Raw genomic sequence first — 110,848 nt, 5'->3', positions numbered from 1 at the left:
CCCCTCCCCTGCTGCCACTCCTAACCCTCTCCCCTGCTGCCACTCCTAACCCTCTCCCCTGCTGCCACTCCTAACCCTCTCCCCTGCTGCCACTCCTAACCCTCTCCCCTGCTGCCACTCCTAACCCTCTCCCCTGCTGCCACTCCTAACCCTCTCCCCTGCTGCCACTCCTAACCCTCTCCCCTGCTGCCAACTCCTAACCCCCTCCCCTGCTGCCAACTCCTAACCCTCTCCCCTGCTGCCACTCCTAACCCTCTCCCCTGCTGCCACTCCTAACCCTCTCCCCTGCTGCCACTCCTAACCCTCTCCCCTGCTGCCACTCCTAACCCTCTCCCCTGCTGCCACTCCTAACCCTCTCCCCTGCTGCCACTCCTAACCCTCTCCCCTGCTGCCAACTCCTAACCCTCTCCCCTGCTGCCACTCCTAACCCCCTCCCCTGCTGCCACTCCTAACCCTCTCCCCTGCTGCCAACTCCTAATCCCCTCCCCTGCTGCCACTCCTAACCCTCTCCCCTGCTACCACTCCTAACCCTCTCCCCTGCTGCCACTCCTAACCCTCTCCCCTGCTGCCACTCCTAACCCTCTCCCCTGCTGCCACTCCTAACCCCTCCCCTGCTGCCACTCCTAACCCTCTCCCCTGCTGCCACTCCTAACCCCTCCCCTGCTGCCACTCCTAACCCTCTCCCCTGCTGCCACTCCTAACCCTCTCCCCTGCTGCCACTCCTAACCCTCTCCCCTGCTGCCAACTCCTAACCCTCTCCCCTGCTGCCACTCCTAACCCCCTCCCCTGCTGCCACTCCTAACCCTCTCCCCTGCTGCCACTCCTAACCCTCTCCCCTGCTGCCACTCCTAACCCTCTCCCCTGCTGCCACTCCTAACCCTCTCCCCTGCTGCCACTCCTAACCCTCTCCCCTGCTGCCACTCCTAACCCTCTCCCCTGCTGCCACTCCTAACCCTCTCCCCTGCTGCCAACTCCTAACCCTCTCCCCTGCTGCCACTCCTAACCCTCTCCCCTGCTGCCACTCCTAACCCCCTCCCCTGCTGCCACTCCTAACCCTCTCCCCTGCTGCCAACTCCTAACCCCCTCCCCTGCTGCCACTCCTAACCCCCTCCCCTGCTGCCACTCCTAACCCTCGCCCCTGCTGCCACTCCTAACCCTCTCCCCTGCTGCCACTCCTAACCCTCTCCCCTGCTGCCACTCCTAACCCTCTCCCCTGCTGCCACTCCTAATCCCCTCCCCTGCTGCCACTCCTAACCCTCTCCCCTGCTGCCAACTCCTAACCCTCTCCCCTGATGCCAACTCCTAACCTGGAGAACCTGGAGCCTGCCTGCTGGCTCTGAGCACCACCCAGGTCCAATCCTGCACTGAGATGGAGAGGGGAAGGACCTGGAGCCTGCCTGGAGGCTCTGAGCACCACCCAGGTCCAATCCTGCACCCAGCTGGAGAGGGGAAGGGCCTGGAGCCTGCCTGCTGGCTCTCAGCAGCACCCAGGTCCAATCCTGCACCCAGCTGGAGAGGGGAAGGGCCTGGAGCCTGCCTGCTGGCTCTCAGCAGCACTCAGGTCAAATCCTGCACTCAGAAGGAGGGATGGAGGGCCTGGAGCCTGGCTGGTGGCTCTGAGCAGCACCCAAGCCCAAACCCCAAGCATCCCCAGGACTCACCTGGAACCCTGGACCTGAGGAAGTAGAGGAACTTCCCATTTTTGGAGTGCATGATGGCCCTCTTGATGAACTCCACCACAGACTGGCAGCGGTCCTCAAACTTGGGGTGGCACCAGAGGCTGAAGGTCCCTTCCAAGAGAACAGAAAGTGTCACCTGCTGGGAGCAGTGGTGGCAGGAGGGGAGGCTCAGTCCCAGGCCTGATGTCACCTGCTGGGAGCAGTGGTGGCAGGAGGGGAGGCTCAGTCCCAGGCCTGATGTCCTCCAAGCCCAAGTGCCTGCTCCCAGAGCTGAGGCAGGGCACGAAGAGGGAACAGCAGTGAGCAAGTCCCACTGCAGCTGGTGCCCCTCAAGAGCTGAGGATAGGCAGGATGTGGCCCCAGTGTGGCCACAAGCAGCCTGCAGTGAATGGTGGGCCCTCAGCTGTCAGCTCAGCATCCCAGCAGCTGCCACAGAAACACATCCAGGCAGCAAAGTCCACACCCAGATGTCTGAAGCAGGGCCCAGGAGCTCCTCAGTGAGGCTGGAAAAGGCCTCCAAGATCTTCAAGTCCAACCCTCAACCCAGCACCACCAACAGGCTGTGGCTGCCCCCTCCCTGGAGGTGCTCAGGGCCAGGCTGGATGAGGCCTTGAGCACCTTGGGCTGGTGGGAGGTGTCCCTGCCCACGGCAGGGGGTTGGGACTGGAGGATCTTGAAGCTCCCTTCCAACCCACTCCATGACTCCCTGAAGCCAGCACCACCATGGCCACTAACCCACGTGCCAAGGTGCCCTTTCTGGGCACCTTCTGCCAGCCCTGCAAGCTCCCTGGGATGACTTCTTCTCAAAGCAGGCATGGGAGCAGCTTCACCACCTTGCAGCCTGCTCCAAACAGCCTCCTTGAGAGCAGTGCCAGGCTAGAAGCAGGGCAGAGGGGCACAGCTGCCACCTGACACCACAGCACACCAGTGGCCAGCCCTGAAACTGGAGCTGGGCAGCACATGGCACATGGCTCTCCCCCAGACCTCTGAACAGGAGGAGGTTGAGCCTCAGGTCACTCCTCTCCACCTCCTGCCACCACACCTCTGCAGGGTGGCATCCCCAGGGCCTTGGCATCACCATTTTCAAGCCCCCTTTGCCAGAGCAAGGCCTGAGGGCAGGCACAGGGAATTCTGGGGTGTCCCCCACCCCCCCAGTTCCCCACAGTTCTCAGGAGAGCCTCTGCCCCAGAACCCAGGTGGAGCAAAACTAGAAATGGGGAGATTCAGATTGGATGTCAGGAAGAAATTCTTCCCCAGGAGGGTGGTGAGAGCCTGGCACAGGTTGCCCAGGGAGGTGGTGGAAGCCTCATCCCTGGAGGTTTTTGCAGCCAGGCTGGATGTGGCTGTGAGCAACCTGCTGTGGTGTGAGGTGTGCCTGCCCATGGCAGGGGGGTTGGAACTGGCTGAGCCTTGAGCTCCCTTCCAACCCTGACAGTTCTGTGATTCCAAGCCCTGCCCTGCTGGTGCTGTGCAGCTGAGCACCCTGCAGAGCTGCTGCTTGACCCCCCCCAAGGTCAAGGATCTGGCCCAGCCTGCAAGGGAAGTGTTTAAAACAAGACTGGATGAGGAACTCAGTGCCATGGCTTAGCTGATTGGATGGTGCTGGGTGACAGGTTGGACTTGATGACCTTGAAGGTCTTTTTCCAACCTGGGATCCCAATTCTCTGGCCCAGCTGCAAACCCAGGGGTCACCAGCCTGGCAGGTGCCCATGCAGCAGCAGAGCAGACAAGAGGGCTGGAGCCCCTCCTGTGCTGGGCATGCAGTCAAGGATGGACTCAATGAGCTCCAGAGGTCCATCCCAACCCCTACCACCCTGATTCTGTGTGGCTGAGCACCCTGCAGAGCTGCTGCATGACCCCCAAGGAGGATCTGGCCCAGCCTGCAGGACACCCAGCTGCACCCCCAGGGGTGAGCAGCCTGGCAGGTGCCCATGCAGCAGCAGAGCTGACAAGAGGGCTGGAGCCCCTCCTGTGCTGGGCATGCAGTCAAGGATGGACTCAATGATCTCCAGAGGTCCATCCCAAGCAGGGAGGTTGGAACTGACCCTTGAGCTCCCTCCCAACCCTGACAGCTGTAAGTCAGAGGCAGCTCCTCAGGCTCCTTGCCAGAGCTGCTGCATCGCTGCTGCTGCTTCTTCCCTTTCTTCTGAGCCCACAGCAAGGGTTTGGGGACCTGGAGAGGAAGCCTCCAGCAGCAGCAGCAGCACCCCCAGGGCTCTTACCTCTGTAGTGCTCCATCCTGGTGTGGTGAGTGATGCCCTGAGAGCGGAAGCTGAGGCTCAGGATGTACCTGGGGTCAGAACTGTCTCGGACCAGGAAGGATCCATCTGGCTTCCCCTTCAGCTTCATCTCTGCATCCTCCCAGTTCATTGGTCCCCAGTACCACCCACACTGGGAGAGACAGACAGACAGAAGCTCAGCAGGGGGCAGCAAGGAGGATTTTCTCGGCAAGAATCACAGAATGGAGCCCAGCATGGGGAGGGCTGGAAGGGAACCTCTGGAGCTCAGCCAGTCCAACCCCCCCTGCTCCAGCAGGGCACCCACAGCAGCACAGTGCCCAGGGGGGGTTGGAAGCTCTCCACAACCTCTCTGGGCAGCCTGCTGCAGGCCTCCAGCACCCTCACACCAAACAACTTTCTCCTCCTGCTCAGATGGAACCTCCTGGGCTCCACTTTGTGCCTCTTGCCCTGTCCCTGGGCACCACTGAGCAGAGTCTGGCCCCAGCCTCTTGCCCCCCAGCCTTTAGCTCTTGCTGAGCATTGCTCAGATCCCCTCTGGGGCTGCTCCTCTCCAGGCTCTCAGCCTTTGCTCCTCACAGAGCTGCTCCAGGCCCCTCAGCATCTCTGTAGCCTCCCCTGGACTCTCTCCAGCAGTTCCCTGTCCCTCTTGAACTGGGGGAGCCCAGAACTGGCCCCAGCCCTCCAGCTGTGACCTCAGTAGGGCTGGGCAGTGCTGCCTGCAAACCATCTGCAGTTGCTGAGCATGCAGAAGATTCCCTCTCAGGCTGCTCTTCTCCAGGCACCCCACAACACCTCCCCCTGCTCCATGCCTGTCTCTGGGTGCCCTGCTGAAGAAAACTTCCTTTGCTTTCGGGGTTAAATCCCTTGAAATGCCACAGTGGGAGGGCCTGGCTGCACCCACCCAGGAGGATGATGCTCCTGGCTGAGAGCTCACCACCCATCCAACCTCTTCCCCCTTCCATGCACAACCAAAAGCTCTCCCAGACCCCCAACAGCTCAGCAGGAGGCCTTCTCCCAAGCCCCACCTTCATCATCTTCTCCCAGCTCTACAAAGGGACAACTCAAACCCCCTCCCCCCTCCAAAAAAAACAACCCCAGACCCACAGTTTTGCCCCCTTCTAGGTGCCACCCCCCCCCCCCCATCCCTGTTACCTTCTCCAGCTCTCTCAGGCTGGCTGCAAAGCTGCTGGAGTCAGGGCGGTAGAGAGGACACTGCAGGGCTGGGGGGGGCTGGCCTGGCATCACCTCTGGCATCCTCAGGGGCACAGCCCTTGGGAAGGCATCTGCAGGGGGACAGAGAACCCAGCCCATGGGCACCCCTGTGGGCAGCTCACCCCTCCCCCCCCCCCTCCCCAAAAGGAGCAGCTCCAGAGGTTCAGGGCAGAGCTGCAGAGCAGAGGAGCTGCAGAGGGTGGAGGAGGAAGCTGAGCTGAGCCTCACAAGGAGAAGGTCCTTGAGAAGGACACAGGAGGGTCCTGGCTCCTGCATGGTGACCAACCTGCTGCCCTCACCTGCTCCTGCAGCTAGCTGGGAGGGGAGGGAGAAGAGTGCCAGGAGCCAGGGGCTGGAAGGAAGGAGCAGGGCAAGGCCTCTGGGTCCCCCCCACAACGGATGGGGGAAGCCTCCTGGAGTGCTGCTGACCCCAACCCAGCTCCTCTCCAGTCACTAAAGAGCTCTCTCAGCCTGGGGCTGAACTTCTGCTGAACCCGCAGCAAAGAGCAGCAAGATGCTGCAAGGGAGGGAGAAAAGCTCCAGCAAAGGCACCTTGGACAACTGGAACCACACCATGGGGACAGCAAAGCTCCTGCTGGCATCACCCTGAGGGTGAATCACAGAATCCTAGAATCCCAGAATCAGTCAGGGTTGGAAGGGACCACAAGGCTCAGCCAGTTCCAACCCCCCTGCCATGGGCAGGGACACCTCACACTACAGCAGGCTGGCCAGAGCCTCATCCAGCCTGGCTGCAAACACCTCCAGGGATGGAGCCTCAACCACCTCCCTGCACAACCCATTCCAGGCTCTCACCACTCTCATGGGGAAGAACTTCTTCCTCACCTCCAGTCTGAATCTCCCCACTTCCAGCTTTATTCCATTCCTCCCCAGTCCTGTCACTACCTGACAGCCTAAAAAGTCCCTCCCCAGCTTTCTTGGAGCCCCCTTCAGATCCTGCAAGGCCACAAGAAGGTCTCCTCGGAGCCTTCTCCTCTCCAGACTGAACAACCCCAACTCTCTCAGTCTGTCCTCATAGCAGAGCAGCTCCAGCCCTCTGCTCATCCTCAGGGCCCTTCTCTGGACACCTTCCAGCACCTCCAGATCCCTCTTGTAACAGAGGCTCCAGAACTGGACACAGTGCTCCAGGTGGGGTCTCACCAGAGTGGAGCAGAGGGGCAGAATCCCCTCCCTGGCCCTGCTGGCCACACTTCTCCTGCTGCAGCCCAGGCTCTGCTTGGCTCTCTGGGCTGCAAGTGCTCACTGCCGGCTCCTGCTGAGCTTCTCCTCCCCCAGCATCCCCAAGTCCCTCTCCTCAGGGCTGCTCTCCAGCCAGTCCCTGCCCAGCCTGGATTTGTGCTTGGGATTGCCTTGACCCAGCTGCAGGACCTTGCACTTGGTCTTGTTGAACCTCATGAGGTTGGCTTGGGGCCAGCTCTGCAGCCTGTCCAGGTGCCTCTGGAAAAGTCCCTCTCTGAAGAAAAGTCCCTCCCCAAAACTGCAGGATCCCTGAGGGGGCTGCTGAAGCTAAGCTGACCTGGGGCATGGGGTGGAGGAGGTGGAGGCAGAGGGAAAGACTGCAGGGAGGAGCCCATTGGACCCACTAGGACAGATGGAGGCAGCGTCCCACTGATATCATCTAGGAGAGAAGAGAGGCAAGAGAGGGTCAGCAAACAGGGAAGCAAGAGAGCAAGCAGCACCCCAGCATGGTGGGAAGGGCTGGGATGGACCCCTGGAGATCACCCAGTCCAAGCCTCCCCCTTCCTAAAAGAGCTCTGCCTGCAGCAGGTTGCAGAGGAAGATACCCAGGAGGGGTTTGAAAGCCTCCAGAGAAGGCTTCCTGGCACCAGCTCTGCACCTTGGAGCTGCCTGGAGGAGAGGAGATGGAGCTGAGCTTCCCCCACCAGCAGCTCCTGCAGGTTCTGAGCGTGGCTGGTGGCTCTGCAGCAGCTCAGGAGGCCTCCCACAGCCTCCCTTGCAGCTCCTGGGGGGGGTGGGGAGGAGGCCATGTGGCAGCTCCCTCACATGCAGCCCACACCAGCAGGCAGGCACTGGGAGGACCTTCCTGGATGTGCAGCTCCAGGTGCTGCTCACCCTCTGCTTGGCCTGCCCCATCCTGAGCTGCTCCTGCTCAGAGGAACATCCTCCAGAGGAGGACATGGAGCAGCTCAGGGAGGTTCCTGGAGCAGCAGCCTGGCTGAGAGGCACAGACAGGACCTGGGGGGATGGGTGGGGAGCACGACTTCTGTGGAACCAGCAGCTGACCTCCCACCTCCACCTGGCTCCATCACCACCCTGCCCTCCTGGCTGCTCCAGGAGAAGCAGCAGAGATCCCTGGAATGGGTTGGGTGGGAAGGGAGCTTCAAAATCCTCCAGTCCCAACCTCCTGCCACGGGCAGGGACACCTCCCACCAAGGCCTCCTCCAGCCTGGCCTTGAACACCCTCCAGGGACAGCCACAACCTCCCTGTGCCACCTGTGCCAGTGTCTGAGCACCCAAAACTCCTCTGCCAAGGGAAGGGTGAAGCAGGCAGCAAGATGCTCCTGCAAGGGCAGCTCCTACAGCCCCCCCAGGGACACCCCAAGCAAAGGCTGCTCCAGGACAGTACCTAGCAGGCTGAGGCTCCTTCGTGGTGGAGGAGGTGGAGTTGGAGGGTGAGGGGAGGCAAGTCCTCTCTGGGAGATGTCCACATCCACCAGGGACACTGTCTCACCTGCAGGGAGGGGGGGGAGCAAGGCTGTCAGCAGGGCAGCTCCTGCAGAGCCTCAGTGTGGGCAGCTGGGGGGCAGGGGAAGGGGCAGCAACCTCTGCAGGATGGAAACAACCCCAGCAGGGTGGGGAGGTGGGGGACAGGGCACAGGGGAAGGGGCAGCAACCTCTGCAGGCTCTGGAGGATGAACTCAGTGCCCAGAATCAGCCCCAGCAGGGTGGGGAGCTGGGGGACAGACAGGAGAAGGGGCAGCAACCTCTGCAGGATGGACTCAAGGCCCAGAATCAACCCCAGCAGGGTGAGGAGCTGGGGACAGGGCACAGGGGAAGGAGTTGCAACTTCTGCAGGTTCTGGAGGATAAACTCAGTGCCCAGAGTCAGTCCCAGCAGGGTGGAGAGTTGGGGACAGGGCACAGGGGAAGGAGCTGCAGCCTCTGGAGGATGGACTCATGGCCCAGAGTCAGCCCCAGCAGGGTGAGGAGCTGGGGACAGGGCACAGGGGAAGGAGTTGCAACTTCTGCAGGCTCTGGAGGATGAAGTCAGTGCCCAGAATCAGCCCCAGCAGGGTGGGGAGCTGGGGGGCAGACAAGGGAAGGAGCTGCAGCCTCTGGAGGATAAACTCCTAGCCCAGAATGAAGCCCAGCAGGGTGGGACCTGTGGGGATCAGCCAGTCCAACCTCCCCTTGCCTGGCTAAAGCATGTGGAGCTCTCCTCAGGTGAGGCTGGAGACCTCCCAGAGCCTTACCTGTGAAGAGAGGGCTGAACACAACTGGGGAAAAGGCACTTTGGGTTCTGGTCAGTTTGTGTTTCCTGTGGGAGAGGAGAAAGCTGCAGTGAGAGAGGACATCCCACCAGAGGAATCCCCACACAGCTGGCCTCCTCCACAGCAGGAGAACCTTCACCCTGCTTCAGAGCTGCTCCAGACAGCTGAGTGCTGTTCATTCAGCTCCTCCAGCAGCACTTGGGCTGGAGCAGGGCAGCCAGCCAGGGAAGCTGGGGCTGGGGGCTGGCTCTGTGTCCTGCTAGGAAGCAAGTACCTCACTAGGTTTAGAAGAAACCCCCAAGCAGAGGAGACTCCACAACCTCTCTGGGCAGCCTGCTCCAGGCCTCCAGCACCCTCACAACAAAGAAGTTTCTCCTCCTGCTCAGCTGGAAGCTCCTGGGGTGCAGTTTGGGCCCCTTCCAGGAGGGGGTTACTCCAAGTGAATGCAAAGGGTCCCCTTGCAGCCAGGAGGCTGCACCACTGAGACCTGCAGCAGCTCCACAGAGCACCCAGAAGGACTTTCCAGGCTGGCACTGCTCCTCTTGGAGGTCCTCCCTACCCTTCCAACCTCCTTCCCCAGCAAGCACTTGACCCTGGAGCTGCAGGTTCTTTGTGCTTCAGGCTCCATCTCTGCTCACAGCCTCCTGAAACCCTCCCTGGAGGTGCTCAAGGGCAGGCTGGGCGAGGAGCAACCTGGTCTGGTGGGAGATGTCCCTTGCCCATGGTAGGGAGGGTGGAAATAGATGACCTTGAAGGTCCCTTGCAAGCCAAACCATTCCACAAATCTATGCAACCAGGACAAAAACCTCCTCTAGAGCCAACTCCAAGGAGACTTTTCCATCCTTTGGGAAGGATCACAGCGAGCAGATGCAAGGAGACTGCTCCAGAGGGAGAAGGAAGCCAAGCTCTGAGCTCAGAGAGAGTGCCCTGGGAGCATGGAGCAGATGGAGGAGGCTTCACCTCCTCACAGGGCAGAGCCACACAGCTGTGAGCAAACCTTTAATGCCATAAGCTCAGGCATCAAACCACTGAGAACTCAGCAGCCTGATGGCTCAAACCCCAGGGCCAGGGCTGGGGAAGGGTTTTCAAGCCTCTCACACCTGCTTGAGGGTTGGATTCTTCCCTATCCACCCCCTTTTGAAGGAGGACAATTCACCAACCATCAGCCAAGCACCCTCCAAAATCTCTCTCCCTCCCTCCCTCCCCTCAGAGAGGAGCAGCTCTGCTCCCAGCCAGCCAGCCAGGTGGGAAGGAGCAGGGCTGGCACCTGGCTGGCACCAAAGCAGTGACATTTCACAGCCACCTCATGCCCAGCAAGCTCCCAGCAGCAGGAGGAGAGCAAGAAATGATTCAGAGGATCCCAGCATGGGGAGGGCTGGAAGGGAACCTCTGGAGCTCAGCCAGTCCAACCCCCCCTGCTCCAGCAGGGCACCCACAGCTGTGCCCAGCAGCACAGTGCCCAGGGGGGGTTGGAAGCTCTCCACAACCTCTCTGGGCAGCCTGCTGCAGGCCTCCAGCACCCTCACACCAAACAACTTTCTCCTCCTGCTCAGATGGAACCTCCTGGGCTCCACTTTGTGCCTCTTGCCCTGTCCCTGGGCACCACTGAGCAGAGTCTGGCCCCAGCCTCTTGCCCCCCCCAGCCTTTAGCTCTTGCTGAGCATTGCTCAGATCCTCTCTGGTGCTGCTCTGCTCCAGGCTCTCAGCCTTTGCTCCAGGCCCCTCAGCACCTTCAGCAGCCTCCCCTGGACTCTCTCCAGCAGTTCTTTGTCTCTTTTGAACCAAGGAGCCCAGAACTGGAGCCAGGACTCCAACCCTAAAGCTGGTTTGAGCAGCTCCTGCTGAGGTCCAGATCCATCCTGTACTCATGAGGGACACAAGTGGGGAGGCCACAACCTCCAAGGAAAGCTCTTGGGTGCCCCCTCAAGAAGTCAACCAACACAGAGGGGTCCCAAGCAGCAGAGCATTCACTGCTCTGGAATTCAGCCCAGCAAAGACCACAGCAGATAAATTGAGTCCCTGCTCTCCAGAGTGAGGCACAGGACAGCTGAAGGGGACCAGGACAACCTGCTGAGGCCAAACCCAGCTCAGCTCAGCTCTGTCTGACCTCCTCCTCAGAGTGTGGACTCCTCAGCACCCCCTCAACCACTCATCCTTGCTGATGGGAGCAGGGCCAGACCTCTGGAAGCAACCAAGGACCAACAGCAGCACGAAGAGAGCAGCTGGCACCAAGCACTCCCAGCCCACACCTTGCATCCCACCAGCACAGGAGCTCTAAAAGCATCACTCCTACCACCCAAGCCCTCAGCAGCAGGGCTCCTGCAGCTGGAAGCAGCTCCTGAAGCAGAGCAGCTGCTGCATCAGGCACCTTGGATTAACCTTCCTTCAAATGCCACCTCATCAGCTGCATGACCCAGTGTGACCTTCAACCTCCCTGACCCACAGGGAAGGCCCAAGAGCAGAGACACTGCTGCTCCTCCACTCCCAACCTGCTGAGGCAACCACTGCCAACCCTCCTCAGGAGGGTCCCGAGGGCTCCTTTGGTCTCCTCTCCTCCAGCACAAGGAGCAAACAAAGCCCCAAGCCCCATGAGCAAAGCCTCCTGGCCCCAGAGGCAGCCTGCTGCTGCTTGAGGCTCCTTGAGTCATCTGTGAGGCAACGAAGCTCTGGTAGGAAAGAGCTTCCCCACTCCCCCCCCCCATGCAAAACTGAGGTTGCTCCTGGGCACAAGAGCTCTAGGGAGGACCCAACACCAGCAGCAGGGCTGGCAGCTGACCCAGAGCACGAAGCTGTCTCACCCTCTGCTTCCAGGGGAGGCAATTTTGGGTTCCTGGCTGCCTTTCGGGCTGCAGGTCAACACCTGACCCAAAGGTCAGCATCCTCAGGAGGAAGCCTGAGGAAAGTTTCTTGTGAGCCCATCAACAGGTCTCCAGCTGGCCTCAGGAGGCAACAAGCCCCCCACCCCAAAAAAAAAAAAAAAAAAAAAAAAAAAAAAAAAAAGCTCTACAGGAGGTTAAGCAACCCTGTGGGGATAGGACTGGGCTGGAAAATTCCACCCCAGGAGCTCCTGCTGCTCCTGGGCTGGCAGCACAGACCTTGGGCACGTTTCTCCCTGCCTGCTCCATGAGGAATTCCATTTCTGCTGCTGGAAACACTCCAGAAAGTGGTTTCTGGAGCACAAGAGGCCCACCCTCAATCAGAGCTTGAGCAGAGGGTACAGAGCAGCCCTTTACCCTCCCAAGCTGGCACCAAGCAGCTCCTGGCTTCTGCCAAAACATGAGGCTGGAACAGGGCAAGGAGCTGAGGGGTGCTGGAGCCCAGGGAGCAGTGCTGAGGAACAGGAGGATGCAGAATCCCACACCAGGATTTGTCCCTCCAGCCATGTCCTGCCCATGGAGCACTGGGAGGGCACCAGGAGAGCCAAGCCCCCTCCCCACCCCCCAGCCAGGGAGGCCTGAACCCAACTGGGAGCCTCAGGAAATCATTCTGCAAGACACAGGAGGGTGAGAGGAAGCAGCAGCCCTTGGGGGGGGATCACCAGAGGCCACTCTGGGGCTCCAGCAGCTCCTCCACCTGCCCCACTCCTGGAGGGTTTTCCACCACCCCCTCTGCAGATGCTGGTCCCTGCCTCTCCTGACCCCCTGGGAAAGAGGAAGCCTCAGAAGAGACCCAAGCTCAGAGCTGATGGACATCCACGGGGTCCAGAGGATCAGGGAATGGTTTGGGTTGGAGAAGACCTGGAAGGTCATCCAGACCAAGCATGAACCCAAGCACTGCCAGGTCCCTCAGCACCACACCTCCCCAGCTCTGAAACCTCTCCAGGGATGGGGATTCCACCACTGCCCTGGGCAGCCTGGGCCAGACCTTGACAACCCTTTTGGGGAAGAAATTGTCCCCCCACATCCAACGCCCACCAGCAGGACAGCACCACCCCCCAGCCCCCCCCCATCCTCCCAGTCACCCCCCAGGAAGGCATCACCACACCGGCACCTCCTCAGCCTGCACCATGGGGGGTACAAAGTCACACCCCCAGCTTCCAGCCAGCTCTCCCAGCCGCCACCGCCGCCGGTGGCTGCTCCCAGTGACCCCCAACCCACGCCCCGACGCCCCTTCACCTACCCCGGGTCACCCCCAAACCGACGGGGAAGCGCCTGCCCAGCTACGCCCCCCCAAATACCCGGGGACCCCACCGTACCTGCCCGCCTCCTGCTCTCGGCCGCGGGCCCCGCAGACGTCGGTCAGGCTGCCGGTCGAAGCCGGCAGCTCCCCGGTGCGCCGGCCCTCGGTGCCGGTGATGGCGGCGTCCCCGGTGGCCGAGCCCCCGCTGCAGCTCTTGGTGCGGAAGAGGCGGCTGAGACGGATCCTCAACGAGCCCTTCCTGGCGCCGGGGCCGGCTCCCCCGGGGGCGACGGGAGGTGACGGCACAGGGCCGGTACCGGTGGCTCCTCTCCCGGTGGTAGCGGCGGCGGCTGCGCGGGCGGCTCCGCGGCCGGGGGACCCGGGCTCCTCGTCGGAGCAGCTCCCGGCCTCGTCGGGCTCCAGCGCTTCCAGCACCAATAACGCGTCGCTGGTCTCCTCGGCGGCGGGCCCGCTCGGGGGCGGCTGACCGAGGCACGGGCAGGGGCATCCTGCCGGTCCCTTCGTGCCCAGCCCGGGCGGTCGTAGTCCCAGAGCCGCCAGCTGCAGCTCCAGCCCGCCCGCCGGTGCCGCTCCCCACCTCGCCGCCGCTTTGGGCTCCAGAGCACAGCGGTGCCGCGGGCACAGCAGCTCTCCGCCGTCTCCCACCGGGTCCCCCCCACCGATGCCGCCACCATCGCCGCCGCCTCCCACCACCGGGCCGCCCTCCTCACCGGGCCGCCCCTCCGCCGCGTTGCGGAACACCATCAGCTGCGGCGGAGGCCGCGGGCTCCGCAGAACCCCGCCACCCGCTAACGCGGCCATAGGCAGCCGTCCTCCACCGGGGCCCAACGGCCCCGAACCCATCGCACCGGTAGCGGCACCACCCGCCGCTCCCGCCTCCGGCCCGGCCCCATAGCCCAGCAGGCGGCTGAGCACCCGGTAAGAGGCCGCGGCGGCCGCCGCCGCCTCCCCGTCCCGCAGCTCGGTTCGCTGCATGGCTACGGCCGCCGCATGGCTCCCGGGACCGGACCGGGCCGGGCCGCCGCTGCCGCCGCCCTCACTCGGCCTCGGCCGCCGCCGCCACTGCTCCTCCTCCCCCCCGGCTCCGCGGCGACGGCCGCGCGGGGCCCCGCCCCTCAACTTCCGCCTCAAACCCCTCCCCTTACCCTAACAGCGAGTTCTCATTGGCTGGGGCTGCGCCCCCGCGCCGAGACCACGCCCACATGTGCACGCCCCCCGCTCCCCTCCACGCGCGGCCCCGCTCCGGGGTCCGGTACCCACCGGAGGGAGAGGCGGAGGACGTCGCGGGAGGACACACATGGCTTAGGGGGGGTCGGGAGCCGGCGGGACCCGTCCAGGAGCCTGGAGCAGCCCTGGCAGCGTCCTGGGGGAGGATGCGCCAGGCAGAGATGGCGGAATGAGGAGGGAAACTGAGGCACGGTCGGCTGGCAGCTCGGATCGCCAGTCCTGCACGGCGCTGCACGGCTCCGTTCGGCTCTGCACGGCCTTTGACTCTCGCACGGCCTTTGCACGGCTCTTGCACAGCTCGTGCACGGCATTTGGTTCTTTCAGGGCCTCTGCACAGCTCTTTCACAGCCCTCGGCTCTTGCGGCGACCTTGGCGCGGTTCTTGCATAGATCTTGCGTGGCTCTGCAGGGCCCTTGGCTCTCGCACGGCTCTTGCACAGCTTTTGCACGGCTCTTACAGCTAGCACATCCCGCTGCAGGAGCGGGGATGGGACCAGCTCTCCCCGCGCCTGCCTAAAGGCTGGTCAAGGAAAGAGGTCACCATTGCTCAGGTGGGGACTAGCCCATTCCATCCCCACTGTTCTGGGCACAGAGCCTTAGGCGTGCCTCAGTTTCCCCTCTGCAACCAGGGCAGTGCTGCGTGGGACCCAGGATGTCAACTCCCCAGCTTTGGTGGGGGTGGCTGTCAAGCCCTGCAGTGGGGACTGTGCCCACCCCCTCAGCCCCACAGGGACGTCTCCTGTGGGTGCCATCACCTCCATTTCCATCCCATGGCTGGTGAGGGGAGGGGGTCGGGCACTGCAGGATTGAAGCCCAGGACCATATGGGCAACCAGCGGGCGACCTTCTCCCCCCACCCCAGCTGCCAAGGGGGCCACCGGGAGGGGGACAGCGGGAGGAAAATTCCCAGCCCCGTTGCCATGGCTTCCCATCAGGATGTGCTTACATCAATGCCAGTCTGAAGGGGGTCAGGACGCGGGGATCCCCCACGGGGCTCAGTGTGGGGGGCAGCCTGGCCCGCCCGAGCGACAGCGTGGAGGCTGGCGGGGGGGCTCCGTGCGGGCAGCGCCGGCAGATGAACGTTTTGGAGCTGGTGACGTCTGCTCTGGCATCGCTGAGGGAGGAAAACAGGCAGCAGAGCCAGAGGCCAGCCCTGCAGAGCTGAGCAGGCTCCCGGCCGGCTCGGGCACCGTGCCCACCATGCCCCCCCCGGGCCGGCCGGTGGGGCCGCAAGGGGCCGGGGGGCTCCGTTGAGCCCCCAGCCATGGGGCCGTGGCGGTGGCCGTTGCTCTGGTGCTTGCAGACGGTACTCATCCTTGTGGGGGGCCAGCGCCCACAGGAGAGACCCCCCCGGCTGGCAGGATGGTCCTCAGCATCCTCCTCCTCCTCCTGGATGCCCACGGCAGAGCCAGGAGCATCGAGGGACCCCGAGGGCTCGGCGGCAGCGATGCTTTTCCTGCAGACGGGCGATACGCAGCGGCTGGCCCGGGCCAACTGCAGCCGGGGGGTCGTGGCGGGGGCAGCCGGTGCCAGTCCCCCCGCAACGCTGCGTGCCACCCTCCGTGCCGCCCCCGAGGCGCTGGCACACGCTGCCAACTTCCTCAACATGCTCTTCCAGACCAACGACATCCGAGAAGCCAGCGTGGCCGAGGACGTGGAGTGGTACCAGGCGCTGGTCCGCAGCCTGGCAGAGGGGCACCCGTGGGTGTACCGGGCGGTGCTCGCCCTCGATGCCCACCCGCTGGCTGCCAAGCCTCGCTTGATGCTGCAAGCCACCAAAGGGGACGAGGAGATCCTGCTGCAGGACGTCTCGGCTGCCGCCCCCGGCTTGGGCAACCTCAGCTGGGACAACGAATGGTTCAACTCCTTCAAGTCCCAGCGGACCCCCCAGCTCCGCAAGCGCCTGCTCAGCAACGACCTGAGCAGCATGGACACCCCGAAGTGGCAGCGGGGGGACAGCTACGTGGGGGAGCCGGGCCACGTGCGGTGGTCCCCACCCTTCCTCCAGTGCCAGGACGGCAAGTTCCTGCCCGCCTGGATGGTCACCCTCTCCTCTGCCTTCTATGGGCTCAAGCCAGACCTCAGCCCTGAGTTCAAGTAAGTGGCACCCGGAGGGGGGTGGGGGTGTAAGAGAGGGCTAGGGGGTGCCCCGTGTGGATACTGGGGAAGGTGGGGGGTGAAGGTGCAGGCAGCGTGGGGCAGGGTGTGTGCCAGCCCTCCTGGTACCCTCCTGGCACTCTGCCTGCATCCCCGTGCTCGTGGGTGTTTGCACGTCCACAGGCACCCAGCTGACCCCTGGCCCCCCTCACGGTTGTCGCTGTGCTGCCCACCTTGGGCTGCCACCCCCTCCCCAGAGCCCCCCACCGCAGCTGGGCTGGGGTCTCTTCTGGGAGCTGGGGGCTTGTCACTGGGCTGGTGGGTTCCTGCTGCACCCCAGCACCCCCTGTGTTTGGAGCCGTGATGGGAGCCGCTGGGTTTGGGACTGGAGAGGGGACGTGGTCCCGATTCCAAGGGGGAAGCCCTGCCCCCCTCGGAGCACCCAGGGAGGAGGGTCGGTGCCAGGGGGTGAAGGGCAGCACTCAGGAGCCACCCCAGCAGCTCCCAGTTCCCAGCTGCTTGCATGAAAGCAAAATTCACACCCAGCAGCTGCTGCCCCTGCCCTTGGCCACCCCCCGCTCACCCTCCAGCCTGCCCCCGACACGGTTTCAAGGCGGGCACGTCCCTGACTGGAGGGGTCTGGGGGACGTTGCTGACCCCTCACATCACCCCACTAGCACCAGCAGTGCCCTAATGGCAGTGCCCCTGTCCCAGTGGGGCACTGCCACGCCGGGGAATGGGGGGAGGAGGGACACAGGGTAGGCACAGAGAAGCCCCCCGGGGGCTGTCCCTCTGCGCAGGGGCGTCGTGAGGGTGGACATCGAGCTGCGGGATGTGGCCATCGACCAGTGCAGCACTGGGCCAGGCTGGTTTGCAGACACTCATCGCTGTGACCTCAACAGCACCCAGGTATCAGCGCCCGCCACCCCCAGTTTGGGGTAACCCCGCTCCAAAGTGTCCCTTCTCGTCGTGTGTCTGTGTGTCCCCCCCGCTCCCGCCCCCTTCCCAGCCAGCCTGTCCCTGGCTGTGTGTCCGTCCCTGCAGGCTGAGCTTTATCCCCTCCCGCTCGATCCATCTGCTGGCTTCAGCTGCTTTGGGCGCTGCAGCCCAGGGCTTTATTGTGCAAATCTTCCTTTGCCCACGGCGAGCGACCCAGTGGCTCCCTGCCCGGGCACCCCAGGGACAAGCAGGGCTTGGGGGGAGCTGCCAACCTATGGCTGAAACTGCCCTGACCAGCAGCCCCCCAAATCCCTTCAGTGGTGCCCAAGTGGGTAGTGCCTGTGTGTGTTTCAGTGCTTGGCACCCCCAACCCCCTCTGTGCCCATCTGGGTGATACCAGCAGCACCCCCAACCCCCTCTGGTTGTGCCCATCTGGGTGATACCAGCAGCACCCCCAACCCTCTCTGTGCCCAGCTGGGTGCTACCAGCAGCACCCCCAACCCCCTCTGGTTGTGCCCATCTGGGTGATACCAGCAGCACCCCCAACCCCCTCTGGTTGTGCCTAGTTAGGTGATACCAGCAGCACCCCCAACCCTCTCTGTGCCCAGCTGGGTGATGCCAGCAGCACCCCCAACCCCCTCTGTGCCCATCTGGGTGATACCAGCAGCACCCCCAACCCTCTCTGTGCCCAGCTGGGTGATGCCAGCAGCACCCCCAACCCCCTCTGGTTGTGCCCATCTGGGTGATACCAGCAGCACCCCCAACCCCCTCTGGTTGTGCCTAGTTAGGTGATACCAGCAGCACCCCAACCCTCTCTGTGCCCAGCTGGGTGATGCCAGCAGCACCCCCAACCCCCTCTGTGCCCATCTGGGTGATACCAGCAGCACCCCCAACCCTCTCTGTGCCCAGCTGGGTGATGCCAGCAGCACCCCCAACCCCCTCTGGTTGTGCCCATCTGGGTGCTACCAGCATCATCCCCAGCCCCCTCTGGTTGTGCCCAACTGGGCGATGCCCGTCTGTGTTTCACTTGGCACAACCCTGGCACCCCTCCTCCATCCCTCTGTGAACTGGGCTGCCACCCCAAAAGCTATGCCAGAGAGGGAAAGGCATCACCAGCTTCTCTTTCCTCCCTGCTGGGCGATGCCCTCTGGAGGGCTGGGCTCTGCCCCTGGGCACCTCTCCAGCAAACAACAATAGGCAGAAAAGCTGCCAGTCCCCAGCAGGATGCAGCCAGGGGGGGATTAGGGCAGGATTAGTGCCCTGGGCTGCATTAGGTCTCCATTTAGGCTTTAGGGAGGGATTTGGGGGGGTGGGCAAGCTTTGGCTTTTAGCTCTTAAATATTTAACCACTGCTGGCTGCTGGGGGCGGGGGGAGAGGATGGAGAGGGGTCAGGTAGCCACAAACTGGGGGATGCTGGAGCCTCCCAGGTGCAAAGGAGAAGGGTTGTGGGGCTTGGGGGGGAGGATGTGGGGTGCAGGATGAGTTCCCTTCCATGGGTCTCAGCTTGTCCCCTTCAGTGTGTCCCCCAGGAGAGTCGTGGATTTGTCCTTGGGAGGTACCTGTGCCGCTGCAAGCCAGGATTCTACAGGGCTGGTGGAGTGCCCAGCGGTGCCCGGGCAGGTGGGTGCTGTGCCCACCCCTTGGAGGTCCCCATTTCACCCAGTGGCACGGACTGGAGGGGGTTTGGGGAAGCTCCAGCAGTGCCCAGGCAGGTGGGTGCTGTGCCCACCCCTTGGGGGTCCCCATTTCACCCAGTGGCACGGACTGGAGGGGGTTTGGGGAAGCTCCAGCAGTGCCCAGGCAGGTGGGTGCTGTGCCCACCCCTTGGGGGTCCCCATTTCACCCAGTGGCACGGACTGGAGGGGGTTTGGGGCATCTCCCGCAGGTGCCCTGGGCGAGGAAGGTGCCACCAAGCCCGGGCTGTCATTTCACTTGGCCACCTCTCTGTCCCCAGGCGCAGCAGGGACGGATGGGGGGGCCCGGCTGGCATGCCAGCCCTGTCGCCAGGGATGTGCCACCTGTGAGGATGATGCCCCCTGCCTGATCCAGGAGGACCGGGCACTGCGGGCAGCCGTGCTGTCGTGCCAGGCGTGCTGCATGCTGGCCGTGTTCCTCAGCATGCTCATCTCCTACCACTACCGGCGCAGCAAGGCAAGGCACCCGCCCTGTCCCCTCCCCCCGTGTCCCCTCCCCTCTGTGTCCCCTCCCCTAAACCCCACGGTCCTTGGGGGGCTCTCGGGAGGATGCCACAGCTTGGCACGCTCAGGGGCATCTCCCTGCCCTGGCTCCATCCCCTCCGGGCACCAACCAAGCCTCCTGGCTGCACCCTGACACCTCTGTCCCTGCAGAGGATCCGGACGTCGGGAGTTGTCCTCCTGGAGACCATCCTCTTTGGCTCCCTCCTCCTCTACTTCCCGGTGAGTATCCCACCTGGAAAACTTTGGGATGGGGTTTAGGAACGTTGGCAGCCTGACATCGAGCTGGCCCCAAGCAGGGCACGGGCACAGCTCTGCCTAATTGTTAATTTTGCTGGCGCTGCCCCTGGCATCTGCAGCATGAAACTTTCTGGGGAAACCAAATCCCTTTTCTCCTGCTGGCCACGGGAATTAATCCCCTCCCAAATCCCTGCTCCCTCCTGCTGGAGCTGCAGCAACTCTGCAGCCAAGGGGGAAGGGCAGCAAGGGGGCTGGCCCAAACCTTGGAGGGAGGCTGCCTCTGTACTGCTAAGGCCACACCTGGAGTGTGCTGGGCTCAGATCTGGGACCCTCACTCCAAGAAGAAGTGCCCAGGGAGGTGGTGGAGTCCCCAGCCCTGGAGGTGTTCAAGCAACCTGTGGCCGTGGCACCTGGGGACGTGGCTTGGTGGCCATGGTGGTGTTGGGTTGATGGTTGGACTCTATCTTGCAAGGCTTTTCCAACCAGACCAGCCCTGAGATCCCACTGAGGGGCTGGAGTGGGTCCAGGGAAGGGCAACGAAGCTGGGGAAGGGGCTGGAGAAGAGGAGCTCTAAGGTGCTCGAGTCCAACCAATGCTCCTGTGCTTCATAAATTCATAGAATGGGTTGGGTTGGAAGGGAGCTTCAAGATCAGCCAGCTCCAACCCCCTGCCATGAGCAGGGACACCTCCCACCAGCACAGGTTGCTCAAGGCCTCATCCAGCCTGGCCCTGAACACCTCCAGGGAGGAGGCAGCCACAGCCTCCCTGGGCAACCTGTGCCAGGCTCTCCCCACCCTCACTGCCAAGAATTTCTTCCCCATCTCCAGTCTCAGTCTCCCCTTTTCCAGCTCCAAGCCATTCTCCCTCATCCTCTCACTCCCAGCCCTTGTCACAAGTCCCTCCCCAGCTCTCCTGGAGCCCCTTCAGGTCCTGGGAAGCTGCTCTAAGATCTCCCTGGAGCCTTCTCCTCTCCAGCCTGAACATCCCCAACTCTCAGCCTGTCCCCACAGGGGAGATTCTCCAGCTGGAAAGCCTCTGGGGTGGGAGGGGTCGGTTTCTGAGCTTCCAGCCTTTCCCAACCCCTTTGGAAAAGCAGGATCCAGCCCCATGCCACCTCTGGTTTCTCTGTTCCCCTCACCCCCCCCAGGTCTTCATCCTCTACTTCAAGCCCAGCACCTTCCGCTGCATCCTGCTGCGCTGGGTGCGGATGTTGGGCTTCGCCATCGTCTATGGCACCATCACCCTCAAGCTCTACAGGTAGCCAGGATGAGGGCTGGGCTGGGCTGGGGGAGGTGCTGGGTGCTTGGCAACCCCCTCCTCCCCCAAACACCCAGGAGGAGCTGGGGGCTCACCCCTCCACCCCCTGGCAGGGTGCTGAAGGTGTTCCTGTCCCGCACGGCCCAGCGGGTGCCCTACGTGTCGAGCGAGAGGGTGCTGAAGATGCTGGGCCTGATCCTGCTCCTGGTGCTGTGGTTCCTGGCGGCCTGGACCATTGGGATGCTGGAGAACCTCGACAAGAACCTCCCCCTGGTGGTCCGTAGCCAGACCAGCAGGGGGCTTCACTTCTACATCTGCAGCCATGACCACTGGGACTACATGATGGTGATCGGTGAGACCACCACCTGGGCTGGCCTCGGACCACTGCCCCACGACCCCAGCCCATAAATGCAGCCTCTGGGATCTCATTTCCTTGCCCATTGAATCTGCCCAGAGCCTGCCAGCAGGGCTGGGGTTGCCCAAGCTGCCTCCCACCCTCTCCTCAGAGCATCTCCAGGGCTCATCCCAGGCAATCCCAAGCACACATCCAGGCTGGGGGATGGGGAGCAGCCCTGCAGAGAAGGACTTGGGGGTGCTGGTGGATGGGGAGGTTGGCATGAGCCAGCCACATGGCCTGGCAGCCCAAAAAGCCACCTGTGCCCTGGGCTGCATCCAAGGCAGTGTAGTCAAGGGAGGAGATTCTGCCCCTCTGCCCTGCTGAGACCCCTCCTGCAGCACTGCAGCCAGCTCTGGAGCCCCCACAAGGACATGGAACTGTTGGAGAGGGTCCAGAGGAGGGCCATGAAGACGACCAGAGGGCTGGAGAGCCTTGGGTCTGTTCAGCCTGGAGAAGAGAAGGCTCCAGGCAGACCTCAGAGCAGCCTTGCAGTACCTGAAGGGGCTCCAGGAGAGCTGGGGAGGGACTTTGGGCAAGGGCTGGGAGCGAAGGGATTGAAACTGGAGCAGGGGAGATTGAGATTGCACATCAGGAGGAAATTCTTGGCTCTGAGGGTGGTGAGACACTGGCACAGGTTGCCCAGAGAAGTGGTGGTGTTTCAGAGCAGGCTGGATGAGGCCTTGAGCACCCTGGGCTGGTGGGAGGGGTCCCTGCCCATGGCTGACTTTTAAGGTCCCTTCCAACCCAACCCATTCTGGGCTTCTGTGGCTCCCCCTGGCACAGTCACCCAGCCCTTGGGGTGGATCCTGGTGGCCTTTGTGCAGGTTGTGCTGGGGGCTACTTTGCCCCAGCCCCAGCTCCCCCCACACCCCCTGCTGCTGGCAGCAAGGCTGAAGCTGCTGAGCTGGCTGCAGGCTGCGAGGCAAGCAGGTGCCAGCGGGCAGCAGCACCCAGCCCCCAGAGCTCAGCACCCCTCAGTGCCACCCAGGAGAAGACCCTGAGGGCAGCAGGGTGGTGGGGCTGGGTGCTCAGCAAGTGCTCCCCTGCTCTCTCCTGCAGCTGAGATGCTGTTCCTGCTGTGGGGCAGCTTCCTCTGCTATGCCACCCGGGCCGTGCCCTCTGCCTTCCACGAGCCTCGCTACCTGGGCATCGCCTTGCACAACGAGCTCATGGTCTCTGCCACCTTCCACGTGGTCAGGTAGGGTGGTGCTGCCCTGCCCTGCCCTGCCCTGCTCAGACCTCACCTGCACTGCTGTGCCCAGCCCCCAGCACAAGGACATGGACCTGATGGGAGTGGCCATGAAGATGACCATGGAGCAGCTCTGCTCTGGGGACAGGCAGAGGGAGCTGGGGTTGCTCAGCCTGCAGAGGAGAAGGCTCCAGGGAGACCTTAGAGCAGCCTGCCAGGACCTGAAGGGGGCTACAAGAAGGCTCCAGAGGGAGCTGTTCCCAAAGGCCTGCAGGGGCAGGGGCAGGACCAGGGGCAATGGTTTGAAATGAGAGCAGAGCAGATGGAGATTGGATGTGAGGAACAAGTTCTGCACCAGGAGGGTGCTTGGAACACTCCTCAGGTTGCCCAGGGAAGGGGTTGGGGTCCCATCCTTGGAGGTATTCAAAGTCAGGCTGGACAAGGCTCTGAGCAACCTGATCTAGTGGAGGACGTCCCTGCAGGGGGGTTGGACAGGATGAGCTTTGGAAGTCCCTTCCCACCCAAACCGTTCTAGGATTCTAAGGTCTGGGAACTGAGATGCCCATCCCTGGCAAATCCCTGAAGCCAGCAGGCTCCAGGAGTGGGTCTCCCTGGGCAAGGTGGAGGCTGTGGGGTCTGGAGGTGGGGATGGGGCTGTAGGTGTCTCAGCAGGACCTGGTGCTGCCCTTGTCACCTCTTCCAGGTTCATCATGGTCCCCTCCCTGCACCCTGACTGGACTCTGCTGCTCTTCTTTGCTCACACCCATGGCACCATCACCATGACCCTGGCACTGCTCTTCATCCCCAAGGTAATGCTGGGCCCAGGGATCCTCGGGGAGGGGGGGCTGGGGCTCAGTGGAGCTTCTGGGGTCCCTCAGGGAGGTGAAGATGAGGATCCCTGGAACTTCTGGGACCCCTTGGAGAGATGGGGCTGGGGCTCCCTGGCATTTCAGGGACTCCTTAGGCAAAGAAGGCTGGGGGTCCCTGGTGTTCCTGGGACCTCAGGAAGATGGGACTGGGATTCCCTGGGGGCTGGGTTTCCCTCGTGTTCCTGGAAGCCCTCAGGAAGATGGGACTGGGATTCCATGGGGGCTGGGGGTCCCTTGTGTTTCTGGACCTCAGGAAGATGGGACTGGGGTTCCCTGGAGACTGGGGTTCCCTGGTGTTCCTGGGACCTCTCTGGGAGATGGGGCTGGGATTCCCTGGGGGCTGGGGCCCCGCGGTGCTCCTGGAAGCCCTCCGGAAGATGGGACTGGGATTCCCTGGGGGCTGGGATCCCTGGTGCTCCTGGAAGCCCTCCGGAAGATGGGACTGGGATTCCCTGGGGGCTGGGATCCCTGGTGCTCCTGGAAGCCCTCCGGAAGATGGGACTGGGATTCCCTGGGGGCTGGGGCCCCCTGGTGCTCCTGGAAGCCCTCCGGAAGATGGGACTGGGATTCCATGGGGGCTGGGGCCCCCTGGTGCTCCTGGAAGCCCTCCGGAAGATGGGACTGGGATTCCCTGGGGGCTGGCTTTCGCTGGGGGCTGGGTTTCGCTGGCGCCCCTGAGTGCTCCCCCCTCTGCCCACCCCAGCTGCTGCACGCCGGCTCGCCGCTGCGGGAGGAGATCGCGGCCGAGGTGTACGAGGACGAGCTGGACGTGGGGCGCTCGGGCTCCTGCCTGACCAGCAGCATGGCCTCTGCCTGGAGCGAGCACAGCCTCGACCCCGATGACATCCGGGTGGGTGGCACACTCAGGACCTTCTTTTGACGCTAGCTGTGCAGAGTAAGAAGTGCCTTCTGCCATCCTTCTCCTGCTGCAAAGCTAAGAGGGGGGCTGTGGGGTGGAAGGAAAAAAGGAAAGGGGGGGTGCAGGGTGAAGCATCACCAGCTCGGGGGGGAGGGAAGCTTGCCCTGGGTGGGAGGGGTGGGCAGTGAGTGTGGGCACCTGGGGACACACCTGGATGTGAAGAAGCAGAGAATTGGGTTGGAAAAACTCTTCCAAGGTCACCAAATCCAGCCAGCAACCCAGCACCACCCTGGCCACCAAACCATGGTCCCAGGAGCCATGGCCACAGGTTTCTTGGACACCTCCAGGGATGGAGACTCCACTACCTACCTCCCTGGGCAGCCTGTTCCAATCCCTGACCACTCTTGCAGCAAAGAAATTGTTCCTCATGTCCACCCTAAGCTTCCCCTGGCACAATTTCAGGCCATTTCCTCTCATCCTATCACTTGTTCCCCAGGAGCAGAGCCCAACCCTCACTCACCCTAATCTCCTCTCAGGGAGCTGTAGAGGGCAATGAGGTCTCCCTCAGCCTCCTCTTCTCCAGGCTGAACACCCCCAGCTCCTCAGCTGCTCCTCCCCAGCCCTGTTCTCCAGACCCTTCCCCACCTTTGTTGCCCCTTCCTAGCTCCACTCCAGCCCCTCGATGTCCTTCTCCCAGCGAGGGCCCCAAAACTGACCCCAGCACTCAAGGTGCATCCTCCCCCAGTGCCCAATCCCTGCCCTGCTCCTGCTGCCCACACCAATGGCCACAGAATGGATCGGGTTGGAAAGGACCATCCAGCTCCAACCCACCTGCCACAGCCAGGGACCCTTTGCTCTGAGGATCCTGCAGGGGCGTCGTGGGCTGGCGCCGGCCGCAGCCCCTCCATGACTTGCTCTCCTCTCTCCCCTCTCTCCGCCGTGTCCCCTGGCACGCAGGAGGAGCTGAAGAAGCTTTACCTGCAGCTGGAGGTGCACAAGGCCAGGAGGATGGCAACCAACAACCCTCACCTGGCCAAGAGGCGCAGCTCCCGGCGCAGCCTCCTCCGCTCCCTCTCCCGCCGCGGGGCTGAGCCGCCGGAGGTCCTCCCTCGTCGGAGCAGCGGCGGCGGCGGTGGTGGTGGTGGTGCTGCTGGGGAGCGGCTGAGCAGCCTGGCACGCCGCAGCTCCTCAGCCAAACGCCTCCCTGATGCCACCGGTGCCACCCTGAGGATGAGGGACGAAGGCTCCCGGCACCGCGCCGCAGCCCTGCGCAAGTCCCCCAGCGCCGAGGGTGCCAGGAGGGAGCCCCGCGCGGGGTCACTCAACAGCCCTGAGCGTCTGGAGAGGAAGACGATGGTGGTGACGCCCTCAGAGCCCTCTGACAGCGAGTCCCTCGATGCTGCCCCGCTCGTCTGCAAGTCAGCCAGTGCCCACAACCTGGCAGGACCCGGGCAGCTCCCCCTGCCCCGCGCTGCCCCCCTGCAGAAGTCACTCAGCGCCGGGGCGCAGGACGAGGCTCGGCTGGCTGCCACCTGGGACCACCGATGGCACCCAGCCCTGGCACATGGACCCCCCAAGGCAGCTGGGGTGCCCCCAGCTGGCTCCAGCCCCACTGAGAGGAGCCCCCAGCAGGACAAGACCCCCCTGGGCGATGCCAAGGCGCAGAAGCGAGTCACCTACGCTCCCATCAAGAGCATCAGCGTCGACAGCTCCCACCCCCCCGGGAGGGTGAGGGTGGCAGTGAAGAGGACCCCACCGCCCCCTCCCGTCCGTTACCAGAGCCTGGGGCAGCGTGCCACGGCAGCCACCCGCAGCCTGGAGACGGCAGAGCCGCCCCCAGCCCCCCTGGCACAGGCAGGAGAGCCCCAGGGAACGGCAGGGGAGGAGGAAGTGGGGGGCACTGCCCCCTCGGCAGGGAAGGGCAGGCTGCTGCCTGCAGCATCCATCCCGGCACAGGTCTGCCCCTGGGAGCTGGTCCAGGAGGAGATCTTGAACCAGAAGCAGAGAGCTGCTGAGGCAGCAGACTTGGGGACCCCTGGGGACAGAGAGCCCACCCCCAAACCGTCCTTCCAGAAGACTTCCCTGAGGAGCCTGGGACTTGCCATCAAAGCCTTCAACCGCTCCAGGGGGAAAAGCATCCTGGGAGGGAAGAGGGGGCAGGAGGGGGGCAGCAGGAGGGAGAGGCTCAGCCTGGCAGAGACATCAGACCCTGAGGGGAGCAGCCGAGACCCCACCCCCAAAAGCCCCGAGTGGAGCAGGCAGAGGCCCAGCAGCGAGCCCACTGCCCCCCCGCGGCAGGGGGACACAGCCCCCTGCCAGCACAACAACAACGCTGCCACCAGCTGGGGAGCTGAGGCCCGGGGGGACAGAGGGGCAGAGGGACAGAGGGACAGCCCAGCCCTGGGCACGGGTGATGAGGAGAAACTGGCAGAGGAGCCCAGCACACCCCAGGGGGCTGCAGATGGTGGTGGGGCCCTGGAGCCACCCTTAGAGGTGCACATTGGCCCACCCAGAGAGGGAGCTGAAGGTCCTCACAAAACCCTGGAGGGGGCCAGCAGGGAGCAGGCACAGACACAGTGCCAGGAAGGTGCTGAGGCTCCCGTGGCAGAGCCAGGGGAGGAAGCTCCTGCAGCCACCCTCGGGCTGGTTGCACCGAAGGAAGTGGTGGCAGGGCCGGAAGAAGGGCTCAGGGTGACCACTGGGTCCATCCATCCCCAGGACCACGCAGAGGTGGAGCAGCCACATGCAAAAGCCACTGCAGGCAGCCTCCACTCATCCTCAGGAGGTGCTGAGGAGCCAGGGGCTGAGGTTTGTCCCCAGGGAGCCCCAAGTGTCCCAGCTGGGAGGGGAGCTCTGCTGCGGCAGCAGGCGATTGCCTCCCGGGAGGATGCTGAGGTCCCACCAGGCAGGGAGAGCCCAGCCAAGGTGCTGGAGAAGGGGGGGAGCCAACCCCAGCTCCTTGGTCCCAGGAGGACCAGCTGGAGCATCAAGAAGGTCCCACCAAGGAGCCAGAGCGTGGATGTGACCCCAGGTCCCATGGGGAAAACCAGCAGGGAGGCAGAGGGAGGTGCTGGGGAAGTCCGGGCAGATGCCAGGATTAGAGTGGAAACCTGCCCCTGGGAGGAGAGCAGGGATGAGAGATGGGGGGCAGGCAGAGCTCCAGGGGACCTTGGCAGTGAGGGTGTCCCCCGTGGCCCTGGGGAAGAGCTGGGGGCAGAGAAACCACCAGCAGAAAGCCCAAAGGTGCTGCAAGCAGCCTCAGAGCAAGCAGAGAGAGTGGAGGACAGGAGGGCTGAGGTTTGTCCATGGGAGGCTGGGGAAGGGGCAAGGAGCAGCAGAGCAGAAATCTGCCCCTGGGACACGGAGGAGGCTCAGGTGGAGCAGGAGAGGCTGGAAGGAGAGAGGAGGCAGCAGGTCAGGAACATCAGAGCAAAATCTGGGGGTGTGCTGAGAGCTCAGGAGAGTGGGAGCAGGGGGAGCACCAGCAGCGCTGAAACACCCCCAAAAGCTGCTCCCAAAAGCTCTGGACCCCCCCTGAAACCTGCTCCCAAAAGCTCTCAGCTGCCAGGAGTGCCCTCAAGGAGCCTGCTGACCACACTGGCTTCTGTTTGCCCCTGGGAGGTGGCAGGAGCTGCTGGTGCTGCACAGGTCTGCCCTGGGGAAGGGAAGTTGGGTGATGGTGACATTTCCCGAGGGAAAAACGGGATTCCCCTGCAGGAAGCATCCCTGGGGGGCACAGGAAAGATGGATCCAGCTGCAGAGATGGGGAGCAGCCAGAGGGGATCCCCTCAGCCCATGGATGGGGGGGAGCAGCCCAGCACAGGGCCTGCAGCAGAGCACTCAGCTCTGCCCAAACCATCCCCTAAGGGAGCAGGAGCTGTGGTCAGCAAGAAGCTCAACATTTGTCCCTGGGAGCTGGAGGATGAGGCACGGTCTGGAGCAGGGATCTGCCCCTGGGAAGAGCCTGCAGCTCCCCTGGGAAAGGAGAGACTGAGTCAGCACACACCTGGCACTGCCAAAGGGGCGAAGAAAGCAGGATCTGGAGAAGCTGAGGATGGCAGAGCCAAGTCCAAGAAATCCCAGAGTGTGGAGAGGAGAAAGGCTGAGGTCTGCCCCTGGGAGAGCTCAGACAGGGAGCAGTCCCCACCACAGCCTCCTGCCAGGAGCCCAACACTGCCCAAAGCACCTTCCAAGAAATCCCAGAGCGGGGACAGTCTGAAGGCTGAGGTCTGTCCTTGGGAAGCTCCAGAGGTAGAACCCACTCAGAGAGCAGAGATCTGCCCCTGGGAGAGTACAGACAGAGAGCAGCCACCAGAAAAACCTCCTGCCAGGAGCCCAGTGCTGCCCAAAGCACCTTCCAAGAAATCCCAGAGTGGAGACAGCCTCAAGGCTGAGGTCTGTCCATGGGAGGCTCCAGAGGTGGAACACACTCAGAAAGCAGAGATCTGCCCCTGGGAGAGCACAGATGTGGAGCAGGCACCAGAGAAACCTCACAGCAGGAGCTCAGTGCTGCCCAAAGCACCTTCCAAGAAATCCCAGAGCAGGGACAGCATGAAGGCTGAGGTCTGTCCTTGGGAGGCTCCAGAGGTGGAACCCACTCAGAAAGCAGAGATCTGCCCCTGGGAAAGCACAGATGTGGAGCAGTCCCCACCACAACCTCCTGCCAGGAACTCAGTGCTGCCCAAAGCACCTTCCAAGAAGTCCCAGAGTGGAGACAGCCTCAAGGCTGAGGTCTGTCCTTGGGAGGCTCCAGAGGTGGAATCCACTCAGAGAGCAGAGATCTGCCCCTGGGAGGTGGCTGCTCCACCACCAGGCAAAGAGAATCCAAGACAGGCCAAGGATGCTGTGTCCATGGTGAGCAGAAGGCCTTCTGCAGGTGAAGGTCTCCAGAGAGGGACTGCAGACAGCACAGCTGGGGGGAAGGAGGCAGCAAGCAGTGGCCCTGAGTCCATCTGCCCTTGGGAGAGCAGAGACATAGAGAGCTCCTCCACAGGGCATGGAGCCAGGAGCACAGAGCTGCTGAGAGCCTCCAGCAGGAAACCAGAGAGCAGTGGGACCATGAAGGCTGAGGTCTGTCCTTGGGAAGCTCCAGAGGTGGAACACACTCAGAAAGCAGAGATCTGCCCCTGGGAGAGCACAGATGTGGAGCAGGCACCAGAGAAACCTCACAGCAGGAGCTCAGTGCTGCCCAAAGCACCTTCCAAGAAATCCCAGAGCAGGGACAGCCTCAAGGCTGAGGTCTGTCCTTGGGAGCCTCCAGAGGTGGAATCCACTCAGAAAGCAGAGATCTGCCCCTGGGAAAGCACAGATGTGGAGCAGTCCCCACCACAACCTCCTGCCAGGAACTCAGTGCTGCCCAAAGCACCTTCCAAGAAATCCCAGAGTGGGGACAGCCTCAAGGCTGAGGTCTGTCCATGGGAGGCTCCAGAGGTGGAATCCACTCAGAAAGCAGAAATTTGCCCCTGGGAGAGCACAGACAGGGAGCAGCCACCAGAAAAACTTCACAGCAGGAGCCCAGTGCTGCCCAAAGCACCTTCCAAGAAGTCCCAGAGTGGAGACAGCCTCAAGGCTGAGGTCTGTCCTTGGGAAGCTCCAGAGGTGGAATCCACTCAGAGAGCAGAGATCTGCCCCTGGGAGAGCTCAGATGTGGAGCAGCCACCAGAAAAACCTCCTGCCAGGAGCTCAGTGCTGCCCAAAGCACCTTCCAAGAAGTCCCAGAGTGGAGACAGCCTCAAGGCTGAGGTCTGTCCATGGGAGGCTCCAGAGGCTGGAGCTGGTGGGAAAGCAGAGATCTGCCCCTGGGAAGCAGCAGAGCTCAGCAGCCTGGAGCAGGAGAGCTCCCACCCAGCTGTGCACACAGCTGGAGCTGGCAGAGCAGCTCCCCTGGGGCTGGCAAAGTCAGAGCTGCTGGCAGGAGCCAGCTCCACCTCTGCACCAATCCTGCTGAAGAAATCCAAGGGCAGGCCCAGCAGTGAGGCTGAGCACAAGCCCCTGTGCCGCATCTCGGGGGGCACCCAGCACCCATGGGGTGCCAGGGCAGCCCCACAGCCTGGCAGAGCCAGCTTGGACCCCACCACAGGCAGCAGCCCCGGGCCAGGCTCCAGCATGGGCAAGGTTTGCCCCTGGGAGGCAGAAGAGGCTCCACCAGCACCTGGTGATGCCAGCACCGATGCCAGCAGAGCCTCTGAGGTGTGCCCATGGGAGCTGGAGAGCCTGGATCCCACCCAAGGATGCCAGCAGGGTACAGCCAGGGTGAGCCCCCAGGATGGAGGCAGGGCTGGGGGTGAACCCAAACCTGAGGTCTGCCCCTGGGACCATGAGTAGCTCCCTCCTGAGCACCAGCTGGGTGCAGACAGGGTGGGCATCAACAGCAAGCCTTGAGCAGCCTGGGGAGGGACACAAGGGTCCACCAAGGGCATGGCCAGGCTGCCAGCAGGCTCCAGTGGTGCCCATCACCCAGCCAGGCCTGGGGACCAACCCAGCAAGGGGACAGTTGGCATCTCCTGCCTTCACTGAAGCACTCAAACCAGGGGACAGATGCCACCTGCCACTTCCCCTGGCCCAGCCCAGTGCCCAGGGGGCACCTGACTGTGTCACAGCCACCCCCCGGGGGGCTTGAGATGTTCACCACCAAGTCCTCTCCTGCCACATGGTGCCTCCAGCACTACCAGGGGCACCTTGCCTGGCACCCCAGGATCCACCACCTCCTCCAGCTGGGTCCTGGAGCAAGGGAAGAGGCAAAGGGATGCAGGCAGGGAGGGAATTGGCTCTCAGAGGTCCTGCAGCCCAGCTGAGGTGGCCTCAGAGCTGCTGTCACCCCCCCTTGGAGGTGGCTTCTGTCACCCCCACTTGGAGGTGGCTTCTGTCACCCCCACTTGGAGGTGGCTTCTGTCACTCCCCCTTGGAGGTGGCTTCTGTCACCCCCCCCTTGGAGGTGGCTCCTGCAAGCAGTGCTGGGACCAGGCAGGTTCTGAAGCCTGAGTTGCTTCCCCCCTCCCCATTTTTGCTTCCTTGGCCCAAGGTCCTTGATGTGTAACTGCCCTCTGAAGTCACCAGGCTGGTGCCAGCTCCTCCCCAGGCAGCAAGCAGCAAACCCTTCTGCTCAGCTCTGCTGCAGTGCCACCCCCAGCCCAGAGCTGCCCTCTGCCCCTGCCCACCACCACCTCTGTTCCACCACTTGACCTCAGCTGGGCTAAAGCAACCTGCAGGCTGCTCCAGAGCTCCTCATCCAGAGAGGCTGAGGTGGGGGAATGCTGCTGCTGCCCTCCTCTGCCCCTCTCCAGCACTGCCACCTTCCACCCCCTGCAGCAGCTCAGCTCTGAAGGTCTTGGTCTCCACCAAATTCTCAGAGCTCTTTGTTCTTAACTCCTCTTCGTTCCCCACGTCCAGACAGGTCCAGGACTCTCCTTTCCCACCCCAGGAGAAGGCTTTTTGGCCATCCCCATCCCTCCCCTGGCACTTGCAAGCCTTCACTTTCACAGCCCACTGGATGCCTTTGCTCACCACACACCTCCTCTGCTCTCTGTCTTCTCCAGACTCCTTCCTTTTGGGGGGCAGAGATGCAAACAGACAGAAGATGCTGAGCTGGTAGAGGCACTGCCACCCCCAGGGCATCAGACAAGGCTTTGCCATGGCTCCAGCCAAGCCACCCCCCCAAAAGGCTCAAGGCCACACTTTGGGGAGGGTCATGGCATGGTTTTGGTTGGAAAAGACCTTCCAGATCAAGTCCAACCAGGGCACCACCAACCCATGGCCCTCAGCACCACATCTCCACAGCTTTGAAACCCCCCTCCAGGGATGGGAGCTCCACCACTGCCCTGGGCAGCCTGGGCCAGGGCTTGGCAACCCTTTTGGGGTAGAAATTGTTCCTCATGATCAACCTAAACCTGTCCTGGGGCAAGCTGGGGCCTCAGGGTCACAAAAGGAAAGAGCAAAGCCTCCAGGACTCCCCAGAGCTGTTCCTCTGCTCCACCCAAACGGGAGCAAAGCAAACCAGAGACAGCAGAGGTGAAGGTTTTGCTTCCCCCTCTGATCCCCACAGGGGGCTGAGGGCTCAGGACCCTTCCTGCCCCTCCCTTTGTCCTTCCCTTCCCCTCTCCTTGGGAAGAGGCTTTGCTGTCCTATGCTGTTGGTGGTCTCCAGTGCTGAGCACCTGAAGAGCATCCAGTGGTGTGAGGCAAGTGTCCAGAGAGGAATAAAAATGTTCTCTACAAAGCACAAAGAGTGGCTTGGTCTGAGGGGAGGGGGAGAGGTGCCCAAGGAAGAGGACAAACAGTGAGTGGTGAGGCTGAGGAGGAAGCTCAGGAGAGGAGGCTGGGGAGGAAGCTCAGGAGAGGAGGCTGGGGAGGAAGCTCAGGAGCTGAAGGGATTCAGCTGCAGAGGTTTGGGAGCTGGGAGCCATCCTCTGCTGGACTGGAAGGAGAGGCCAAGCTCCCAGGAAAGCTTTTCCAGCTCCCCTCACTCAGAGCCAGGGCTGCACAACCTCCTCAGCTGGCCTTGGGTGAGGAGTCCTGGCCCTGCTAGCCTGGCTACAAGGAATTTGTGCCCCTGAGGGTGGGGAGAGCCTGGCCCAGGCTGCCCAGAGAGCTGGGAGCTGCCCCATCCCTGGCACCATCCCAGGGCAGGTTGTTTGGGGCTGTGAGCAGCCTGCTCTGGTTGGGGCTGTCCCTGCTGCCTGCAGGATGGGGGTTGGCCTGGATGAGCTTTTGAGATCTCTTCCAACCCAAACCAGACCTGCTCTGAGCTACCTCAGCCAGCCCAGAGGCAGCTCCCAGGGCTTTGTTCCAGCTCCCAGCCCAGCTCCCATCTGCTGGAGCCCTGAAGCTGTCTGCAGCTCCTGCAGGAAGCGTGGGCAGCAGGGAAGGTTGCTCCAGGGAAGGCAGGCAGCTTGTGACACCCCTCTGGGCTTCCAAGGAGAGATGAAAGGGATTCCAGGGCTGCCTCCTCCCCTGAGGGAGCACCACCAGGAGGTTCTGCCCTCTCAGGAAGAGTTTCATTCACAAGCAGCACTGAATGACTCCAGCAGCAGGAGGAGCTGCAAAGTCTCTTTCAAGGAGGGAAGGGAGGGAGGAAAGGGAGGGAGGAAAGGGAGGGAGGAAAGGGAGGGAGGGAGGAAAGGGAGGGAGGGAGGAAAGGGAGGGAGGGAGGAAAGGGAGGGAGGGAGGAAAGGGAGGGAGGGAGGAAAGGGAGGGAGGGAGGAAAGGGAGGGAGGGAGGAAAGGGAGGGAGGGAGGAAAGGGAGGGAGGGAGGAAAGGGAGGGAGGGGAGGAAAGGGAAGAAAGGGAGGAAAGGGAAGAAAGGGAGGAAAGGGAAGAAAGGGAGGAAAGGGAAGAAAGGGAGGAAAGGGAGGAAAGGGAGGAAAACAAACCTGAAGTCTGAGGAGGTCTGGGAAGTGGCTGAGGTCAAAGCAAGCTGAGGCTGAGCAAGGAAAAGCTTCCCTGGCTGCTGAGCAGGGAGGGATTGGGCCTCAGAGCAGGAGGGAAGGGATCTGAGCAGGAGGAGAGGAGCAGAGAGCATGGAAAAAGCAACCTCTGGGTGTGCTCTCCCCGAGCCCCAGAGCCAAGGCAGCTGCTGCAGAAGTCACTGTGCCCACAGGATGGTGCCAGCCACTCACTGACAGCAGTCACAGAATGGGTTGGGTGGGAAGGGAGCTTCAGGATCAGTCATTCCCAACCCCCTGCCATGGGCAGGGACACCTCCCACCAGCACAGGCTGCTCAGGGCCTCATCCAGCCTGGTCCTGAACACCTCCAGGGAGAGGACAGCCACAGCCTCCCTGGGCAACCTGTGCCAGGCTCTCCCCACCCTCACTGCCAAGAGTTTCTTCCTCCTCTCCAGTCTCCATCTCCCCTCTCCCAGCTCAAAGCCATTGTCCCTCATCCTGTCCCTCCCAGCCCTTGTCCAAAGTCCCTCCCCAGCTCTCCTGGAGCCCCTTCAGGTCCTGGAAGGTTGCTCCAAGTTCCCCCTGGAGCCTTCCCCAGGCTGTACAACCTCAGCTCTCAGCCTGTCCCTACAGGGGAAGTTCCCCAAGCCTCTGCCCATCTCCATGGACCCTCCTCTGGGGTCCACTCCAGCAGCTCCAGGTCCTCCTTGTGCTGGGGGCTCCAGAGCTGGCTGCAGTGCTGCAGGTGGGGTCTCAGCAGAGCAGAGAGGCACAACCACCCCCCTCCCCCTCCCCTTCCCCTGAACTCTTGCAACAAAGGCACCCAAAGCCCTCAGCCAGGGGCAGTGCTGCCCCTCAGGAGGCTCTGGCTTGGCACAGACACTGACTGCAGGAGTCAAAAAACCTTCTCCTATCTCCTCAGTGCTGTGCTGCAGCCCCCTGGGAAGCTTGGCCTCCCCCAAACACCCCTTCAGCAGGAGGCCAAGCACTGGAGCCAGCCAAGGAGGACTTGAGGGAAAGGTTTTGCTGCTCCTCCTTCTTTTTCTGCTAAAGAAAGGAAGCCTGGGAAGCAGGGGGGAGAAGGGGAAGAAAGGAAAAAGAGCCAACAGCCACTGCTCCAAGTTTTAATGAAAGCCCTCCAGGTGGGTGGCACTGCCCAGGGAGGTGCCAAATATCCCTTCTCTGGGCAGACTTCTGCTGCCAAGGCTTCTCCCACTGCCAGCTGAGGCCAGAGGGCAGCCAAGAGAGCAGGGGGAAGAGAACAAACTTCTCCTCCTCACAAAAAAAAAAAAAAAAAAAAAAAAGAGAACTTTAAGCTGCAGAGAGTCAAGATCTCATCTGAATCCCCTCCCAGGCCTCTCTTGCTCAATTTAGAACCAATTTCTCTAGTGACTAAAGTCCATTTCTGAAGCTTCTTGGTTTGTGGGGTCCATTTCTGAGGCCTCTGGGGGCTGGGGAGTCCATTTCTGAGGCCTCTGGGGGCTGGGGAGTCCATTTCTGAGGCCTCTGGGGGCTGGGGAGTCCATTTCTGAGGCCTCTGGGGGCTGGGGAGTCCATTTCTGAGGCCTCTGGGGGCTGGGGAGTCCATTTCTGAGGCCTCTGGGGGCTGGGGAGTCCATTTCTGAGGCCTCTGGGGGCTGGGGAGTCCATTTCTGAGGCCTCTGGGGGCTGGGGAGTCCATTTCTGAGGCCTCCTGGTTTGGTGCCTGCTTCTTGGCAAGGCAGAGCCACATCCAAGCTGCTACCTCCACTGACATCTCCTCCTCTTCCCTCCAGGGTTGTCTGCCCTGCCCTGTGCAGGTTCTGAACTTCCTACTTTGCTTCTTCATACTCTTGAGAGGGATCCAAGGTTGGGCCAGGAATCATCACAGTCTGGAAAAGCAAGGAACAAAATGAAGGAGAGACAGAGCAGCCCTGAGTGGCTGTGACTGGAATTCTCCCTGGAAGAGAGCAGGGAAGTCCAGGCAATGCCAAGGCCTGGTACAAGGAGGTGACCAAGGTGGCAGCAGCAGAGGAGAGGACCCAGAGGGGGACTGGGATGCTTGTGCTGCACTCTGCTTGTCCTCTCCTTCCTCTCTGGGACCTGGGATTAGTACCCCAGGGAGAGAGAGCAGCTGCAGCCAGGATGGGGACAGGGAGCAGTAACTCCTAAACTGTTCCCTCAGGGTCCAAATCCCTCCAAGCCTTCCACTGCAGCTTCCAGGTGCCAGAGGCTGGAATTAAAACCTCAGCTGAATAGGTCTGCATCCCAGAATCCCAGCAGGGTGAGGTTGGAAGGGACCTCTGGAGCTCAGCCAGTCCACCCCTCCCTGCTCCAGCAGGGCACCCACAGCTGTGCCCAGCAGCACAGTGCCCAGGGGGGGTTGGAAGCTCTCCACAACCTCTCTGGGCAGCCTGCTGCAGGCCTCCAGCACCCTCACACCAAACAACTTTCTCCTCATCCTCAGGTGGAACCTCCTGGGCTCCACTTTGTGCCTCTTGCCCTGTCCCTGGGCTCCACTGAGCAGAGTCTGCCCCCAGCCTCTTGCCCCCCCCAGCCTTTAGCTCTTGCTGAGCATTGCTCAGATCCCCTCTGGGGCTGCTCCTCTCCAGGCTCTCAGCCTTTGCTCCTCACAGAGCTGCTCCAGGCCCCTCAGCAGCTTTGGAGCCTTCCCTGGATTCCCTCCAGCAGCTCCCAGGCTCTCTTGAATTGGGAATCCCACACCCAGACCCTCTCCAACCCTCACAGGCAGCTCAGCTCTGCTTCTATCCAACCTTCAGCCTGGCACAGACCACCCTGGTGCCTCCTCCTGGTGGCTTTACCTTAATGATAGGCTCCTTGGGTGGAGCCCAGTCTGGCACAATCTTGCCATGCATCCTCCAGGTGCCATAGGGGTTGACCAAGTACCTCTCAAACACCACATACTCCAAGACATCCTTGGGGGCCTGCTCCCCACCGTACATCAGGCGCCCAAAGCGGTCATAAATTGCCAGAGTCTGTGAAAAGAGCCCCAGAAAAATGACTCCCAGGGGGGTGGCAGCAGAGGAGGGGCAGGTGGGAAGCAGGGAAGGCAAGCAGGGAGGTACCTGTCTGGTGTGGATCCTCACTGTCACCTGGCCATAGAGGTTGCCCTTGTTGACGATGCTGTCGCAGCGCAGGTGAACCACCCTGGGAGGCTCCAGGGACTCCACAAAGCTCCACCTGAGGGTCCTGTACCTGTTGCCACGGACCATCTCCTGCAGGGACCAAGGGAAGGAGGATGTGAGTGGAGGAGGAGGAGGTTTCTCCCTCTCTCCACTCGAAATTCCTGGCAGTGAGGGTCGCGGGTTGCCCAGGGAGGTTGGGGATGGCCTCTCCCTGGAGGTGGAGCAAGGCCTTGAGCAAGCTGGGCTGGTGGGAGGTGTCCCTGCCCATGGCAAGGGGTTGGAACTGGAGGATCCTGAAGGTCCCTTCCAACCCAACCCGTTCTGTCAATGACAAATCAGCTCCTGCCCACACTGAAGGATTTGCCAGCTGGGTCTCTCCTCACATGCAACAAGCGGCAGGACGAGAGGAAATGGCCTCAGGCTGCACCAGGGGAGGCTCAGGTTGGATATTAGGAACAATTTCTTCACTGAAAGGGTTCTCAGGCACTGGCCCCCACCCCTGGAGGTGTTTCAAAGCCTCCTGGATGTGGTGCTGAGGGAGGTGGTTGGGTGGCACTGGTGGGAGCTCCAGGTGAGGGGTTGGACTTGAGGATCTCCAAGGTCTCTTCCAACCCCACCAAGTCCTGTGGCTCTGTTTGTCCCTCAGCTCTGACTTCAACTTCTCCTTTCCCTCCCAGTTGTGTTTTCACTGCCTCCAGAGGCAGTCAGTGAGGTTCAGAGGTGTTTAAAGAGCCCTGGAGGAGGTCAGGCCCCCTCCAGGTGGACACTCACCGGGTAGCAGTGCTCTGTGACCAGGGAGTGAAGTTTCTGCTTGTTAAAGCTGCAAGTGAAAGGCAGCAGAGTGAGAACCCCAAGAGCCTTGCTCCCAAAAAGGACACAGAGCTGCTGAGGTGAGCCCAGAGGAGGCCACAAAGATGAGCCCAGGGCTGGAGGAGCTCTGCCCTGAGCACAGGCTGAGGGAGCTGGGGGGGTGCAGCCTGGAGAAGGAACTTCAGAGCTGCCTGGCAGTGCCTGAAGGGATCCTGCAGGAAGGCTGCAGAGAGGCTTCTCCTGAGGGGGTCTGGAGCCAGGCCCAGGGGGAATGGTTTGGAGCTGAGGCAGAGCAGGGTTAGAGTGGAGCTGAGGAAGCTGAGTGTGAGGGTGGTGAGAGCCTGGCACAGGCTGCCCAGGGAGGCTGTGGATCATGGACTGGATGAGCTCTAGAGGTCCCTTCCAACCCCAACCATTCCCTGCTTTTATGATTGTGCCAAGTGGAAGAGACTCTGGCAGAGGCTGCCCAGGGAGGCTGTGGCTGCCTCCTCCCTGGAGGTGTTCAAGACCAGGCTGGATGAAGCCTTGAGCAGCTGAGTCCAGCTGAGAGAGCAGATGATCTCTGAGGTCTCTTCCAACCTGAGCCATCCTAGGATTCCATGATTCTAGGAAATTCCTCTTCCCCAGAAGACACAAAGCAGACCAAGTTGTGACCTCAGCAGGAAAGCAGGAAGCTGCCTGAGATGCCTTCAAGGAAAGGCACAACCACCTCCTTTTGGAAGCCAGCTCTGACCTAAACGTTTGCTTGCTGCTTGGAACTGTAAGCAGCAAGAAGGATGTGGTTTGGAAATCTGCTCTGTTCCTGGAAAGTGGAGCAAGGCAGTTGTGGAGCTTCAGCTCCCCAGCCAAGCAATTCCCTGCAGCCTGCTGCTGAGCAGCACCAACCACCCACTCACTGCTGAGAGCTGGAACACTGCAACAGCTCCAGCTCCTCTCTGCAGGTCAGGGCAAGGATGGGATTCTCTGCAGCCTGCTTCTCCTTATCACCAGCAAGAAAGTTCGGAGCAAATCTCCTCCCAGGGATGGGGTGAAGTGGAAAGAGAACAGAAAGGGATCAAGAGCTGCCTGCAGAGGTCGTCAGAGAAGGGCTCAGGGTGGAAGGGACCTCAGGGCTCATCTGCTCCAACCTCATAAAATCATCAGGGCTGGAAGGGACCTCAAGGCTCAGCCAGTCCCAACCCCCCTGCCATGGGCAGGGACACCTCACACTACAGCAGGCTGGCCAGAGCCTCATCCAGCCTGGCTGCAAACACCTCCAGGGATGGAGCCTCAACCACCTCCCTGCACAACCCATTCCAGGCTCTCACCACTCTCATGGGGAAGAACTTCTTCCTCACATCCAGTCTGAATCTCCCCACTTCCAGCTTTATTCCATTCCTCCCCAGTCCTATCACTCCCTGAGATCCTAAAAAGTCCCTCCCCAGCTTTCTTGGAGCCCCCTTCAGATCCTGGAAGGCCACAAGAAGGTCACCTCAGAGCCTTCTCTTTTCCAGACTGAACAGCCCCCTCCTGCCATGGGACAGCTCTCAGCTGGACTCAGCTGCTCAGGGCCTCATCCAGCCTGGCCTTGAGCACCTCCAGCCAGGAGGCAGCCTGTGCCAGACTCTCACCACCCTCACACTCAACAACTTCTTCCTCAGCTCCACTCCAACCCTGCTCTGCCTCAGCTCCAAACCATTCCCCCTGGGCCTGGCTCCAGACCCCCTCAGCAAAAGTCTCTCTGCAGCCTTCCTGCAGGATCCCTTCAGGCACTGCCAGGCAGCCCTGAGGTCTTCCTGGAGCCTTCTCCTCTCCAGGCTGCACACCCCCAGCTCCCTCAGCCTGTGCTCACAGCAGAGCTGCTCCAGCCCTTGGACCATCTTCATGGTCCCTGGATTAGAAAGCCAAAGAAGCAAAACAGAACACAGAAGCAAAGCCAGGCAGGCCCAACACACCCACAGCAGCCAGAGAAAGGCTCTTACTTGGTCAGGCAATTGTGAGCTTCAATAAAGATCTCCTGAGCTTGCTCTGGGAAGGTTTTGGTGCTAAAATCTGGATCATGATCTTTGATCTTCCGCAGCCTGCCAAGGGAAGGCAAAGTCCTGGTAAGAAAAGAGCAACTTGGAGCCATCTGACAGGTTTCAGGTGATGACAAAAAGATCTTGTCCAGCTTTTAGCAGGGAGTACCTGAGAAGACAGCACCTCCAGGTGCTCCTAAAACAGACACAGGGCTGCAAACGCAAAGAATCCTCAACAAAAGTTCTGGAGCCCCCAAATCAAGGACATGGAGCTGCTGGAGAGGGGCCAGAGGAAGCCACAAAGATGAGCAGAGGGCTGCAGAACCTCCCCTGTGGGGACAGGCTGGGAGACCTGGGGCTGTTCAGCTTGGAGAAGGCTCCAGGGAGACCTCAGAGCAGCCTTCCAGGACCTGAAGGGGCTCCAGGAGAGCTGGGGAGGGACTTTGGACAAGGGCTGGGAGTGCCAGGATGAGGGACAATGGCTTTGAGCTGGGAAGAGGGGAGAGTGAGACTGGAGATGAAGAAATTCTTGCCAGTGATGGTGGGGAGAGCCTGGCACAGGTTGCTCAGGGAGGCTGTGGCTGCCTCCTCCCTGGAGGTGTTCAAGGCCAGGCTGGATGAGGCCTTGAGCAGCCTGGGCTGGTGGGAGGGGTCCCTGTGGGCAGGGGGGTTGGGACAGCTCCCTTCCAGCCCAAGCCCTGCCCCTGCAGACCCAAGACCAGGCAGGTACTCACGCCAGCTGGGAGGCAGCACTTTGCTTCAGCTTCTCCATCTTCTGCTTCAGCCCATCCTTGGAGAGGGAGGTCAGGCGAGCGTCCCCCTCAGGAGGGACATAAGGGTCAATGATGCCAGCTGCAGGAGACAGCAAGGTCAGGAGGAGGCTCTCATCCCCATACCTCCTGCTGGTCCTGTCCTGACCCCCTCCTCAGGGGCAAATTGTTCCTCGTGTCCAACCTAAACCTCTCCTGGTGCAGCTTCAGGTCATTTCCTCTTGTTCTATCACCTGATACTGGGGAGAAGAGACCAACCCCACCTCACTCCAACCTCCCCTCAGCAATGAGGCCTCCCCCTCAGTCTCCTCTTCTCCACACCAAACACCCCCAGCTCCCTCAGCTGCCCCTCACCAGCCCCTTCCCCACTCAGCAGCAGGGCAGGTGACCTCTCTTGCTCTTCCTTGTCCCTGAGGGCCAGCAGCTTGACACACTCCTGAGACAAAGCAGGGCAGCTGCCACCCCTCCCCAGGAGGCACTGAGCTTATTGTCAGCAGGGCCACACTGTCACCTGGGCTACTTTGCATTCATTCTGCCCCCAAGCAAGAGCCCAAAGGCAGCTTCCCACCACCTGTGCAGGCCAAGTAGAAGGTCCTTTCTACATGTTCCTCAGGAAATATGAGCCCTGAGGACTTGAGTCTCTGCTCCTTCTGCTCAGGGGTCAGTTCCCTGGCCCACTCTGGGACAAAGTAGCGCTTCTTCTTCGTCCTCACTGGGATAACAAGGCAGGCTGGAGCAGCTCGAGCAGGACACAGCACAGACTCTGCAGTCTGAGGAAGAGAAATAAAGCTCTGGAGTCAGCCCAGGGGCTCAGAAAAGCCAGCACCATCTTCATTTGTTTCCCTTCACATCTCCCAAACACAGCTGCTGTCAGTGCTCTGCTTGCAGCCGTCTCTCCCATGGTCCTCTCCATCTTCCCTCAGCCCTGCCTCCCCACATCCCTTATCCCATGGCTCCTCCGTAGCTCTCCACATCCCGCAGGCCCTCGGCCCCACTACAGCGCCTCAGCATTGCCAAAACCCTCCACAGTCCCTCCGCCCCCGAGATCCCCACAGCCTCCCATGGCTCCACACTGCTCCCCAGCCCCCACAAGCTCCTCAGCCTCCCCAGAGTCCCTCATTGCCAGCACATCCCCTCAGCCTTCCCCAGCCCTTCCGCACCCCACGACCCCTCAGCCCCACACAAGGCTCCTCAGTGCCCTACCAGCCCTCAGCCCCACCAAGGCTCCTCAGTGCCCTACCAGCCCTCAGCCCCACCAAGGCTCCTCAGTGCCCTACCAGCCCTCAGCCTTCCCCAGCCCTTCCGCACCCCAGGACCCCTCAGCCCCACCAAGGCTCCTCAGTGCCCTACCAGCCCTCAGTCCTCCCCACGCCCTCTCTGCCTCTCCAAGGTCCCTCATTCTTCCCACGTCCTCCCTGTCTCCGCCATCCCTCCGGCCCCCGCGCCAAACTTAGCCTCCCCACAACCTCCTCCCCCATCATTCCGCTCCCCTCCCCTCCCACCGGCCTGCAGGCCTCACCTTCCAACCCAGCCTCGGGCCCAGCCGCCCCACACCCGCCCCGATGGCCGCCGCCATCTTTGCCTGCCGCGGTGCCTGCTGGGAGACGCGGGCGGCGGGTGGGCGGGGCCTCAGTGGCGGGGCCGCGCGCGCCGGGGAGGAGGAGGAGGAGGGGCGGGGGGGGAGGCGGCGCCGGCGGGAGCTCGCGCCGCGGGCGGCGAGTGGAAAATTCCACGCGCTGCGGAGGGGAGGGGCGGGGCCAGGCGCTAGGCTCCGCCTCCCCACCCCGCGCGCGCGCGCGCGCCGGCGCGCCGCACTCCGCCCCGCTGCGGGCCGGGAGGGGTGAGCTGGTTGCGTGGTGCAGTGCGGGGAGAGGTGGGGATGGAGGCGAGGGACACTGAGAAACGGGGTGCGGGAGGTTCCCCTGAGGCATGGCCGATCAGGGACCCTCATGTAGGGAGTGTTGGGGCCGGCTAAGTCCTTTGGAGCTGCAGGGGCACCCTCTCCCCCCTCCCCCCGCCAGGGAGACGTGCAGCCACCCCCACCCCAGCACCTCAGCGGAGTGCCCCCTGTGACATCTGCGACAAGCGAGGGTATTCTACGGTATCAGGACCCCCATGAAAGGGTGCTGGGGGGGGTGTCAGTCTCAGCCATGTCCCTCGGAGCTGCAGGGGCACCCCCTCCCGAGGAGCTGTCAGCGGGGTCGGCCCTGAGCCATATGCAACAAGCGAGGGACCTCCGTGTAGGGGTACTTGGGGGGGTGTCAGGCCCAGCCAGGTCCCTCGGAGCTGCGGGGACAATCCCCTCCACGGAGCTGTGCAGCTCTCCACCTCAGTTCTGCTCCTGCTGCCTTCGGTGTGGCAGCAGTGTGGGCTAGTGATGAAGGGGGATGAAGGGGGCCTCGGAAGTGAGGATCCCATCCAAATGTTCTCCTCCCACTCAGCCTGGCACGCTGCGATGAAGCGGTCTGGGGGGGCGGGTCTAGGGGTGCAGCACTGATGCTCTAAATCAAACCATTATCATCCTAAAATTCCTTCCCTTGAAATTCCAGCTCTGGTTGCCCCAGACACACCCTAAGGATGCTCAGCTCCCACCCAACAACACCCAAAGGCAAAACACCTTCACGGGGGGGCGACCCCCGGGGGCGGCCCCGTGGGAGCTGGGGTTGAAGGGGGCTTGTTGGGAGGCTCCGGGCTGTGCTTGCTGCTGGGTCTGGCCGTGCTCCCAGTTTGCTCCGGGGACTGTTGATCTTGGCTAGGAGGAAGCGTTGCTCCACCGGACAGCTGGTTAATGTGTAGTGACGGCTCCGCTGTGCCCGAGACCGTTGATCCCGGCCCACGCTGTTATCTGTGCCGGCGGGAGCGGGATGAGCCGGGAGCGGCTCCCCGGGGCATCACCGGGAGGGACTGGGGGGATGGAGTCAGGCACTCATGGGTGGAGGGATTGAATCTGCATCACAGCAGCAGCTCGGAAAGTCTGGCGTGATGCTTGTCGGGGCTCAGAGATAGGAGAGGAGGGATCCCCCTCGCTGCTCTGCTGGCGGGAAAAGTGGAGCCGGTTTCCCCTCTGGAAAACCAGGGATGAAGCCCCAGGGCCGTGGAGCCAGTCCTGGAGCAGCCAAGGCTGAGTCACTGGCCCCAGCATCCCACAGCCCAGCATTTTCCCATGGTTTAGGACTTGTGGGGCTGGATTTTTCCAGCCTGTCTGGCTTTCCCAGCTGCAGAGCTGCCCTGTGATGCCATCTCAGCTGGTTTCACCACCGTGGGCAGCTGTTTCAGGGCTCTGGCAGCCTTTTGGGGCCATGTACTCCCCAGAGTAGGGCTGCTGGAGAAGGTGGTCCTGAAGCATCCCTGCCAGGGCTCATCCCAGCCTCTGGAGATGCTTTTTGACAGTGCCCCTAGCCCACGCATGACCTTCCCCACGCAGGGATTTGCACCTGTGCAGAGCCAGGACCAGGGCTGGGATTTGGAGGAACCTGAGCATCAGCAGTTGTGGGACATGCTCAGCACCTGCCCAAAAGCAGAGCTGTCCCAGCTCCGGGCTGGGGCACAGCCACATTTGGTCCATCCTTGTGCAACTCCCTGCAGGGAATTTGGGCAGGCAGGAGGAGGAGGAAGAGGAGGACGAGCAGACCCACACGCACGCATCGCGGGGAGAAGCAATGCAAAAACCATCACCCAACCCTCCCCCCCCCCCCCCGCCTCCCCTGCCCCGGGAATTGCCCTTGGAGCAAGAGGCCCCAGAAGCCACTTTCCAGCTTGGAGCACTCGGTTGTCCCCATGCTCCCAAATACCAGAGATTCCTGCCCTAAGCCGGACCTGTGAGGCAGGATTAGCCGATGCCCTCCGGCTGCTCTCGGCAGGAAGGGCAAAAACTCTGGCAAAAGAGAGAAGAGAAGAAAAGCCTCTCTTGGCATCTTTCTTTTTTCTTTTCTTCCTCCTCTCTCTCTCTCTCCTCCCCCCCTCTTTTTTTTTTTTTTTTTTTTTTCCCTTTCCTTTCCCCTCCTAATTAAAGTGCTGCACTGACAGTGGTTGGTGGCTGCAGAGTCTCTGGGCTAATTACAGCTCCTGGCTTCCACCCCGTTCCATTTATCCCCGGGGCCCTCCCTCCCCAGTCTGGCACTGCAGGAGGACCCGGTTTGGTGGGGACAGGGCAGAGGAGGAGGCTTTCCTCCACCCCTCCCACTCCCCCCCAAGGCTTTCTCGGTGGAGTTTTGCTCTTTCTTCCTTTCTTTCTTTCTGGGTTCTCGCTGACAGCAGCATTTGTCATCTAACAATATCTCCCGTGGGGGACCAGCAGCCACAGAAACCACCCAGAGACTTTGGCTGAGCAGGAGCCCCGTGGCCAGCATGGCCACCACCGAGCCCCCCCCCCCCCCCCCTTGCCCCCAGTGCCAAGCACATACTGGGAGAGCACCCAGCGCCCCGTGTAACCACTGGGCACAGGAATTAAAGCTCAGAGGAGACAATCCCCTCTGCCTCCCTCCCGCCGTGGCCAGCAGCTCTGCTCCAGGAATAGGTTTATCCTGCCCCTGACCTTGCTGCCTGCCCAGCTGTGGCTCTGCCCATGCCCACGACCCGTGCCAGGGCGGCAGAAGTAGAGGCAAGGCAGGAGAAGGTTTTTTTTCCTCCCAGTGAGGTATGGTTGGGCTTCTCCCCCCCGTCCGGCTGTGGTGGTCTTGCTGTGTCCCCAGCGTGGCACAGCTGGGCTGAGTCCCTCCTCCATCCAAACCATTTACAGCAGGCCCCCCCCCTCAGCCGAGCCACGGGGTCCCCACTCCAGCCCATCCCTTGCTGCAGAAGAGACAAAACTCTCTCCCCCAGCACCCTGCTGGCATCACAGGCGTGGAGTTTACTTCCCCCCAACAGTGAACTTTCCCTGGCACCAACACATGGGAGCCTCTCATCCCACGTTCTGCCCACATCCATGTGGCCACACCCCAGCGAGGCTCTGGTGGCAGGAGCAAGAGGAGGGCAGCAGCTTCCCAAAACCTCCACATGCGTGGTTCCTGCTGTTTTCCTTGTCTCCTTCCCTTCCTCGGGGCTCTGCAGCACAATGTGGCCTCACCAGAGCCCCAGATGAACCCAGACTCCTCCAGCCTTTGGTTTTCATCACGATGTGCTGAGAGCTGTGTCTGTACTTTCTCCAGTGCCCCAGTTCCCTGCCACCACCAAGCTCTTTTCCTTCCACCTCCCTCCCAGCGAATCCCCAGCTGGGTGCCAACTGATATTTTAAAGAGTGAGGTATCACTTTGAACAAAAATAACCTTTTTTTTTTTTTTTTTTTTTTTTTTTTTTTGCAACCAGGGGGGAGGAAAGAAAAAAAAAAAAAGAAAAAGAAAAAAAGGCAGGGATTGCAGTTTGGAGGGGTGGAAAGAGATGAATGATTTCCTGCCTGGGAGCTCTGCTTCCTTCTTCAAACCAGGGGAGGTTGTGGCACCCACAAAGTCACAGCCTGCTTCCCATTTTTTTGAGGGGGTGGAGGGGCAGATGTCACCAGCTCCATGGCTTGGAGCCAGGTGGGATCCCACATTGTCCCAGGGATGAGACTGCAGCTGCTGGTTCCCCTCTTCCACAGGAATTCCAGTTTTCCATAGATATGTATATATTTTTTTTTCCTTTCTTTTGGCCATATAAAGACTTTATTAGGATTTGGGGGAACTTCCTGCTTGGATTTTCTCCCAAAAGAGCCACCCAACATCACCCACTTGGGATGTGTCCTACCCTGGGGCTGTGTTATGTACTCAGCTTCCCAGGCAAGATTCCTTACACAGCATCCTGAGATTCTGGGGGAGCAGGGAAAGCCCCAGAGGCCTGCAGCACCTTTGGGTGGGCAGCAGAAGTCTGGGATGGGCAGAGGAACCCTGGAGTGGGCAAAGGTAGCCCAGAATTGGCTTCAGCACTCTGGGATGGGCAGAGGTACACCAGAGTGGGCAGAGGTAGCCCAGAGTGGGCTGCAGCCCCCTGGGGTTGGCAGTGCAACCTTGGGGTGGGCAAAGGTACCCCAAGGTTGGCAGAGGGAGCCCAGAGTGGGCTGCAGCACCCTGGGATGGGCTGTGGTACCCTAAAGTGGGCAGAGGTAGCCCAGAGTGGGCTGTGGTACCCCAGAGTGGCCAGAGATACATCAAAGTGGGCAGCAGCAGCACCCAGGGGTGGGCAGAGCTACTCCAAGGTGGGCAGTGATACCCCAGAGTGGGCTGCATCACCCTGGGGTGGGAAGTGGTACCCCAAGATGGGCAGAAGTACCCTGGAGTGGGCAGAGGTACCCCAAGGGGGGAACTGTGGTACACTGGGGTGAACTGCAGCACCCTGGGGTGGGTGGAGGCACCCCAAGATGGGCAGAGGTGCCTGCTTAAGCCACGGAAAAGCACAGCGAGAGCTCTTTCCTGCTCCAAAGCTCCCAAGTTGTTTTTAATTAGGAGGACGTGAGCCTGGCCACGAAAGGGCTGGATGCCCGTGGGCTTCCACCAGCAGCTGTGGAATTTTACTGGGAGCTGTGGGGCTCCACTGGGTTTTTACCAGGAGCCCAGCAACACCCAGGCTTGACCTTGATGCTGTGGTTCAAGAATGGGGAGGAGGAGGAGGAGGAGGAAGAAGAGAAGGAGGACAGAGGCTGTTAGCTCAGGGCGGGGAGAAAAGCAACCCCACGGAGCTGTCTGGACAGGTAGAGCCAACCTGGAGGAGATGCTACCTTCTCCCTGCTCCACACCTGCAAGCTGGTGGATTTTTTTGGTTGGTTGGTTGGTTTTGGGTGCACAATTCCCAGTTTTAAGCCAATTTCATGATTTTTAATGCCGGAGGTTGGTGCCAGAGCTACGCCCCAAGCTGTGTGGGCAGCGCTGCCTTATCAGGGTCTGGGGAGCACAGGAGTGACCAAAGCCACGGAGAAAGGGACCTGTGTCCTGCAGATACAAAGGGCACGGTGCTGAGCTGGGGCTCAGAGGGTTGGATAGGGTGAGGAATGAGCCAGGATGGCCTCAGACCACCACGGAGGGCACAGCAGAAAGGACCCTGCCAGCTGCTTGGTGCTGGGGATAAGTCATTGGTAGCAAAATACTGGATGGAGGAGAAGGATCAGGACACAACACGCTGGGAGATCTTCAGTCGTTCCCAGGGGCCAGGACCGGTTTGGATCTGGGATGCTGCGGCTGCTTGGGCACTGCCAGCCTGGAGCTTGGAGATGCCACCAGTGCAAAGACACCAAGCACCCGCAGCAAGGGTCACGGGGAGGTCAGCTCCGTGCTGGGGCAAGATTGGGCAGGATGAGGCCCCGAGCCCTGGTCGCACCCATGGGTGCCACCAGCAGACTGGGCTCAGCTGCCACACCATGCCCTTGGCCCCACAGCCCTGCCAGACCCAAGCTCGGGCGTCTGGGATGGAGCCTCCACACCAAGCACGCCCGGTCCACACGAGGAGCCCCCGGACGTCTTAACCCCTCTGAGGGACTGCACCGTGCCAGCCCACCCCGCCCGGGTGCACTAGAAGTCCCCGTTAATGGCGTAAAACGAGCAAGCCCCTCCAGACTGAGTGCACCGGGAGCTCCCGTTAAATGGGCTGTGCTGTACCAGAACCTCCTGGAACCGGCAGCCCCGTTAACGGAGTAGACCGGCCCCGGTACCGGCACTACCGTTAATGGGGTTCACCGTGATAGATCCTATCGGCAACGGGAGCCCCATTAACGGGATACACTGTCCCAGACCCTCCAGAGACCGGGAGCCCCATTAACGGGATACACCGTGCCAGTTACCTCCAGGACTAGGAGCCCGGTTAAGGGGCTGCAGCGTGCCATATCGTCCCGAGACCGGGAGCTCCGCTAACGGGGTGGACCGTCCCAGACCCTCCTGGGGCCTGGAGTCTCGTTCCCGGGTTGCACCGACCCCTACCCCTCCCCAGGACCAGGATCCCCTTAACGGGCCGCAGGCTTTCCCCGGTGGCCCCGCTGCCGCCGCACATCCCCGCTGCCAGCGCCAGCCCCACCGGCGGCGGCGGCAGCGGCGCCGTGCGGCACGAGGGGCGGAGCGTGACGCACGCGCACTGCCCCGCGCCGCTTACGCAACGCCCTCCCGCTCCGGCTACGGCCGTGCGCGGCCGCGTGGCGCCGCGCGCACGCGCTCTCCCTTCACTCCCCCCTCCCCTCCCCTTCTCTCCCCTCCCGCGTCCACCGGCAGCCTCCTGCCGGGAGCGCGCCCGCGCGCGCCCGCCCGCGCTCCCGCCCCTCCCTCCTCCTCCTCCTCCTCCTCCTCCTCCTCCCTCCTCTCCCTCCTCCGCCACCGCTGCCGCTCTCCCGCCCGCTCCTCTCGGTGTGTCGGTGCGGGGCCGCCACCACCGCTGCCGCCGCGTCGCCGGCAGGAAGCCGCCGCCGCCACCCGCTGCTACTCCTCCACCGTTCCGCTACCGTTCCCTCCGTCCCCCCCCCTCCCCCTGCCCTCCCTCCCTCCCTCCCTCCCGCCTGGTTCCGCCGTTTCCCCCCCCCCCCTTTCCCCTTCCCCTCCCCTTTCCCCCGCCGCGGGGGGGCGCAGCCCCGCACCCCCTGCCCGCCGCCCCCGCCATGCCGGAGAAGCGGCCCTTCGAGCGGCTGCCCGCCGACGTGTCCCCCCTCAACTATGGACTCTGCCTCAAGCCCGACCTCATCGACTTCACCTTCGAGGGCAAGCTGGAGGCCGCCGTGCAGGTAGGGCCCCGGCTCGGCCACTCCTCCCGCCACCGGGCCCCGAGGGGAGCCTTCCTTCAGCCCGTTCCCCTCCGCTACCGAGCCCCGAGGGGACCCTCACCTGCGCCTGTCCCCTCCGCTGCCGCGGCCCGAAGGAACCCTTCCCTGAGCCCCTTCAGCCGCCGCTGCTGGGCGCTGAAGGGACCCTTCCCGGAGCCTATTCCCCCCCGCTACCGGGCCCCGTGGGAGCCCCGTCAGCCCGCCGGGCCCGTCCCCGTCCTTCTCTTCCTTCCCTCAGCTGGGCCGTGCTAGCTCTTTCTCCTCTTCCCCTCTCTTTCCCCTTCCCCTCTTTCACCCCTGGGGGCTTTCCCCCCCCCGGCATCCCCTCCAGCCCTGCGGGGCCCGGCCGTCGGCGCGGTGGAGCCGGCCGGGCAGGTGCAGGGAGGCCGCTCGGAGCTGTCGCCCCCCCGCGCCCGCTCCCCGCCGTGTCCTCCCTTCCCTCCCTTCCCATTCAGCCTATGGATAGCGATGTATGGATACAGCACCGTCGCCGCCACCACACACCGCCCCCGGGGCCGGGCGGCGGGGAAGGGGAGCGGGCAGCCCGCGGGCCCCACCCTGCCCTGCTCCGTAGCCCTTGGGGAAGGGGAGAGCTCACCCTGCAGCACCCCCCAGGCCCTGCTTCCCCCTATGGGGAGGGGGATGTGCTCGGTCCTAGCCTTCTTTCCACCTGCCTGCTGCCAACAAAAGTCTGCGGGTTAGGCGTGGAGCTGGGGGGAAGCTATGGCTGGCTGCTGCGATCCCCCTGTTCCTGTTTCCAGCCTCCCACTTTGCTGCTTTTATCTCTCTCCAGCCATTCAGAGACGGATTTTGCTGGAAAGGCAAACTGCAGTTAAAGGAGAAATTATCCTCTTCTCTTTCCTCCCCCCCACCCCCCTGCTCCCTCTCCCTGGTGTAGCATGGAAAGCTGCTAGGCCTCAGTGTGCTGAAAAGCTGGAAGGCAGTCAAGCGAGAGGCTGGGTGAGGAGTGGGGAAAGGGGGTCTTGCAAGGCTCCCAAGTGCTGGGTTTGTCTGAAAGGCAAAAGGAGAAAAAAAGAAAAAAAAAAAAGGGCAAAAAAATTAAAAAAAAAAAAAGAAAAGAAAAAAGCTTCTCCCCGTGTTCGTGCTTCAAAGGCAGAATGTTTGATGAAAGCCCTGAAGTCTCAGAGTCATTCTCAGGCTGCTGTGCCAAGATTTCCTCAATCTGCTTTCATGTCTTGCCTTGTGTGCAACGATTGGAAGTAGATAGGGAATTGTAGGAGGCTTCCAGGACTTTTTCCTCTTCCCCGGGGGATGACTCTTTAAGGGAGAGCTCAGAACTATCTGGGAGAGAGGTTTGTTGTTGTTGGGTTTTTTTTTGTGTTTTTTTTTTCTTTTTAAATCCTCAAATTGGGTACAGGAGTTCAAGCAAGGTTGGGGAGGGGTTTAAAAGAGGTGATTGAAGCCTTGTTTTTTAAAGGTAGCAACACCAAAGGGGAATAAAACTGCCCTGGGTTCAGAGGAGAGCCAGCACCTCCTTGGGCAAGTGCCTGGTGGCTGTGGAAGTTGGGGAGGGCAGAAAGGCTGTGGATGGATGATGGTGAATCTTGTGACTTTTGGGACCTGGAGGAAGGCCACCAGAGATGAGTAAGTTGGTGTCATGTGGAAGAAACTGAAAAACCTAAACCAAAGGGAAAAAAAAAAAAAAAAGATCACCTCGTGGGGTCGTGTTGTAGCTCAAGTTCTCAGGCTGCTGCTTGGCTTGTGGTGGTGGTGGGAATGTCTCTGATCCTGCATTTTTGGGGGGAAAGGAAGAGATTGGGGAATTTCTCAAGCCAGATTTTTTATTTAAAATTTTTTCCCCTCCCTCCCCTGGGTGAAAGGAAATCAAGATTGGGAATTTTGGGGATGAAAATGCTGGCTTGAGACCTTCCCAACCTCTTCCCAATCTTAATCCAAGCTGCCTATTCCTGTCTTCACACCCAAGTTGCTGCTCCTCAGGCCCTGTTACAGCTGTGGGGCTGTGCTGCAAATGGGATCACTGAAATCACCCAGGTTAAAAATAACCCTCGGGGGGGAGAGGGAGTGAGGAGTGTCTGTGTGTGGGGGGGGGGGAGGGGAGCAGTGGCTTTTTAAGCCATCCTTGCTGCTGAGGAGAGAGTGGTGTTGAACAGCAGCCTGGGAGAAACTTTGTGTAAATCCAGGATTTGGAGGCTTTTTGGTGGTGGGGAGGGGAGGTGGTTTGGTTTTTTTTGTCTTTGCAGGTTTTAGGCCTGTTGAGATGGTTTGAATGTTGTTTGCTGTTCAGAGGGATTGCTCAATGAATTCCTAGAGCAGTGGATAAGCACCTGACAATGCAAAATCCTGGACTTTCCTACCAGCCAGGGGCATGAGTTAAGGAGGAGCAGTGAGCCAGCAGGTTCAGGGCTGTATAAAACCTTTGTTCCCACCCTGCTGAGCTGTTCCCACGGTAGGGAGAGTGGAAAAAAAAAAAAAAACCTATAGGGTGAGGCTTTTAGAACATATCTGAAGGACCTATCTGTACTTTAAATACCTTCTGCCAGCCCTAGGCTGAAGACTCAGGAGGCCACATCCCAGCTGTGTGCCAGGAGGGATGCATGAAGGTGTGTGGGGGGTGAGTGCTCACATGCTGGGCTCCAGTTTGCTGTGGCTACTGGTGGCCCAAGGCTCCTTCCAGTGAAGCAGAGGGTAACTATTCTGCACCTTAACTGGGAAGGAGGACAACCAGCTTGGATTAGGTGGAGAGGATACTTCTTGTACAAGGGAATGGCTTCCTTAAGGCTGTGGTGACATTTGCTGGTGGTTTGTTACTGAGCTGGGGCTGAATCCATTGGTTTGGATCCAGTTGGTTCAGTTAAGGACCTGTTGGCCATTTCTGCCTCCCAGCACACTGGAGTGGAGCTCCTGGTGGAGAGGAGCTCGCCAGGGCTGTTCTGTTTGCAGCCTTGGAGAGCTTTGCCATCTGCTCTGAAGTCCTTGAGGGAAAAGTGATTTTGATGTTAAGACACAAACTGGGAGTTATCCAGCTACACAAGGGATAAATTCTTCACCACAAGGGTGCTGAGGTACTGGAACAGGTTGCTTAGAGAAGCTGTGGAGGCTCCAAGTGTTGAAAGCCAGGTTGGATGGAGTCTTGAGCAACCTGGGCTGGTAGGAGGTGTCCCTGGCCATGGCAGAGGGTTGGAACTAGATGAGCTTTAAAGTCCCTTCCAACCCAAAGCAGTCTGTGGTTCTGTGATAAGCTCTTGAAGATCCAGCTGCCAAGGATTGTTGGTTCCTCTGTTCCACTCCAGCATGATCACAGCTGGACAAAGAGTAACCCACATCAAACCAGTGATGATGGCAGAGGGGTTGGTCTAGATGACCTTTGGAGATCCCTTGCAATCCAAACCATTCTCTGCTTGTCTGCTTTGTGAGCTGAAACTCTGACCCCAGAGTGAATCATGATTCATCACAGAACTGCCCAAACTCATCCCCTACACCCAAAGTGTTACTTTGTACTTTGAAGAGCAAACTGAAATTAAGTGAATCTTGATGAGGCAGTTTCTGTTTCTTGCTCACAGCCATGAGAGGTCTTTCCCAACCTTCATAATTTCTGTGAAAAAAGAATCTGGCAGACCTATTGTGCAGGGTTGAGGTCTTTCAACTTGAGCACCAAGCCCTCTGAAGAAACATTCAACAAGTCTCAAGCTTTGGTGCAGAGCACTGGAGGTGGATTTTGCACATGAAAGTAACTTCACAAAACGTTTTGTCTTTATCATAGAATCCTAGAATGGCTCAGGTTGGAAGGCTCCTCAGAGATCATCTACTCCAAACTCCTTTCCATGGGCAAGGACACCTCTCAGCTGCTCAAGGCTTCATCCAACCTGGCCTTAAACACCTCCAGGGAGGAGGCAGCCACAACCTCCCTGGGCAGCCTGCTCCAGAGTCTCATCACTCTCCTACTGAAGAACTTCTTCCTCAGCTCCACTCCAACCCTGCCCTCCCTCAGCTCCAAACCATTCCCCCTTGGCCTGTCTCTAGACACCCTCAGGAAAAGTCCCTCTGCAGCCTTCCTGCAGGATCCTTTCAGGCACTGGCAGGCAGCTCTAAGGTCCCCCTGGAGTCTTCTCCTCTCCAGGCTGAACACCCCAAGCTCCCCTGGCCTATCCTTATGCCAGAGGTGCACCAGCCCTTGGGTCATCTTTGTGGCCTCCTCTGGACTCTCTCATCACAGCTAAAACCTTTCCCAATCCTAAGAACCATTTCCTAGGGAACCCTTAACACAGCCAGGACACAGTCTGGGTGTGGAGAATCAGATGCTGCTTGTTGATGGCAGATTTGGAGCTGAGTTAGAGCTGCCTGCCTGCAGCCCTGTGGTCACTCTGTCACTTGGGTCACCTCAGCATTTTCAGCTGTTGGGTTGTTTGCTGTTTGGGCTCTGCACCTGCAGCCAACCCTGGACTGGGCTGCATCAAGAGATGAGTGGGCAGCAGCTCAAGGGAGGGAATTCTGTGCCTCTGCTGTGCCCTGCTGGGGCAGCTCTGGAGCCCTCAGCACAGACAAGGACCTGTTGGAGCAGGGCCAGAGGAGGGCACAGCAGTGCTGGCAGGGCTGGAAGCCCTCTGCTGTGAGGCCAGGCTGAGAGAGTTGGGGTTGTTCAGCCTGGAGAGGAGAAGGCTCCAGGGAGACTTTCTGGTGGCCTTGCAGTGCTTCAAGGAGAGGTCAGGAAGCTGGGGACAGAGTTTTGAGCAGGGCCTATTGCAGGGATGGTTTGGAACTCAAAGAGGGAGATTGAGAGTGGAGAGAAGGGAGAAATGTTTGACCCTGAGGGTGGGGAGAGCCTGGGCCTGGTTGTCCAGAGAGGTGAGAGCTGCCCCATCCCTGGCACCACCCCAGGGCAGGTTTGGGACTCTGAGCAACCTGCTCTGGTTGGGGCTGTCCCTGCTGACTGCAGGGGGTTTGGACTTGGATGACCTTTAGAGGTTCCTTCAACCCACCCCAGCCTGTGGTTGTGTCTCTGAGTGAGCCCAACGCAGACATTTCTCTGTGTGTAAATCCTTCATCTCCTTTTGTCATCTCTTAACTGCAGATGTTATCATCCTAACCCTGCCTCTCCAGCTCTGCTTATCAGCTCTCTGCATTTGCATTACTCAGTGTCTGGGTCAACTTTTTTTTTTTTTCTTTTCATTTTTTTTTTCCCTTTTCCATTCTGCTTTCTGACTCTTGGGAGGGCTTAGAGCGAGGGTTGGAACAAAGAGGGGATGTGCAACCCTTCTGGTCCTCAGCATCGTGCTGAAAAGGCAAAGATGACTAAGTAGCAACAGCAACAAACATCTGGCTCCTCTCCTTCAAGCCTTGCTTTAAGCTGCTGAACGTTGCCCTGGCTCCAAACCATCAGCTGGCCTCTGCAGGGTGCTTCAGGAGGGCACGTGGTGACTTCTCTGACTTCCTGGTGTTTGTAGGAACCACCTCCTCTGGGGAGTGGTGGGTGGTGATGCATTGCTTGCCCTGGAAATGGCAAGGAGGTGGTTGATGGCTGCAAAGCACTTGGTCTGGAGGGGATCTTCAGCCCCCACCTGGAGCATTGCAGCCAGTTCTGGTGCCACCCCCAGCAGAAGGACATGGAGCTGCTGGAGCAGGTCCAGAGGAGGTGATGAAGATGATCAGAGGGAAGCAGAACCTCCCCTATGGGGACAGGCTGAGAGAGTTAGTGTTGTTCAGCCTGGAGAAGAGAAGGCTTCTAGGGAGACCTCAGAGCAGCTTTCCAGTACCTGAAGGGGCTCCAGGAGAGCTGGGGAGGGACTTTGGACAAGGGCTGGGAGTGACAGGGTGAGGGACAATGGCTTGGAGCTGGTAGAGGGGAGACTGAGACTGGAGATTAGGAGGAAGTTCTGTACTCTGAGGGTGGGGAGAGCCTGGCACAGGTTGCCCGGGGAGGTTGTGGCTGCCCCCTCCCTGGAGGTGTTCAAGGCCAGGCTGGATGAGGCTCTGAGCAGCCTGGGCTGGTGGGAGGTGTCCCTGCCCATGGCAGGGGGTTGGGACTGGCTGATCCTGAAGCTCCCTTCCAACCCAACCCATTCTCTGATTCTCTGAATTTCCAGCCTCTTTCAAATAGAATCTTAGAATGGGTTGGGTTGGAAGTGACCTTCAAGATCAGCCAGTTCCAAGCCCCCTGCTATGGGCAGGGACACCTCCTGCTACCCCAGGGTTACTCAAGGCCTCATCCAAATACCTTCTGCAGTCTCTTGACTCTCTCTTAAGGATTCTCTGTTCTATTTAGCAATGTTTAACCTGTATCTCTTGCTTTTTATAGGTTAATTATGCAGGATCTTCTAGACAAAAGGCTGTGTAGTCTCAGATCTTGCTGCACACCAGTTAAAAGATTAATTGTGACACTCCTGAGATGTAAACCTTGGGAAAAAAAGAAGCTTAATGGCTGTAGTATTTGTGCTGAGTGTCTTGTTCTGGGTGACAAGTTGTCTGGTATAAACACACAGTGGTGTTACCCAGTGCCACAGAGTCACAGCCTGGTAGGGGTTGGAAAGGACCTCTGGAGATAATCATTGAGTCCAACCCCTCTGCCAAGGCAGCTTTATCTAGAGAAGGTCACTCAGGAACACATCCAGGTGGGGTTGGAAGCTCTCCATGGATGGAGACTCCACCACCACTTCCCAGGGCAGCCTGCTCCAGGGCTCCAGCAGCCTTCAGTTCAAGAAGTTCCTCCTCATGTTCAGGTGGAACTTCTCCTGTGCCACTTTGTGCCCATTGCCTCTTGGCCTGGCACTGGGCACCACTGACAACAGCCTGACCCCATCCTCCTGCCCCCCACCCTTGAGGTATTGATCAGCATTGATCAGATCCCCCTCAGGCTGCTCTTCTCCACACTCAACAGCCCCAACTCTCTCAACCTTTCCTCATCTCAGAGCTGCTGCAGTGCCCTCAGCATCTCTGTAGCCCTTTGCTGTCCCCTCTCCAGCAGTTCCCTGTCCTTCCCAAGTGTTGCCACTTGCATTTCCAGCGTTAGAATTCCTCCTCTGTTCATGGAGTTGGATGTGAGTTTGGGTATTAAAGGTGCTGTGCAGAGCTTTCAAGTCTGGTGCTTCAAAATCAGGACCTCAGGGCTCTGTGCCACCAGCTTCAGCCACAGAAGGTCCTCCCTCAGCTCTCTAATTCATGCAATGGTTGCACTGATCTCAGTTTTGAAGTGATTCACAGGGCTGGAGACAGGCTGGGAGAGTTGGGGCTGTTCAGGCTGGAGAAGAGAAGGCTCCAGGGAGACCTCAGAGCAGCCTTCCAGGACCTGAAGGGGCTCCAGGAGAGCTGGGGAGGGACTTGAACAAGGGCTGGGAGTGCCAGGACAAGGGAGAATGGCTTTGAGCTGGGAGAGGGGAGGCTGAGACTGGAGATGAGGAGGAAACTCTTGGCAGTGAGGGTGGGGAGAGCCTGGCACAGGTTGCCCAGGGAGGCTGTGGCTGCCTCCTCCCTGGAGGTGTTCAAGGCCAGGCTGGATGAAGCCTTGAGCAACCTGTGCTGGTGGGAGGTGTCCCTGCCCATGGCAAGGAGCTTGGAACTGGCTGATCTTGAAGCTCCCTTCTGACCTGAGGCATTCCATGAATCTGTTTGACACTTCTGCAGTGTGTGGCTGCTGCTGGAGTGGATTTCTCCAGGAGTGAGCCAATTAGTGGTGGCAGTGATCATTTTACTACTTGGCTGCCATCACTTGCTCGAGATGCAGATTAATAAATCTCCTTTTTTTTTTTTTAAATTTTTTTTTTTTTTTGGTTTCCTTTTCTCATTGAACTTTTGAATTCTTAAAAAGACCCCTCCTGGAACAGAGCTGAGGTAATTTTGCTTGTCTATTTTTAGAAGGCAAAATGCTAAACCCATCCATTCTTGTTCTGCCACTACCTTTAGAGAAGGGCTCTGAAGCAGAGTGACAAGGATTTAATTATTTACTCCTGTGAATGGCTCCAGAGAATTCCTTCTGACTACAGAAGATGTCTTGGTGCTCCTCATCCTTTATGTCAGGTATAGGCTTGGAGAGTTGAGCACAGGCTGAAGGGGCTGGGAGTGTTCATCCTGGAGAAGAGAAGACTCCAGGGAGACCTTAGACAATATCTGAAGGGATCCTGCAGGAAGGCTGCAGAGAGACTTTTCCCTGAGGGTGCCTGGAGACAGGCCAAGGGGGAATGGTTTGAAGCTGAGGGAGAGCAGGGTTGGACTGGAGCTGAGGAAGAAGCTCTTCAGTGTAAGGATGGTGAGGCTGGCACAGGCTGCCCAGGGAGGCTGTGGAGGTGTTCAGGGCCAGGTGGGATGAGGCCTTGAGCAACTTGGTCTAGCAGGAGGTGTCCCAGCCCATGGCAGTGGGGTTGGAACGGGATGATCTCTGAGGTCCCTTCCAACCCAACCCATTCTGTGGATCTCTGTTTGCTTCAGAAGCAAAGTTGGGGGCTGAGGTTTGAAGGAAACTTCAGAGTCTGGTTTGCCTTTGTGTGAGCTGTCCTCTGGGGGGGGAGGTTTGGCTTTCCTTGGATTATCCTGTCTTAGCCCTTTGGTTGCCAGCTGCTTAGCCTGGCTGGGCTGTTCTGCTGATGTGGCTATGCCTCTGCAGTCACACAGTGAATTTCTTAAGCCTCTCTTATCACTGGCTAGACCTGAACCTGGTTTTTATGTACACAGTGACTAAGGAACCCTTCCTGCAGTCAGCCTGGCTTGAGTGTCTGCTTCTCATGTAGATCCCAGCTCCCTGCTGGCAGGGTGGGAAGAGTCTGCTTTAGCTGTGACACTTCAGCTTTTTACTTCAGCTTTACCTCTAATAAAGGTGTTGGATCTCAGGCTCTTGACTGCTGAGTGTCACAGAATGGGTTGGGTGGGAAGGGACCTTCAAGATGAGTCAGTTCCAACCCCCCTGCCATGGGCAGGGACACCTCCCACCAGCCCAGGCTGCTCAAGGCCTCATCCAGCCTGGTCCTGAACACCTCCAGGGCGAGGGCAGCCACAACCTTCCTGGGCAACCTGTTCCAGGCTCTCCCCACCCTGAGAGTAAAGAACTTCCTCCTAATCTCCAGTCTCAATCTCCCTTCTTCCCAGCTCCAAGCCATTGTCCCTCATCCTGTCCCTCCCAGCCCTTGTCCAAAGTCCCTCCCCAGCTCTCCTGGAGCTCCTTCAGGTACTGGAAGGCTGCTCTGAGGTCTCCCTGGAGCCTTCTCCAGGCTGAACAGCTCCAACTTTCCCAGCCTGTGCCCATAGGGGAGGTTCTCCAGCCCTCTGATCATCTCTGTGGCCTCCTCTGGACCCTCTCCAACAGCTCCATGTCCTCCCAAGTGCTGGGGGCTCTGGAGCTTGGACACAAGACTCTTCAGGTGCTGGCTGTGCAGATGCAGAGAGCTTTGCTGCAGGGCTGAAGGAGCTCTTGGTTCCCAGGACCCAGTTTCCATCCTGCAGAAGTTCAGTTGGGTTTGGCTGTGTTCAGACATGGAGAGCTGGAGGGTTGGGTGCAGCAGGTCCCAGGGCATGGCAGGGAGGTTGGAGTGGATGATCTCTCAGGTCCCTTCCACCCTAAGCCATCTGAGTATGACTTGGAGGTTGAAATGGTGAAAGAGCAAGGAAGGGATTGAAGTCTTTATGCTTGAAGAAGTTTTCCAGGAGCAGGGAGCAGCTCCTCTGTGCTCACTTGAGCCTCTGGTTGCTTGGGAGAGGAATTCTTGCTGCTTTATTTCCTTCCACTGGTGTTGTCTTGCTGCTAGAAAGTGTATCCTGGCCTAGCAGGACAACCACTGCCTCCAGCCAGATGATTTTTTTTTTTTTCTGAGTGGTTTCAACCCTAAGTTTCTAAATAATTCCTAGTTGAATTCCCAAATATTTTAGCCCTTTGGTAATTAATTGATATTTCATTTGAATTCCTCTCTATTCAAGCTCTTGCATCCCCAAACAGAAAGCTGGCACAGGCAAGAGTTTATTGCTAAGGCTGGGAGCTGGCCACTTGTGAAATAAAGCAAAGTGCTGTGGAGCCAAGAACTGGCAGGGGAGGGGGGGGGGGGGGGAGAAAGGCTCTCAGGAAAAAGAAAATGGGAAAGGCAAATCCTTGCAGATGTTTGGAACCTTTTGGAAGGCAGGACTGCAGGTTGTGCAATCCTGATCAAGGCCTCAGAGATGGAAGTTTGGCTTCAAAGGTTTTTTGTTTTTTTTTTTTTTTTTCTTCCCTACAAGCCTCCTGGAGGTCATCTCTAGAAGGGAGCTTCCAGGCTTTATCTGGTTTTATTGGTCTTGGCTTCCCAGGCACGTACAAGGGCCCTATTGTCAGCTTGCAGAGCAATTTTTAACAGGCAGTTCATTGCCTTTAAATAATTTAGGGTGTTAAGTAGGCCTGGCTGGCTTGAACAGGATTCAAATCCTCATGTTCTGGAACAAATGAGAGCAGACAGTGGAGTATCTTTGGCTTTCTTTACCTCTTGAAACACTAAATTGTATTTCAAACGCTTGCTGGTGGAGGGAGAGGGGGGTTGGGGTTAAAGAGAGGTGGGAATGCATCCCCAGGGGAGCTTGGGGGAGTAGGGAACATCATTTTCAGAACCCAGAGGAGGCCACAAAGATGGTCCAAGGGCTGGAGCAGCTCTGCTGTGAGCACAGCCTGAGGGAGCTGGGGGTGTGCAGCCTGGAGAGGAGAAGGCTCCAGGGGGGACCTCAGAGCTGCCTGGAGGGATCCTGCAGGAAGGCTGCAGAGAGACTTTTGCTGAGGGGGTCTGGAGCCAGGCCCAGGGGGAATGGTTTGGAGCTGAGGCAGAGCAGAGTCAGAGTGGAGCTGAGGAAGAAGTTGTTGAGTGTGAGGGTGGTGAGAGCCTGGCACAGGCTGCCCAGGGAGGCTGTGGATGCCTCCTCCCTGGGGGTGTTCCAGGCCAGGCTGGATGAAGCCTTGAGCAGCTGAGCCCAGTTGAGAGCTGTCCCTGCCCATGGTGGGGAGTTGGAGTAGATGATCTCTGAGGTCCCCTCCCACCTGAGCCATTCTAGGATTCTGTGATTCCCTCCTGCTGATGATGGAATTTCTCTTTCAGGTGAAACAGGCAACCAACCAGATTGTGATGAACTGTGCTGACATCGACATCATCACAGCTTCCTACGCCCCGGAAGGAGACGAAGGTAGGAGCTCAGCTCCTCAGTCCTGCTGGAGCTGTGCTGTCTTAGGCCATTGGATCCCTCAGGGGAGCTGCTGCTGCCTACAGATAACCATTTGGACTGCAGAGTTACATCAGGCTGTGATAAGCTAACTTCACAGAATCACAGGAGGGTAGGGTGGGAAGGGACCCTGAAAGGTTGTTGAGTTCAGACCCCCTGCCAGGGCAGGGTCACCCAAGGCAGGTCACACAGGAGCTCATCCAGGTGGTTTCTGAATGTCTCCAGAGAAGGAGGCTCCACGACCTCTCTGGGCAGCTTGTTCCAGGGCTCTGTCACCCTCACAGTGACAAAGTTTTCCCTTCTGTTCCCCTGGAACCTCCTCTGCTCCAGCTTGCTCCCAGTGCCCCTTGTGCTGTCCTTGGCCATCCCTGAGCAGAGCCTGGCTCCAGCCCTGCACATCTTCATCACCATCAGGCTCCTCTGCTCCAAGCCTCAGCTCCCTCAGCCTGGCCTCACAGGGAGATGCTCCACTGCCTGCAGCAGCTTTGTGGCTCTGGGATGGACACTGTCAAGCAGCTCCCTGAGGTCCTTCTTGAGCTGAGGGGCCCAGAACTGGACACAATATTCCAGCTGTGGCCTCAGCAGGGCAGAGCGGAGTCCTCAGAAGCAAAGAATTATCTAACCATTCACAGATTGGGTTGGAAGGGACCCTCAAAGGTCATCTTGTTCAACCCCCTCTGCAGTCAGCAGGGACATCTCCACCTACATCAGGCTGCCCAGGGCCACATCAAGTCAGACCTTGAATGTCTGCAGGGCTGGAGCCTCAACTACATCCCTGGGCACCTGTTCTGGTGTCTCACCACTCTCATTGTGCCAGAACTTCCTCCTAATGTCCAACCTAAACCTCCCCTGCCCCGATTTCAGACCCTTGTCCCTCATCCTCTCTCTACAAGCCCTTCTCAACGCTCCCTCCCCAGCCTTCCTGTGGAGATGCTGTGGAAGAGCAGAATCCTTGCAGGAAGCAGAAGCACAGCAGCAGGAAACAGAACCCCAGCAGGAGAGGGCAGCAGAGAAGAGGATTCCCCAGAGCTTGGAGCCAGGCCGCTGTGATAGTGACAGAACAAAGCCCTGTTCCCTAGGTGCTGTCCCTTGGTGCTCCAGCCCTGGGTGCCTGTTGCTAAGTGCTCCTGGAGCTGTTTCTTGTGTGAGTAATGAGCTGATAAGCAGAGTGGTAGTAACAGCAGAGCATGTTTGGAGTCTGCTCCACCTACCACTGTGCCAAGGGCCCACACCACCCATTAATTCTTCTTTTTGTCATTGAGAAAATGAAAGTGAATGGGAAAAGGGACCGAGGAGGAAAGTCTCTTTCCAGTCAAAGTAGAGGAAAATAGAGAACCTGCACTTCAAACCTCTTCACTTGGAGGCTTTCTGTTTTACTGGGTTAGCTTTGCTGTGTTCAGAGCTGGTTTCCTCTTCTCTTTTTTTCCACTCTCTAGCAGATACACATCTGGAAAAAAGAGAGAGGGAGATTAGGTCTTTGGAACTTTGAGGTATTAATAGTAGAGCTTAATCAGAGAGAGTGGAAAAGACCTTTAAGAGCATCAGGTCCAACCATTAACCCAGCACTACCAAGTCCACCACCAAACCATGGCCCTCAGCACCTCATCTACACAACTTCTAAAGCCCTTCAGGCTTTGGGACTCCACCACTGCCCTGAGCAGCCTCTTCCAGGCCTTGACAACATCTTCAGGGATAAAGTCATTCCTCATGTCCAACCTAAACCTTCCCTGCTGCAACTTGAGGCCATTTCCTCTTCCATCATTGGATGCTAGGGAGCAGAGTCTGACCTCCACCTCACTCCAGCCTCCTCTCAGGGAGCTGTGGAAAGCAATGAGGTCTCCCCTCAGCCTCCTTTTCTCCATGCTGAACACCTCCAGCTCCCTCAGCTGCTCCTTAGAGGACCCTGTGCTTGGTTTTGGTGGATCTAGAGCACACTGGAAATGAGTTTCTGTGGCTTCAGGTGGATTCTGGTTTTTCAGAGAGCCTTGAACCTGGAGCTCTGCACACAGCCCTGAGCTGGGTATGGGCACTCAGCTCTCAACCTGTTGTATCACAAGCAACTTGTTGGATGTTGACACTGATTCTCCTCAGGCTTTGAGGGGTTAAAGGCCTCCCTTTCAGCTTGGTGAGCTGCCAACTAGTGTAATGGCTTTGGAAGGAAAGCTGCATGAAAGTTTGGCAGAGGATTTGCTGGCACCTGTTGATACAGATCAAGTCAGTCTTCCTAATGCTCCTATTGTGCCCAGCTTTGGGCTGGTAATTGTATAACTGCTCTCAAAAAGCAGAGCATGAAACACAGCCCAGCCAACCACCCCAAATTGTCAACCAGAGCAGCTGGATTTAGTTACTCAGGTGAGCTTCAGCCCAGCTCCCTCTGTAGTCTGGTGGAGGATGAGTGGGGCCTTGGTGATCTCCTTTAAAGGCTCCAGTGCTGAGTTGTTACCTCTTTGAGCTCTGCACCTCAGAGGGGAGAAGGATTTAGCTCAGCTTTGTTCTGTGAGTGTGAGACAGGAGGAGAATGGGGTTGGAAGGGACCTCAAAAGATGGGAATCCAACCCCCCTGCCAGAGCAGGGTCACCTAGGGCAGGTCACACAGGAACATGATCCAGGTGAGGAGGACTTGGTTGGGTTGGAGGAGGGTTGGGTTGGAAGGGAGCTGCAAGATCATTCAGCTCCAGTCCCCCCACCATGGGCAGGGACACCTCCCACCAGCACAGGTTGCTCAAGGCCTCATCCAGCCTGGTTTTGAGCACCTCCAGGGAAGGGCCATCCACAACCTCCCTGAGCAACCTGTTCCAGTGTCTCCCCAGCCTCACTGTAAAGAATTTCTTCCTAATCTCCACTCTAAATCTCCCCTTGATCTTTGGAATTTTAATGCAGATTTGCAGGGAAATCAGATTATTGCCTAATGTTTGACAGGAGGCTGAGGGAGGATCTCCTGAAGTTTTAAAGTCAAAGTGAAGAGAGAAAACAAACAAACAAACAAAAAAAACCCAACCCTGTGGAAGCCAGAGTGGAAGGACAGTGAAGAACCAACCAGGAGAGATTGATTCCATGGTGCTGCAGAGCAGCAAACTCCTCTGCTCCATCCCCAAAGCAGTGCAGGGACTGTAAGTGGTGGATTTGCTCTTTGTGCCAGGTATGCTGTAATGGAACAAAGCTGCTCAAAAGCCTCCAGTTTCTGTTGTTGAAGTCCTGGCAGGCTCCTCCTCCTCTTAAGCATGATGAGAAATCACTTTTGGTGTTTCCAGAAGCAGCTTTTTAGCATTTGGAGGCAAAGCTTTGGTCTGCTGCCTGTGTCCTGCTGGGTGGCTTTGCTCAGCTGGATGACAGAATGGGTTGGGTTGGAAGGGACCTTCAAGATCATCCAATTCCAACCCTCTGCCATGGGCAGGGGCACCTCCCACCAGCCCAGGCTGCTCAAGGCCTCATCCAACCTGGCTTTCAACACTTGGAGCCTTCACAACTTCTCTGGTCAGCCTGTTCCAGTGCCTCACCACCCTCATGGGCAGGGATACCTCTCAGCTGCTCAGGGCCTCATCTAGCCTGCCCTTGAACACCCTCAGGGAGGAGGCAGCCACAAACTCCCTGGACAACCTCCTACTGAAGAACTTCTTCCTAAGATCCAGCCTAACCCTGCTCTCCCTCAGCTTCAAACCATTCTCACTTCACACCTTTGCCTCCTCCAAAAGCCAAAGCTGAGCACCTTTGCCTCCTCAACTCCACCTCTTGATTTCTGACTCTCAAAGCTGCCTCTTCCAGATCCATTTCTGCAAGAGAAGAATAAAAAATCAATAGATCCAAAGCTACATTTATTGGGTGGCTTTGGAATGCTCTTCAGTACCAAATAATTTAATCCAGAGCAAAAGAAGCAGGGGAAAGCCATCAACAATACTTTTTGTTTTGGAGTGGCAGAGAACTGCTTCTAACAAAGATCTTCAACTGCAGTTAAAAACAAACAACTGCCTGGAATTCTTGACAGCATGGAACACGACAGAAAAATAGCTCCTGAAGAGAACAAGGCAAATTTTGGCAGCTTGCTAAAGTTTGGAGAGTTTTGGCACTGCAAGGTTGCAAGTTAATCACTTGCACATTAGGGGAAGAGTCTGGAGCAAGTTGCAGGAGGAGAGAAAAAGCTGTGAGTGCTGCATGGCTTGGGAGGGGGAGAAAGGAAATGAAGTGCTGATGGAGCTGCTCTGCAAACTCTGAGCTCCACATGTGGTGTGGCCAAGAAGGTCAATGGGATCTTGGGGTGCATCAAGGAGAGTGTGGCCAACAGGCTGAGGGAGGTTCTCCTGCCCTTCTAACTCAGCCCTGGGGAGGCCACATCTGGAGTACAGGGACCAGTTCTGGGCTCCCCAGTTCAAGGAGGACCTCAGGGACTTGCTGGAGAGGGGACAGCAAAGGGCTGCAGAGATGCTGAGGGCACTGCAACAGCTCTGAGATGAGGAAAGGCTGAGAGAGTTTGGGGCTGGAGTGTGGAGAAGAGCAGCCTGAGGGGGATCTGATCAATACCTCATGGGTGGGTGGCAGATGGGGACAGCCCATGGCTGCCTTCTGAGCTGCAGGAGGTCCCCACCCTTTACCTCTGCCTGTCCCAGGGCAGGTTAAAAAAAGTTTTGTGAAGTAGAGGAGCTCCAAACTGAGACAGACTGAGGAGAGCTTCCCAGTTGGGAGAGGAGAAGGAGGAGGTGGAAACTTGATAGTGATTGTAAAGCCTTGGCAGGAGCTCTGCGTGCCGCCCGTCCCTCTCCCTGTCTCACTTTCAGGAGGTCTGGAACCCTGCTCCTGGAGTCATCCTTTTGTTTGGCTTTGCTCTCGGATTGTTTCCATTAGAAGCTGCAAGAAGATTAAAAAAAAAAATTGGATTGGGTTTGCTGTGGTCATTTTACAACCCCCCCCTGGTTGGTTGGTTGGTTGGTTGGTTGGTTGGTTGGTTGAGGGGGGGGTGGTGGTGGAAGTGTTTCTGCATTCTTCTGCTGATCTTTATCAGCCCTTTCTCAGGTTTTCAGTTCCCCTCTGACCACAGGCTGACAGCTCAGCAGCTGCAGGTTGTCCAGCAGCAGGGGTTCCTCCCAGGCAGGCTGACAGCAGTTTCCACAGCTATTCAGATCCTCCCTCTGACCCAGGCCAGTTCCATCACACCACAACAGCTTCCTTGTCTCTTGGACTCTTTGACTTGGGGTCAAAATTCAGTGGAGCTCTGGGGAAGCAGAGCTGGAGGAGGAGGAGGAGGAGGGGGCTGGAGCCTTTCCTTTCCCTCAGTCTTTAGCTGTAGGAGCAGTTGCTCACTTGGCTACCCAGCCCCCTGAGTTGGAAGCTAAGGATGGGGAGCAGCATGAAGCCCCCCTCATAATCCTACAGGAGGTGGTAGAGAATGGTTGGGCTCAATGTGCTTAAAGGTCTTCTCCAACCAAGATTCTGTGGTCCTCAGCCATGCAGGCAACACTCAGCTCCACTCTGCCTTGCTGGGAAGGCCATGTTCAGACTGGGCTGTGCTACATCAGTGCTGTGCTCCTGAAAATCTTCTCCCCGACTCTTCCAGTGTCTCATTTTCTGCCTCAGAGTCCAGAGGAGGCCACAAAGATGGTCCAAGGGCTGGAGCACCTCTGCTGTGAGGATGGGCTGAGGGAGCTGGGGGTGTGCAGCCTGGAGAGGAGAAGATTCATTGAGTATCAATGAAAGTGGGACAAGGGGCAATGAGTGCAAGCTGGAGCAGAGGAGCTTCTGTGTGAGCATAAGGAAAAACTTCCTCACTGTGAGGGTGGCAGAGCCCTGGAGCAGGCTGCCCAGAGAGGTTGTGGAGTCTTCTTCTCTGGAGAGCTTCCACACCCACCTGGATGAGCTCCTGGGTGACCTGCCCTGGGTGATCTCCAGAGGTCCCTTCCAACCCCTACCATCTTGGGTCATCTCCAGCCAGTCCTTGAACCAGTCCTGGCTGCTTGAAGCCACGAGGGCCAAACTCTGCCACTTGAATGGTGGAACTGGGATGAGCTCAGAGCTCCATTTCATCTCCTTCACTGTCTGCTTGGGGAGGAGAGCAGCATGGACCTCCCCAGGACACTGTTCACCTGCTGGGGTTGTCCCCAGGCTGTCTCCTGGACTGTTCAGAGTCAGAGAATCACAGACTGTTAGGGGCTGGAAGGGACCTCTGGAGGTCATCCAGTCCAACCCCTCTGCTAGAGCAGGATCACCAAGGGAAGGTCACACAGGACCCCATCCAGGTGGATCTTGAAAGCCTCCAGAGAAGGAGACTCCACAACTTCTCTTCACTGATAGGTTCAGCAGCTCCACTTTGGTGGGTTCAGCTGATTCAGATAATTTTCAATGTTCCTGAGTTACAAAATCATCTCTGGGCCTCATTTTAACCAAAATCATCTGGTTTTCTCTTTCCAGAGGTACATGCCACAGGCTTCAACTATCAAAATGAGGATGAAAAGGTCACCCTGTCCTTCCCCAGTACTCTTCAGAAAGGTGAGGAGCTATTTCCCTGCTTCCTCCTTGCTTCAACCCCTGTGTTTAAGACACCTACAGCTGCCAAAGCTGGAGCAGGACACCTCTGTCTCCCTTGAGGTTTTGTGCAGTGCTCCCTGCACTGGGGAGTCACTTTGGGAGCCTCTGGAATTGCAGTTTGGGTTCCTCTGATGATGTTTGCTTGAGCTGGCTCCAGTTGGCAGCCAGGCTCAGAAGCTCTTGGTGTGAACTCAAGAGAAGTGGGTTAGGTGATTGGACCAGGAGGTGGGTTGGAAACTGAGGTCAACAAGAGAGTTCAGAGCTGTGACCAGTGGTGCAGAGTCCACTTGGAGGCCTGTGGCCAGTGGTGTTCACCAGGGGTCAAGACTGGGTCCAGATTTGGTCAATATCTTCATCAATGACCTGGATGAGAGGGGATTGAGGATGATATGAAGCTGGGGAGGTTCTGGGCAACCCCATCAGGCTGTGCTGCCACCCAGTGAGATCTGGACAGGCTGGGAGCTGGGCAGAGGAGAACCTCCTGAACTTCAACCAGGGCAAGAGCAGAGTCCTGCATCTGGGGAGAAACTACACCAGGCACCAGTGCAGCCTTGGGGTCTTCATGGAGAAGGAGTCCTGGGGAACAGCAGGGGACATCCAAGGGACAGCAAAGTGCCCTTGTGGCCAAGAGGGCCAGGGGTGTCCTGGGGTGCACCAAGAAAAGTGTGGCCAGCAGGGCTGGGGAGGTTCTCCTCCCCCTCTGCTCTGCACTGAGGAGACCACACCAGGGATACTGTGTCCAGGTTGGGGCTCCCCAGTTCAGGAGAGACAGAGACCTGCTGGAGAGAGGCCAAGAGAGGCTACAAGGACAATGAGTGAAGGGTTTGAGAGAGGCCAAGAGAGGCTCTGAGGATGAGGAGTGAAGGTTTGAGAGAGGCCAAGAGAGGCTGTGAGGATGAGGAGTGAAGGTTTGAGAGAGGCCAAGAGAAGCTGTGAGGATGAGGAGTGAAGGTTTGAGAGAGGCCATGAGAGGCTCTGAGGATGAGGAGTGAAGGTTTGAGAGAGGCCATGAGAGGCTGTGAGGATGAGGAGTGAAGGTTTGAGAGAGGCCAAGAGAGGCTGTGAGGATGAGGAGTGAAGGTTTGAGAGAGGCCATGAGAGGCTGTGAGGATGAGGAGTGAAGGTTTGAGAGAGGCCAAGAGAAGCTGTGAGGATGAGGAGTGAAGGTTTGAGAGAGGCCATGAGAGGCTGTGAGGATGAGGAGTGAAGGTTTGAGAGAGGCCATGAGAGGCTGTGAGGATGAGGAGTGAAGGTTTGAGAGAGGCCATGAGAGGCTGTGAGGATGAGGAGTGAAGGTTTGAGAGAGGCCAAGAGAAGCTGTGAGGATGAGGAGTGAAGGTTTGAGAGAGGCCAACAGAAGCTGTGAGGATGAGGAGTGAAGGTTTGAGAGAGGCCATGAGAGGCTGTGAGGATGAGGAGTGAAGGTTTGAGAGAGGCCATGAGAGGCTGTGAGGATGAGGAGTGAAGGTTTGAGAGAGGCTATGAGAGGCTGTGAGGATGAGGAGTGAAGGTTTGAGAGAGGCCATGAGAGGCTGTGAGGATGAGGAGTGAAGGTTTGAGAGATGCCAAGAGAAGCTGTGAGGATGAGGAGTGAAGGTTTGAGAGAGGCCAAGAGAAGCTGTGAGGATGAGGAGTGAAGGTTTGAGAGAGGCCATGAGAGGCTGTGAGGATGAGGAGTGAAGGTTTGAGAGAGGCCAAGAGAGGCTCTGAGGATGAGGAGTGAAGGTTTGAGAGAGGCCATGAGAGGCTGTGAGGATGAGGAGTGAAGGTTTGAGAGAGGCCATGAGAGGCTGTGAGGATGAGGAGTGAAGGTTTGAGAGAGGCTATGAGAGGCTGTGAGGATGAGGAGTGAAGGTTTGAGAGAGGCCATGAGAGGCTGTGAGGATGAGGAGTGAAGGTTTGAGAGAGGCCATGAGAGGCTGTGAGGATGAGGAGTGAAGGTTTGAGAGAGGCCATGAGAGGCTGTGAGGACGACAAGCGAAGGGTTTGGAGCGAAGCTGGCCGAAGCCAACCCCTGGGCTGCAGTTGTGAGCTGCAGGCCAGCTTGGACCTCGTGTTTGGGCAGAAGGCAAGGTGCCAGTGAGCCTCCTGTTGGTCTTGCAGGGACAGGGATGCTGAAGATTGACTTTGTGGGGGAGCTGAACGACAAGATGAAAGGCTTCTACCGCAGCAAGTACACCACCCCCAGCGGGGACACGCGCTACGCCGCCGTCACGCAGTTCGAGGTGAGGCACCCAGCTCTGGCACCCAGCTCTGGCACCCAGCTCCAGCTCTGGCACCCACTCAGAGCTTCAGGCCATGCTGGGGCCTCCAGGGAACCTCCTTAACCTGGGATTTGTGCTTACACGAAGCCAACCCTAGCGTTTCCCACCTGGAGCTGCACACCCTGGCTGGTGACTCCTTGCTCGTTGTGTGCGTGAGGAAAAGGAAATTCTCCTACTTTCCTTTCCTCCTTCCCTTTTTCCTCCTCCTCCTTCTTTTTTCCTTTTTCCCCTCCAGCTGCTTCCCTCCAGCTGCTTCCCTCCAGCTGCCTCCCTCCAGCTGCCTCCCTCCAGCTGCCTCCCTCCAGCTGCTTCCCTCCAGCTCTCTCCCTCCAGCTCTCTCCCTCCAGCTGCTTCCCTCCAGCTGCCTCCCTCCAGCTGCCTCCCTCCAGCTCTCTCCCTCCAGCTCTCTCCCTCCAGCTCTCTCCCTCCAGCTGCCTCCCTCCAGCTCTCTCCCTCCAGCTCTCTCCCTCCTGTGTTTTTTTTTTCTCCTTCTTTTCCTTCTCTTTTCTTTTTCTTTCTTTTCCTTTTGTTTTTCTTCTTGTTTTTGTTTTACCCAAGACCAAACGAAGACCAAAAGCTGCAGTGCAGAGCTCAGGAGTGTCAGTGACTCTCCACCACTCAGCAGCCAGCATTTCCCCAACTCTCCAAGCCTGTAAAAGCTGCAGAGAAAACAATTCTTTTCTCTGTGGTCTTTTTTAACCCCAATCTCTTTGAGGTTTCTTTGCCAGCACCCAAGTCACTGATCCTTGATTTGCTTTCTTGCAGGCTACTGATGCCCGCAGAGCCTTCCCCTGCTGGGATGAGCCTGCTATCAAGGCAACATTTGACATTTCCTTGGTGGTCCCTAAGGACAGAGTAGCTTTGTCAAATATGGTAAGTTCTGGAGGTGCAACTTGAGGAGGCTTTGGAATGAAGCTGCAGTAACTCCAGGGGATTGTTTGATAGGAATAAGTGGGCCTGGGGCTGAATTAGCACAAGGGCAGAGTCCATGAAACATCCTCAGCTTGTGCCAGGGGAGGGTCAGGTTGGACATGAGGAAAAATTTCTTCCTAGAAAAGGTTCTCAGGCATGGGCACAGGCTGCCCAGGGAGGTGATGGAGTCCCCATCCCTGGAGGTGTTCTAGAAACTTGTGACCATGGCACATGGGGATGTGGTTTGATGACCATGGTGGTGTTGGGTTGATGGTTGGGTTTGATGATCTTAGAGAGCTTCTCTAAACCAAACAATTCCATGATTGGAACAGGCTACCCAGGGAAGTGGTGGAGTCCCCATCCCTGGAGGTGTTTCAGAGCCTCATGGATGTGGTGCTGAGGGACCTGTGGTTGGGTGGCAGTGGCTTAGGAGCAGTGCTGGGATTGAGGACTCTGGGTGAGTGGTTGGACTTGATGATCTCCAAGGTCTCTTCCAAACTTGAGTTCTGTGGTGCTATGATTCTGTATTGTGCTCAGGGATATGATGCAGTGGTGGCCCTGGTAGAGTTCAATAATGCTTGGACTTGGCTGACCTCAAAGGCCTCTCCCAACCTCAGGAGTTGTCTGGTGCTCAAGGATATGATGCAGTGGTGGCCTTGATAGAGTTCAACAATGGTTGGCCTTGGCTGACTTCCAAGCTCTCTTCCAACCTCAGGAGTTCTCTGGTGCTCAAGGATGTGATGTAGTGGTGGCCTCTGTAGAGTTCAACAATGATTGGACTTGGCTGACCTCAGAGGTCTCTTCCAGCCTCAAGAGTTCTCCGGTGCTCAAGGATATGAGGCAGTGGTGGCCCTGGTAGAGTTCAGTAATGCTTGGACTTGGCTGATCTCAAAGGCCTCTTCCAACCTCAGGAGTTCTCTGGTGCTCAAGGATGTGATGTAGTGGTGGCCTTTGTAGAGTTCAGCAATGCTTGGACTTGGCTGACCTCAAAGGTCTCTTCCAACCTCAGGAGTTCTCTGGTGCTCAAGGATATGAGGCAGTGGTGGCCCTGGCAAAGTTCAACAATGGTTGGCCTTGGCTGACCTCTAAGGCCTCTTCCAGCCTCACCACCTCTCTGGTTTCCCCCTGCACAGAATGTGGTCGACAGGAAGCCCTACCCCGACGACGAGAACCTGGTGGAGGTGAAGTTCGCTCGCACGCCCATCATGTCCACCTACCTCGTGGCCTTCGTGGTGGGGGAGTATGACTTTGTGGAGGCCAGGTCCCTGGATGGAGTCCTCGTGCGTGTTTACACTCCTGTGGGCAAAGCAGAGCAAGGAAAGTTTGCATTAGAGGTAAATGTGCTCAGGGTGACATCGTCCAGGCACAAAAGAGGCGCCCGAAGGAAGGCGACCCCGAGGACAAGGGAGGAGGTTCTGCACCTCTGCTCTGCAGCACTGCCTCCAGTTCTGGTCCCCACAGCACAAGAAGGACATGGAGCTGTTGGAGAGGGGGCAGAGGAGGTCATGAAGATGATCAGAGGGCTGTGGGGACAAGCTGAGAGTTGAGGCTGTTCAGGCTGGAGAAGAGAAGGCTCCAGGGAGACCTTAGAGCAGCCTGCTGAGGGAGCTCCAGGAGAGCTGGGGGAGGGACTTGTGACAAGGGCTGGGAGGGACAGGGTAAGGGACAATGGCTTTGAGCTGGGAGAGGGGAGACTGAGACTGGAGATGAGGAAGGAATTCTTGCCAGTGAGGGTGGGGAGAGCCTGGCACAGGTTGCCCAGGGAGGTTGTGGCTGCCTCCTCCCTGGAGGTGTTCCAGGCCAGGCTGGATGAGGCCCTGAGCACTCTGGGCTGGTGGAAGGTGTCCCTGCCCATGGCAGTGGGATTGCAACTGGCTGATCTTGAAGCTCCCTTCCAACCCAACCCATCCCATGGCTCTCTGCAGGGAGCTGCCAGTCCTGGGGATTATTTTTTGTTAGAATGAGAACCATTCAAAGATGTTGAAGATGACCTGGAGGAGTCCTTGGGTGACCTTGCTCTGGGAGGGCTGGGGGGCAGCTTGAACTGGATGACCTCTGGGAGATCCCTTCCAACCCCTCTCCTTCTGTGCTGTGTTTATATAGATTTGAAGCGGAACTCCCTTAAATCTTTGTCCCAAATTCACTTTTTTTTTTTCCCTCCCTTTCTCCCTTTTATTCCTTTACAGGTTGCTGCTAAAACTTTGCCTTTTTACAAGGATTACTTCAACGTTCCTTACCCCCTTCCTAAAATTGACCTCATAGCTATTGCAGACTTTGCTGCTGGTAAAGTAAACTCTTAATTAATTAATTAATTAACCAGTCATTTAATTGATTTTTTTTTTTTTTGGATAGGAAGAGTTGTTATTTTTTTCCCTTTCTTCTGCATCAATCTCAATTAAACCTTTTGTATTTCTTTTCTAAAGGTGCCATGGAGAACTGGGGCCTTGTTACTTATAGGTATGCTGTTAAAATCTTTTCCCCACCTCCCTCTTCCTTCCTCTCTCTTTGTTTATTAATTCTTGGAATTAATTGGACTACTTTTAGTCAGGTACTCTTAATTAGTGCCTATCAGCTGGAGTTAAACACCCTTCAAGCTCAGAGCTCCAACTACAGCTCAGCAAAGGTCCAAAGGAGCTCTTCCCACCTTAAGACTTTTTAGCCTCTACCAAGGAACTTTCTTAGGCTTCTTTTTTTTTTCCTCCCCTAAAAAATTCCACATTTAGGGACACAGCTGGAAAAATTCTGATTTTGATGGTGTGGGCAGGTTGGGTACATTCAGCACTCACACTAGAAGCAGCTCAACCCAAACTGTTAACTTCTCATCCTTTGCAGTTTGTTTTTTGTTGGTTTTAGTTTGTTTGGGTTTGTTTTGGGTTTGGTTTTTTTTGGCTTTCATCTGATCAAACTTTTGGGCTTTTTTTGCTTGATTTCGTTATTTCTGTTCATTTTAGAGTCATTTCCCTTCATTTTCTACAATATTGCTCTTGGGAGCTTTGGCTGTTTTGGACCTGATGATCCTTAGGGTCAACATTGGTCTTGTAGAACATTTTGTCCAATGTTGGTCTTGGGAGCTTTGGGGTTTTGGGGCCAGATGGGTCCCTTCCAACCTGGCATTTTCTCATTTTGTACATTTTTGTCCATTTTAATTTTTGTAAGCTTTGGGTTTTTGGATCCTTGGGGGTCAACATTGGTCTTGTAGAAATTTTCTCCAACATTGCTCTTGGGAGCTTTGGATTTGTGGATCTGATGATCCTTGGGGGACAACATTGGTCTTGGAGAATATTTTCTCCAACATTAACCTTTTTGATTTTTTTTTCCTAATCCCTTCTGCCCACCCCACCAAGTCCTGCTGCTGACCAAAGAGGTGTTGGGACCACGGGGTGCGGGGAGGGTCACAGAGCTGCCTGTTGACATGGAAGAGCTGAATTTTGGGATTCTGTGAATCCCAAAGGAATTCTTTTGGGATTGAGGGAGGCAGAGGAGATTTGCAGTTAAGGTTCCTCAAGCTGAGCTCTTCTCTAACTTCCTTTCTCCTGCTTTGCTTTTGCTTTGGGGTTTTCCTGCACTTCCCCTTGCATGCTTGAAGGAATCCTTGCTCCCAAGCATTCCACCTGCTGTGGAGCTTCCCCAAAACCTCTTCAGCTGAGCAGCTTTGGGTATAATCTGCAGCTGCACTGCTGACTTTTTTTTTTTAGCTTGTTTAGATGATTGAACCTGCTTTGGGGTTGTTCCTTTGTATTCCACTCTGTTCAGTGTCTCTTTTCTCTCTCAAACACAGGGAGACTGCACTGCTCATTGACCCCAAAAATTCCTGTTCTTCATCTCGCCAGTGGGTTGCCCTGGTGGTAGGACATGAACTTGCTCACCAGTGGTTTGGAAACCTTGTGACCATGGTACCTACCAGCTCCAAGTTCTCTTTCAGTTTGCTTTGAGATGTGCTGTGTGTTGTGTGTGTGTGTTCCAGGTGGCCCCTGCGGAGCAGAGCTCCTTATCTCCCAGATGAAAGCATCTCAGTATTTAAACACTGCTCAGTGCCCCTTGGTTCCTCACCAGTGTGTCCTCCAGAAGGGTTCATAGAATCCTAGAATGGCTCAGGGTGGAAGGGACCTCAGGGATCATCTCCTCCAACCTCCCCACCATGGGCAGGGACAGCTCTCAACTAGACTCAGCTGCTCGGGGCCTCATCCAGCCTGGCCTTGAACACCTCCAGGCAGGAGGCAGCCACAGCCTCCCTGGGCAGCCTGTGCCAGGCTCTCACCACCCTCCTGCTGAAGAACTTTTCCCTCAGCTCCTCTCTAACCCTGCTCTGCCTCAGCTCCAAACCATTCCCCCTGGGCCTGTCTCCAGACACCCTCAGGAAGTCTCTCTGCAGCCTTCCTGCAGGATCCCTTCAGGCACTGCCAGGCAGCTCTGAGGTCCCCCTGGAGCCTTCCCTTCTCCAGGCTGCACACCCCCAGCTCCCTCAGGCTGTGCTCACAGCAGAGCTACTCCAACCCTTGCTCATCTTTGTGGCCTCCTCTGGCCTCACTCTGGCAGCTCTGGGTCCTCATGCTGGGCACAAACTGTTTGTGGTTCACTTTGGACACAAACTGGAACTGAGGAGGTTCCACCTCAACATGAGGGAAAATTTCTTTGCTGTAAGGTTGGTGCAGCCCTGGAGCAGGCTTCCCAGAGAGGTTGTGGAGTCTTCTCTGGAGACTTTCAAGACCCATCAGGATGTGTTCCTGGGTGATTTTGCTCTGGCAGAGAGGTTGGGCTCATGGAATCATGGACTGGGTTGGGCTGGAATGGAGCTTCAAGATCATCCAGTTCCAACCCCCCTGCCATGGGCAGGGACACCTCCCACCAGCCCAGGTTGCTCAAGCTCCCATCCAACCTGGCTTTCAACACTCCCAGGCTTGGATCCTCCACAACCTCCCTGGGCAACCTGTTCCAGTGTGGAGTTTCAGGACTGGTTTTCTTGGATTGAAATTCCCTCCTCCTTCTGGGGGGGGTGTGAATGTTTCATTCCCAGCAGTTCTTTGAGCAACAGCTGACTGGGCTGGTTCCACATCCTGCTCAGTTTCTTCTCCTTAAGGGCTTGGGATGATGAGAGCCAGGGGCTGCTGAGGGTAACCACCACATGGAGATGGAAATAAGGCTGGGTAGGAGCAGTTCTGGAGCAGGGTGGTTCTTCCTCAGCATCTGTAGCTGGTTTCCTCACCTCTCCTGCTTCAGCTGAAATACTCAAAGGAGGAATTTTAATGGCAATGTGACCTCCTAATCTTGAAAAAAACCCAAAGCCCCAAAACCCTTTGGCTGCTGAGAACCAGCTCTTAACTCCTGCCTGGAGTTCAGCTTCTCATAGTCTTAGAAGACTTCTTCAGCCTCTATGTTTTCTGCTTTCTGGAAGCACCTTTTTGAGCTGGAAAAAAAACCCCAAACCCAAACCCCATCAAGTCTTGTGGTCAGCTTGGGGAGGACATTGTCCTGGTGCATGTTCTTGAGCTAAAAAACCAAACCCAAATCCCCTGAAGCAAGGATCTTGAGCTGAAAAACCCAAACCTCATCAGTCTTGTGGTCAGCTTGGGGAGGACATTGTCCTGGTGCATGTTCTTGAGCTGAAAAACCCAAACCTCATCAGTCTTGTGGTCCCTCTGGAAAGGACACTGTCCTGGTGCCCCCAGCCCTCCTGCTTCACTGAACTCCAGCTTTGCATCTCAGGGACCTTTCCCTAATCCAGGTAACATTCCTGGCTCTCCTTTAGCTCTAGCCTAGTCTCCAGGAATTCCACCTGTACCTGATGGGGTTCTCCTTCCATGCAGAGTTTCTAGACCTTAAGGAGCAGACAGTGAGTGCTGGTTGCTCTTCTTGGGCTGAGGGTTTCCTTAGAGTGAGGAATTTCTGCTCACAAGTGTTGCCTCTTTCTCTGAATTGTACTCATGGAGGATGTGGAGCTGATGGAGCAGGTCCAGAGGAGGCCACAAAGATGATCAGAGGGCTGGAGCACCTCTGCTGTGGGGACAGGCTGAGGGAGCTGGGGGTGTTCAGCCTGGAGAAGAGAAGGCTCCAGGGAGACCTTAGAGCAAATCTTCCAGCACCTGAAGGGGCTACAAGAAGGCTGCAGAGGGTTCCCAGAGGCCTGCAGGGACAGGAGCAGAGGCAATGGTTTGAAATGAGAGCAGAGCAGATGGAGATTGGATGTGAGGAACAAGTTCTGCACCAGGAGGCTGCAACAGGTTGCCCAGGGAGAGAGCTGAGCCTCCATCCCTGGAGATATTCAAGGTGAGGCTGGACAGGGCTCTGAGCAACCTGCTCTAGTGGAGGATGTCCCTGCTGAGTGCAGGAGGGTAGGACTTGGATGCCTTTTGGAGGTCCCTTCCAACCCAAACCCTTCTGTGACTCTCATCAGGGCAGCTGATCTGGGCTGCAGAGTTTGAGCTGGTTGAACGAGAGCTGTTGGAATGTTGGTCATTGCTCTGTTGTTTCACCCTGTCAGGAGTGGTGGACACACCTGTGGCTGAATGAAGGATTTGCCTCCTGGATTGAGTACCTGTGTGTGGATCACTGCTTCCCAGAGTATGACATCTGGACTCAGTTTGTGTCTGCTGACTACACAAGAGCTCAGGAGCTTGATGCCTTAGACAACAGCCACCCCATCGAGGTAGGTCCTGGCTTGGCTCTCATTTGCCTCACCCTCTCTTAGGCCTTTTGGTTTAATTTTTTAGCCCTTATCAAGACCAAAGAGAACTTTGCAGTCACTCAGAGATGGAAGGGAAAACCTAAAGCTGGGTTTAGAGGTTGGGAGATTTTTTTTTTTTTTCCCTCTGCTTGAATTAAAGGTTGCCCTCAACTTCCAAATTAGGTTTGGCCTCACTCCAAGAAGGGCATTGAGGAGTTGGAGCAGGTTCAGAGAAGGGCAAGGAAGTTGGGGAAGGGTCTGGAGAGCAGGGCTGGGGAACAGCAGCTGAGGGAGCTGGGGGTGTTCAGCCTGGGGAAGAGGAGGCTGAGGGAGACCTCATTGCCCTCTGCAGCTCCCTGAGAGGAGGCTGGAGCCAGGTGGGGCTTGGGCTCTTCTCCCAAGGAACATGAGACAGGACAAGAGGAAATGGCCTCAGGTTGCCCCAGGGCAGGTTCAGATTGGACATTAGAAGAAACCTCTTCACTGAAAGGGTTCTCAAAGCCTGGAACAGGCTGCCCAGGGAGGTGGTTGGAGGTCCCTGGAGGTGTTTCAGAGGCAGAGATGTGGTTGCTGAGAGCCATGGTTTAGCCCCAGCCTTGGTAGAGTCAGAGAATGGTTGGAGTGGATGATCCTAAAGGTCTTCCCCTGCCCAAATGGTTCTGTGATTCTCTCTCAGAAGTGAGCTTTTGATGAGGGTCTGAGGAAGGCTCCTTCTGGAGCTTTTCTGCTCTGCTCTTTGGAAGGGCAAAGCTGGGACCAAAACTCATTGTGCTTCAGTTTCTGACCCCAGTGGTGGTTTTCTGACCCTTGAGCACAGCTCTGACTTCCAGCAGTGCTCAACAGCAGCAACCAGAGGCACCACGCTTGGCTGGGCTCATCCTGGCTCCTGTCTGAGGCCCCCAGAGGTGTTTCTGTCTTGTGCTCAAACTGGAAGTGTGCTGCAGACACTCTTGAAGTGAGCTCTTGCTGAGCTTCTTTCTGCTTTGGAAGCAGGACGGTAGCTGAGTGACGAAGAGGAGGCAGCAGCAGTGAACTGGAAGCTGTGCTGGGAGGAAAAAAAAAAAAAACAACCTCCCTTGGAATTCCTGGAGCTCACCATGGCCAAGTTTTTTGGTGGCTCAAGGAATGCTTGATGTGATAAAACGTTGGGAAATTGCTTTGTGCAAGGATTCCTTTCCCAGTGATTACTCACTGAGCACATTTCCTGAGTGTGTTTTGGTCACTCTCCCAGAATTCAGCAACTTCCTCCTGGAGTTTTGGCTTTTGGGTGAGTGTTGGGCTTAAAGAGTTTGAAGGAGGAGGTTTGGAACGGGATGGTCTTGACAGGTCCCTTCCAGCCTAAAGCAGTCTGTGGTTCTAAGTTTGATTAAATAGCAGCCCCACAGTTCAAATCTTGAGCCTTCAAAGCAATCCTAACCCAGCCTGAGGTGCAGGAGCTCAGCTCAATGCTTTTCCAGCTGAACAAGAGGCAGAGGGGAACCTTCTGGCTCTCTGCAGCTCCCTGAAAGGAGGTTGGAGTGAGGTGGGGTTGGTCTCTGCTCCCTGGGATCAGGTGATAGAACGAGAGGAAATGGCCTGGAGCTGTGCCAAGGGAGGGTTAGGTTGGACATGAAGAACAATTCCTGTGCTGCAAGAGTGGTCAGGGATTGGAACAGGCTGCCCAGGGAGGTGGTGGAGTCCCCATCCCTGGAGGTGTTCAAGAAACCTGTGGCCATGGTGGTCTTAGGTTGGACTGGATGATCTTAGAGAGCTTTTCCAACCAAAACAAGACTCCAGGGGGACCTCAGAGCTGCCTGCCAGTACCTGAAGGGGTCCTACAGGAGGGCTGCAGAGAGACTTTTGCTGAGGGGGTCTGGAGACAGGGCCAAGGGGGAATGGTTTGGAGCTGAGGCAGAGCAGGAGCTGGGAGAGAAGTTCTTCAGTAGGAGGGTGATGAGACTCTGGCAGAGGCTGCCCAGGGAGGCTGTGGCTGCCTCCTGCCTGGGGGTGCTCAGGGCCAGGCTGGATGAGGCCTTGAGCAGCTGAGTCCAGTTCGGAGGTGTCCCTGCCTGTGACAGGGGAGGTTGGAGCAGATGATCCCTGAGGTCCCTTCCAACCTGAGCCATTCTTGGATTCTGTGGTGGTTTCAGTTCTTCTCTCTCTGCCTTCTGTTGCCCACAGGTCAGTGTTGGGCACCCCTCTGAAGTAGATGAAATCTTTGATGCTATCTCCTACAGCAAGGGAGCTTCTGTCATCCGAATGCTGCACGACTACATCGGGGATGAGGTAAAGCAGGCTGGGCTGAAAGGCAGCCTGAGGGAGCCTTGCCAGCTCCTTGTGCAATGAAAAATTGAATCACCAACCCCCCTCCTTGTTGAGATGTTGAATTTTACCTTGCCAGGACTTCAGGAAAGGAATGAATCTGTACCTGACAAAGTTCCAGCAGAAGAATGCTGCTACAGGTAAGAGCTGCCTCTTCCCTGCTCCTCAGAGTGCTGCCTGGAGGCAAAGCCTTCAGTGCTGAAGTGTTGGGTTCTTAACCAGCTCCTTCTCTGCCTTGAAGAGGGCAGATTGAGACTGGAGATGAGGAAGAAATTCTTGCCAGGGAGGGTGGGCAGACACAGGTTGCCCAGGGAGGGCTGTGGATGTCCCTTGGAGGTGTTCAAGGCCAGGCTGGATGAGGCCCAGAGCAACCTGGGCTGGTGGGAGGTGTCCCTGCCCATGGCAGGGGCTTGGAACTGGCTGATCTTGAAGCTCCCTTCCAACCCAAATCATTCTGTGAATCTCCCAGCACTTTCTTTAACTTTTTTGTGGTGGATTTGGCATAAATTTGGAAGTGACTTCACAGCCTGGAGGCTTTGCTCAGCCCTTTGGGCATCATACATGGAAACCTTAGAGCAAAAATTCTTCTCTTAACCATTTGGGTTATTTCCTGCTCATTTTTATCACAGTGGGGATTGATTTTTGTGGTATTTTAGTAGGAAAAAAAGCCTTTTTTTTTCTTTTTTTTTCCTTCCCCTTTCTCCCCCATGGGTGGCTCGAACTCTTCCTTGCCCATCACCTGCTCCAATTTAATCCAAACTCAACCCAAACCATAAAGGGCAAACTGGAGCAATGCTTCCAGCTTCCCAACCCTCTTCCATGTAGTGTCCTTCCTAGTGTCTTGCCATGCCAAGGCTCCAGGGGAGTCCTTAGCCAGGCTTTGTCTTCTGCAGAGGATCTCTGGGACAGCCTGGAAAAAGCCAGTGGGAAACCTATTGCTGCTGTGATGAACACATGGACCAAACAGATGGGATTTCCACTCATTTATGTGGAAGCTGAACAGGTAAAAACAGCTGGGGTGGGGTTTTTTTTGTTTTGTTTTGTTTTGTTTTTTTTAGCTCATCACATCCAAAATTCTGCCTCTAATTGTGTTTTAGGCTCCAAATCCAATGATTTGAGGAATTCTCTTTTGATAGCTGCCTGCCAGTATCTGAAGGGATCCTGCAGGAAGGCTGCAGAGAGACTTTTGCTGAGGGGGTCTGGAGCCAGGATCAGGGGGAATGGTTTGGAGCTGAGGCAGAGCAGGGTTAGAGTGGAGCTGAGGAAGTTGAGTGTGAGGGAGGTGAGAGCCTGGCACAGGCTGCCCAGGGAGACTGTGGCTGCCTCCTGCCTGGGGGTGGTGAGGGCCAGGCTGGATGAGGCCTTGAGCAACCTGGGCTGGTGGAAGGAGGTTGGAGATGATCTCTGAGGTCCCTTCCACCCTGAGCCATTCTCTGATCAGGAGGCAGTGCAGGAGGTTGTGTTGTGTAGTGCCAAATCTGTGTCTGAAGGTGCAGCTGGCTTGAGGAAGCCAAGATGGGTGATGGGGAGAGGTGGGGAGAGATTCAGAGTGATGTGAAGTTCTTCCCCAAGCTGCTTCCATGCTCTGCCTGCAGTTTGCTGCCAGGGCTCCTTTGCTCTCTCTGTGTTGGGGCAGGGAATATCTGACTTGGCACAAGTGCAGAGTGAGCTCCAGCAGCTGAGATCAGCTCCTCTCATCATCCCTTTCTTTCTCTCTCTCTTTCTCTCTCTCTTTTTCTTTCTCCTCAGCAAGAAGATGACAAAGTGTTGAAGTTAGTCCAGAAGAAGTTCTGTGCCAGTGGACCATATACTGGTGAGTGCTGAGAGCAGGGCTGGGAGTGGTGGTTGCTTTCCATGCCCTCTTGAGAGGTGAAGCAGCTGCTCTGCAGGTGCTCTGCTTGGACTCAGCTGCTCAAGTGTGTGTCAAAGCTCTAGAAAAATCAGGCTGAGCTCTCCCAGCTGAGGTTCCCAGGTCCTTCTGGCACATTCCTCTGCAGTCTTGGGGTCAGCTTGCATTCTCAGAAGCTTCTCTTCTGATGTCTTCTGAGTTTTCCTTCCCAGATGTCTTCTGAGGGGGCTGAGGCACTGGCACAGGTTGCCCAGGGAGGTTGTGGATGCTCCCTCCCTGGAGGTGTTCAGGGCCAGGCTGGATGAGGCCTTGAGCAGCTTGGGCTGGTGGGAGGTGTCCCTGCCCATGGCAGGGGGTTTGGAACTGGCTGATCTCTGAGGTCCCTTGCATCCCAGCCCAGTCTATGACTCTGTGCCCAGTTTAAGGCTGGTGCTGCCCTCTGAGCTGCTCTGCAAGCTGCTGGTAGCACTGAGGTAAAAACACCTCCTGTGGAAGCCAGCTCTGTGCTGAGGGCCAGATGATTCCCTTCCTCCTGGGGCCAGATGATTCCCCTCCTCCGGGGGCCAGGTGATTCCCTTCCTCCTGGGGCCAGATGATTCCCCTCCTCCTGGGGCCAGATGATTCCCTTCCTCCTGGGGCCAGATGATTCCCCTCCTCCTGGGGCCAGATGATTCCCTTCCTCCTGGGGCCAGATGATTCCCCTCCTCCGGGGGCCAGGTGATTCCCCTCCTCCTGGGGCCAGATGATTCCCCTCCTCCTGGGGCCAGATGATTCCCCTCCTCCTGGGGCCAGATGATTCCCTTCCTCCTGGGGCCAGATGATTCCCCTCCTCCTGGGGCCAGATGATTCCCCTCCTCCTGGGGCCAGATGATTCCCTTCCTCCTGGGGCCAGGTGATTCCCCTCCTCCTGGGCCAGATGATTCCCTTCCTCCTGGGGCCAGGTGATTCCCCTCCTCCTGGGGCCAGATGATTCCCTTCCTCCTGGGGCCAGGTGATTCCCCTCCTCCTGGGGCCAGGTGATTCCCTTCCTCCTGGGGCCAGGTGATTCCCTTCCTCCTGGGGCCAGATGATTCCCCTCCTCCTGGGGCCAGATGATTCCCCTCCTCCTGGGCCAGATGATTCCCTTCCTCCTGGGGCCAGGTGATTCCCTTCCTCTTGGGGCCAGATGATTCCCTTCCTCCTGGGGCCAGGTGATTCCCTTCCTCCTGGGGCCAGATGATTCCCCTCCTCCTGGGGCCAGATTCTTCTCCTCCTGGGGCCAGATTCTTCTCCTCCTGGGGCCAGATTCCTCTCCTCCTCCTGGGGCCAGATTCCCCTCCTCTTCCAAGCTGATAAAAATTCAGATGTTTGGCTTCAAAGGTGATGCAGAGATCCTTGGCTTTTAACCCTAAAATGCCATTTTCCCATTAGATTTGGATCTTTTTAGTCTTAAATTTCAGTACCCTTGGCTTGAAACTGCTGCTGCCTCTTCTTTGCCCACCAGGCAGAGTTTCTCAGGGCTCTCTACACTCTGGGGTTTGGGGTTTCTTTTTTTTGTGTTGTTGTTTGTTTCTCGTTTTTAGGGGAGGACTTCCCCATGTGGATGGTGCCCATCAGTATTTGTACAAGTGATGACCCTACCTGTGCCAAAATGCAGATCCTGATGGACAAACCAGAGCTCACCTTGGTCTTGAAAGACATCAAACCAGACCAGTGGGTGAAGGTGAGTTTGTCACCGAGGAGAACTTCCAGCTGGGAATGGCTTTGATTGGCACTGAGATGTTCCTCTGCAGTTCATTTTCCTCTTCTCTTCCACTACTTGAAGAGGGTTACAGGAGAAGGGACAAAGGCATGGAGGGAGAGGATGATGAGGGGTGATGGCTTCCAGCTGGAAGAGGAGATTTAGATTGGATGTGAGGAACAAGTTCTGCACCTTAGAGCAGCCTTCCAGTAGCTGGAGGAGGCTACAAGAAGGCTGCAGAGGGTTCCCAGAGGCCTGCAGGGACAGGACCAGGGGCAATGGTTTGAAATGAGAGCAGAGCAGATGGAGATTGGATGTGAGGAACAAGTTCTGCACCAGGAGGCTGCAACAGGTTCCCCAGGGAGGTGGTTGAGGCTCCATCCCTGAAGCTATTCAAGGTGAGGCTGGACAGGGCTCTGAGCAACCTGCTCCAGTGGAGGATGTCCCTGCTGAGTGCAGGGGGTTGGACAGGATGACCTTTGGAGGTCCCTTCCAACCCAAACCCTTCTGTGACTCTAATTAGGGCCTTCAGGAGCTGATCTGGGCTGCAAACTTTGTGTTGGTTAAACAAAAGCTGTTGGAATTTTGGTCATTCTTCTGCTGACTGGAGGAGGGTTGGCCTGGATGACCTTTGGAGGAGGTCCCTTCCAACCCAGACCATTCTAGGATTCTGAGATGGATTTAGATTAAGACATTAGGAAGAAATTCCTCACAGTGAGGGTGGGGAGACACTGGAACAGGTTGCCCAGGGAGGCTGTGGAGGCTCCAAGTGTTGGATGAGGCCTTGAGCAACCTGGGCTGGCAGGAGATGTCCCTACCCATGGCAGAGGGGTTGGAACTGGATGATCTTTGAGGTCTTTTCCATTCTGAGAGTCTTTTTTTCCCCCCCCTTCCTTGCAAGTATTCCTTCTGGAGAGGGACCCTCTGAGTGCAGCTCCTGAGCTGCAATGCTTTCAAAGGACCTTGGTGGTGCAAAACAAACAAAAAAGACAAAACATTTCCTCCTTGATTGTTGTGTTTGTTTTTTTTTTTGTCCTCTTTTGCTCCTCTTTCAGCTCAACCTTGGAACAGTTGGGTTTTACCGTACCCAGTACAGCCCTGACATGCTGGAGAGCTTAATCCCAGCCATCAAAGACCTCTCCCTACCCCCTGTGGACAGGCTTGGCCTACAGAATGATCTTTTCTCTCTGGTAAGCAACCTTTTGGTTCTAGTAGTTCATCATGAGAAAAGAAATTGGAGGCTTTTGAAGAGCTTCCACCTCAGCTCCTGGAAGCAAAAGTGCCTTTGGGATTTACTGCTTGCAAATCCAGCTGGGAATCATCCTGCCAAGTTCTGGCTTGTGTTTGGAGACTCAAATCCTATGGAAGCTGCTTGTCCATAGCTCCTGGTGCACTGCTCTCTGTTGGGGGCTCTTCTAGAGGGGGTTCTCTATTTGGTACAGAATTGATTTGGAGCTTGCTTTTCCTCCTCCAGATCAGGATAGCTTCACCTTCAGCTCCATGGGCTTGATTCAGTTGGGTTTGGTAGACCTGGAGGAGGTGGCTGATGAGGATTCTTGGTGGTTAAAAGCAAGGAGGTGGTGGAAGCCTCATCCATGGAGGGTTTTAAGGCCAGGCTGGAGGTGGCTCTGAGTGACCTGAGCTGGTGTGAGGTGTCCTTGCCCATGGCAGGGGGGTTGGAACTGGATGATCCTCGAGGTCCCTTCCAACCCTGACAATTCTGTGATTCTGTGGCTTCCCCTCAAAGCAGGGGAAAGATTTTTAAGACCCTCAAATCAATTCCACCTTCTCCTGAAGGGATCCTGCAGGAAGGCTGCAGAGAGACTTTTCCTGAGGGTGTCTGGAGCCAGGACCAGGGGGGATGGTTTGGAGCTGAGGCAGAGCAGGGTTAGAGTGGAGCTGAGGAAGAAGTTCTTCAGTAGGAGGGGGCTGAGACTCTGGCACAGGCTGCCCAGGGAGGTTGTGGATGCTCAAGGCCAGGCTGGATGAGGCCATGAGCAAGCTGGGCTAGCTGAGAGGTGTCCCTGCCCATGGTGGGGAGGTTGAAGGAGAAGAGTTCTGAGGTCCCTTCCACCCTGAGCCATCCATTCACATGGTGGTGTTTAGGTCACAGGCTGGACTTGGTGATCCCAGAGGTCTCTTGCAGCCTCAGGGATTCTGTCTGCTTCTGGGATCCTCTGATTCACTCAGTTTGGAAGCCAAACTCCTCTGTGTCTTCTCCTCTCCCAGGCCCGAGCTGGAATCATCAGCACTGTGGAGGTTCTGAAAGTGATGGAAGCTTTTGTGAATGAACCCAACTACACCGTGTGGAGTGACCTCAGCTGTAACCTGGGCATTCTCTCAACCCTCTTGTCCCACACAGACTTCTATGAGGAGATCCAGGTGTTCGTGAAAGATGTCTTTTCACCAATAGGGGAGAGACTGGGCTGGGACCCCAAACCTGGAGAGGGTAGGAAACTTCAACATGCTGTGGAATCCAGTAGGTGGTGGTGGGGAAAACTCAGGTCTGAAGCCAGCCAGCAGCAGCGTGTGGGGGAAAGGAGAGAGAGAGGTTGTGGAGTCTCCTTCTCTGCAGGCATTCCAACCCCACCTGGATGTGTTCCTGGGGGACCTGCCCTGGGTGATCCTGCTCTGGCAGGAGGGGTTGCACTTGGATGATCTCCAGAGGTCCCTTCCAGCCCCTAACATTCTGTGATGCTGTGAAAGAGGAGCCTGAAGGAGGACATGGAGCTGCTGGAGAGGGTCCAGAGGAGGCCATGAAGATAATTAGATGGCTGGAACCAACTGTTCTCTAGGGACAGGCTGAGAGAGTTGGGGCTGTTCAGCCTGGAGAAGAGAAGGCTCCAGGGAGACCTTAGAGCAGCCTACCAGAACCTGAAGTGGGCTTCAGGAGAGCTGGGGAGGGACTTTGGACAAGGGCTGGGAGGGACAGGATGATGGACAGTGCTTTGAAGCTGAGGCAGAGCAGGGTTACAGTGGAGCTCAGGAAGAAGTTCTTCAGTGTGTGAGGGTGGTGAGACTCTGGGGCAGGTTGCCCAGGGAGGTTGTGGATGCTCAAGGCCAGGCTGGATGAGGCCTTGAGCAACCTGGGCTGGTGGGAGGTGTCCCTGCCCATGGCAGGGGGTTGGAAGTGGCTGACCTTGAAGCTCTCTTCCAACCCAACCCATTCTATGAAACTCCTTGGCCTACAAGGATGGAAAGCCATGAAGCTGGGTGGTTCCTTGTCCTAGTGAGTCCTGCTGTGGATGCAGATGATTCATATTTCTGCCTTGGCTCAGGTTGCCTCTTGTGTTTGGCCTGGAATCAGCTTCTGACCCTCCTGCTTGTGAAAAAATTCAACTTGTGCTCAAGTTGGCACCAAGGAGAGCTGGAGAAGGCCCAGTTCTTCAGATGGAGTGGGGAGGCCACACCTTGAATCCTGGGTTCAGTTTTGGGCCCCTCACTCCAAGAAGGACACTGAGGGGCTGGAGCAGGTCCAGAGAAGGGCAACAAAGCTGTGAAGGGTCTGGAGAGCTTCTGAGGAGCAGCTGAGGGAGCTGGGGGTGTTCAGGCTGGAGAAGAGGAGGCTGAGGGGAGACCTCATTGCTCTCCACAGCTCCCTGAGAGGAGGCTGGAGCCAGGTGGAGGTTGGGCTCTTCTCCAAGTGACAGGATGAGAGGAAATGTCCTCAAGTTGCTCCAGGTTTAGGTTTAAGCTGAGCATGAGGAACAATTTCTACCCCAGAAGGGTTGTCATAGGCCTGGCCCAGGCTGCCCACAGCAGTGGTGGAGTTCCCCATCCCTAGAGAGACTAAACTAAAGCTGTGGAGGTGTGGCACTGAGGGCCATGGCTTAGTGGTGCCCTGGCAGTGCTGGCTTAAGGGTTGCCCTTGATGACCTTCAAGGTCTCTTCCCAACCCATTCCCTGATAACCCTCAAGCAGCACGGAAGGACACAGCTCCTGCCCCGACCCCTCCAGAGGGAAGAACTCTTCCTGTCACTGCTGGGATTGTGTCTCTAATTAATTGTCTTTTCTCTTGATCACTCATTTAGGCCATCTAGATGCCCTCCTGAGAGGTCTGGTCTTGGGCAAGCTAGGCAAGGCTGGGCACAAGGCAACGTTAGAGGAAGCCAGGCGCCGGTTTAAGGACCACGTGGAGGGGAAGCACATCCTGTCAGCAGACCTGAGGAGTCCTGTAGGTTACTGCAGCTTCTGCTCCCCAAAACCTTCTCCCTTTCCCTGTTCCCACCACTGGAAACCAGTCTCAGTGTGTAAAACCCCAACTGGTGTGACAAGAGGCAGTGGGAGCTTGGACAGAGCCCAGTTATGGAGAACGTGACCCTGGGGAGCGTGGTGGAGACGTCTTCAGCCACCTCTTGTGGCCAAGATTTGGTCCTAGCTAAGCTCAGCTGTGCCCACGCTGCCTGCCACAGCCTGCTCTGGGTCTGTTGGGTTTGGGCTTTTGAAGGCTATTCAAGGGCAGTGCTAAACCTGAGCTGACTTCTCCTTGATGTCCATCCACGACCAACCTCTGTCCTCCAGGTTTCGATCTGGCAGGGATCAGAGAAGAGCTCTGCAGGTGTCAGCTTGGCCCTGCAGAGCACAGTCTCAGTGTGGTTGGTCTGGGTGAAGTCTGTAAGGTGGAATCTCCTCCTCTGGAGACTTCCAAGGCCCTCTTGGATGTGTTCCTGGGTGATCTGCTTTTGGTGGTCCTGCTCTGGCAGGGGGGGTGGGTTGGATTAGATGATCTTCAGAGGTTCCCTTCCAACCCCTACCGTTCTGTGTGGTACAAAGGGTTCTTGTTCTGCTCTTCTGCTGTGGTTGGAATGACCAAAATGACCCTGAGGAGGTAAAGGAGTTGAGGCACCTTTAAAACCCAGCCTTAGAAGATGGAAGGGGTCAGGGGTGGTACCTTCTAGATGTGGTCACTCATCTCAAATCCAACCCAAAGAGCTAGAAGCTGATGGTTGCATCTCCAGAAGGGTGGTGTGTTGAAGGCCCTGCTTTGTTTCTGCTCTCTCTTAGGTCTATGTAACTATCTTGAAGCATGGAGATAGCTCTACTCTAGACACTATGCTGAAGGTGAGTCCATCATCTCTTCTCACCACATGCAACAAGAAGATTCCACCCTCAGTCACCTCTGAGAGGGACTTCACCTGCACACGGCCTCCACCCCATCTTCTGCAGATGGTGGGGCTCCATCCTGGTGTTCCTTAGTGGAGAGCAGTCTGAAATTGCCACCTAGTGGAGTGTTGCTATCTCACTGTAGAGGGGGGGAGATTATTTTTCATGGCTTGGAGGCCAAGCTCCTATTTGACCTTCTCTGGAGAGCAGGTGAGGAGCAGACACCTGAGGAGGTCTGGTGGCTGCAGGGCGATTCCTCCTCTCCACGGTCCATTTGTCATGTGTTAGGCTTGGGGACTAAGCCAAGCAGCCCTAGGGAGAGGTTGAGCAGTGCTGGGTGAGGGGGTGGTGGTGGATCCCAGGTGCTAACCTTGCTCCCTTGGCCTTTGAAGCTCCACAAGCAGGCAGACATGCAGGAGGAGAAGAACAGGATCGAGCGAGTCCTCGGCGCCATCTCCCAACCAGAACTGATCCAAAAAGTTCTCACCTTTGCACTTTCAGTAAGTCCTTGCAGCAGCTGCTGCCATCATTCCAGCATTCCTCACCCTGGGAGCTTCACCAGCAGCCAGCAGGCTGCTCCTGGGGCCGGGAAGGTCAATGGGATCCTGGGGGTGCGTCGAGAAGTGTGGTCAGCAGGTTGAGGGAGGGTCTCCTTCCCGTCTGCTCTGACCTACTGAGGTCACAGCTGGAGGGCTGGGGCCACTTCTGGGCTCCCCCAGTTCAAGAGGGACAGGGAACTGCCGGAGAGAGTCCAGGGGAGGCTACAGAGATGCTGAGGGGCCTGGAGCAGCTCTGTGAGGAGCAGAGGCTGAGAGCCTGGAGAGGAGCAGCTCCAGAGGGGATCTGAGCAATGCTCAGCAAGAGCTAAAGGCTGGGGGGGGCAAGAGGCTGGGGCCAGACTCTGCTCAGTGGTGCCCAGGGACAGGCCAAGGGGCACAAAGTGGAGCCCAGGAGGTTCCATCTGAGGATGAGGAGAAAGTTGTTTGGTGTGAGGGTGCTGGAGGCCTGCAGCAGGCTGCCCAGAGAGGTTGTGGAGAGCTTCCAACCCCCCCTGGGCACTGTGCTGCTGGGCAAGCTGCTGTGGGTGCCCTGCTGGAGCAGGGTGGGGTTGGACTGGCTGAGCTCCAGAGGTCCCTTCCAACCTCACCATGCTTGGGATGCTGTGAATGCTATGAAGAGGAGGAACCATCTTAACCATGAAAGATTCTGCCTCCCTGGAGGTGTTCAAGGCCAGGCTGGATGAGGCCTTGAACAACCTGTGCTGGTGGGAGGTGTCCCTGCCCATGGCAGGGGGTTGGAACTGGAGGATCTTGAAGCTCCCTTCCCACCCAACCCATTCTGTGAATCTGTCTGGTGTAGGAATGCATCAAGGCAATGTTGGGGCTTTGAAGGAGTCCTCAGCACTTGTGTCTCTTTTCCCCCTCCCCAGGAAGAGGTACGTCCCCAGGACACTGTCTCTGTCATTGGTGGAGTAGCTGGAGGCAGCAAGCAGGGCAGGAAAGCTGCTTGGAAATTTGTAAGGGACAATTGGGAGGAACTTTATAACCGATACCAAGGTGGATTCTTGATATCCAGACTAATAAAGGTAGGTGGGAAAAGTCCAGCTGCCAACCATCCCCCAAACCAAACCCTTCTGCCTGGAATGCCCAATTCTTACCCTTGCTTCATTTTGGTTTCTTTCTTTTCTTTTTTTCTTTTCAGCTAACAGTGGATGGGTTTGCAAATGATAAAATGGCTGCAGAAGTTAAGGTAAGAACCTGGGATTTAAGGAGCATGGAATGGTGGGGTGGGAAGGGACCTCTGGAGATCATCCCAAGGAAGGGGGCACCCACAGCAGCTTGCCCAGCAGCACCATGCTCAGCAGGGGTTGGAAGCTCTCCACACAAGGAGACTCCACAACCTCTCTGGGCAGCCTGCTCCAGGCCTCCAGCACCCTCACACCAAACAACTTTCTCCTCCTGTCTAGATGGAACCTCCTGGGCTCCACTTTGTGCCCCTTGCCCCTTGTGCTGTCACTGGGCACCACTAAAAAGAGCCTTGGCACCTTCACCTTGGCACCCACCCCTCAGATATTTATAAGATCCCCTCTCAGAAGTGGAGCTTCTTCAGCTCCTGGCCTGGAGATCAATATTGTTGGTTCTGGAGGAAGAAATGTGAGACCTGAGCACAGCTCTGGAGTGCTGCTGGTTGCTCAGAGGTCATTATGCAGCTTGGAGGGAAACCTGATAGCTAGAGAAACGCTTCTGCAAAGTGGCCTTCAGCTCCCCTCAGTGTCTCCTTCCACTCAGCCAGAAATACCCTCCCTGGGCTGCTGCTTTGGTGCTGCCCTGCCAGCAGGAGCAAGGCAGGAGAGGAGGCAGCTTTTGGGTGGGTTTGGATTGATCCTACCTCTGCTTTAGCAGAGAAGTGGAGGAGTTTTTGCTGTTGGGACCCAGACCTCTGGGAGACTCAGCCAGCAGCTCTGTAAGCTTCTCAGAGCTGGTGGGACAAGGAGGTGGCAGCAGGAGCTGTGGTCAGACAAGGAGCAGGAATCACAAAAGCGTTGCTGGAGGACCCTAGGGGATTTGGTGGCTCAAGGAGATGATATTGATGGTTGGGTTGATGGGCATGGAACCATGGAATAGTTTGGGTTGGAAAAGACCTCCAGAATCATTCAGTCCAACCATCAACCCAACACCACCATGGCCCCAAGTGTCATGGCCACGCTTTTCTTGAGAACCTCCAGGGATGGGGGCACCACCACCTCCCTGGGCAGCCTGTGCCAGAGTCCCACCAGCCTCACGTTCCTCAGCTCCTGCTCTCCCTCACCTTCAAACCATTCCCCCTTGGTCCTGTCTCTAGACACCCTCAGGAAAAGTCTCTCTGCAGCTTTCCTGGAGGATCTCTTCAGGTACTGGCAGGCAGCTGTAAGGTCCCTTTGGAGCCTTCTCTTCTGCAGGCTGAACACCTCCATGCAAGTGGGGAGCATGGCCTGGGGGGGTTCACCGAGGTTAGAGAGGAGCTCCCTGGTTCTGCAGAGCCCTTGGCTGGGGCTCCAGCGTGGTGCTGCCCATCCCTTCCTTGCCCCTCTCCTCCTCACAACAAGGAAGGGTCTCAATCTCCTCTCTCCAGCTCAAAGCCATTGTCCCTTGCCCCATCACCACAGACCCTTGTCCCAAGCCCCTCCCCAGCTCTCCTGGAGCTCCTTATCAGGCACTGGGAGGCTGCTCTAAGCTCTCCCTGGCACCTTCTCTTCTCTGGGCTGAACAGCCTCAAGCCTGTCCCTACAGGAGAGCTTCTCCAGCCCTCTGATCATCTTCATGACCTCCTCTGATCATTTTCATGACCTCCTCTGATCATCTTCATGACCTCCTCTGGCTCCTCTCCACACCCTCCTCGTGTCCTCCTCCAGGCCACTTCCCCTTACCCCCTACCGATCTTCGCCGCCTCCTGCTCCCCTCGCTCCCGACCCGTTCTGTGCCCGCCTCGGGCCACGGGCAGCACCGCTGGCTGCAGGTTTTGACGTGGTGCTGCTTTGCTGTCCCCCTGCAGGCCTTCTTTGAGAGCCACCCTGCCCCCTCAGCCGAGCGCACGGTGCAGCAGTGCTGTGAGAACATCCTGCTGAACGCCGCCTGGCTCAAGCGGGACGCAGACAACATCCACCAATACTTCCTGCAGCGCCAGCCCAACCCCTCCCCGGCCCCGGTGTGAAGCCTTCTCTGCATGCCACCAACCAACCAAACCAACCACTGCTGGGGGGCCCGTCAGAGGGGGAGGAGAAAAGAAGGAGTGGATTGCAGAAATGCCAAGAATTTGGGAGTCGTCTTCTTCCTGTCTTCTTCCTTTTTCTTCTTCCTTTTTCTTCTTCTTCTTCTTCCTTTTTCTTCTTCCTTTTTTCTCCTTCCCTTCTCCTTCCCTTCTCCTTCCCTTCTCCTTCCCTTCTCCTTCCCTTCTCCTTCCCTTCTCCTTCCCTTTTTCCTTCTTCCTTTCTCCTCCTTCTTTTTCCTCTTCTTCCTTTCTCCTTCCTTTTTTCCTTATTCCTTTTTCCTTCTTCTTCCTCTCTTCTTCCTTTCTTCCTCTCCCCTCCCCCTCCTCTCCCCTCCCCCTCCTCTCCCCTCCCCCTCCTCTCCCCTCCCTCTCCTCTCCCCTCCCTCTCCCCTCCCCCTCCCCTCCCCTCCCCCTGCTCTCCCCTGCTCTCCCTCTCCTCTCCCCCTCCTCTCCCTCTCCTCTCCCTCTCCTCTCACCCTCCTCTCCCCCTCCTCTCCCCTTCCTCTCCTTGTCTTCTCCCCCTCCTCTCCCTCTCTCTCCCCTCCTCTCCTCTCTTCTCCCTCCTCTCCCTCTCTTCTCCCTCCTCTCCCTCTCTTCTCCCCTCCTCTCCCTCCTCCTCCCTCCCTCTCCCTCTCTTCTCCCTCTCCTCTCCCTCTCTTCTCCCTTCCTCTCCCTCTCTTCTCCCCTCCTCTCCCTCTCCTCTCCCCCTCCTCTCCCTCTCTTCTCCCCTTCCTCTCCCTCTCTTCTCCCCTTCCTCTCCCTCTCTCCTTCCTCCCCTCTCTTCTCCCTTTCCTCTCCCTCTCTTCTCCCCTTCCTCTCCCTCTCTTCTCCCTTTCCTCTCCCTCTCTTCTCCCTTTCCTCTCCCTCTCTTCTCCCTTTCCTCTCCCTCTCTTCTCCCTTTCCTCTCCCGCTCTTCTCCCTTTCCTCTCCCTCTCTTCTCCCTTCTTTTTTGGTTTCATTTTGGTTGTTTTTGTTTTCTTCTTGAGCCAATGTTGGGGGATTTGGTTGTTTTTGTTTTAGTTTTTTTTTTTTGGACAACGAATGTAATTAACTGGGTCCTGCTCACACACTCCAGATTGGGAATTTTAAGTGGATTGTTTAACAATTCAGATGAAAAGCAAAACAAAACAAACATGAGAAAAAAAGACACCAATTATCTCAGAAACACACAAGTGATCTCAAAAACACAAATAAGCCCTCAAAAAAAACCCAAATAAGCCTTCAAGAACCCAAATAAGCCCTCAAAAACTCCAAATAACCCTTCAAAGAACCCAAATAACCCCCCAAAATACAAATAACCCCCCCAAAAAACCCTAATTAACCCCAAAACCCACAAATAACCCCCAAAAAACGAATAGAAACCAGAACTCACCCCCCAAACCCACAAGTAACTTGAAAAAAACATAAATAGCCCCCCAAAATTCCAAAATAACCCCCAAAAACTCCAAAATAACCCCCCAAAACTCCAAAATAACCCCCAAAAAACCCCAAAATTCCAAATAACCCCCCAAAACTTCTAAATAACCCCAAAAAACTTCTAAATAACCCCAAAAAAACTTCCAAATAACCCCCCAAAACTTCCAAATAACCCCCAAAAACCTCCGAATACCCCCAAATAACCCTAAAAAACCTCCAAATACCCCCCAAAATTCCAAATAGCCCCAAACCCACACAATTAACCCCCCCAAAAGCCACAAACAACCCCCAAAAAACTCTGAATAACTCCCCAAAAGCCACAAATAACCGAAAAAAACCTCCAATTAACCTCCCCAAAATCCAAACCACCCCAAAACTCCAAACAACCCCCAATAACCCCCCCCAAAAAAAGGAAGTAACCCCCAGAAGTCCCAAATAACCTCAAAAAAAAACCCCAACCCTCCCAAATAACCCCCAAAATCCCCCAAATAACCCCCAAAAAGGAGACAACCCCAAGCTGTAAATATGATAGTAATAAAGTAGAGCATAAGAAAACTGTGAAACTTCCTCCAGCCTTTGTCAGTGCTTCAAATATTTAACCCCCACTCCTTCTTCCCTCCTCTTCCTCACCCTCTTCTTGGTCTGTTTTTTGGTTTTGTTTTGGTTTGTTTTGTTTTTTTTTTTACATACCTTCAGTCTTTCCCTTCCTCCTCCTCCTCCTCCAAATCAAACTAAGGAGCCCCAGAGGTTTCTAGGTCCAGTGGAATTTTGTGTCCTGGGGGCAGGAATTTGGGAGCCAGGTGACTGAGAAAGGCAAGGTGGAGAGGTTTGTGCATCATCCTCCTCCTCCTCCTCCTCCTCCTCCTCAGCTCAAAGAGGGGTCTGGGGGGGGGGAGGTGTTGCTGTCACCACCCCCTAACCCGAGGATGGCTTTTGCCCTCCCTTTTGTGTTACCTCTCAGCAAACAAACAAAAGTAAAATCAAAGAGAAATGTTCTGGTGGTCTTTGGTTCTTCTCCTTGGTGCCACTTTCTGGTGGCCTCCCTTGGTGCCATTTGCTGGTGGCCTCCCATGGCTCCACTTGCTGGTGGCCTTAGAATGGAGTTGGAAGGAAACATCTCTCACAGCCACATGAGACCAGGGAAAGGTTCAGGCAAGGATTTCATTTTCTTCTTATATTTCACCCTCCAAATGCAGGCAAAGGAGGAGAAAACAACCCTGGGGCTGCTTCTTCTGGCTGCTCTTGGGGTTCTTCTACTCAAAGGCAACAGGGCCAAGGTTCTACTCAACAAGACAAAGGTTCTCCTCAAAGACCTTAGGGGCCAAGGTTCTCCTCAAAGACCTTAGGGGCCAAGGTTCTCCTCAAAGACCTTAGAGGCCAAGGTTCTCCTCAAAGACCTTAGAGGCCAAGGTTCTCCTCAAAGACCTTAGAGGCCAAGGTTCTCCTCAAAGACCTTAGAGGCCAAGGTTCTCCTCAAAGACCTTAGAGGCCAAGGTTCTCCTCAAAGACCTTAGGGCCAAGGTTCTCCTCAAAAACCTTAGGGGCCAAGGTTCTCCTCAAAGACAACAGGGCCAAGGTTCTCCTCAAAGACCTTAGGGGCCAAGGTTCTCCTCAAAGACCTTAGGGCCAAGGTTCACCTCAAAGACCTTAGGAGCCAAGGTTCTCCTCAAAGACCTTAGAGGCCAAGGTTCTCCTCAAAGACCTTAGGGCCAAGGTTCTCCTCAAAGACCTTAGAGGCCAAGGTTCTCCTCAAAGACCTTAGGGCCAAGGTTCTCCTCAAAGACCTTAGGGGCCAAGGTTCTCCTCAAAGACCTTAGGGGCCAAGGTTCTCCTCAAAGACCTTAGAGCCAAGGTTCTCCTCAAAGACCTTAGGGCCAAGGTTCACCTCAAAGACCTTAGGGGCCAAGGTTCTCCTCAAAGACCTTAGGGCCAAGGTTCTTCTACTCCAAGCCCTTCAGGCCAGGGCTCTTCTCAAAGACAAAACCCATTCCTCACCTAGAAAGATCCAAGCTGGTTTCATCTCCTCCTGGTTGTAGCATCACTCATAGGGTTTTGGGGTTTTTTTTTTTCCCTCCTCCCTCTGGATGGTGATCAAAGAAGCCTTAAATCAGTGATGATGATGATGATGGTGATCAAGTCTAAGCTGTGTGGCATCACTAACCAGACACCTTCTAATACCACCACCCACAAAAAGGTTGGAATTCCAATTTTTATTTGATTTGATTCCTTTCTAAACAGGATTCTTTGGTGTGGCTTTAACTGTATCTCAGAAGGGTCATCAGGACTTGGCAGATTGCTTCCCTCCAACAGGTTTTGGGGTTGTTTGTTTTTTTTGGTGGGTTTTTTTTTTTTTGTGCTATTCTTTAAAACAACAACAACCTAACAGATTTCAAAGGAGGTAATGAAAATGTCAATGTGAAGTTCACCTCCTGGGCTTGCTGCTGTGTTTTGAAGCTTGAAGGAGGGATGCTGAAGGTGAGGGGAGAGCTCGAGGAGGAGAGGGGAGAGCTCGAGGAGGAGAGGGGAGAGCTCGAGGAGGAGAGGGGAGAGCTCGAGGAGGAGAGGGGAGAGCTCGAGGAGGTGACGGGAGAGCTCGAGGAGGTGACGGGAGAGCTCGAGGAGGTGAGGGGAGAGAGCTCGAGGAGGTGACGGGAGAGCTCGAGGAGGTGACGGGAGAGCTCGAGGAGGTGAGGGAAGAGCTCGAGGAGGTGAGGGGAGAGCTCGAGGAGGTGAGGGGAGAGCTCGAGGAGGTGAGGGGAGAGAGCTCGAGGAGGTGAGGGGAGAGCTCGAGGAGGTGAGGGGAGAGCTCGAGGAGGTGAGGGGAGAGCTCGAGGAGGTGAGGGGAGAGCTCGAGGAGGTGAGGGAAGAGCTCGAGGAGGTGAGGGGAGAGCTCGAGGAGGTGAGGGGAGAGCTCGAGGAGGTGAGGGAAGAGCTCGAGGAGGTGAGGGGAGAGCTCGAGGAGGTGAGGGGAGAGCTCGAGGAGGTGAGGGAAGAGCTCGAGGAGGTGAGGGGAGAGCTCGAGGAGGTGAGGGAAGAGCTCGAGGAGGTAGGGAAGAGCTCGAGGAGGTGAGGGGAGAGCTCGAGGAGGTGAGGGGAGAGCTCGAGGAGGTGAGGGGAGAGCTCGAGGAGGTGAGGGGAGAGCTCGAGGAGGTGAGGGAAGAGCTCGAGGAGGTGAGGGGAGAGCTCGAGGAGGTGAGGGAAGAGCTCGAGGAGGTGAGGGGAGAGCTCGAGGAGGTGAGGGAAGAGCTCGAGGAGGTGAGGGGAGAGCTCGAGGAGGTGAGGGGAGAGCTCGAGGAGGTGAGGGGAGAGCTCGAGGAGGTGAGGGGAGAGCTCGAGGAGGTGAGGGAAGAGCTCGAGGAGGTGAGGGGAGAGCTCGAGGAGGTGAGGGGAGAGCTCGAGGTGAGGGGAGAGCTCGAGGAGGTGAGGGAAGAGCTCGAGGAGGTGAGGGAAGAGCTCGAGGTGAGGGAGAACTCAGGGTGAGCATCAGCTTTTCCTTGGGGCTCATCAGCTAAAGCTGGAAGGGAAAGGAGAAAAGGAAAGGAAAGAAGGAAAGGAGAAAGGGGAAGGGAAAGGGAAGAGGAGAAAGGAAGGCAAATGGGGAAAGGAAAAAGGGAAGTGGAAAAGGGAGAGGACAGGAGGAAGGAAGGGAAAGAAAGGAAGGGAAAAAAGGGAAAGGTGGAAAGGAAAGGGGGTAAGGGGGAGGGAAGGGAAAGAGGAAAGGGAAAGGAAAGAATCCTGTTAAACACCCAAAAAGCTGAGGACTCTCCAAGAGGGAATTGCATGGTGCCAACGTTTGCTGCTGCTGCCAACCAGGATGAGCCAGGGCAGGGATCCACCCTGGCTGGGAGGCTTCTCCTTAGTGGCAGCTGCAACCCTCTTGAGCAGCAACCCCCCGGGGTGGGTAACCCTGGGGCTAAGGTGGCTGCTCCACAGTCAGAAACAGAGGGGAGGCTGGAAAAGAGGAATTCCATTTGTCCTGAGTCATCTCTGTGCCCCTGGCTGCTGCTTTTCCCCTGCTGTCAGCACTGCAGAGCCACCAATCTCTGGGGGCAGGGGAGCTAAGCTGCTTTCTCTTCTGCTTCTTGCACATGGACAAAGTCAAAACTCTGCAAAGCTGCGATGCCAGCAGGGCCCTGCTGCCGGGGGAGGGGAGGGGGGGGGATGAAACCAGCAAAGCACCGCAGCTGCAGGCTGAGGTGAGCCGGGCTGCACTTCAAACAATGCAAATGACATGCAAGCAGTTGAAGGAGAGGGACAAAAACAACAAAGCTTGTGGTCAGTGAGCAAACTGAATGGGCTCAGCAGACTGGCTGGGCCTGGTCTCTTCTGCCTGCAAAGGGAAATGGAGAAACAAACAAAAAAAAAATATATAAAAAGAGAGATTTTAATTCCTCAGCAAAGCAAAGCTTGGGATTTGGCCACTTAACAGCAGAGTTTTTGGGGGGATTTTGGTTTGGTCACTGGAGAGCTGGGGCACTTCTGAGCCTTGGGAAGGGGTGAGGAGGAGAGGAGAGAGCCTCAGGTCCCATCAGGGGAGGTTTAGGTTGGACATGAGGAAGAACTTCTCCTTCATGAGGAACAATTTCTCCCTCAGGAGAGGGTCAGGACAGGCCCAGCAAGAGTTATGGGGATGAGGAAACAGCTAAAGTGGGGTTCATGTGACGAGTTGCCTCCTCCTCATCATCACCACCACCACCTAGCTGTGATGTTGCCCATCAGAACTGAGTGGAGCCACTAAGGCTGTTGAGGGTGCAGTGCTCCAGCACACCAAACTGGTGCAGGATCTCAGCATGGGTTTTGGCTGGAAGACACTGGCACTGCCACCAAACCATGGCTTTGAAACCCCTCCAGGCATGGGGCCAGCCCTTGACAATCCTTTGGGGGAAGAAATTGCTCCTCATGGCCAACCCAAACCTGACCTGGGGTCATTTCCTCTTGTCCTGTTATTTCCTTCCTCCCCACCTAGCTCCAACCTCCTTGCAGGAACCAACGCACCTCTGCCCGGAGCCAGGCTCGTCCCTGCCTGCTCCAAGCGCTGCCCGCAGGGTGTGAGGGGCAGGGGTGGCTCCCCCCGGTCACTGTCCCTTCTTCCCGGAGCCTCGGTGTTTACCCTCACACCGCAGCCTGACCGAATTCCGAATTGCTCCTCCCGTCAGTTACTCAGCTACAACCCTGGCAGTGCAGGGGCCAGGGCTCTCTCCCCGCCCTGCAGCCTTCATCCCCGGTTACCGACACCGCTTCCCGCGGGATGCCCGGCTCAGCGCAGCTCTCCGGGGCCGCGGCAGCCGTTGTCCCGTCCATATCCCCCCCAACCCCTGAGCCTTCATGCGGTGCAGCGTTTAACTCTCGGAAGGGCCAAGGGGGCCGGTTCCTTCCCGGGGCTCCAGTCTCCTCCCCGGCGCTGCGGTCCCCGATCGCACCCAGCACGTGGCTCCTACTCCCCGGGCCGGTTCCGAGGGTGAGTGGGCAAGCGGCGGGAAGCAGAAGGGGCCGCCCAGGGCGGTGCAGCGCTGGGAGCCGCCGCAGGCGCCGGTGCCCCGCAGCCAGCCCTTGCCTGCCCGCGGCGCGGCCCCCACGTGGCCACCTCCCCCAAAGCCGCCGGGGGCGCCCTTCCCGGCACCGCCCAATCACGGCGCTCGGCGCCGGAAGCTCCGCCCTTACCCTTCCTCCCCGTTACCCGCCAATAGCCGCGCCCCGCTTGACACCGCCAATGGCAGCGCACACCGCCGGGAGCTGTCGGCCAATCAGCGCGGCAATCGCGGGGCGGCGGGCCGCGGCTGGTATCCCTCCGCCGGCCGGCCCCCGCTCGGTGTGCGCGCGCGCGCCGACCCGCTCGCGCGGCCCCTTTTCTCCCTCCGCCGTCCGCAGCAGCAGGAGCCGCCGCTGCCCGCCGCAGGCCTCCGCCCGGGACCCCTCCCTCGGCCGCGTCCGCGGGGCAGGCCCCGGCTTTCTTCCCTTCCTCTCCCTTCCCTCCTCCGGCTCCGGCCCGCCCCGCTTTCCTCCCTTCCCCCCCCCCCTCCCCTCCCCTTCCCCTTACCCCCCCCTTCTCCTCTCCCGCCGGCGCCGGAGCCGCCACGCTGCCGCCATGGAGCTCATCACTATCCTGGAGAAGACGGTCTCGCCGGGTAGGGCGCGGGCGGCGGTGCTGTGGCCGGCCTGGGGGAGGGAAAGCGGCGAGTAGGCCCAGCGGGGCCGGGCGGGGCACCCCTGGGGAGGCCGAGGCGGCGGCCCCGGCTCCGGGAGGGCGTGGGCGGTGGTGCCGGCAGGGAAAGGCCCGCGGGGTGGCAAGGCCGGGAGGTAGGAACCGGGCTGTGTGTGGCTGGGCCGCGGTGTCCGTTAGCGATGGCTGAGGGCTGGGCGGTTGGGCCCCGCGCACCCGCTGACTGACGCCGGTTTCCCCCCCCCGCTTCCTTCCCCGGTTCCCCACCCCCTCCCCTCCCCGCAGACCGCTCTGAGCTTGAGGCGGCGCAGAAGTTCCTGGAGCAGGCAGCGATCGAGAACCTGGTGAGCCTGCGGGGACAGATCGGGCACTTAGAACCGGGATTGGGGGTTGCGGGAACCGGGACCGGCAGCGGACGCTCCCCCCCCCTCCCCCCTCCCCCAGCTCAGCCCCGCCCGGCCAGGCTAGGCCGAACCGCCATGGAGCGCAGCCTACCCTGCCCGCGCCCGGCTGCCGCACTCAGCCAATAGCAGCGCGGCTTTCTTCCTTATCCACCAATAGGAAGGCGGCGCCGGGCGGAGGGGCGGTGCCTGCTGCGGGAGCGGCCCGCGGGCCATGTGCGGGAGCGGCCATCGCCGCCCCGGCCCCGCCGCCCTTCGCCGTCGGCTTCCCAGCCCTCCTGGCCCCCCAAACCACTCCCGTTCCCTCCCTTCTACACCGGCATCGAGTTATTCGGCTCCGTACCGAGCGGGATGGAGGCCCCAGAGCGGCCCTGGAGCTGCGGTGGCCCGGGGAAAAGGGATCTGGGGAGGTCAAGAGGGGTCTGGAGGGGGTCTGGAGGTTGTGGCTTCACCCCTAGCCGAGAGGGGGGACCCCGGTGGGGGTTAGGGGGGGTCTGGTGTCCACCGGAAGAGCAAGGACCGAAGCGATCCCCTCTGTGACCTTTAAAACCAAGCAAAAAGACGAAAAAGCTTTTTAAAAGGCCGAGCGAGAAAGGAGGAAAAGGAACCCAAATATTGCATCTCTGCCATCAGCTGCTGGGGGAAGGTGGAATTCACGGAGTTGAGTTTTTGCTTAGTCAAGGTGTGGTGCAGCAGCAGCTTCCAGGGGGAAGCGGGGAGGGTTGGGGCTCTCCTAGGGGTGGTCACGGAGGTGCTGGTGGTTCCTGGTGTCACCCAGACACAGCAGCATCACAGTCCAGGCTGGCATCCTGCAGTTAACACTGGGAAGGGCACAGTGGTTGTCTTTCTGTTGCTCCATTTGAAGGTGGGGAGATGTGCCCTGCAGTCAGAACTCAGGTGGGCTTTATGCTGAGTTTCGGTTTTGAGGCCAAATTTTCTTAATTTAAGTCTTCAGATGCCTCCCACTTAGGTTAAAGCTTCCTGGGCTGTGTTAGGTGAAGGATTTTGGGGTGAGCTGCTCATGCTCTTGGGGCTCAGCCCCTCTGAAGAGCTTGAGGGATGCCCTGAGTTTTTTGGTGTAGTTTATTGTAAAGTCACAAAATGCTTTGGGTTGGAAAGGGCCCTAAAGGTTCAGCTAATTGGAACCTAAAGGAATCCTAAAGATTCAGCTAATTGGAACCCAAAGGCACCCTAAAGATTCAGCTAGATGGAACCCAAAGGCACCCCAAAGATTCAGCTAGATGGAACCCAAAGGAACCCCAAAGATTCAGCTAAATGGAACCCAAAGGAACCCCAAAGATTCAGCTAGATGGAACCCAAAGGAACCCCAAAGATTCAGCTAAATGGAACCCAAAGGAACCCCAAAGATTCAGCTAGATGGAACCCAAAGGAACCCCAAAGATTCAGCTAAATGGAACCCAAAGGAACCCCAAAGATTCAGCTAGATGGAACCCAAAGGCACCCCAAAGATTCAGCTAGATGGAACCCAAAGGAACCCCAAAGATTCAGCTAGATGGAACCCAAAGGCACCCCAAAGATTCAGCTAGATGGAACCTAAAAGGCACCCCAAAGATTCAGCTAAATGGAACCTAAAAGGATCCTAAAGATTCAGCTAGATGGAACCCAAAGATTCAGCTAGATGGAACCTAAAAGGACCCTAAAGACCCAATTCCAGCTCCTTGCCATTAGCAGGGACAGGTTTCTGCTCCCTACCTTGTGAGAGCCAGGCCAAGGCAGTGAGCAGAGGAAGCAGAACTTGTGCTGGGGTGAAAAATTGGTGCCTTGGTGTGAGCTGGGGACATGCAATGGTCCAACCTTGGGGTGGAGGAGCTCAGTGTAGGTTGTGAGGGTGGTTAAAGGCTTGGCTGTGAAAGGAGGATGAGGATGTGGAGCTTGGGGCTGTGCCCATGGCAGGGTAGGGGAGTTGGAGATGTGGGGAAGAGGGTTTGGAGGTGCAGGGTTGAGTGAGAGGCTCTGCACCCAGAGCTGGAAGTGATCTTCCAGTTGGTTGCTGAGGCTGCAGCTGCAGATTGCTCTTCCTCCTCTCCTCCTGCTCCTCCTCCCCACAGCTCATTTGGATCCTTTTGTGCAGTTTTTCATGGACACCTCTGTAGGTGTGAGAGCTGAGGTGGTCCACATCTGCATCTGCTTTTTGAGCCTTGAAGGCTTTCTCTAAACACTGCTCATTTTTAGCTGGAATTAGGCTTCAAGCTCCAGGAAAAGATAATTTTGGAGTTTTCTTTTCTTGGTTGGTTTGGTGGTTTTTTTTTTTTGTTGTTGTTTTGCTAATTTATGAGTGAGAAACCCAAGGAAGCTTCTTCACCTTGGGATCTGAGTGCAGTTTGCTTCTCAAAGGTGGCAGCAAGGCTTTTAATTTGGGGTCTGAACTTCATCTGAACATTTCCTTGCTCAATTAAATGTGGATTTCATCTGGGAGTGGGTTTGGTGAGGAGGTTCTGTTGGGATTTCATCTGGGAGTGGGTTTGGTGTGAGGTTTTGTTGGGATTTCATCTGGGAATGGGTTTGGTGTGGAGGTTCTGTTGGGATTTCATCTGGGAGTGGGTTTGGTGAGGAAGTTTGGTTGGGATTTCATTTGGGAGTGGGTTTAGTGAGGAAGTTTGGTTGGGATTTCATTTGGGAGTGGGTTTAGTGAGGAGGTCCTGTTGGGATTTCATCTGGGAATGGGTTTGGTGTGGAGGTTTGGTTGGGATTTCATTTGGGAGTGGGTTTGGTGTGGAGGTTTGGTTGGGATTTCATTTGGGAGTGGGTTTGGTGTGAGGTTTGGTTGGGATTTCATCTGGGGGTGGGTTTGGTGAGGAGGTTTGGTTGGGATTTCATTTGGGAGTGGGTTTGGTGTGAGGTTTGGTTGGGATTTCATCTGGGGGTGGGTTTGGTGTGAGGTTTGGTTGGGATTTCATTTGGGAATGGGTTTGGTGAGGAGGTTCTGTTGGGATTTCATTTGGGAGTGGGTTTGGTGTGAGGTTTGGTTGGGATTTCATTTGGGAATGGGTTTGGTGAGGAGGTTCTGTTGGGATTTCATCTGGGAGTGGGTTTGGTGAGGAGGTTTGGTTGGGATTTCATTTGGGAGTGGGTTTGGTGAGGAGGTTTGGTTGGGATTTCATTTGGGAGTGGGTTTGGTGTGAGGTTTGGTTGGGATTTCATCTGGGGGTGGGTTTGGTGTGAGGTTTGGTTGGGATTTCATTTGGGAATGGGTTTGGTGAGGAGGTTCTGTTGGGATTTCATTTGGGAGTGGGTTTGGTGTGAGGTTTGGTTGGGATTTCATTTGGGAATGGGTTTGGTGAGGAGGTCCTGTTGGGATTCCATCTGGGAGTGGGTTTGGTGTGAGGTTTGGTTGGGATTTCATTTGGGAATGGGTTTGGTGAGGAGGTCCTGTTGGGATTCCATCTGGGAGTGGGTTTGGTGAGGAGGTTCTGTTGGGATTTCATCTGGGAATGGGTTTGGTGAGGAGGTTTGGTTGGGATTTCATCTGGGAGTGGGTTTGGTGAGGAGGTTCTGTTGGGATTTCATTTGGGAATGGGTTTGGTGAGGAGGTTCTGTTGGGATTTCATCTGGGGGTGGGTTTGGTGTGGGGCAGATGTTAGCTGACTCCATCCACCTCTTTGTGGAGGTTCATCTTCCTGTGGGCAGCAGTGAGGGAGGGTCTAGGGCAGGAGGAGGAGGTTCTCTGGGGGGTTGCTGAGGGTTTAAGCTGGCTCAGAACCACAGTGGTTGGAGCAGCAGAGAAGGGTCTGGAGAACAGAGCTGGGGAGGAGCAGCTGAGGGAGCTGGGGGTTGGTTGGTCTGGAGAAGAGGAGGCTGAGGGAGACCTCATTGCTCTCTGCACCTCCCTGGAAGGAGGTTGGAGCAGGTGGAGCTTGGGCTCTTTTCCCAAAGAACAAGTGATGGAAGGAGAGGAAGTGGCCTCAAGCTGCACCAGGAGAGGTTTAGGTTGGGAACAAGTGATGGAAGGAGAGGAAGTGGCCTCAAGCTGCACCAGGAGAGGTTTAGGTTGGGAACAAGTGATGGAAGGAGAGGAAGTGGCCTCAAGCTGCACCAGGAGAGGTTTAGGTTGGGAACAAGTGATGGAAGGAGAGGAAGTGGCCTCAAGCTGCACCAGGGGAGGTTTAGGTTGGGAACAAGTGATGGAAGGAGAGGAAGTGGCCTCAAGCTGCACCAGGAGAGGTTTAGGTTGGCCATGAGGAACAATCTCTTCCCCTTGAAGGCTGTCAAGCCCTGGCCCAGTCCCCCCAGGGCAGGGGTGGAGTCCCCATTGCTGGAGGGGCTCTCAAAGCCCTGGAGATGTGGTGCTGAGCGCCCTGGGTTGGTGCTGCCCTGGGGCACTGCTGGGTTCAGGGCTGCACTCCCTGCTCTCAGAAGTTTTGTTTTCCACCCAGCCCCCTTCTGTGGTTGCCTGCTTGGTGCCTTTGGCTGCAGGGAGGGACTTCTGTCCCCCACCAAAGGAGGAGCTCCTTGCAGCTCCTCCCAGCTCCGGGGCTGTGCTTTGGATGCTCCCTTTGCAGTGAGGCCATCAGGAGGGGGCTGGCTCCCTGCGAGGGGTGCTCAGAGCAGGCAGGAGCAGGGAAGCTAAAGCCAAACCCCTGCCAAGACTCTGCCATCTGACCTGGCACCTGACAGGGTGCTCCTGAGGAGCTTCATGACCCTGATCTGGGGACAGAGCTGGGCAGCCTGGGTGCTGGCATCCTGGGGGAGAAGGACCTGCAGGGAGGCCTGGGGTGCTGGGTGACTGGAGGTGGTTGGGCTGGATTGGTGCTGGGGTGGGTGCAGGATCTTTAGGGAGCCCTAGGGTGCTGGTGCTGGGTGACTGGAGGGGGTTGGGCTGGATTGGTGCTGGGGTGGGTGCAGGATCTTCCCTGATTTGTGTTGCTGGGGTGGGTGCAGGACCTTCAAGGAGTCCTGGGGTGGTGGTGCTGGGTGACTGGAGGTGGTTGGGCTGGATTGGTGCTGGGGTGGGTGCAGGATCTTCCTGGAGCCCTAGGGTGCTGGTGCTGGGTCACTGGAGGGGGTTGGTGCTGGGGTGGGTGCAGGACCTTCAGGGAGCTGTGGTGCTGGGGGGTCCATGGGCTGCCTGCAGTGCTTTGGGGGTCCATGGGGTGCCTGCAGGGCTCGGGGGGGTCCATGGGGTGCCTGCAGGGCTTTGGGGGTCCATGGGGTGCCTGCAGGGCTTTGGGGGGGTCCATGGGGTGCCTGCAGGGCTCGGGGGGGTCCATGGGGTGCCTGCAGGGCTCGGGGGGGTCCATGGGGTGCCTGCAGGACTCTGGGGGTCCATGGGGTGCCTGCAGTGCTTTGGGGGGTCCATGGGGTGCCTGCAGGGCTTTGGGGGGGTCCATGGGGTGCCTGCAGGGCTTTGGGGGGTCCATGGGGTACCTGCAGGGCTCTGGGGGGGTCCATGGGGTACCTGCAGTGCTCTGGGGGGGTCCATGGGGTGCCTGCAGGGCTCGGGGGGGTCCATGGGGTGCCTGCAGGGCTCGGGGGGTCCATGGGGTGCCTGCAGTGCTTTGGGGGGGTCCGTGGGGTGCCTGCAGGGCTCGTGGGGGGTCCATGGGGTGCCTGCAGTGCTCTGGGGGGGTCCATGGGGTGCCTGCAGTGCTCTGGGGGGGTCCATGGGGTGCCTGCAGGGCTCGGGGGGTCCATGGGGTGCCTGCAGTGCTTTGGGGGGGTCCATGGGGTGCCTGCAGGGCTCGGGGGGGGTCCATGGGGTGCCTGCAGTGCTTTGGGGGGGTCCATGGGGTGCCTGCAGGGCTCGGGGGGGGTCCATGGGGTGCCTGCAGGGCTCGGGGGGGGTCCATGGGGTGCCTGCAGGGCTCGGGGGGTCCATGGGGGGGGCTGGGCTGGTGGGAGGTGCTTCTGCCGGCTTGGTGGCCGCTGGGGTGCTGAGCCTCTTCCCTTCTCCCGGCAGCCAACCTTCCTGGTGGAGCTGTCCAGAGTTCTGGCAAACCCTGGCAACAGCCAAGTGGCTCGGGTGGCAGCCGGCCTGCAGATCAAGAACTCCCTGACCTCCAAGGACCCTGACATCAAGGCCCAGTACCAGCAGAGGTGGCTGGCCATCGACGCCAACGCCCGCAGGGAGGTCAAGAACTATGTGAGTGTGCTCACCCTTGCTGGCTCCTCAGCTTCCCCACCTCTCTCCTCCCTCCTCCCCCTGGAGCCTCCTGCCCAGCCCTTTGCCACCTCAGGAGTCTGTTGGCTGCTGCTGCCCCCTCGGGGGATCCAAGCAGCAGCACCGTCCCTGCCCCGGGGTGCTGGGTGAGGGGTCTGCAGGTGCTGGGGTTGAAAAGAATCAGAAGGGGGTCGGGTGGGAAACACACCCATCTCTCCTCCTCCTCCTCCTCCCAGGGTCTCCTCCTCCTCCTCCTGCCCCTCCCAGGGTCTCCTCTCCTCCTCCTCCTCCTCTCCGTCTCTTCCTCCTCCTCCTCCTCCTCTCCGTCTCTTCCTCCTCCTCCTCCTCCTCCCAGGGTCTCCTCTCCTCCTCCTCCTCCTCCCAGGGTCTCCTCTCCTCCTCCTCCTCCTCCCAGGGTCTCCTCTCCTCCTCCTCCTCCTCCTCCCCCTCCCAGGGTCTCCTCTCCTCCTTCTCCCTCCTCCTCCCCCTCCCAGGGTCTCCTCTCCTCCTCCTCCTCCTCCCCCTCCCAGGGTCTCCTCTCCTCCTCCTCCTGCCCCTCCCAGGGTCTCCTCTCCTCCTCCTCCTCCTCCCCCTCCCAGGGTCTCCTCTCCTCCTCCTGCCCCTGCCCCTCCCAGGGTCTCCTCTCCTCCTCCTCCTCCTGCCCCTGCCAGGGTCTCCTCTCCTCCTCCTCCTCCTGCCCCTCCCAGGGTCTCCTCTCCTCCTCCTCCTCCTCCCCTCCCAGGGTCTCCTCTCCTCCTCCCTCCTCCTCCCCCTCCCAGGGTCTCCTCTCCTCCTTCTCCTCCCCCTCCCCTCCCAGGGTCTCCTCTCCTCCTCCTCCTCCTCCCCCTCCCAGGGTCTCCTCCTCCTCCTCCTCCCCCTGCCCCTCCCAGGGTCTCCTCTCCTCCTCCTCCTCCCCCTGCCCCTCCCAGGGTCTCCTCTCCTCCTCCTCCTCCCCCTGCCCCTCCCAGGTCTCCTCTCCTCCTCCTCCTCCCCCTGCCCCTCCCAGGGTCTCCTCTCCTCCTCCTCCTCCTCCCCCTGCCCCTCCCAGGGTCCTCCTCTCCTCCTCCTCCTCCCCCTGCCCCTCCCAGGGTCTCCTCCCTCCTCCTCCTCCCCCTGCCCCTCCCAGGGTCTCCTCCTCCTCCTCCTCCCCCTGCCCCTCCCAGGGTCTCCTCTCCTCCTCCTCCTCCCCCTGCCCCTCCCAGGGTCTCCTCTCCTCCTCCTCCTCCTCCTCCCCCTCCCAGGGTCTCCTCTCCTCCTCCTCCTCCTCCTCCCCCTCCCAGGGTCTCCTCTCCTCCTCCTCCTCCTCCTCCCCCTCCCAGGGTCTCCTCTCCTCCTCCTCCTCCTCCTCCCCCTCCCAGGGTCTCCTCTCCTCCTCCTCCTCCTCCTCCCCCTCCCAGGGTCTCCTCTCCTCCTCCTCCTCCTCCTGCCCCTCCCAGGGTCTCCTCTCCTCCTCCTCCTGCCCCTGCCCCTCCCAGGGTCTCCTCTCTCCTCCTCCTGCCCCTGCCCCTCCCAGGGTCTCCTCTCCTCCTCCTCCTGCCCCTGCCCCTCCCAGGGTCTCCTCTCCTCCTCCTCCTCCCCCTGCCCCTCCCAGGGTCTCCTCTCCTCCTCCTCCTCCTCCTCCCCCTCCCAGGGTCTCCTCTCCTCCTCCTCCTCCTCCTCCCTCTCCCAGGGTCTCCTCTCCTCCTCCTCCTCCTCCTCCCCCTCCCAGGGTCTCCTCTCCTCCTCCTCCTCCTCCTCTCCCTCCCAGGATCTCCTCTCCTCCTCCAGCCTTTTCCCTTCTCACACCTCTCTTAGCTTCTTTGTTTTTTGAATCCCTCATCCAGGGGATGTCTCTGTGCTGGCCAAACCATGGGCAGCAAGCAGGTTGAGGCTGCTGCTGTTGGGTTCCCAAGCAGCCTCTGAGCTCTCTGCTGTGGCTGCAGGAGCTGAGTGGAGGTGGATCCCCCAAACCAGCTGCTGTTCCCTGTGCTGTGGAACAGCTGCAGCACTCACAGGGTGGTGGAGAGGCTCAGGTTGGAAGGGTCCTTACAGATCATCTACTCCAACCTCCCTGCTGTGGGAAATGAGGAGGAAACTCCCGACAGTGAGGGTGGGCAGAAGCTGGCACAGCTTGCCCAGGGAGGCTCTGGCTGTCCCCTCCCTGGCACCAGCCCAGGTCAGGCTGTTTGGGGCTCGACTTGGGGCTGTCCCTGCCGCCTGCAGGGGCATTGGCCTGGGGCAGCTTTAAAGCTTCCCACCCAAACCAGAGGATCACAGAAACATTCAGCTTGGAGAAGAGCCTCAGGGGCACCAAGCCCAACCCAGAGCCCTGCTCTACAAGGCTCACCCCCAAGCACCACATCCAAACCACCTTTAAAGCCACACCCAGGGTTGGTCACTCCACCGCCTCCCTGGGCAACGCATCCCAATCCCTGACCGCTCTTGCTGGGAAAGAGGAATCCATCCTGTGCTTCCATACCTGCGGTGGCAAGAGCCCTTGCCCTGCTGGCTGACCCCAAAGCATCTCTGCTGCTTTCCCCTGCAGGTTCTGCAGACCCTGGGGACAGAAACCTACAGGCCCAGCTCGGCCTCCCAGTGCGTGGCTGGCATCGCCTGCGCCGAGATCCCCATGAACCAGTGGCCAGAGCTCATCCCCCAGCTGGTCACCAACGTCACCAACCAGCACAGCACAGAGCACATGAAAGAGTCCACCTTGGAGGCCATTGGCTACATCTGCCAGGACATTGTGAGTCTGCTTCCAGCCCAGCTCTCAGCCAGGATCGCTTCAAACCTTCAGCTCGCCTTGGTCGCAGTGCTGGCCCCAGCCTCCTCTGCTCCTCCTCTGCTCCTCCTCTGCTCCTCCTCTGCTCCTCCTCTGCTCCTCCTCTGCTCCTCCTCTGCTCCTCCTCTGCTCCTCCTCTGCTCCTCCTCTGCTCCTCCTCTGCTCCTCCTCTGCTCCACCTCTGCTCCACCTCTGCTCCTCCTCTGCTCCACCTCTGCTCCACCTCTGCTCCACCTCTGCTCCACCTCTGCTCCACCTCTGCTCCACCTCTGCTCCTCCTCTGCTCCTCCTCTGCTCCTCCTCTGCTCCTCCTCTGCTCCTCCTCTCCTCCTCCTCTCCTCCTCCTCCCCCTCCCAGGATCTCCTCTCCTCTCCTCTCCTCCTCCTCCCCCTCCCAGGATCTCCTCTCCTCTCCTCTCCTCCTCTCCTCCTCCTCCCCCTCCCAGGATCTCCTCTCCTCTCCTCTCCTCTCCTCCTCCTCCTCCTCCCCCTCCCAGGATCTCCTCTCCTCTCCTCTCCTCTCCTCCTCCTCCTCCTCCCCCTCCCAGGATCTCCTCTCCTCTCCTCTCCTCCTCCTCCTCCCCCTCCCAGGATCTCCTCTCCTCTCCTCCTCCTCCTCCTCCTCCCCCTCCCAGGATCTCCTCTCCTCTCCTCTCCTCCTCCTCCTCCTCCCCCTCCCAGGATCTCCTCTCCTCCCTCTCCTCCTCCTCCTCCTCCCCCTCCCAGGATCTCCTCTCCTCCCCCCTCCTCCTCCTCCCCCTCCCAGGATCTCCTCTCCTCCCCTCCTCCTCCTCCTCCTCCTCCCATCTCCTCCTCCTCCTCCTCCTCCTCCTCCTCCTCCTCCTCCTCCTCCTCCTCCCTCTCCCAGGATCTCCTTTCCTCCTCCAGCCTTTTCCCTTCTCACACCTCTCTTAGCTTTGTTTTTTGAATCCCTTGTCCAGGGGATGTCTCTGTGCTGGCCAAACCATGGGCAGCAAGCAGAGGAGGCTGCTGCCTGAAAGGCCTGACCTGCTTACAGAGCACAAATCCAGGTCACCTTTGGTGAGGTGCAGCTTTCAGTCTCGGGGGGTGAGGGGTGCTGGGAAGAGCTGAAGGTCCAGCTGTGTGACCAGAGGTTCCTTGCTGTGCTGGGGAAGCCTTCACAGAATGGAATAACAGAATCAGTTGGGTTGGAAAAGACCTTTAAGGTCATTGAGTCCAGCCCTTAACCCAGCACTGCCCCAGGGCACCTCCAAACCATGGCCCTCAGCACCACAGCTTGAGGGCTTTGAGACCCCTCCAGGGCTGAGGGCTCACAACTGCCCTGAGCAGCTTGGGCCAGGCCTGGACAACCCTTTGGGGAAGAAATTGTTCCTCAAGTCCAAACTAAACCTCCCCTGGGACAACTTGAGTCTCTCCTCCTCTCTCCTCCTCTCTCCTCCTCTCTCCTCCTCTCTCCTCCTCTCTCCTCCTCTCCTCCTCTCTCCTCCTCTCTCCTCCTCTCTCCTCCTCTCTCCTCCTCTCTCCTCCTCTCTCCTCCTCTCTCCTCCTCTCTCCTCCTCTCTCCTCCTCTCTCCTCCTCTCTCCTCCTCTCTCCTCCTCTCTCCTCCTCTCTCCTCCTCTCTCCTCCTCTCTCCTCTCTCTCCTCCTCTCTCCTCCTCTCTCCTCCTCCTCCTCCTCTCTCCTCCTCTCTCCTCCCTCTCCTCCTCTCTCCTCCTCCTCCTCCTCCCTCTCCTCCTCTCTCCTCCTCCTCCTCCTCTCTCCTCCTCTCTCCTCCTCTCTCCTCCTCCTCCTCTCTCCTCCTCCTCCTCCTCTCTCCTCCTCCTCCTCCTCTCTCCTCCTCTCTCCTCCTCTCTCCTCTCTCCCCTCCTCCTCCTCCTCCTCCTCTCTCCTCCTCTCTCCTCCTCTCTCTCCTCTCTCCTCCTCTCCTCCTCTCTCCTCCTCTCTCCTCCTCTCTCCTCCTCTCTCCTCCTCCTCCTCTCTCCTCCTCCTCTCGCCTACTCCTCCTCTCTCCTCCTCCTCCTCTCTCCTCCTCTCTCCTCCTCTCTCCTCCTCTCTCCTCCTCTCTCCTCCATTTTATTTTTTTTTATCCAACCATTCCTGTAGGATCCAGAGCAACTTCAGGATAAATCCAATGAGATCCTGACAGCCATCATCCAGGGAATGAGAAAGGAAGAACCCAGCAACAATGTGAAGCTAGCAGCTACCAACGCACTCCTGAACTCTTTGGAATTCACCAAAGCAAACTTTGACAAAGAGGTGAGGAGGGGATGAGCCTTTTTTTTGTTTTGTTTTGTTTTGTTTTCTTGGGGGGGTTGGGAGCTGAATCCATGGTCTGTGATGAGAGATCATGCACCACTCTGAGCTTTGATGCATAATTCTGATGCAGCTGAGACTTGGATTCACTCTTGGAAACCTACTTGTGAGGCTCTGCAGGGATTCATCGGTGGATGGGGAGAATTTTCTTGGGTTTTGGGGGTTGGGGGAGGGGTGGTTGTGACCTAAGCTCAGAGTTGAGCTTATTGGATGCTCTGCTTCCTCATCAAGCTGTGCTCTAAAAGCTGGGAGAGGACAAGCTTGGCTCAGCACTTTGAAGTGGTCTGGCAGCAATCCAGGTTTCACTTGGCCTCTGAAAACGGTTGGGGGAGGAAGGCCTTCAAGGGGCCTCTGAGCCAGGGACCTCTCAGAGCAGGCCCCACCTGCTGATTTTTCCCTTTCCTCCTTGGATTAAGTCCTATCCTCTAGGTCTCCACCAGGGAGAGAATCCTAGAATGGCTCAGGGTTGGAAGGGACCTCAGAGATGATCTCCTCCAACCTTCCGTCCTTGGGCAGGGACAGCTCTCAGCTGGACTCAGCTGCTCAAGGTCTCATCCAGCCTGGCCTTGAACAGCCCCAGGGAGGAGGCAGCCAAAACCTCCCTGGGCAGCCTGTGCCAGGCTCTCACCACCCTCACACTGCACAGCTCCTTCCTCAGCTCCTCTCTAACCCTGCTCTGCCTCAGCTCCAAACCATTC

At 57.9% G+C, this 110,848-nt stretch overlaps 4 protein-coding genes across 4 annotated transcripts; 2 read left to right on the top strand and 2 right to left on the bottom strand.

The window, feature by feature from the left end:
• Positions 1-1,661: 1,661 nt before the first annotated feature.
• On the bottom strand, positions 1,662-13,715 carry SOCS7 (suppressor of cytokine signaling 7; the record flags this gene model as incomplete). Its single annotated transcript, XM_054398813.1, has 8 exons — positions 13,400-13,715; positions 12,796-13,369; positions 8,583-8,647; positions 7,737-7,841; positions 6,666-6,767; positions 5,072-5,202; positions 3,902-4,070; positions 1,662-1,790 (listed from the first exon to the last, which is right to left on the bottom strand). Coding segments are annotated over exons 1-8 (1,591 nt in total), but the record flags the coding sequence as incomplete, so codon positions are not given.
• Positions 13,716-15,229: 1,514 nt separating this feature from the next.
• LOC128980344 (probable G-protein coupled receptor 179) lies at positions 15,230-32,057 on the top strand. The gene is made up of 12 exons (XM_054398812.1): positions 15,230-16,062; positions 16,863-16,971; positions 18,520-18,595; positions 18,888-19,153; positions 19,351-19,419; positions 20,585-20,694; positions 20,808-21,046; positions 22,151-22,289; positions 22,984-23,089; positions 23,853-23,999; positions 24,966-26,142; positions 32,050-32,057. Exons 1-12 carry the CDS (start codon positions 15,230-15,232, stop codon positions 32,055-32,057), a joined length of 3,279 nt encoding a protein of 1,092 aa, XP_054254787.1.
• Positions 32,058-34,805: 2,748 nt separating this feature from the next.
• On the bottom strand, positions 34,806-41,666 carry MRPL45 (mitochondrial ribosomal protein L45). Its single transcript, XM_054398811.1, has 8 exons — positions 41,610-41,666; positions 40,662-40,860; positions 40,055-40,172; positions 39,285-39,383; positions 37,285-37,333; positions 36,454-36,603; positions 36,190-36,363; positions 34,806-35,259 (listed from the first exon to the last, which is right to left on the bottom strand). The coding sequence occupies exons 1-8, from the start codon at positions 41,664-41,666 to the stop codon at positions 35,200-35,202; spliced, it is 906 nt and encodes a 301-aa protein (XP_054254786.1). The 3' UTR covers positions 34,806-35,199.
• A 6,969-nt stretch (positions 41,667-48,635) lies between these two features.
• Positions 48,636-91,056, top strand: NPEPPS (aminopeptidase puromycin sensitive). The gene is made up of 23 exons (XM_054398809.1): positions 48,636-48,758; positions 59,810-59,894; positions 66,327-66,404; positions 68,547-68,668; positions 69,473-69,580; positions 70,753-70,953; positions 71,806-71,902; positions 72,043-72,076; positions 73,398-73,512; positions 76,098-76,262; positions 78,441-78,545; positions 78,661-78,721; positions 79,475-79,584; positions 80,331-80,394; positions 81,993-82,132; positions 83,206-83,340; positions 84,380-84,599; positions 86,182-86,324; positions 87,155-87,211; positions 87,646-87,753; positions 88,683-88,838; positions 88,955-89,002; positions 90,785-91,056. Exons 1-23 carry the CDS (start codon positions 48,636-48,638, stop codon positions 90,941-90,943), a joined length of 2,634 nt encoding a protein of 877 aa, XP_054254784.1. The 3' UTR covers positions 90,944-91,056.
• The last annotated feature ends 19,792 nt before the right edge of the window (positions 91,057-110,848 follow it).

The sequence above is a fragment of the Indicator indicator genome, unplaced genomic scaffold (genome assembly GCF_027791375.1).
Source record: "Indicator indicator isolate 239-I01 unplaced genomic scaffold, UM_Iind_1.1 iindUn_scaffold_121, whole genome shotgun sequence".
Taxonomy (NCBI): Eukaryota; Metazoa; Chordata; class Aves; order Piciformes; family Indicatoridae; genus Indicator; species Indicator indicator.
The sequence above is the reverse complement of the archived record's forward strand: the minus strand, read 5'-3'. Positions and strand labels throughout refer to the sequence as shown.

Bases quoted from the DNA above. Each gene is read 5' to 3' on its own strand.
- LOC128980344 (XM_054398812.1), top strand. From the start codon at position 15,230: ATGGGGCCGTGGCGGTGGCCGTTGCTCTGGTGCTTGCAGACGGTACTC. The intron at 16,063-16,862 runs GTAAGTGGCACC...CCCTCTGCGCAG, and splicing joins GACCTCAGCCCTGAGTTCAA to GGGCGTCGTGAGGGTGGACA. The intron at 18,596-18,887 runs GTGGAGTGCCCA...CATCTCCCGCAG, and splicing joins GCCAGGATTCTACAGGGCTG to GTGCCCTGGGCGAGGAAGGT.
- MRPL45 (XM_054398811.1), bottom strand. From the start codon at position 41,666: ATGGCGGCGGCCATCGGGGCGGGTGTGGGGCGGCTGGGCCCGAGGCTG. The intron at 36,604-37,284 runs GTGAGTGTCCAC...TGGTCCCTGCAG, and splicing joins TCACAGAGCACTGCTACCCG to GAGATGGTCCGTGGCAACAG. The intron at 36,364-36,453 runs GTACCTCCCTGC...CTCTTTTCACAG, and splicing joins TGAGGATCCACACCAGACAG to ACTCTGGCAATTTATGACCG.
- NPEPPS (XM_054398809.1), top strand. From the start codon at position 48,636: ATGCCGGAGAAGCGGCCCTTCGAGCGGCTGCCCGCCGACGTGTCCCCC. The intron at 87,754-88,682 runs GTAAGTCCTTGC...CCCCCTCCCCAG, and splicing joins TTCTCACCTTTGCACTTTCA to GAAGAGGTACGTCCCCAGGA. The intron at 88,839-88,954 runs GTAGGTGGGAAA...TTTTCTTTTCAG, and splicing joins TGATATCCAGACTAATAAAG to CTAACAGTGGATGGGTTTGC.